At 35.2% G+C, this 127,441-nt stretch overlaps 4 protein-coding genes across 10 annotated transcripts; 3 read left to right on the top strand and 1 right to left on the bottom strand.

Annotated features, from left to right (window-relative positions):
• Positions 1–3,270: 3,270 nt before the first annotated feature.
• Positions 3,271–65,822, bottom strand: LOC117314783 (segment polarity protein dishevelled homolog DVL-3-like). 7 transcript variants are annotated; one of them, XM_033868883.1, is made up of 18 exons: positions 65,152–65,820; positions 63,372–63,441; positions 55,046–55,170; positions 54,314–54,393; positions 36,586–36,666; positions 33,503–33,626; positions 32,455–32,548; positions 30,774–30,843; positions 30,243–30,330; positions 29,540–29,668; positions 28,812–29,032; positions 28,083–28,214; positions 26,978–27,145; positions 24,704–24,721; positions 22,580–22,846; positions 21,035–21,208; positions 9,037–9,396; positions 3,271–8,330 (listed from the first exon to the last, which is right to left on the bottom strand). In XM_033868883.1, exons 1-18 carry the CDS (start codon positions 65,310–65,312, stop codon positions 8,308–8,310), a joined length of 2,385 nt encoding a protein of 794 aa, XP_033724774.1. In that variant the 5' UTR covers positions 65,313–65,820; the 3' UTR covers positions 3,271–8,307. The 7 variants fall into 7 exon arrangements, with proteins under 7 accessions (XP_033724774.1, XP_033724773.1, XP_033724775.1 ...); XM_033868882.1 differs by having other exon boundaries at positions 3,271–9,396; XM_033868884.1 differs by lacking the exon at positions 24,704–24,721 and having other exon boundaries at positions 3,271–9,396; positions 65,152–65,822.
• A 169-nt stretch (positions 65,823–65,991) lies between these two features.
• On the top strand, positions 65,992–88,825 carry LOC117345312 (E3 ubiquitin-protein ligase MIB2-like). The gene is made up of 18 exons (XM_033908380.1): positions 65,992–66,145; positions 70,034–70,259; positions 71,169–71,340; positions 71,995–72,110; positions 72,626–72,820; positions 73,346–73,485; positions 74,013–74,123; positions 74,481–74,585; positions 74,829–75,006; positions 75,659–75,792; positions 76,787–76,935; positions 77,225–77,384; positions 81,594–81,748; positions 82,442–82,568; positions 82,976–83,185; positions 84,370–84,545; positions 87,270–87,451; positions 87,735–88,825. Exons 2-18 carry the CDS (start codon positions 70,037–70,039, stop codon positions 87,968–87,970), a joined length of 2,769 nt encoding a protein of 922 aa, XP_033764271.1. The 5' UTR covers positions 65,992–66,145; positions 70,034–70,036; the 3' UTR covers positions 87,971–88,825.
• Positions 88,826–106,545: 17,720 nt separating this feature from the next.
• Positions 106,546–115,568, top strand: LOC117314831. The gene is made up of 4 exons (XM_033868937.1): positions 106,546–107,429; positions 111,247–111,577; positions 112,163–112,350; positions 112,935–115,568. Exons 1-3 carry the CDS (start codon positions 107,019–107,021, stop codon positions 112,237–112,239), a joined length of 819 nt encoding a protein of 272 aa, XP_033724828.1. The 5' UTR covers positions 106,546–107,018; the 3' UTR covers positions 112,240–112,350; positions 112,935–115,568.
• A 1,775-nt stretch (positions 115,569–117,343) lies between these two features.
• On the top strand, positions 117,344–119,870 carry LOC117344471. Its single transcript, XM_033907217.1, has 5 exons — positions 117,344–117,452; positions 118,224–118,510; positions 118,730–118,848; positions 119,271–119,384; positions 119,654–119,870. Exons 2-5 carry the CDS (start codon positions 118,234–118,236, stop codon positions 119,843–119,845), a joined length of 702 nt encoding a protein of 233 aa, XP_033763108.1. The 5' UTR covers positions 117,344–117,452; positions 118,224–118,233; the 3' UTR covers positions 119,846–119,870.
• Positions 119,871–127,441: the final 7,571 nt, after the last annotated feature.

Raw genomic sequence — 127,441 nt, forward strand, 5'->3', positions numbered from 1 at the left:
ATTGTTTAGTCGTGTTGGGAGTGTATACTAACATTGTTTAGTTGTGTTGGAGTGTACACTAACATTGTTTAGTTGTGTTGGGAGTGTATACTAACATTGTTTAGTCGTGTTGGGAGTGTATACTAACATTGTTTAGTCATGTTGGAGTGTATACTAACATTGTTTAGTGGTGTTGGGAGTGTATACTAACATTGTTTAGTCGTGTTGGGAGTGTATACTAACATTGTTTAGTCATGTTGGAGTGTATACTAACATTGTTTAGTCGTGTTGGGAGTGTATACTAACATTGTTTAGTCATGTTGTCATGTATACCAACATTGTTTAGTCGTGTTGGAGTGTATACTAACATTGTTTAGTCATGTTGTCATGTATACCAACATTGTTTAGTCATGTTGTCATGTATACTAACATTGTTTAGTCATGTTGTCATGTATACTAACATTGTTTAGTCATGTTGTCATGTATACTAACATTGTTTAGTCGTGTTATGAGTGTATACTAACATTGTTTAGTGGTGTTGGGAGTGTATACTAACATTGTTTAGTCGTGTTGGAGTGTATACTAACATTGTTTAGTCGTGTTGTCATGTATACTAACATTGTTTAGTCATGTTGTCATGTATACTAACATTGTTTAGTCGTGTTATGAGTGTATACTAACATTGTTTAGTGGTGTTGGGAGTGTATACTAACATTGTTTAGTCGTGTTGGAGTGTATACTAACATTGTTTAGTCGTGTTGGGAGTGTATACTAACATTGTTTAGTCGTGTTGGAGTGTATACTAACATTGTTTAGTCGTGTTGGGAGTGTATACTAACATTGTTTAGTCGTGTTGGGAGTGTATACTAACATTGTTTAGTCGTGTTGGAGTGTATACTAACATTGTTTAGTGGTGTTGGGAGTGTACACTAACATTGTTTAGTCGTGTTGGGAGTGTATACTAACATTGTATAGTCGTGTTGGAGTGTATACTAACATTGTTTAGTCATGTTGTCATGTATACCAACATTGTTTAGTCGTGTTGGGAGTGTATACTAACATTGTTTAGTGGTGTTGGAGTGTATACTAACATTGTTTAGTCGTGTTGGGAGTGTACACTAACATTGTTAAGTCGTGTTGGGAGTGTATACTAACATTGTTTAGTCGTGTTGGGAGTGTATACTAACATTGTTTAGTCGTGTTGGAGTGTATACTAACATTGTTTAGTAGTGTTGGGAGTGTATACTAACATTGTTTAGTCGTGTTGGGAGTGTATACTAACATTGTTTAGTCGTGTTGGAGTGTATACTAACATTGTTTAGTCGTGTTGGAGTGTATACTAACATTGTTTAGTCGTGTTGGGAGTGTACACTAACATTGTTTAGTCGTGTTGGGAGTGTATACTAACATTGTTTAGTCGTGTTGGGAGTGTATACTAACATTGTTTAGTCGTGTTGGAGTGTATACTAACATTGTTTAGTAGTGTTGGGAGTGTATACTAACATTGTTTAGTCGTGTTGGGAGTGTACACTAACATTGTTTAGTCGTGTTGGGAGTGTATACTAACATTGTTTAGTCGTGTTGGAGTGTATACTAACATTGTTTAGTAGTGTTGGGAGTGTATACTAACATTGTTTAGTCGTGTTGGGAGTGTACACTAACATTGTTTAGTCATGTTGTCATGTATACTAACATTGTTTAGTCATGTTGTCATGTATACTAACATTGTTAAGTCGTGTTGGAGTGTATACTAACATTGTTTAGTCGTGTTGGGAGTGTATACTAACATTGTTTAGTCGTGTTGGGAGTGTATACTAACATTGTTTAGTCGTGTTGGAGTGTATACTAACATTGTTTAGTCGTGTTGGGAGTGTATACTACCATTGTTTAGTCGTGTTGGAGTATATACTAACATCGTTTAGTCATGTTGGGAGTGTAAACTAACATTGTTTAGTTGTGTTGGAGTGTATACTAACATTGTTTAGTCATGTTGTCATGTATACTAACATTGTTTAGTCGTGTTGGGAGTGTATACTACCATTGTTTAGTAGTGTTGGGAGTGTATACCAACATTGTTTAGTCATGTTGGAGTGTATACTAACATTGTTTAGTCATGTTGGAGTGTACACTAACATTGTTTAGTCGTGTTGGGAGTGTACACTAACATTGTTTAGTCGTGTTGGGAGTGTATACTAACATTGTTTAGTCGTGTTGTCATGTATACTAACATTGTTTAGTCGTGTTGGAGTGTAAACTAACATTGTTTAGTCGTGTTGGGAGTGTATACTAACATTGTTTAGTCGTGTTGGGAGTGTATACTAACATTGTTTAGTCGTGTTGGGAGTGTATACTAACATTGTTTAGTCGTGTTGGGAGTGTATACTAACATTGTATAGTCGTGTTGGAGTGTAAACCAACATTGTTTAGTTGTATTAGGAGTGTATACTAACATTGTTTAGTCGTGTTGGAGTGTATACCAACATTGTTTAGTCGTGTTGGGAGTGTATACTAACATTGTTTAGTCGTGTTGTCATGTATACTAACATTGTTTAGTCGTGTTGGGAGTGTATACTAACATTGTTTAGTGGTGTTGGGAGTGTACACTAACATTGTTTAGTCATGTTGTCATGTATACTAACATTGTTTAGTCGTGTTGGGAGTGTATACTAACATTGTTTAGTCGTGTTGGAGTGGATACTAACATTGTTAAGTCGTGTTGGGAGTGTATACTAACATTGTTTAGTAGTGTTGGAGTGTATACTAACATTGTTTAGTGGTGTTGGAGTGTACACTAACATTGTTTAGTCGTGTTGGGAGTGTATACTAACATTGTTTAGTGGTGTTGGAGTGGATACTAACATTGTTTAGTCGTGTTGGGAGTGTATACTAACATTGTTTAGTCGTGTTGGAGTGTATACCAACATTGTTTAGTCGTATTAGGAGTGTATACTAACATTGTTTAGTCGTGTTATGAGTGTATACTAACATTGTTTAGTCGTGTTATGAGTGTATACTAACATTGTTTAGTCGTGTTGGAGTGTATACTAACATTGTTTAGTCGTGTTGGAGTGTACACTAACATTGTTTAGTCGTGTTGGGAGTGTATACTAACATTGTTTAGTCGTGTTTGAGTGTACTGTATACCCAATGTGTTTTGTTGTGTATTAGTTGTACATAAAACCACATTAAAATTAGGACATCAATCTAAGAACCAAGGATCCTCCAGTTAGATCTCCATTTTGTCATCAGATGTACAGACAGAACCAACAATACATAAACCAACACAACAAAGAGTTTATATTGGGCATTTTTATTTCGGCCCACTAGACCGATATCATTTACACAATCATCTACCGTCAAGTATTCTGTACAAAACATCTGGGTGGGGGGACCAACCAAGTACAGTAACCATGGTGATGCTTGGACACGGTCGATAGCTTTGAACCATAACTTGTAAAACATGACACCAGAAATCCTCTGGCTTATGAACACTCTGTTACAAACAAATGATATTTAAAATTGTATGTTACATGCTTCAATTATGTCAGCTTGACATTTAAATTTAACCTAGGCCGGTCATTATCTTTATGCTCCTTGCATTTGTATCTTTCACAAATCAAACTTTCTTGCAACAGTTACACTTTTCATTTATACACACATGGACTATGCTATGGACGATATATCATTTATACACAACCAGTTCTCAGAGACAATGCCTTGGTCAACATGATAGCTTAGCATATGACTTCCACTTTCCACACAATGACACCACCACAGTTGTCCAAAAATCTTCATTCTTTGATCTTCTCGGTGTAAAATTACATTGGCCCCGGCAGCTTTAATAGCAACCTGGAAATTTGTGTCAAATTGGACCTAAATCGATGAAAAAGTCACATTAAAAGGATAAAGTAGTGGAAATGACTAAATCATTCCAAAATTTGTAGAACAAGGACTATTACAATAGGTTTTCTTCACACTGAATAAACTGAACTATTTTTAAACAAGAGGCCCATGGGCCTTAACGGTCACCTGAGATTTGAAATATTTAAGTTAATTGAATTGATCCTTTTTGGCCCCGCATATTTGCCCCTAGGTGTCAGTCAGGGCCAACATGTGTATACCATTAAGCTGTCATCCCATGCTGATAATGTTAACAAAGTTAGAATGAATTCCAATAGAAATCAAACAAATTATAGTCAAAAATGTGATTTCCCAATATAAACTATAGTAAAGTTTACCCCCTCCCCAGGGGCAAACGTGAGACCCCTGGTTAAGCACCTTAAGACCCTTTCATCTATGAAGAGTGTTTGATTCCACCATATCTGAGAGTAGAGAAGAAGATTTTTGAAGTTTTAGTCAATTTGACCCTTTTTAGCCCTGCCCCACAAGCCCCTGGGGGGTGGGGACCATATAATTCACAATTTTGGTTGACCTTTAGCCAAAGAAGCTTCCTGCCAAATTTCGTTAAATTTGGTTAAGGGCTTTTGGAGAAGAAGTCGAAAATGTAAAGTGTTTACGGACGGACGACGGATGACGATGGACAAAAGGCGATTAGAATAGGTCACTTGAGACTTTGTCTCAGTCTCTGGTGACCTAAAAAACAAAAAGAAATATATATATATAAAAAAAAAAAATGGTAGCATTAAAACCTGAATAATTCAAAATAGAAGTTCCAGTTCCCTGAATTAAATTCAAATGTTCATCAACTTTTGAAATTGAATAAAAATGACTGAATCTATCAGTTAAAATTTCAGTAAAATTATAGACATTAAAGAAAGTAGTATATAAACTATACACAAAATAACAATGAACAGTGTTATTTCCTAACATCAATTAAGTCCGACTGAAAATGTACTGATTTAAAAGTATCTATACCATAGAGATTAAAAACAGAGTACCATGTACAGTATGTACAATAAAAAATTGATTCATATATACAAAATATTGCACAAATTGGAAATAACACATCATCTTTCATAAAATGAAAAGTTTGTTTCGTAATGAGTTTTTGTGACACTCCAAGCAGCACCATGATCACACTACACTTGGACTAAATACTAATTAAATGTGAGATTTTCAAAATCAAATTTCAGCTCCACGAAAAAGTATCTCCAGAAATGGTGAAGTCAGGTTAACTGGGACATCAAGTTCACATCTTCTTGAGAATTTGAAACAAAAACTAATTATTTAGCAGAAGACATTGGACAGAAAGTCACATGCAAAGCTCGAGTGACATGTCAAAACTCTATGTATCAACCTTTTAATCGTCTCTCTCACCTCGGGTATTCTATCCACACTCCTAAGTTACACACATCTGCATACAGGGTTTTAAGGTAATGCTCACACTTAAAGCTAAATGATATAAAAAGTTTTTTTTCAGAAGACATGTTCCTGTTGTGTTTGTATATATAACACAGCGACTGATCCAGCCTACTATCTCAACCCATACAAGCCTTTTACATACACACAAACCTACTTTCCATCACAAATTTGCATTTTTTCTGCATTTGGTTTCATGACAACAAATATATATATTCCACCATTTATGCGCCTCCTTCACAAACACAACCATAAGCACCGCTTTCCTATTTTTGCCAATACTGGCTCATCAGTACATCTCGCCCTTGTCCTCTATAAGTAACTTGTCCTTCAACACACTTATCCACCCGAGGATGGTCTTTGGATGATCCAGTATTCACTTTTTATGAAATATGTCTCAATACTGTTGTGATATTGTTAATGATACACCAATAATGCCTGCCATACTACACGCTAGCATAAACTTTTACATCAAAGTAAGCTCAGATGATCGTTAGTTATAACAGGATTTTCTATCAAGTTATAGTCAACTATGCTGCGTAAAAAAAAAAAAAAAACTGTATCTGCCTGATTTTGACAAAACAAAAAATTGCAATAGCTAAAACAATTCATATAGGAAATAATTTCAATTTGGCTAAAAGACAATTTGGCAAACCAACTCCATCCTTATGCTTATTTATGGCAAAGATTTTCAGCAGTAAATTTTGTTAATACTCTTTAACAACACAAAGTGTAGTAAGAAGCTAATGCCTAGAATACATTACACATCATCTACATAGGCAAAACTGGGTTCTGGTTTCATCATTATTTAAAATCTATCAATGACATCAATCAGAATTGGTATATTTCATGTCAAAAAATCAAATCTTGTACATTTTATGTCAGTTACATATGCAAATAATGTCTATTCAGTTTGGTTGTTTGGCTTCTTTTGATTAACGTCCTATTAACAGCCAGGGTCATTTAAGGACGTGCCAGGTTTTGGAGGTGGAGGAAAGCCGGAGTATCCGGAGAAAAACCACCGGCCTACGGTCAGTACCTGACAACTGCCCCACGTAGGTTTCGAACTCGCAACCCAGAGGTGGAGGGCTAGTGATAAAGTGTCAGGACACCTTAACCACTCGGCCACCGCGGCTCCTCTATTCAGACAAAAATAAACAGAATAACTACAGAAGTTAACATTGTAATTCCTTGTGGTAAAAAAATATCTTTTTTCTACTTTCTAGTTCAAGTTTCTTCCTCAGATTTTAAAATTAAACATTATGCTAATACATTTTTTTTGACAATATTATTTTCCATAGTAAAATATTTTTCAAACCAGGGGATATAAATGTATCAGAAAATGGATTTCTACATATTTATCATACAAGATACCCAAACTGAAATACAGAGGTATTCTTCCACAATCTACACCAACAAGTTGCCTTGTGTATGCTGTTGAACCAGAGATACATGCATAACTTGGGAGTTCACATTTCACTACTTTTTATAGAAAACCAACATGTACTTGAGTTATTTCAGGATGACAATGTATAAATCAATATTACAATCTATTTAATTCCAGATTCAGTGTGTAAACTTAATTATACTGTTACAGTAATACAGGTTCTCTCACCAAGCCATAAACATAAATTCTGCTGAAAAATTACAGGTATACAAAAAGCTCAGTATTTGCTGTAGATGATACGCAAGTACCCGGGCAGTTGAACAATAAAAACTTTAAAAATGTCTTCTTTTTTACCATTTCTTGTTGGAACTGTAAAATAATTTGCAAGGCAAAAAACATTTTTTGTTATTAAAACAAACATTAATCTGTGTTGCATTAACCAATATACAGGTTGTCTGGTTTAAAATAACTGAAAATAGAATTCATTGAAATAAAAAGTCATGAATTTAAACAATTCAAATAGCATAGCAAAAGAAATTTGTAAAAGTAAACAAAAACAAATTTGGAAAACTGCAAAATAAATATAGCAATACATTATTCTGTAGAAATGCATGTGTGCAAAACAACCACTGTGTATTTACAATCTTGATGGTATTCAGCTAAAGCAATGTTTCCACTAAGCCATCAAATTGGCTTCTTTTTCATCAGAACCATTTGACATCATTTTCAATGAAGAAAAAAATATTTAAGAAGAAAAATAAGAATAAAATTGTTTACTCTGTTTTCAAATTAAAATCAGCAGTGAATATGTAAATATTGAAGTCATTATTTTCATTTTGACAACTTGAAAAATAAAAAACATTTCACAACCAGTTTTAATAATTTTCTAAAAAACAAAACAAAAATCATTATTTCTCTTTTCTATAAAATATCTCCCATCTATGTGATAATCATGCCACATCAAGTTATGCAGGCAAACCAAATCTCTTCATACTACCCTGGGGAAACAACACAAAAACATGCTGAGACAGAGAAAGATTACACAAAGAAAGAAAAGACAAAGAAAGATTGAAAGAAAGGATGAGAGAAATTAACAGCAATATGAATCAATCTAGCATCTCCCAGAGTGTAAATGAGACGGTTACCGAATAACTGAGAACCTTAATGAAAGGCAAGCTTATCACAACAATTTCATGCACACAGGACCTTACTGCAATTTCGAGATACCCAAACAAAATCACTCAAAAGAAATTCATTAAAATAATAAAAATGTGTTTGTAAATTATTATAAAATTAATCAAAAGTGACTTCAACAGAAGACAGCGACAACCATTCAGAGTACAAATAGAAAATTTACGATCTCCAGACGAGGTGGACCAGGAAGAAGGAGGAGCCAAGGTGATCATGTGACGAGTCACATGACCTGTAGCGACTAGGCCTACTGCTGTTGAAGGTTTAGTAGTTAAAAGCACCAAGCACGATTCCGTGGTAACAGGAGGTGCCTCCTGCTATCAGCCCATACTGAACGCGCACGCAAAGAAACAGGCCTTAGTCCAGCTAATGCGACGATCATGGAAGGAAGCTGTAACCATGGAGATGAGGGTCAGGGTGAAGATCAGAGGTCATGAGTCGATGACTGAATCGCCTAAAGTGAAAGTAAGAAGACAACTAGGCTTAAAGCCATCATCAAGACTGACTAATGTCATGTTATACAACCCTTCCAATCATAGCGCTTTCTCAAAATGTTTAACCGAGAGATTTCCTGTAACAAGGCTACGATTGCAAGGGTTAAAGGTCATTCAAATTCTGTGTTACATAAGTCACGCTCACTTCCGCTCACAAAATCTTCTAAAATAAATTACATTTGCAAACATGCTCAAAACCAGTTGGAGATACATTAGCATACAGTTTGAAGTATACAAGTTGTATAAACTACAGGAGGATATGTCGGGACTTGGTCATGCAGACTAATGAGTAAACTGTACATTCATAAATACTTTTTACATTATCACACAAGAAAACAAAAAATTCCTGTCCATTTTTCTCTTTCAGTAGATTCTCCTGTCATGTACTGCCTCATTCCAATGGCCAAAATTTTCATTTATAAAATCAGATTTTCTGTGCAAATATGACAGTTTGTCATATATGATCATTCCTTAAATGATTTCTTTCCATATTTAAAAAAAATATCCCATTCTGGAAATCAGATCTCTGAATTTCTAGTTAATCCTCAAACAAACAAAAAATGTATATGAAAATCAAGTGTTTTTTCAGCATGCAAATAATAATGATAGCTGATTGGCTGTATAGGGGCCACATGATCAATCACATGACGTCCACAAAAAACTCACATGGATTTCCCATAGCCATTTTGAAAGACTGTCTGCTGCCACTTAAATCCTGTGGCATACTAGACAAGTCTCTCGGGGGAGGAGGCAGTGCTTGTCCGGGCATCATTGGGGGCATCATATTAGGAGGCATCATATTCGGAGGCATCATATTAGGAGGCATCATATTTGGAGGCATCATATTTGGGGGCATCATGTTTGGGGGCATCATGTTTGTTGATGGCGGGGCTGGCACAACTTGTACACGCCGAGCACTTGCTAGACTTGCTGTCTCCGTATCACTGCCCCCACTTCCAGCGGGACTTCCCGACTTCCTGTCCGATTTTTCCTTTTCCTTTCGGCTACTTCCTGATGCACTGCTTCCTGAAACACCAAAGAATTCTCACGAATAAAATTCACTCACATTTTATTTCTGAAGCTGAAAATAACATTCTCATGTGAGAAATTTACTATTGTATTCTACAATTTTTACATTTGATGGGTCAAGATCAGTAGGAATTATGTCTGATACAAATTCACATGTAAGAAGTACATATGTATATGGAACATTCATATTATATTAAGATACACCGTATATATATATATATATTGGGTACATTATTGAGGTATAAGGTTGTAACACCAGATTAGTCATAACAACACCCAGTTAGTTCATGCTTCCCTCCTTGTGTTACTTCTGCTAGACAACAACTCAAAAACTTTACACCTCTGATCCTGCTGGCTGTTTTAAATCAAACAGATTTCTGTTTTGAAATTATGTGCTTTTAAATCAAAATAGTACTCTGTTTAAAATAGATTTTGTTTTTAATTAAACAACTCATAGGCACATTCCTAACATCATTTTTTGCATTTTTATTTTATGATAACAAAATTACACGTTTTGTTTTCAGCTAATAATCCAGTCAACTTCTTGACTCTTGCTCACAGTTTGAAAATTGACATAACAACTATATCAAAATTTCAAATATTGAGCAAAGAGTGTCAATGTAGACCTAGTTAAGCTTTCTCGCATCATCATACATCTTCTATAATAACATTAATGAGGTAAGCATTTGCCTGGAAATGATTCTGCTACAGGGTAAGCTGCCTTGGTTGGGATATTGCTTACAATATACAGGATACAGCACATGGGTAGTAAATACTGGCTAATATAACAAGTCTACACTTATGGACTTCTGCTAAGGTGAGTATCAATACATATTAACCTGAAACAGTTGTGATGAAGGTCAATAACATCTGACAATACATTCACCTTAGCTTTTTTATATGACATTTGTGTACATCATTTATCAATGAATTTTGCCATGTTCAACAGCTAATTTTGAAAGGAATTTGATGACTTGGTACAGCAAAACCAGCATTGAATATAAAAATATTTTTAAAAAATGATGATAATTTAAATATCACTGTTGCTGTGATCAACATAAATACTTACAAAGGTCATATAAAAAAAACTCCAAAATACATAATGTACAATTAGTATAATAATGTCACAATTAGTATAAATGTAGTCAGAATTGATGAAAAATTCTGAATTTTGTATAAAATAACCACGTACATGCAATTACAATATGAGATATTATATATAAAAGTGTACAGAAATACATATAAATATATAGATAAAGGATAAAATATGAAAAGATAAAATATTATGAACGGAAAAAGTAGGAACATATAGGCAACAACTTCATGTTAACACTTACAGATGTAAAACTAATCAGAAATATTATTACAGAAATTACACGACAAACTGTAATCTTCAGATGTATAGTCAGGGAATAGGACAAACAAATGGGGAAAAGTTATACAACAAATCTTCCCCTTTTCACATTCAGACAAATCTACATACTCTAACAATGTATTTATTTGTGAAACTTAACTATCAGCTTTGATCTATATAAATCTACAACTGATTAATTACTGAGCCTAATTAAAGAGCCATATAAATATATCAGACTTTAGAATTCAAACCAGGAAATGTAAAATCCTTAAAACATGGAAGTAATGAATAAATATATATAAAATAAAAGACTATATAAGTGCTTGTAAAAAAAATTAAAATAACACCATCCACTAGAATATTGAGACAGTTGTTATTAATGATATTCCCACAAATGGGGAGAATACAGGTCAAACATTAGTCGGACACGTTAGTAATGCTGGTCCGGTGAACTGAAGCTGGACGCACGGGTACATCAATGTATCATGCTATACAAAATCAAAACCAATGTGAACAAATCACAAAATTCAATATGAAAAGGTGTCAAAAGAGTAATGTGTCCCGTTCTGTGTTTACAATGGGTCCGGAGTAAGCGTGCCTACAAGACAGCGCAGCAGTGAACACGTCATGCGAGTCCAGAAATTTGTCAAAGCTCGGCAGCAGCAACAGCTCTAGGCATTGTGATGATGGCAGTGGTGACCATGCGAAGTTACTTCCCCTGACTAATGATGGCAATGTGGAGTTATGTCCCCCTGACATACCTGTGCCATCAGCCTCTACAGGTGGAGTGGGTGAGGGTGCAGACTTGTGTCTAGCATCTGTAGCAACAGTTTTCGTATCAACAGTCTCCGTGGTGACCGTGGTGACCGTGGTTACCGTAGCAGGAGATTTTGACACAGATTTTTTACCGCGGACATTGTTGTTGGGCTCGGCTGACTCGATACACAAAGTTTTTGACAACAGCCGTTGAGCTGCTGGTAGATTTACTGGCAGACATGAGCAAGCATTGTGAACTGCCAAAATCAACAAACACAGAGAAATCAAAAACATACTAAAATTAAAGTAGACATGAGAATAAATAATTACACAAGTAAATATATATACCTGCCACTTATACTAATAATGAATGATATAACTTATTAAATGTGTGAAGTTACAAAATGAAAAGTACCATAAAATGAAATGAAAACTACAGTTAAAATGAACAGGTGTAAAAGGTCATGCAAAACACTAGTGGGGAATGGTGTAGTTCTGGGTCACTTACCAACAGATGTTTATTAGATACGATGTGATACTAAATAGATAGCACTTTCACAGGGGTTTTGTAAAACTGTAAACATGCAAACTGTATTTGTGAAAGAGAGTTAAAATATGTAACCCCCATCTTTGTGGCAGAGAGTTAGTTTAAAAATAAAGTGTGCCAAGCCCTGCAATTTTACTCCACGAATGAAAGTTTGATCTCACAAAATAGAAGCTTTACAACTTTAACATTATGTCCTACCTTGTCTGGTCCCAGACAAATGTTTTTCTACAACACATGCAAAGCTGCTCACCATAAAAATTATGACAGGAAAAGTTTTGTGACAGAAAAATTGACAAAAATGATGACGAAAAACAAAAAAAAACTTGGTGGTAAAAAAAAATAAAATAAAGAAAACAAAAGGAACAGAAACTTTGCTGAATATGCATGCTAAAATGTAAATGAAAAATAACATGTATATTTGAGGCAGGTATTATATATTGAAATAGAAGTTGAATGGCAATTCACAATGTCTCCATGCCAGAATGTCAGAGTAAATCAACGGAAAATACGGCTATCCCACCAAATCAGGACAATTGAAGCAAAAACTCAACTCAGGAGTCAGAAAATGTGCAGTAATCCATGTCAAAATAAACACCCTATATTTAATTTTGCTCATGCTTAAAATATGACCTGATCACCCCATAACCAAAAGTGAACTCTCCTGCCTTGATGGATGAGGCAATGACACAGCAAGGCATAGGGGTGAACAGGTAGCTACAGGTATACAACAGTTAATTCACAACATGATGAAAACATGTCTTCAAGGAGTTACTCCCCTTTACATGTAGCCTCTTGCATTCCATAAGTATATACTGTCCATTAATAACACAAGGGTAGCTAACATATCCACCCTTTTCCTGTAATGAACTGTTCACAATGTAGTCCATTTTATAACAAGGGTTCATGTGTTCCATATGAAGATATCATGCAAAAAAAATCTATTGTCTGGATTTTAAAACAAATGAAATAACAATCAATACATAAATGTTCATCTGAGAACTGGTATAATCACACCATTGTGTCATGTCAGTACATACAAAACACCTTTATACAGTTTGACCTTGATAACATGGAACATTTTTACAACTTGTCCCAGATAACATACATTGTCCTACTTTGTAGTTTTATAGTTTGTCCCAGAAAACATACACTGTCCTACTTTGTAGTTTTATACTTCATCCCAGATAACATACATTGTCCTACTTCGTAGTTTTATACTTCGTCCCAGATAACATACATTGTCCTACTTTGTAGTTTTATACTTCGACCCAGATAACATACATTGTCCTACTTTGTCCTAATTTAGTTTGTCCCAGATAACATACATTGTCCTACTTTGTAGTTTTATAGTTTGTCCCAGATAACATACATTGTCCTACTTTGTAATTTTATACTTCGTCCCAGATAACATACATTGTCCTACTTTGTAGTTTTATACTTTGTCCCAGATAACATACATTGTCCTACTTTGTCCTAATTTAGTTTGTCCCAGATAACATACATTGTCCTACTTTGTAGTTTTATACTTCGTCCCAGAAAACATACACTGTCCTACTTTGTAGTTTTATACTTCATCCCAGATAACATACATTGTCCTACTTTGTCCTAATTTAGTTTGTCCCAGAAAACATACACTGTCCTACTTCGTAGTTTTATACTTCGTCCCAGATAACATACATTGTCCTACTTTGTAGTTTTATACTTCGACCCAGATAACATACATCGTCCTACTTTGTCCTAATTTAGTTTGTCCCAGATAACATACATTGTCCTACTTTGTAGTTTTATAGTTTGTCCCAGATAACATACATTGTCCTACTTTGTAATTTTATACTTCGTCCCAGATAACATACATTGTCCTACTTTGTAGTTTTATACTTTGTCCCAGATAACATACATTGTCCTACTTTGTCCTAATTTAGTTTGTCCCAGATAACATACATTGTCCTACTTCGTAGTTTTATACTTCGTCCCAGATAACATACATTGTCCTACTTTGTAGTTTTATACTTCGACCCAGATAACATACATCGTCCTACTTTGTCCTAATTTAGTTTGTCCCAGATAACATACATTGTCCTACTTTGTAGTTTTATAGTTTGTCCCAGATAACATACATTGTCCTACTTTGTAATTTTATACTTCGTCCCAGATAACATACATTGTCCTACTTTGTAGTTTTATACTTTGTCCCAGATAACATACATTGTCCTACTTTGTCCTAATTTAGTTTGTCCCAGATAACATACATTGTCCTACTTTGTAGTTTTATACTTCGTCCCAGATAACATACATTGTCCTACTTTGTAGTTTTATAGTTTGTCCCAGAGGTGCAAGGATTAATTAATCATTAGGATTATAAAAAGCATGAATGGATTCATTGTACCAATGCTTAGTAGAAAATAAGATCATCAATATATATTTACAATTTTTAATTTGAAATTTGGTCAATGTTCATAATTCTGTAAAATGAAATTTGCCTAAAATGAACCATTTAATTTTCAAATCAAAACTGGATAACCTAAGAGCCTTTCCTTCAGATATTCTCTATTTTTCCTTGAATCACAAGAATATTAGAATGTTTATATGTCTTGGGTGGAAACTTAATATCATAATAATAAGCTGCAAAATTGTGTCATTGAGTAAAAGTTCAACCTGTCAATCAAATTATTCTCTAAACAATCAAACCCTGCCAACTCAAACTTGCAGGGTCCAAATCAATTCTTTAAGAAAATAAGTTAGTAAAATGAACCAGACACTTGTCCAAGTCCGCTAGGTATTACCTGTTGAATATTGATCCTTTTCTCCCCTTAACAATAGTACCCTGTAACCATAGTACCCCATAACCATAGTACCATATAACTGTAGCACCCTGTAACCATAGTACCCCATAACCATTTTGGTGATCCCTTTCAGTAGATGAATACTATTTAAGGAGTGATGGTTTTGAGTAATAAGAGGTTACTTTGCAAAGAATATACAAGACTATGTTAGAAATAAGCAAAACGTTCAACAAATGCAGAGTTTTCAATAACAGAAGTTCAAGGAAGGGGGTTCTACTGAGTCAGTAGAACTACGTATGGAAAATATGGCATGTTTAAGGTTAAAGATCAAAGTAATTACCTACATTGTATCTAGTCAGAGGAAGCTACCTATCATAAACGATTACTTGCACTGTGAGTCGTCAGGGAAAAGCTACCTATCATAAACGATTACTTGCACTGTGACTAGTCAGAGGAAGCCACCTATCATAAACGATTACTTGCACTGTGACTAGTCAGGAAAAAGCTACCTATCATAAACGATTACTTGCACTGGGACTAGTCAGGGAAAAAGCTACCTATCATAAATGATTACTTGCACTGTGACTCGTCAGGGAAAAGCTACCTATCATAAACGATTACTTGCACTGCGACTAGTCAGAGGAAGCTACCTATCATAAACGATTACTTGTACTGCGACTAGTCAGAGGAAGCCACCTATCATAAATGATTACTTGCACTGTGACTAGTCAGGAAAAAGCTACCTATCATAAACGATTACTTGCACTGTGACTCGTCAGGGAAAAGCTACCTATCATAAACGATTACTTGCACTGTGACTAGTCAGGGAAAAGCTACCTATCATAAACGATTACTTGTACTGCGACTAGTCAGGGAAAAGCTACCTATCATAAACGATTACTTGCACTGTGACTCGTCAGGGAAAAGCTACCTATCATAAACAATTATTTGCACTGTGACTAGTCAGGGAAAAGCTACCTATCATAAACGATTACTTGCACTGTGACTAGTCAGGGAAAAGCCACCTATCATAAACGATTACTTGCACTGCGACTATTCAGGGAAAAGCTACCTATCATAAACGATTACTTGCACTGTGACTCGTCAGGGAAAAGCTACCTATCATAAACGATTACTTGCACTGCGACTAGTCAGGGAAAAGCTACCTATCATAAATGATTACTTGCACTGTGACTAGTCAGAGAAAAGCTACCTATCATAAACGATTACTTGCACTGTGACTAGTCAGAGAAAAGCTACCTATCATAAACGATTACTTGCACTGGGACTAGTCAGGGAAAAGCAACCTATCATAAACGACTACTTGCACTGGGACTAGTCAGGTAAAAGCTACCTTTCATAAACGATTACTTGCACTGCGACTAGTCAGGGAAAAGCTATCTGCAGGAAAGTACAATTGGTAAATATTTGAAAAGCAGAAGTTCATTAAAATTTTAACTTTTTAATAAGCACGTGGGAAGCTTGTAGTATAAGCCAAGTGACAGTATGTTGATTGTTATCAGTAGAAGCACCTGTCGTGCTGAAAAGTTTAAATTATAGCTACAGTGTAACATGCTTAGTGTGTAGCATCCAATATATGTACATACGGTATTAATACTAAAAACAAATCATCCAGCTCATACTTTTTCAGATCATTGATCTTTTCCCTTTTGATCTCGATCTGTGTCAATTTCAAATTTTCAGTTCATTAATCAACAAGAGATCCCAGAGGGATCTTGGCGCCCACCATTGAATGATCTTCATAGGTTCCATGTCAGATTGATCTTTTCTCTACTTTTCCCTTCTTCTAAGTCTTACTAATCTGTGTAAATTCAGAAACAGCCCTCTATAGCTAGTACTTTTCAAACAAGGGGAAGCTATATATAAAATTTAAGATTTAGCGATAATGGCTGTCTGTCGACCATGTTGTTTTTGGATTGGTCCCAATATGCAAAACTAGGCACTAAGGGGAACATACATATGAAATTTGAGAAAGATCCCTTGAGTGCTTTCTGAGAAATAGCGATAACAAACTTCAATTGTCAAAATCCAAGATGGCTGCCTGTCGGCCATGTTGTTTTCTGATTAGTTTCAAAATGCAATATGCATAACTAGGCACCAAAGGGAACCTACATATGTAATTTGAGAAAGATCCCTTCAGAACTTTCTGAGAAATAGTGATAACAAACTTCAATTGTCAATATCCAAGATGGCTACCTGTCAGCCATGTTGTTTTCTGATTGGTCTCAAAATGCAATATGCATAACAAGGCACTGAGGGGAACGTATGTATGAAATTTGAGAAAGATCCCTTCATTACTTTCTGAGAAATAGCGATAACAAACTTCAATTGTCAAAATCCAAGATGGCTGCCTGTCGGCCAGGTTGTTTTCCGATTGGTCTCAAAATGCAATATGCATAACTAGGCAACAAGAGGAACCTACGTATGAAATTTGAGAAAGATCCATTCATCACTTTCTGAGAAATAGCGATAACAAACTTCAATTGTCAAAATCCAAGATGGCTGCCTGTCGGCCATGTTGTTTTCTGATTGGTCTCAAAATGCAATATGCGTAACTAGGTACCAAGTGGAACCTAAATATGAAATTTGAGAGAGATCCCTTCAGTACTTTCTGAGAAATAGCGATAACAAACTTCAATTGTCAAAATCCAAGATGGCTGCCTGTCGGCCATGTTGTTTTCTGATTGGTCTCAAAATGCAATATGCATAACTAAGCACCAAGAGGAACCTACATATGAAATTTGAGAAAGATCCCTTCATTACTTTCTGAGAAATAGCGATAACAAACTTCAATTGTCAAAATCCAAGATGGCTGCCTGTCGGCCATGTTGTTTTCCGATTTGTCTCAAAATGCAATATGCATAACAAGGCACAAAGGGGAACCTACATATGAAATTTGAGAAAGATCCCTTCAGTACTTTCTGAGAAATAGCGATAACAAACTTCAATTGTCAAAATCCAAGATGGCTGCCTGTCGGCCATGTTGTTTTCCGATTGGTCTCAAAATGCAATATGCATAACTAGGCACCAAGGGGAACCTACATATGAAATTTGAGAAAGATCCCTTCAGTACTTTCTGAGGATTAGCGATAACAAGAATTGTTTACGGACGGACGGAGGGACGGACGGACGGAGGGACGGACGGACGACGGACCACGGACGCAGGGCGATTTGAATAGCCCACCATCTGATGATGGTGGGCTAAAAATCTCTATATTATAGCTTTTTATAAGTGGTGATGTTATGATATCTTTAATTCATATGTTCAATTAGACAGCAGACTGTTTACAGTAAAGATCAGTATCTAAATTGTGAGTGTTGACAAAGTGCTGGGCTCTTTGTTACTAAAGCAAATAGTTTTGATTGGAAATAAAAACAAGAGGCCCATGGGCCTTAACGGTCACCTGAGATTTGAAATATTTCAGTTAATTTAATTTACCCTTTTTAGCCCCGCCCATCAGCCCTCAGGGGTCAGTCAGGGCCAACATATGCATATTATCAAACTTTCATCCCATGCTGAAAATGTTAACCAAGTTAGAATGAATTCCAATAGAAATCAAACAAATCAGTCAAAAATGTAATTTCCCTATATAAACTATAGTCAAATTTAACCCCTCCCCAGGGGAAAACTTATGACCCCCGGGTCATTAAATTAATAAATTTTAGTAGAGCACCTTAAGACCCTTCCAACTATGAAGAGTATTTGATTCTACCTTATTTCGGTCTTGAGAAGAAGATTTTTGAAATTTCAGCCAATTTGACCATTTTTAGCCCCGCCCATCAGCCCCTCCGGGTCAATCAGGGCCAACATGTGCATACCATCAGACTGCCATCCAAAGCTGATAATGTTAACCAAATTAGAATGAATTCCAATAGAAATCAAACAAATTATAGTCAAAAATGTGATTTCCCTATATAAACTATAGTAAAGTTTACCCCTTCCCCAGGGGCAAACTTGAGACCCCAGGGTCATGAAATTCACAATTTTAATAAAGCATCTGAAGACCCTTCCAACTATAAAGAGTATTTGATTCCAACTTATTTCGGTCTTGAGAAGAAGATTTTTGAAATTTCAGTCAATTTGGCCCTTTTTAGCCCCGCCCATCAGCCCCTGGGGGTCAGTCAGGGCCAACATGTGCATGCCATCAAATGGTCATCCCATGCTTACAATGTTAACCATATTAGAATGAATTCCAATAGAAATCAAACAAATAAAAGTCAAAAATGTTATTTCCCTATATAAACTATAGTAAAGTTTACCCCCTCCCCAGGGGCAAACTTGAGACCCCAGGGTCATGAAATTCACAATTTTAGTAAAGCATCTTAAGACCCTTCCAACTTTAAAGAGTATTTGATTCCAACTTATTTTGGTCTTGAGAAGAAGATTTTTGAAATTTCAGTCAATTTGGCCCTTTCTAGCCCCGCCCATCAGCCCCTGGGGGTCAGTCAGGGCCAACATGTGCATGCCATCAAATGGTCATCCCATGCTTACAATGTTAACCATATTAGAATGAATTCCAATAGAAATCAAACAAATAAAAGTCAAAAATGTTATTTCCCTATATAAACTATAGTAAAGTTTACCCCCTCCCCAGGGGCAAACTTGAGACCCCGGGGTCATGAAATTCACAATTTTGGTAAAGCACCTTCAGACCCTGGCATCTATGGAGTGTATTTGATTCCATATTATCCGAGAGTAGAGAAGAAGATTTTTGAAATTTCAGTCAATTTGGGCCTTTTTAGCCCCGCCCATCAGCCCCTGGGGATCAGTCAGGGCCAACATGTGCATTCCATCAAACTGTCATCCCATGCTGATAATGTTAACCAAATTAGAATGAATTCCAATAGAAATAAAACAAATAAAAGTCAAAAATGTGATTTCCCTGTATAAACTATAGTAAAGTTTACCCCCTCCCCAGGGGCAAACGTGAGACCCCTGGGTCATGAAATTTACAATTTTGGTAAAGCACCTTAAGACCCTTCCATCTATGAAGAGTGTTTGATTCCACCATATCTGTGAGTAAAGAAGAAGATTTTTGAAGTTTTAGTCAATTTGACCCTTTTTAGCCCCACCCCTCAGGCCCCTGGGGGGTGGGGACCATATAATTTACAATTTTGGTTGACCTTTAGCCATAAAAGCTTCCTGCCAAATTTCATTGAATTTGGTTTGGGGGTTTGGGGGTTTTGGAGAAGAAGTCGAAAATGTAAATTGTTTACGGACGCACGACGGACGACGCACGACGCACGACGACGGACAAAAGGGGATTAGAATAGGTCACTTGAGACTTTGTCTCAGGTGACCTAAAAAAATGAACACAAAAATATAGTTTTCAAAAATAGCTAAAATACATCAGAAACAAAAATATTCTTTGTCTTATAATACCAGAACTACAATTTTCGAAGTAATAATCCAATTATGAATAAACATACATAATTCTTAAGAGCTTTCGACAAGACAGAATATGTATCAACGGAAGAAGTTTCATTATCTATCTTAACTCAGTGGTAAGCAGGCCAAATTCAAGGGTTTGTTACAGTAAAACCACTTCACATTACACATTACCGTATACACAAGTATTGGTACTAAAATAGGAACATGCTTGGAAGTTAAGGTACCAGTTCTGAAAGCTCTGTCAGATCATAAGTATAGGATCTTGAGAAGAAACGCTAAATAATTTTTATTAAATTGATCGGTTATGTTTAGTCTATTATGTTAATTGAAAACACAAAATGTGACATTGAACAGATCTGACACGAGTTTTTGTGTTTTCAGTAACGAGGCACATGCATCTAGTGGAGCAGGCTGAGAACAATTTAAAATTTCCTGAGGCAGCTTATTTACATGAAGCTCAATCTCTGTTAATGCAGATATTACAAAAATGTATACATATATAATGTCAGCAACAGAAGCCATGTGATGTGTGAGTTTGGAATATCGCTGAATACCCCAATACAACAATAATAACAAGCATGTAATTAAAAAGCCGCATAAAAACAAAATTAGATTAAATGGGAAAATAAACACCCAAAGATAGGCACCAACACCAAATTAGGCAAAAACTGAAGGGGAAAAGAGAAAGCCATGGAAACTGCTGTAAAGGTCATCACCGTGACAGCAGCAGGTTTATAGAGGTCATGACCTTGAAGCACTGGGTAACAAACAAGACTACAAACCAGAACTAGCTGTGGAGGTCCGTGAACATGCAAAATCCATGGAGTCCGTATATGGGGTTACCATGGAGTTTGGCTGTTGCTGGAGCTGGTTGAATTGTTGTTTATCCTTATTTTCCCAAAGTTTTTTCAAATGATTGTATGTACTGACAATACATGCACAATCTTTTTGGACAACTGAAAAAAAAGAAACCAAAAAAAATTGGGGAGAGGAAAAAAATAGGGGAAAAGAAAAAATAATGCACATAATACTTTAAAACACACATGGAAACCATAAGTAGGGTAAATGTGGGATTCATTAACAATCCAGGACCGTGGTGGGCAAATGTCAGTAGGGAAGATGGGGCAACATCGACAAAAACAAACTTTTTCAACAGAACTATAAAAATAAAATTTCGTAAGTAACAATTTTTTCATACATCTACAATAAATTATAATGTTGACATCCATTTAGAAATGAAAGTTGCGGAGAAAAAAACCCTGATGCTGTTCCATGCTACGATAGAAAACAAGATCTACTTTTACATGCATACAAGACATAGTTCTCCACATTCTATTTTACACCTTGATGCGATTTGTGGTAATAGACAGATACTTAAACTGTAAGATTAGAAATGAGTTTATCTGTCACTCAAAATTCTTATTTATACCTGCAGTTGTTCTGGTTTATTACTAGACAGCTACATGCAGTTTCAAGCTATTCATAGCAAGAGTTAACATGGAGCATTCTATATGGGTTTTTTTTTTGTCACAAACATTGTCATATAACTATTAAGCTCAAAATTTCAAAACCAGTTTGCATGATTTTGTGTACCAAATATGGCAGCATTTGTTGAAATTGCTTTAAGCTTCCGATATCTGCACTCACAAAATGTCATTCCAAGCCGATGATAATATAGTATTAAAAGCTTTGGAACTGATTTTAGAAAGGTAGACCTTGTAACCTTTACGCTCTTGTAGTTATAGAGAGAGACATTATAAGCTTTGAAATTCTCCAGTTTCCAAAGAGATCTTCAAAATGTAAGCTTTGTAGTTGTAAAGTTCCCAGGAAAAATTCATAATGTAAGCTTTGTCAATGAAGCAAACAAAATCTCTAAAAGAAATGCAAAGCATTCAGCTGCACACTAGAAAACTCTGGTTAGGCTGCTTGTGGTATCATGCCTGTATCACTTTAACAAGGTGTTATCCCTCATCTAGGTTAACATTTATTTAACTGCAAAGAGGAAATTCTTAAATTTTCCAAATCATACAAAGTATTTTCTTAGATATAGATCTATACAGAGCCCCTGGGCGAAATGGAATACAAACTCCTATTTGGGAGATAGATTGGATATTTTTTTCCTAATATTGTTTCAGAACTTAAGAAAGATATACTCAGTACCCTTTTTAACACTTAAGATTTCAAACAACACCCACTTTAATTTCCACAATAAAATATAGCTACCACTAAGATTTTAAACAATCCTGAAAATTCAAAATTCATTCTATAAATATGAAACGTGTAAACAGTGAAACAATGTGGTGCAAGTTTGTCCATGCATTTGTTACCTGATGCACTATGTACACTGCCTGCACTGTTGTTTCCTCCACCACCTGTCACAGACTTGTCCATACCGTCCACAAAGCTTCCGACATAGCTCTGGCTGTCTGTACTGGTGTAACTGTAGGGCGGGATGTAGCTGAGGTTGGTGGGTAGGTAGCTGGTGTTACCGTAAGGGTACTGGTTGTTCCAGTGTGGGGGAGGCAGGGGGGCAAGTGTGTCACGGTCAGCCTCCGATACAGAGTCCACATCCTCTAAACTCAACGTCGATAAATCTGTCAACATACATGCTACACTTTGTAAAAATCTGTAATCCATCAAACATTCTACATACAGTGAATAAAACAGTTCATATTCAATTTCCAAAATCCCTCTTTATAATGCTATTTTCTGGAATGAATAACAGCAGGGATCATACTGAAATATTTCTTTATTATGATATTTTTGTGGAATGAATGGATCAGCACGGATCAAACCGAAATATTTCTTTATTACGACATTTTTGTGGAATGAATGGATCAGCACGGATCAAACCGAAATATTTCTTTATTACGACATTTTTGTGGAATGAATGGATCAGCATGGGTCATACTGAAATATTTCTTTATTATGACATTTTTGTGGAATGAATAACAGCATGGTTCTTACTGAATTTTTTCGTGATCATACTTGTTCTTTCCAATGAGGTTTATCTGGTAGCTACACATAACCGACACAAATTTTACATTCAATTCCTGAAATTCTTTATAATGATTTATTTATTTTGCATTGTAACTCTACAGCATGACCAATATTGATATTCTCCATCCTCTACAATGTAATCTGGTAGCTACACATAACTAACAACAAATTTTACATTCAATTCCTTAAATTCTTTATAATGATTTATCTATTTTGCAATTTAACTTTACAGCATGACTAATAGTGATTTCTCCATCCTCTACAATGTAGGTTACCTGGTAGCTAGCGGTGATGAATTATTTTAATGTTTTCCTCGTTTCATAGACTTTAATGAAATGATCCGTAAGAAGATACAAGGTATTGTATATGCAAAATCTTTGTTCAACCTGAATATGAGCTTTCATGAGTGCAACAGTATTCAAACAAAATGTCAATTGTATATGACACTGTAAAGTATACACAATTCAGGGGCAACAAGACAGTTTTTATATCTACACTATAATGTGGTAATGATTTTAACAAATTTCAATGTTCTGTTCACTTAAAATATGAAATGCTTATGTATGGGTATGAATAAAGGGTAAATTTTAAATAATATGAAATCAAACAGATATGTTTCTTTCTTTGGAATGATTTTTTGTGTGCTAAAGTTACATCCTGACTGGAGCCAAGCAAAAACAATGCATTTAAAATAGGACCTATGTGCATATCAGCTACAAGGAGAAATTACTGTCATTTTCTGATTTGTTTAAAAATGATAAATGTAAGAAAGCCTTTCATTCACAGATATGATCAAATGACAACATATCAACGGGGGTGGCCGTATGATTTTAAATCAAAATTGAGAATAATTTGAAATTTAGGAGATTCATACAAAATCTGCGCAGGAAATCATGGGAGTATGAAGCATGCAGCATTAAATTAATCATGCTATAGACAATTCATGTATAACTGTTCTTCATGGAGAAATGAAAACAAAGTCTTCTGATGTTTCATCGTAAATACTTAAGCAAAACACATACACTATATCATAATAAATTTTTTCCGTCATGCAAGAGATTTTTATAAACAATATTTTCTCATTGAAAACCATTATTGGATATAAAACAGTTTACCCGTAACATTGACAAGTCGCCAAAGTACTGAAAACACAACACCAGTGAAATCCTGTTAATACCAAACTTATATATATATATACACAAAGTACCTTTGACTGCACTGGGTTTTCTAATACAAAATATACATCATTGATCATCTAAAGCAGTGACCTTGACATTTCAATATGACCTTGACATGAGTGATAAAGAGGCCTTTTTCAAGCTGAATAGTCGAGCATAAGCAGACATACACAGTAGATACACATGGTATGATATAATGGTTTATTAGTGAAGTATAGAGGTTAATCATAGTAAAGGGAAGGTACTAAGATTTTATACTGTTGCGACACTAACCTGGATAAACGGGTCCATCTAAAATTAGGAATGGAAAAAAAAAAGAGGAAACAATGAAATATGAGCATAATGTTCAATAATGGAGAGATGTGGTAGGACAACATACGATTGTTGGAGGACAACATACGATGAATCATGCTTTACACTTCATGTTATCCATCATTACTCTGTGAATAGGAGACTGTACAAATAGTGGATGTGATTATAACACAGCCAAATGATAGTGATGGATGATGTCTAACTCAAAAGTCACTTAGAGCTTGACGCTGGCTTTATATTGTCACTTAGAACCTGATGCTGGTTGTGTTATTGTGACATGTCGTCACAGTCAAAAGTCACTTAGAACCTGATGCTGGTTGTATTATTGTGACATGTCGTCACAGTCAAAAGTCACTTAGAACCTGATGCAGGCTATATATTGTGATATGTCGTCACAGTCAAAAGTCACTTAGAACTTGACGCTGGTTGTGTTATTGTGACATGTTGTTACAGTCAAAAGTCACTTAGAACTTGATGCTGGTTGTATTATTGTGACATGTCGTCACAGTCAAAAGTCACTTAGAACTTGATGCTGGTTGTATTATTGTGACATGTCGTCACAGTCAAAAGTCACTTAGAACTTGATGCTGGTTGTATTATTGTGACATGTCGTCACAGTCAAAAGTCACTTAGAACTTGATGCTAGTTGTGTTATTGTGACATGTCGTCACAGTCAAAAGTCACTTAGAACTTGATGCTGGTTGTATTATTGTGACATGTCGTTACAGTCAAAAGTCACTTAGAACTTGATGCTGGTTGTGTTATTGTGATATGTCGTTACAGTCAAAAGTCACTTAGAACCTGATGCAGGCTATATATTGTGATATGTTGTCACAGTCAAAAGTCACTTAGAACTTGATGCTAGTTGTGTTATTGTGACATGTCGTCACAGTCAAAAGTCACTTAGAACTTGATGCTGGTTGTATTATTGTGACATGTCGTTACAGTCAAAAGTCACTTAGAACCTGATGCAGGCTATATATTGTGATATGTTGTCACAGTCAAAAGTCACTTAGAACTTGATGCTGGTGGTGTTATTGTGATATGTCGTCACAGTCAAAAGTCACTTAGAACTTGATGCTGGTTGTGTTATTGTGATATGTCGTCACAGTCAAAAGTCACTTAGAACTTGATGCTGGTTGTGTTATTGTGATATGTCGTTACTGTCAAAAGTCACTTAGAACTTGATGCTGGTTGTGTTATTGTGATATGTCGTTACTGTCAAAAGTCACTTAGAACTTGATGCTGGTGGTGTTATTGTAACATGTCGTTACAGTCAAAAGTCACTTAGAACTTGATGCTGGTTGTATTATTGTGACATGTCGTCACAGTCAAAAGTCACTTAGAACTTGATGCTGGTGGTGTTATTGTAACATGTCGTCACAGTCAAAAGTCACTTAGAACTTGATGCTGGTTGTATTATTGTGACATGTCGTCACAGTCAAAAGTCACTTAGAACCTGATGCTGGTTGTGTTATTGTGATATGTCGTCACAGTCAAAAGTCACTTAGAACTTGATGCTGGTTGTGTTATTGTGACATGTCGTCACAGTCAAAAGTCACTTAGAACTTGATGCAGGCTATATATTGTGATATGTTTTCACAGTCAAAAGTCACTAAGAACTTGACACAAGCTGTGTTATTAGGACTTGCCATCACTGGTAAAAGTCATTAATAACAGGATCATAGAGCTTTTAACTGAAGAGGTTGTTTTGACTGAAAATTCTGATGATGATAAACTTCTTTGGAAATAAACCAGACTTAAAATGGGCGATTGTAAAACTAATTGGTACCAATTAACTCCAGATAATGAACATGATTTCTAGTGATAACAATGATCAGGTCAGTGGATGAGAAGTGTGATATGATGAAGTGTTCAGCTAGAATGCAGGTAGCAGTAATCTGTTCCACAGCATGTCTACAAATGTTCTTTAACCACAAGTAAAACCCATCAACATGTATGTTGAGGCATTGCTATATCAACAATACAGATTTTATCAGGACAAATCAGGACAAAATTATAAATGATAAAACAGCTGTAAGATGCATTTTTCAGAAAAGAAAAAAAACCCATGTGGTGATATCTTCATCATGAAGATGTTATTGAATGATGGTAATTTAAATACAATTGAAAAATATGTACAAACTATGAGATGATTTACTTGCTCATGGATCAGTAACAAAAATAATGGGAAATGAAATGGAATTGAATTTATTATCTTCCCAGCATACTTACTTCCATAAAGATCCCCGAACACATAGTAGCACTGTTCCGAAAATGTGATTTTATTGACAGTGTGTCGGATGTACCCCGCCTTAAGTAAATTACATCCATATTTCCTAGCATCCCTTCGGTCAGCAAACCCATCTACATGTGTGAAGAGCCAGTCTACTAAGTCTGAACCTGGAAACAAAACGTCACATAATCATTATGTAGTAATCTTATTTTCTTATACATTCTTGTAGGTAGAATTTCTACAATTAACCACTGGATGGGTTTTCTGTGGGTACTCCAGTTTTCGCCCACCGTAAGACCTCTCTCACTCTTCCATCAGCGCAAACAACAGTGGTTTATAACACAAGTGGTTTATAACAACAGTGATTAACATAAGTTGATATAACTTTTGTTCAATTAAGGTTACAAATTTCTACAACCAATTTAAATTTTGACTGAATTTTATACACTTATTCTTGAAGACAACAATTTGCATTTTCACTCAAAATGTGATATATTTGAAATTTACATTTGCAATATCTGTTTAACAATAGGGAAGTACCAGCTTAATACAGATCTTTGTATAGACGTTTTCTATCAATTGGCCCTTTCAACATTTTATGTGTTCAAGGGGCATTCCTTCGTTTAGACATCAGAAATATATTCAATTTATATTGATGAAATATATGTCCGAAACGATGATTATATGAGTGTCTGTGCCTACATGTAATGAAATTAACGCTGAAATGAACAAGAAACATGTGTATTGTATAAATACGGCATGTCTTTGCGGTAATTAGTGATACTTCAGGTCGAATAAAGAATTTTCAGAACTTAATACTCGAAGAACTCTGGTTTATCTTGAGAGTAAAACTGCCTTATTAAGGTAAAGATTATAACTTTTACCACTTGAAAAAATACATATTTTCCAGTAAGTTTAATTATGATGACCTAAACTTTATTCAAACGAAGGAATGCCCCTTTTATACCTTACTTCATCAAATTTCAAAATATGATACATTTTTATCTTCATTAGATACTGAATCAGGTGTTAAATTGTCTTCCAACAAGAATTGTTCATCACAAATTGTTTTGAACAGTCAAACTTACTACTGTTGTAACTAACCTATAAAAGCATTTGGTATGGTTATTTTGAGCCACATCCTATCTCGGATTTCTAGTCCAGAGTCGGGTTGTGCCATCGCTTTGACAACAGTTGCCATATCAGTGTTGATAGTGAGGTTTAAGTCATCAAATCCTGAAAAATCATAAATCACAAAGAATTCTTTAGATCTGTGCACTTATTCTTCAAATAAGATACATTTGTCCTCTGAAATATTCTTCTTTCAATAACTGAAAATATAACAAGAAATTCAACTTAAATGATCTGTCATTAATGTCATCCTATGCATCAGACAAAGTTTCATAGCAGTAAAAGATAAAATTATTGTAAGATTTGCGGAAATTTCTAAGGCACACATAAAAAGATTTCACAACTCAGAAATAAATAGCACTCTTAGAAATACTCTTGCTCAGACAAGAGAATTAACCAGAGGTATTGTGACACTGCTGACTGCTGGGTAAAGAGTCTGAGTTTCAACTCATTATTCCCGACATTGACTGAGTGCTAGTATTTTCTCTCTTGGCTTAAGATATGCAATTTATTAGTTATGATTCTCCATCCCGACACAGTTGTAGAACTTTTAAGCTACAATACCTGTCTCTGACTTGGGGAATATAATAGGCTACCTAACATACTTGCAGTTTGGTTCGTGCAATTCTCAAATTTTATGCGGGAATAGAATGGCAAAGTACAATACTCCGAGTCTGGTTTGTAACTGCAGTCAACACTTACGCTCTGATTCAGGTATAGAACTAGTGAGTGAAGAGCTAGTGGAGGTCATGTTGCTGAGGGAAGGACTCGGCCCACCCCGTGAAAGGAAGTCGCCCCTCATTGCTGTCGTGTGGGCGACCCATGCAGATGGATCAATTGGCCGCACTGGTTCCTGTCGAGGGACTGTGAAGTAACCTTTAGGATTTGGGTCCCAGCATTTGGCAACGACTAGTGTAATTGGACTGTAGAGAGATCAGGAGTTTCGTTTAGAAAATTCTCATTTCAAAAACACATCTTTTCATTCAAAAGTGCATAATTCAAGAATATTGATGTTAAATGAAAAACTGAAATTTCCAACAAATTACATACAGATATTTTTGAGAATCAACAGTTCAAAAAGAGAATTTCGTTATCCATTTTTAAGTTTAAGTCTGTATACAGTATAGTTGGTTCTATTCGTGGAGAACTTAACTTCAATATATGCACTGTCCTTAAATATAGAGAATTTACTACAGAGTAACATAAGATTTAAAACCGAGAAGTTCTGACTGGGACAGCCGCAAATTATTAGCCCTGTGAAATTCAACAACTAGACAGAAGTGTAATTATGACTTGTTCTCTTGTAAAATAATTCACCGTTCTCTTCATCTCTTAGAGTCACTCGAAAATATGTGTGTGTTCTGAATCTTCACTTTCCTTCAGGTGCAAAACAAAAATGTAGGTGGGAACGTCATTTTCATAATACCTACCCTGGTTTTTGGACAGCTTCCCGTAAAGCTCGGACAGCGTCATCATTACTCATGTTTTCGAAGCTGACCCCATTGACCTCTAAGATCATGTCCCCAGGCTCCACCCGGCCATCCTGGGCTACAGCACCCCTGGGGAAGATAGAGTTTCATATTATATATATAGTCTTAGTAAAATATCCAGACAATCAATCATATCTAACCATCAAAGGTCGGCATTGCTCACCATCTCTGTTATTCGAAACAACCGCTTTCTCTGCTTGAATAAATATGACCACTGTGACCTTGAATATGCCATAGGTCAAGGTCATCTAAATTCTTTTCAGAAATTTTGATATCATCCTATTAACTTTCCAGCCAAATACTTTGATTCTAGGCATTTTGGGCCAGGTGAGTTAAATATACATACCTTTTAAGAACATAATGTACTTACTGTACATATTTCAGCAGTAGTCTTATTTTCACAATTTTCAAACTTGATTAGGATCATGTTAATTGTAGTTTATGTATATTGTTTTCTATGGCAAGCATTGTGGGTGCACCAATCATGGTGATAATCGGTTTTAATTTGGTTATACACCAAAAGTATGTCCACAATATTGCTTATGCATAAGAACATATTTTTTACAAAATCATTTCCCCCCACACTATTACTTCCTGTTAGTTTATGTTATGATACTTAGATATATTAAATCTCTATACTTACCCTTTCATTATTGAGCCGACGTAAATACCCCCATCCCCACCTTTGTTACTCTGACCGACAATACTGATACCAAGGAAATTCACTGTGTCTGAAAATAAAAAGAACAATCACTTCATACTGTGTCAATGAGAAAAGTACAAAGTATACTGTTAGTATCAGTGTGAAGAAAAGGTGCGGTAAAATCATCAAATATCTCATTTGAAAGTAGGTTTCATAGTATAGTGAAATTCTTATTCCATTTCCATGAATTTAGTCATTTAGATTTGACATATTTTTAAGTAAGTGAATTTTATTTTCATTTCCATGAAATTTTGTTCCAACAAAAGATTTGAGGGTAAAGTGAAAAAAAAAATCTTCTTTCATCTCCGAGAATTTTGTTGAATACAACAAAGTATCAACACATGTTGACAAGAACTCTCTACAGCTTTTTGTTGTTAAGATATTATATTGGGTGATGAGGTTATTCTTTACTTTAACATGGACAAGTGGTCTTTTCTACTTGTGAACCGTCCTGGTAATTATCAAACTTACCCATATTTAACGTGACTGTAATGATGTTGAGAGACATAGTTGAATCTGTTATACTACTAAATGAAGATGCCTGAAACAGAAAGTTTTAACAATTAATACAAGTATTGAGAGCAATTTAATTCATAGGACAGAAATACAAAATACAAGTATAAAGAACATCTTCACAAACTGTAACAGAAATACAAGCGTACAGAATTGCAGCTGCCCCCCCCCCCCCCCCTAAATCATCTTAACAAACTGTTATTAGTAACACGAGTGCATGGAATTGTCCCGCACATTTTCACAAACTGTTAAGAGTAACACAACCATACAGAATTGCTGCCCCCCCCCTCCCCATCTTCATAAACTAGTACAAAGGGCAATAACACTAGATATTGTGGCAAATTTGACATTTGACAATATCTACTGATACCAAGGTAAATTTAAGTACAACACATCTCTAAAAGTTTACACTACAAAATTTGACATTTGCACCAAAGCATGGAGGAGGGGGGGCTACATAATATCACGAAAAAGAAAGATGCTATTGGGCAGTAATTTGGTAACTTTGTAAACCCAGAATTAGTAAAATTTCCTTCGGGTATTATATAAAGATTTACTTCTGGTTATTCTGCCTAATCTCAATTGTACTAAATCGTACTATCTGGTCAAGTCTTTATTCTGGGAAGGATCAAACTGATAACCATATATGGGAATACCCTAGTCAGTCTAGACAAGTATAAAGTGGTCTTTTCTCTACAGGAGGAACATTCAAATATGAATAAAGGATTACCAAATTCCTGAAAATCTTAAAACTGTTATTTTTAATAGAGGGCATGAAATTCAGCAATCTATGATTTCCATGTCCCCCATATCTCACACTTTTGCTTACAAAAAAAAAGAAGAAAAAAAAAATCCCAATTCCTAACAGATGGCAATTTCCCAAATTGGCCAGGAAAAAAACACAGCACTTCCAACTACATGTCTCAATCTTATCCAAATGGAATGGAATGGAATCTAAAAATATTTTTGACAGGAACTGATACCTGTGTATTACAAATGAGTGTGCCTTATATATTGTGAATATTTACGGTATTTATAAGGTGTCAGAGCAGATCACAAGCTCAGCTTTCCTATCAGGATATTGATGGAACTTTTACCACTTATTGCTATCGATATCAGAGATCCTGTGTAACAAATACATACCTATTTATATTTTAGCAACAGTGCAAGGTATCTGATGATGGATTACTGTTACAGGCGGTGGGCGAAACCACCTGCACAGCTCTGATAAGAAACTTGATTATGTCTGGACAAAAAAACATAATTCATTTCTATAACCTACACACATGTACTTCAGATAAACTAGATAGACTAGCGGTAAAGGCTACAGAGTGTTGGAGGAGGCTTAATGCAAGATACTTCTCTTTCCTCATACATCCACCAAAGAGTACAGGGGGGCTTATTCACAGTGAAATACGGTAATGTTAACCAGATAGTGTCAACTAAACGATGTTGATTGACATCCAGACAATGTAGACTAAACAGTATACTAACATCCACTCCCCCAACTCTAAGAGGAATTTCTGTTAGGCAACCTTCCTTCAATAAATCCCTCTCATATTATAGATCTATCCCACTATAACCTGTATACTTATTTGACCCCACTAATTAGCATAAGTCCTAGAATACGTGGACTTACCCTGCTGATAGGAGGGAGTCGGTGTTTCCGCCGTCTTCGTCGGTGTCGACCATATTTTGACGACCTATTGGTGGTGTCTGTGACTGTTGAGAATCTGGGGAGAAAAATCACAACTCTTCACATAGCAGATTACACAAGTATTTTCTCGCAACATTTCTGGATTAAATTCAAGTGCCACTTCATCTAATAATAAGTCTAGTCAGTGTGAGATATACCAGGTCTTCCATTCCAACTGAAGGGAAAACCATGGTTAAAATATTCTAGTATTCCAATTTATTCTCAACCAAACATTTCTCACTCTTAATAATTACTATATCAATATCCCTTATCAGTACAGCACATTTTTTTTGCAGTCTCTGAACATTACAGATCATAAAATCAGGATGACCTACATCTCTAATGACATGTTTTTCTTCATTTATGATACGTTATTAATTCTTACATGAAAGTTAATTATTGGGCAATTTAATTCTTTAAATTTATAATTCTTGTTTTTGAAGTTAGAAATGATGCCTGTCACATGATATCCTGAGGATCTGGGGAAAAGCGTACCAGTATGTATGGTCCATGACCCAAGTTTCATGAGAAACGCACCATCCCGGGGATCGAACCAAACCTCGGACCTTCAACTGTAGTTTGAGTCTGATACTCTACTGAGGAAGCTATCAGAACACCATACCGCTAGCTTTAGTCAAGACCGTAATAATGCCTCATTTTCCTACTGGTTTGGTTTAACTATTAACAGCTAAGGTCATTTAAGGACGGCCTCCCGTGTTTGCGATGTGTCTTTTGGGAGGCTGCGGTTTGTTCATGTTAAGTCTCCTTGTGATAGGCTGGAACTTTTGCCGATTTATAGTGCTACTTCACAGAAGTATACTGCCGAAGACACCCAGCAGCACACCCCACCTGGTCACATTATACTGACAACGGACATTTTCCTACAAAGTTCACAAAAGATTTTCTGTTCTTTTTTCTTAAAATACTTATATCATTGAATGCTTTTTACATTTGATTGAAATGTTACTCTTTTGTTGTTCAAAATTTGTACCTGCTGTCATCTTCGGAGTCAAAGAAGCTGGTGGTGTCGATATCACTACTGAGTACTGTTGACGAGTCGTAGGTGTGACCTCGGTCTCTGTGATGTTTACTATGGCCATTGATCCTAGGGGGAGCTGTACACAAATATAAACATGGTCAAATCGTATGAGGGAAATGCTGATAGCTACATCTACTCCCAATCTACACAGATATAAACATGGTAAAATCGTATGAGGGAAATGCTTATAGCTACATCTACTCCCAATCTACACAGATATTCAAGAACGAATTTTCACATACTTATAATGAAGATGTTATTTTCTCAAATAGTGTGCGACTGTGGTAACTTTTTGCTGTACATATATTATTGCTGGTATGCCATATGATCACTCCCATCAGAAAAGTGTACCACATGATCAGAGCATGGCATTTGGTTCTCACAGCAACTTAATACATAGACATTTTGGGAGAAATCTTTTTTCTGAGTATATGAGCCTAGTTATTACATCAAACAGGATTGATTTTTGCCTGTTACTTTCCGTCAGGTACTGCCCTTACTTACAAAATAAGACGTCTGCTTTCACTTCGGATACAAACTAAATCTGAACTAATCCAAAATGACAGAAGAAATATTGTTGTTTCATCTAATTAAGGTTACATATGATGCATGCAGCGTTCTATAAGTGCTAATAAATATCATTCTGTAAATACCAATGTCTTGCCTTGTGTAGAATATGTGGAAACCTTACAGAAAATGGTTGGTAATTAATGTGATACAAAAGTTTTATGACTGTATCATGATGCCAATCTCACAATGCAAATTTTAAATGTTCTATGATTTTCATTGAATATCAACTACCCTTCAAACTCTATAACCCCACTACAAATGATACACTGATGAACCTCAACAAAACTACTTATGTATTAAATGGACGAAGGTAATACTCAGGTATGTATATTACTGTGGAAGGATACTTTATATCAAGCATTACAAATTCCCACCAATACAAGGCATCTTTTCTGAAAATGATTCATCCATACCAGTATACAACTCCACAGCTCAAACATATTCAGTGTAGTCAAGATTTGTTTTTAATTAAAAAGACTTAAATTTTATTACTCACAAAACTTCACAGCTCAGACATATTCAGTGTGATCAGGAGGTTACAGTAGGATTTGTTTCTAATTTGGAAGACTTCAATTTTATTGCTCAGGAACCTACATAGCCAGTCAGTCATTTCAAATTTTTTTTTTAAATTTTTGAAGACTTTATTTTTTAATATATCTGATCTTTTCCAAAAGCAAACATTTTAAATTCTAACTCTTTGCTTATGATGTTTGATGCTGAAATTTTACCCCTGTATCTGGATCCTTGCAGCTGAGGTTTTAACAGATTTCGGAACAGAATCAAAATGCCATCGGAGTGCCTGTCCTTAGGATAGTCATCTATATTTACCAACTGTTCAGTTGATTAACAAAAACTCATAAAATTCTTCACATTGTGCTAGACTTGCTACAGTACATCATTATCATGAGACAATAAGATGTAGGTTTCTATATATAAACCATGAAATACAGAGACAGTCTTCAGTCGTATGAAAACGCCAAAAAATCAATAGGTAAAATGGATCGCTAGCAGCTATTATAACTGAATTCTGTATAATATGACTCATAAAAACAGCTTGTTAAGACAGGTAGGTTAGAGAAATCAATGGAGGTAGACTCTCATTTGTCTTGTGGTTACAGCCACTTGGCCGACAGATGACTTAGAAAATATGAGTTATGACCATTCCTTTGACTTAGAAAATATGAGTTATGACCATTCCTAACAGAACACTTCTAACACTTCTTATAGTAAATTAATCAAAAGATGGTACATCAACATTTACAAAACTTTTTATTTATTTATATATATATATATATGTGTGTAAAGGAAAGGTTTCACTTGAAAAATACTCTGCCATAAAAAACAAAACTAAAAAGTCTAATGAAACAAATGCTTTGAAATCTGAATTTTTTTTTCTATTTATAAAAAAATCTATATATAACATAAAATAAATCAGCTGAAAGAAATAATAATAAAAGAAATACCAACAACTTACGTCAGTAATAAAACAAACTACAATGTGAAATTTATGTTCACTGAAAAATAACATAACTTGATTTTCTAGATACGTTTATTGATGTCAACAGCAAAGTATTGTCCTCACCAACTGTCAATAATTGTACATCATGAGCAACATGTGCACTAAACTTGGAAAAATTTCAGTGAAACCTACATAATTCAGGCAATAATGTGATAGAAATGCAGACCATTACTACATGCATCTAAAATTTTTAAGATAATGGTAAAGAAAAAGTAAAATTTCCAAGATAATGGTAAAGGAAAATTAAAATCAATCACAACAGATTCTGTATATTTATTATTTTAAGATAACTGTTTCAATTATTGAGGTTCCTCTGTGTAAATAAATAGGAATTACATTTTATAATGTAACACATGTGTTATAATCATGAAGTGAGGTGCTCGGTGTGAAATAAAATTTGTGTTCTAGTATTAAATTGTGAAATGACTACACAGTAATACTAAAATATATAGATCACAAAGCACACGGCAAGACACACACACTACACAAGACAAAACTTATATTAAACACAAGTGCCAGTCATGTCACATGATCCACCAATAAACCCATACCAGGTCAGCCCCAAACAGGAGAATTATAATCAAGGGAAGTAATCAGGCTTTAGCAATTTATATAGAAATAATATTTTATTTTGCATAATTTTACATACAAATTCAAGGAATTGCTCTCTAATTTTGATAATTTATTTGAGTTAATCATATCAGAACTCAGAGAGGAGTATCAGAACTGTTACAAAACAAATGAGTATTTCTAGCTCAGAGCCTGAAATATCAAAATTAAATATTGTAGTAATTTGGTTTGGACATTTGTTGGATTATATGACTTGTGGCAAAATGAGCCAAAAAATTGCATAAAATACAAAGTATAATCTGACACACTCCAGCAATACTTTGGTTAGAGGGTATATAGGAGGAAAGGAGTTGTTACTAGGCAATGGCACGCTTACCATTGGGGTCGTTATGGTTACGACGGTCTCGATAACTGTGGTTAAAACTGTTGTGAGTATGGCGTGAACTTCTAGGTCGATCTATCGAAGAAAAAAAGTAAAAACAAAAACCTAAAATTAAACAACTTTTACTACATCTACATTTCAAATAAAAGAAGCAAAAAGAAAAACAGAAATAGCAAGCATATTAAATATTGATTTAGTACTGAAGACAAGCAAAGCAACAGCAATGATTTGATAGGATGATTTGGCTGAGTAAATGATGATGACAATGATAGAACTATTTACTCATTTTAGTAGAGAAGGAAGTACTGATCAAATTGTTGAATATTCTGAGAGATTCAATATCTTTAACACTAGCCTGTACAGACCACCCAGGTACGGACTCTGATGAGTACTGGTCCTCTCCACCGCTTATCATCAAGGTTTATCATCCAAAAGCAAAAACTTCTGGTTGATATTGAAAAATGTAATGTTAGAAAATAGTTTATTTATAGCCTGTACAACAACTAGTGTTTACTAAGGTATCATCATCATCATCATCATCATGTTTGGTTGCTTGTCAATGGGACAACCAGTTCTCAAACCTGACCCTGGAAATTTGGCTCAGTGTATTACAAAGCATTTGCAAATAACTACTTTTACTTGCGTTAGAATTTTGATTTAGACATAAATTTCTTTCCCTTCTGCATAAATTTCGGATGATTCAGAAATCTCTTTCCCTTTACAAATAGTAAATTTCCCGTCTTGGTGTCGTTACTTGATAATGTATTTGAAATTATCTTATTCAAGGTCAGATCTGAGATCAGGGAATTCTGCAAGCATTATTGATTCAAATTAAAGTGAAAATAATTATCCTACAATACGATGCAAGTACTGAAATTAAAACAAGAGCGAGCACATAGTACATGCAAATAGAAGAGCAGATTGACACCTCACCAGCACAACCATCAGAGTATTAGATCAACAGAATACCTTCTATATACACATAGAGTGTAGGGTTTAACTAATATTATATATTATATCACAGATTACAAGTTAAGCTTGAGTCATACATTTACCTACAGTGTTTGGCACATTTGGCTTAAATATATATCCATAGAGTGTGACATATACATTTGTCCATAGAGTTAGGTAAACTTGACTCATACATTTGTTCAGAGAGTTGGATGAGCTTGACTTGTACATTTTATCCATAGAGTTGTGGGTAAGCTAAACTCATACATTTGTCCATAGAGTTGGGCAAGTTTGACTAATACATTTGTTCCAAGAGTTGGATGAGCTTGACTTGTACATTTCGTCCATAGAGTTGTGGGTAGGCTTGACTCATACATTTGTCCATAGAGTGTTGGAAAAGCTTGACTCATACATTTGTCCATAGATAGTGGGGTAAGCTTGACTCATCCATTTGTCCATAGAGAGTGGGGTAAGCTTGACTCATACATTTGTCCATAGAGAGTTAGGTAAGCTTGACTTGTACATTTTGTCCATAGAGTTGTGGGTAAGGTGGAGTCGTTACATATATCATCGTGTTTGATAAGTCTGAGAAGTTCATACATAATAACATATTACCAAATGCTTGAAAAGTGTTTGTTGACTTGTAGTTAAACCTTAATTCTACCACAATACCCCGTGTTATTCAACTCTCAGACCATCAGTTAATCATTACAGCTGTTGATTAACAATCTGTTTATACCACACGTGGTATACACTCTGTACGCATTTTGATTGGCTAACACGGTGAACTTTGACCCAAGCTGCAATTGTTATTGACGTCATCAATAATCTAATGACGTCACATCACCGGGTCCCGAACGTCACTGGTACACTTTATTTGCATACGCGAAAGTATACTTGGCCACGTTTCTCTTTGATTCAAGCCGATATTATTGTGGTAGAAACAGGTCACACGACTCAAAATTGTTGGATATGGAATTTATTTCACACTCGTAAGTTATTTTTTAAAAGTTTCAAAAAACACTCGCTAAAGCTCGTGTCTTTTGTAACTTTTAAAAAATAACTTACTCGTGTGAAATAAATTCCATATCCAACAACCACTCGTTGTGTAACCTCTATTTATACACCAATCTAAATATTGTTAATGTATAGAAGGTATACAACAACCCAATAATTCAATGAAATTAGATTTTTAAAGTTTGTTGAGTATATGGCCCTGTCAGGGTCATTTTGAAGCATGGTCTCCATGTAGTAGATGGTGGCTACCTCACTGAACACAATACAGGCCCGTCAAATGCCATCCAGAGTAATTAGGGTAGGTGTCTTGCCCAAGGACACACCACCAAAGAAACAATTTTTTTATTATATAAGATCATTTTGAAACAACATCAAATAAATGGGTACTCAGTTCTAAATACCACCATTCATTCAATACCAGACATGACGTACTCTTAGTTAAGGCAAACCTCGGGGAGTGAAATATAGAAACTTGATCGGTTTAATGTCCTCATACCTATAGCTCACTGTACTTCATTACTTGCATATTCATCCAGTAACTTAAATCTTCTTTTATTCAGGCATGTATCCATTATATTCCGGAGCTTACAACTTCTTATTTTCTTCTGATATTCTTCTAACAAACAGAGTACAGGAATGCAACTTGTAAAATATTTCTGAACAAAATCTGTGAATTCTTTGATGTGTTAACAAATACTAAAGAGATTAGCAATTGTTTATATGCTAAGCCAATGAAAGTAACAATGTTTTATTAACAAACTTAACAAGATTAATTCATGAAAAGAATATATACCTATTGAGATGTAATCAACTCTAATCGGACTTAATCTTTCACAAATCACCAAATAATCAGACTACACAGATCACACACCTAGTCGACTTGATAAATTCAATATCATAATTTCAAAATGTTGACTTATACATACGGGTTATGTTGGAGTTGTTGTAAGCATTTTTTACTCTACAGAACGTTAACCCTGACTATGGCAGTTACCATGAATAACTTCCACTTTCTCCACCAAATCAACTGCTAATTGAGACTTATATTCAGTGTCAATTAAAATAATTGTACAAGAGGAACTGGACTGGATGAATTAAGAAATGGATAATAACATAAAGTGAATAATGAATACAAAACTGAATCATTTTTCTTTCGTTCTTCTAGGTCTCATCAGTGATGTTTGGGGTCAAAAATTACCAAAATCCAGAAGGGAAGACAAGACAATAAAACGACCCTAACCATTTCATATTTCATTATTCAGATTCGTAAAAAACTGGTCAATGGTTACCAACACAAATGTCTAATCTTATAATTCATCTTGAAAAAGATAATATATTTCAATACATGTATAGTGCATGAAAAATCTAGGCAGGCCTGCTGTTGGAATAAAACCAAAGACTGACAACTAATACCACAGGAAACTGTAAATCCCAGGGATTTGAACCAGGCGATGCACGGGTAGAATGTTCATTGGAATGCACAATAGCCCACTAGGAAACAAATATGACAGATTACATCAATTTTTGGTCCTTGTTTTTGCAACAGCCACTAGCATTACTGCCTTATCTGATTCTGAAAACATCTGCAACAGAAATTATCTAATTATGCAACAATGCCAGAAATCTGAACACTGAACAATGCATTAAAGTCTTCCGGTAGTTTTCATGTCTGTACATTAAAGTCTAAAATAAATTTAATGCAGACCTTTGGCTAGATACATAATATTGGCCATCCTATACAGGGCTTATTCTGAAAGCTTTTTGGGGCTGATAATGAGCCCCATTCCCAACTGAAATTATTTCATATCCAAGCCAAATTCTCAAAATTCGTAGTAGTAAAATTATTTCATTTCTAAGCCAAATTCTCAAAATGTGTACTTTCCTCCGAATTTTTCAACAAATACATTTACCTGTTGGCCACACTTGGCTTATAATATATATCCATAAAGTGTTAGGTAAGCTTGATCGACTCATACCATTTTGCCATAGAGTTGGGTAAGCTTGACTACATGTTGCCCAGACAAATATAAGAGTGCCGGGATTGAGGCTTTACATCACCCAATGTGTTCTGATTTAAATCACCAAATGACAAATATTCTCTTAATAACATGTCCAATGGCAATACAGTGGATCAACATTATCATAATAGTAAAGACAAAGCAAACTCCCATTATTAGAATTTCCAACTATTTTTTTCCCATAAACTGAATATTCTCAGAAATTTAGCATTTCCCGTAGATTAGTAAGATGAACACTCGGTTTTTATCCTGGAATATAAAATTATAATTTAAATGTTTGAAGTCTCATTATTAGTTTGATTTAGAGTCAATATTGTCCAGATTATTAAAATGACTCATAATCAAAATGATGGTGGTAATATAGGCTAAAAACGGATTGTCTCAAAAATTCATTAATATAGACATATAGGATCATCTCAATACTAAATGATTTGACAGTCAGTCGATATGATGGGCAGTGAGATACAGTAAGAGCAGGGTATGGTGATGAGTGTAAGAGTAGATGGAGGAGTATAACAGCTAACTAAGGCGTAGGGTATGGTGATGAGTGTAAGTATAGATGGAGGAGTATAAGGATGAGTTTACTTCTCCAGGTACAGCTAACTTTACCAGGAATAAGTATTGCCTCTGTAACAGCTGTTAAGGTTGACCAAGAAAACATTAACCAACTCCATCATACAAACACGTTAAACCTAGCCAGCAGCAAGTGCAATTTGTGAACGACTTCCAACCCACACACATTACTCTAGTAACTGTAACGGTATGTTTTAGTAACTAAAATCACTGCTTGGATTACAGAACCTTCTGTTATCATCAATTTATATTTAGTTATAACATCAAGTTTTGTTATCAATTTCTTACTTCATTAATTTTAGAAATCAAATTAATTGGACAAGTACAGACTATACAAACTTGTTTCTCCAGAGAACACCTATATTTTTAATAGTATTTTGCCCTTTCAACCCATCCCTTAAATGTAGGACTTGAACTGTCAACAGCTTATTATAACTACAATTTGGGACTACCATCAGCCTGTTAGACCAAGGACTTAGGACTGCCATCAACATGTTTGACCCAGGACTTAGGACTGCCATCGGTCTGTTTGACCCAGGACTTAGGACTGCCATCAGTCTGTTAGACCCAGGACTTAGGACTGTCATCGGTCTGTTAGACCAAGGACTTTGGACTGTGATCAGTCAGTTAGACCCAGGACTTAGGACTGCCATCAACACGTTAGACCCAGGACTTAGGACTGCCATCAGTCCGTTTGACCCAGGACTTAGGACTGCCATAAGTCTGTTTGACCCAGGACTTAGGACTGTCATCAGTCTGTTAGACCCAGGAATGCCATAAGTCTGTTTGACCCAGGACTTAGGACTGCCATCAGTCCGTTAGACCCAGGACTTAGGACTGCCATCAACATGTTAGACCCAGGACTTAGGACTACCATCAGTCTGTTAGACCTAGGACTTGGGACTACCATCAGCCTGTAAGACACAGGACTTAGGACTGCCATCAGCCTGTTACAGCACACACACTGACCTTCCTATCAGCCTCAGACAGACAACATTTTCTACTAGCTATAGATCCTGGGGCTTTTACTGATAACCAATGTTTATAGACAAGATTCAATGTTGTCGGGGAAATTATCAATATATTTGCCTATTTGGAAGCAGTTTCTGTTTTGACATTATGATACACTAATGTCGACTATCTCATCGGTCTTTATCATCCGTTCATAAATAAATTACCTTGAACTTGGTTAATGTTTGCATCCATGTGTCTGGATAAATAACTGACTGACATGTAGAGAATTTTAACAACCAGAACCAAGCAGGAACAGGATCTAGTGACAAGTATGTGTCTGGAAGATTGACCTTTTACAGGATCACGTTAATAGCTACTCAAAATCCTCACCAAGAATGACACACGATCAATAATTGTACCAATCAGTAATTTAAAAGATAAATGCTGTGTATACCTATAGGTGACAGCTGCTCCATCTACATATCCATTTTGGGACAGCCAGCTTCATATTATGACAGACTGAATTTCTCTACAGTTCCTTATATATATACACTATAGCCAGCAGTCTGTAAGCGAAGCTTTCTCCTTTGAGCGACCAAGTCAAATTCAAATATCTCTCTACTATTCTTTATAACCTACAGCCAGCAGTCTGCAATCCAAGCTTTATATTATGGCAGACTGAGATAGCTTTAAAATATTTCTCTACATCTCAGCATAGACTGCAGCCAACCGTCTGTAAGCCAAGCTTCCTCATATGACCAACCAAGGCAGCTTACATCTGTATAGACTACAACCTTAGGTCTATAAGTCAAGCTTCATATTATGACAGACTGAGGAGCTTACAAATACTACTCTATATATCTGTATAGACTGCAGTCAGTAGCGAGTAAGCCAAGCTTTTTATATCATGATAAACTGTAGTTAAGTTAATATTTTTCTACATATTTTTATTTTGGCCAATACAGAGACAGAGGTCCTTCATCCAATATCTCTCTCTCTCTTTAGACCCTAACAGAGACAGAGGTCCTTCATCCAATATCTCTCTCTCTTTAGACCCTTATAAAGAGACTGACCTTCAGTCACTATCTCTCTCTTTAGATCCTTATAAAGACACTGAGACAGAGATTCCTTACACAGACTGAGACAGGGGTCCTTCAGCCACTTTCTCTCTCTAGACCCTTACAGAGACCGAGACAGGACCTTCAGCTACTTTCTCTCTCTAGACCCTTACAGAGACCAAGACAGGGGTCCTTCAGTCACTTTCTCTCTCTAGACCATTACAGAGACCGAGACAGGTCCTTCAGTCACTATCTCTCTCTAGACCCTTACAGAGACCGAGACAGGGGTCCTTCAGTCACTTTCTCTCTCTAGACCCTTACAGAGACCGAGACAGGGGTCCTTCAGCCACTTTCTCTCTCTAGACCCTTACAGAGACCGAGACAGGGGTCCTTCAGTCACTTTCTCTCTCTAGACCCTTACACAGACCGAGACAGGTCCTTCAGCCAATATCTCTCTATAGACCCTTACAGAGACCGAGACAGGGGTCCTTCAGTCACTTTCTCTCTCTAGACCCTTACAGAGACCGAGACAGGGGTCCTTCAGCCACTTTCTCTCTCTAGACCCTTACAGAGACCGAGACAGGGGTCCTTCAGCCACTTTCTCTCTCTAGACCCTTACAGAGACCGAGACAGGTGTCCTTCAGCCACTTTCTCTCTCTAGACCCTTACAAAGACCCGAGACAGGGGTCCTTCAGCCACTTTCTCTCTCTAGACCCTTACAGAGACCGAGACAGGTGTCCTTCAGTCACTATCTCTCTCTAGACCCTTACAGAGACCAAGACAGGGGTCCTTCAGCCACTTTCTCTCTCTAGACCCTTACAGAGACCAAGACAGGTGTCCTTCAGTCACTTTCTCTCTCTAGACCCTTACAGAGACCAAGACAGGGGTCCTTCAGCCACTTTCTCTCTCTAGACCCTTACAGAGACCGAGACAGGGGTCCTTCAGCCACTTTCTCTCTCTAGACCCTTACAGAGACCAAGACAGGGGTCCTTCAGTCACTTTCTCTCTCTAGACCATTACAGAGACCGAGACAGGTCCTTCAGTCACTATCTCTCTCTAGACCCTTACACAGACTGAGACAGGACCTTCAGCCAATATCTCTCTCTAGACCCTTACACAGACTGAGACAGGACCTTCAGCCAATATCTCTCTCTAGACCCTTACACAGACTGAGACAGGTCCTTCAGTCACTATCTCTCTCTAGACCCTTACAGAGACCAAGACAGGGGTCCTTCAGCCACTTTCTCTCTCTAGACCCTTACAGAGACCGAGACAGGGGTCCTTCAGTCACTTTCTCTCTCTAGACCCTTACACAGACTGAGACAGGTGTCCTTCAGTCACTTTCTCTCTCTAGACCCTTACACAGACTGAGACAGGTCCTTCAGTCACTTTCTCTCTCTAGACCCTTACAGAGACCAAGACAGGGGTCCTTCAGCCACTTTCTCTCTCTAGACCCTTACAGAGACCGAGACAGGGGTCCTTCAGCCACTTTCTCTCTCTAGACCCTTACAGAGACCGAGACAGGGGTCCTTCAGTCACTTTCTCTCTCTAGACCATTACAGAGACAGGTCCTTCAGCCACTTTCTCTCTCTAGACCCTTACAGAGACCGAGACAGGGGTCCTTCAGCCACTATCTCTCTCTAGACCCTTACAGAGACCGAGACAGGGGTCCTTCAGTCACTTTCTCTCTCTAGACCCTTACACAGACCGAGACAGGTCCTTCAGCCACTATCTCTCTCTAGACCCTTACAGAGACCGAGACAGGGGTCCTTCAGCCACTTTCTCTCTCTAGACCCTTACAGAGACCGAGACAGGGGTCCTTCAGTCACTTTCTCTCTCTAGACCATTACAGAGACCGAGACAGGTCCTTCAGCCAATATCTCTCTATAGACCCTTACAGAGACCGAGACAGGGGTCCTTCAGCCACTTTCTCTCTCTAGACCCTTACACAGACTGAGACAGGTCCTTCAGCCAATATCTCTCTCTAGACCCTTACAGAGACCGAGACAGGGGTCCTTCAGCCACTTTCTCTCTCTAGACCCTTACAGAGACCGAGACAGGGGTCCTTCAGCCAATATCTCTCTCTCTAGACCCTTATAAAGACACTGAGACAGGACCTTCAGCCACTTCTCTCTCTCTAGACCCTTATAAAGACACTGAGACAGGACCTTCAGCCACTTTCTCTCTCTAGACCCTTACAGAGACCGAGTCAGGTCCTTCAGCCAATATCTCTCTATAGACCCTTACAGAGACCGAGACAGATCCTTCGGCAAAATATCTCTATAGACCCTTATTGTAGGCATGAGATGGTTTTAAGTGTATTCATACGTATATGAATTTAGATGTATTAGTGTACATAAAGATTTGAAAGCTTTACAACACAGTGGCCATGTTTTAACGTGGGTAGATTCATTACTATGTAAAAATGTTCTAGTGTTCATAAGTTTAAACTCAACCTGACACATGATGCTTTTGAAGATTCGAACTTTTCATACTGGTTTCGTGAAAAACACTTCATGAGATTCAGCTAACAAGCATAAAATCACAACATGCTGCTTTGAACAGTTGTTTGGGAAAGAGAAGGCATATCTGCCAGTTTCTTCTCATTACATTAACATACTGTATTTATTAGTCCTCATGACCTCTTCAAATTTAAACAAGAAACTTTATTAAGCTTTCACAAATATTTTTGGAAAATTTCAGCAGAAAATATATAAGTTTAGTCAACAAAACACGGTAAAATTCCTAAAATTATGTTGTCTCGCATAAGTGGTAATTTTTCAAGATTATAATGCAGTTATGCTGTAGTTTATCTTCCAATTCCCAATGAAGACTGCCGTGAACTACACTCTGCCCTATCCATTTTGGCATCATGTACATACAAATACTAAACTCTGTAAGTGTTCTGTGCCAATTTTCCACCCTTATGATACATATATTGCAAGTGCCCTAAATGTTCCACAACCTGACCAGCATATTAAAACAAGAATTCCCGAAGCACCAAAGCATGTGAATATCTCCTCCACCTATCTTCATTTCCATCCAATATTCACTAGCAGTTGGTGGTAGGTATCTCATCCATATCTCTCGCCCCTTATCTTCCACACTTGACTCATCCTCTCTTTCATATCAGCAAGTCCATTACCCAAGATGGGGAAATAGGTAGGTGGAAATTATGCTTTGTATTACCTATAGGTGTAATCAGTGGAGCAGATATTATGAAACAAGTCAAACTTTTACTGCTCCAAACCTGATTATCTCAATTCTCTGTAGCATATGGATTCTGTTAAAGCCGGCAATGGCAGAGAAATGAGACATACATGTATGCAAACTCCGTAACAGAATATAGCCTGAGGGTAAACTTCTGTCTGTGACTGCCAATACTCAGTAAACCAATCCCATTACATACTGGACAATAATGTTAGTGAACAACTTATGCCAAACTCTGGACCAAAATTAATCATATAAGTGGCATTTTCCAATTCTCAGGGAAATGATCAATGTAGCATGAATTCATGTTGGATAGATTCAAAACTCCTTGAAACTTGAAGTGAACATGTTATGGAATAATCATCAGCTTTTTTTTTTGTTTTTATATTTGTATATTTCTGTACATTATTTAAGTAAACATGAGCTCAAATTAATGACCAGACACAATGAAGAGATACCAAGGCACCAACTTAATGAGTCAAAATAGTTAACAATTTTTTAATATATTTTTCACTGAATTTTCGTAATGATTGTATAAGTTGCGTCACTTTGAGCTTGAAGCTATGTTTTTGTATATTAGTTGTACCAGGGTGAAACATTTTTGTGTAGCTTAAAATACGCATCTAACTTACCGACGGGTTTTCTTTTTAAACGTTAAATAGTAGCCTGTACTTTAGAATCAATTAATACTTGCTTAAAGCTATTGGATAACACTTTACGGTTAAAACTAGATACCTATGTTTTAAATGAATTTATTTTTGCTGCCATCAGCTATTTTCGGAGTATTGTGCTGGTAACTTCATTTTTGAAGCATGTGAACAGGAATTGAAAGCTAAATGTAAGTTGTACTTTAGGGCCAAGTAGATATTGGCCAATACTATCAGAAACAACTTAGGATACACTAACGTATGTGCCTGCAGGGCTGGCACTACTCTAAAACCCATTATATTTGGACGCTGCAATTCACAATTATAGGTGTATGCATGAATTGAAACACCCCTATGTTGTGCTAGGTATCAATGCTGCATGCTGGGCACAGAAAACCTGTGTGAAACGACGGTGGAAACAACTTACAAAGTCAGGATATTGAAAATTGATTTTCTGCATGAATATTCTGCAATTTAAGTTCAGCAGAAAGTACAGGTTACCGGACCTGGTTTTGATACTAGCAAGTACAAATCTGGAATTTGCAGAAAACTTTACATAATTATTTCACGTAATTTTAATGATCTAAATATATAATGATATAGGGAATTCAAATTGATCCTTTGAGGGAGTATTTGTAAATTTCAACCTATTTCAAAATTAAATTTCAACCTATTTCAAAATTATTATTTCTTTTTTATAATTTCAACCTAACCACTCTTTCAGAAAGTAAGACTATATTATATCAGTCCATATGCTTAAGTCCTGAACGATTCCTAACAATATTACATTTTGAGATTTTAAAACAAACTGTAACAGCCTAATACTTCTCCCAATTCCACCTCCGTCCTGACGTAGTCATACTGAACAGAGACTCGGCCTAGGTGTAAGTTATGTTGTAAACAGCTTCTGTTTTGTACATTAGATATTACGTAACCATTACTAATGGACTGGAAACTTCCTTCCCCCAGGGTAACACTACTCCGATAAGATTTTCACTGATATATTCCCGTTTCTAAACATATGCGATCCTATACTTCAGTTTTTCTTGGAGATATTGTTTTAACACGACGTTTAGTGTTCTCCATGTATACTCACACTCACTATTCATGGGATTCATATCAAACCTGGAGATATGTTCTGCATTTTTTTAATGAAATAAACGAAAAACATCCATCCGTTATAATCAGTATGCAGATCTTTTTACCATAAAACAAAAAGACAAAATTTTAATGCAGCAAAATGAAGGGATCCATAAAATCTGGTTACATTAAATACTTAACTAATATACATGTATGTATGCCCTTTCTTAAGACATTAATACAAATTATGGACAGACTAGTTGTTTATTTTTGTTAAAATGTTGAGCTCAAAAAGGGGCACCAACTCTGCAAAGAAAAATTGACCCCATATGTTCCCATCTTCCTCATATACTGCTAATTCCAGTATACCTGTTATAACTTCTTTATGGGGGACAAAACAATTTACCTGTATTAGATCTGTGGTTGGTGTTTCTGACACGAGCGAGGATAAACCAAGCCATGTCCCACTAGTTATTCCTACATCCTTGACCACATCACTGACCAACTCACAAATGTCACCTGTCCCTCGGTCCACTCACTTCAGATAATCTTCGGTCACTACTATAATCCCATGGCTAGTTAGAAGTTATATCTGTAAGCTATAAGAGCCACTGGCCTACTTACAAAAAGTAATCTGATTTTGTTATAAATGTCTGTCCAACACCATACAGGGTATTTGGCATAGAACTTCAGCTGTACAGTTTCAAACGAACACCACGCCTAAATCTACAGCAATTATTAAAAGCAAATGGAAAGTGTCTCGCAAAATCTCTGTAATGAAGATTACTCTGGCCCCCGTGGTAATGAAAGTTTAATATCATGCAAGCTATATTGCCGAACACAAAGAATACTGTTTTGACTAGGAAATGTAAAATACTTCCACCTATTAATATGAACAGAAAAGGAAGGTGTCAATTTCTTCTACCAGTAATAGATTTTATTGTGCTCAGTGATATAGATTTCGGTCACGGATATAATAGAAAGGTTTAATCACGGAACCGTTCTACACTCTGGCCTCCTAACTATAACGGATGTCAATATAACACATTGACGACCTCTAAACATCAATGAATTAGCTGTACAAATTTCTCCTATATCGATACCAAGCTAAGTCACACAAATGTTCAAAGGTTCACCCATAATAAAAACATCAGACCAACAGTAGTGTGTACAATTATGTAAAGACTCGACAGGGAAGCTGGACATGTATATGGACAATAACATAGAAAATGTTTTTATTCAGACAACACTGAAAAACTTATATCATAATTGAAAAATACCCGACCAAAGTATACCAAGCTTTTGTATACATATCAACAGGTGTGTATTTCATAGGATAGTTTATCTAAACAAATCACCTCCAATATGCTAATAGTTTTGTACTCTTTAAAGTGAGACCTTTTGTAAAGTGATTTAAAGCTTTTTCTCCACTTCAATAATCAAATCTAAAAGAAATAATACTTTAAATACCCTTGTTTACTCAGCATTTAAACATCATATATCTGCTGTAAAATATGTTTGAAATATTTACCTGTAAAATTTAGTGTATTATATATACCTATATTGATGTAATTCACAAAAAATCATTTTAAACATTAAGTATTTATCTAAAGTTCAAAATTAAGTAAATGGGTCTTGTGACTGAGTAGGTAGATTATTATTAGTAGTATTTTTTGGAGGAGGAGGGGAGGATAATTTGATACATTTAATTATCCTCCAGCTAACAGCCACCACTGTTTGAAGTTGACAAGATAATTATGATGTAAATTTACCGTTTAAATTTCATAGTCGTTGATCTGCGACAAACTACCAATTTATTTGCGCAATATCATGGTTGAATGAATGTCATAACAACAAGAAAACGGGTCACAGAGTACCTGCCGAGACCCCATCCAATATGCAATACAGATACAGGTTTGCAACAAGTACAGCATTAAAGGCAAACTTTGCTTGCTGTGAATGAAATGTGCATCATAAATAATTTCTGGTTTATTCCATTCATCCAGAACTTAATCCTCTCTAATAGTGTCTACGACACCATTTCTTTTAAAAAATTATTATAGTTAGATTTCCTTGTCACTTGTCAATGGGCATCCCAGCTCAATGGTCATTTTAAAGGCAGCTATTTGGAAATATCTATACTTTTTTGTTTTTGTTTTGTTTTTGCTTAACGTGCTATTAACAGCCAGGGTCATTTAAGGATGTGCCAGGTTTTGGAGGTGGAGAAAAGCCGGAGTATCCGGAGAAAAACCACTGACCGATGGTCATTATCAGGCAACTGCCCCACGTAGGTTTCCAACTCGCAACTCAGAGGTGGAGGGCTAGTGATAAAGTGTCGGGACACCTTAACCACTCGGCCACCGCGGCCCCTCATGCAGAGTGTTGTTGGTAAATTAATATAGCTACTACGTTAAGGTACAGTGATATTACAGTAGCAAAGTACACTAAATACTCTAAAAGCTTTGGAATGATATATATTTTTATTTATCAATACAGGATCAAGAGATCCTCTTCACCAGACTCAAAACCATAACATTGAAATATTTAATAATATATGACAGTGATGTTACTTAGATCATTAACTGGTCTCAGATCATAAAGGAGTTTCTCGTTCTCCCAATGCTCGTCAAGTCAATTTATAAAAGTGTTTACGTTTTTTCCCTTATGTAAGTCAAACAATTGGTCTCCTTCATCAGTTATCAGTTTTGTCATTGCATTACTAGAGAACTTTTCAGAAGTAATTTACAGTAAGTACAATTATTGAGGAGGAAATAACAGAGAGTTTACGGTACAAGTTGAATAGGTAATAGACAGACAGATGATATGTGTGGAGTGTTGTATACATGGCCAACATAGATGATGTTATGGGAATCCTTCTCTAGTGGAGGACAGACAATTACACACGGAGGTCTTGTACGTTATTGACAGACAATCCCCGAGACAGGTGGAAGGTGAGAGGTCGAATGTCTACTAGTCTATGATCAATACCCCATTCCTGTTATAATCCTCTGTATACAACCATACCCTGATCCATCTTGGGCATATTTAGGAGCCTGAATAATGCATTATATCTGATACAAAAATATACATTGAATATCATGTGAATTATCAATATAGTCGCAGGTTCATATCATATTATTGGCTTATTTCCACACAAAACACCAGTGTGAAGCGTTTCCTCAGTATCTGCCATATGAATTGGTGTTAGCAGATAAACTTGTTATCATATTTCTGTTATATATCGATCTGCTCACAGAATTTCTCTGACAATCTTTCACAAAGATTTATAATAGATTTCATCTTGTGAAATAGCCAACCTATTTTTTATGCCATTTGCTATTGTATATAAAACCCCAACTAAATGAAATTTTAAACATTAATAATCTGTTTTAGAGAAGGACACATGGGGGCTTGCTGGTGTAAGAGCTGTGGAATAGCTTTGTAAACAGGGTGAATTGAGTGCTACACTTTAAGTGTGTACGACTGTTACATAACAACGCCCCACTCCTGCTGCCCAACAGTTTACACTTCTGTTCTAATATTCTAAAACGCTTCCTTCACAACAATGCTACTATACTCTACTGACATTTGTATATGTTGAGCAAAACATTTTTTTTTCCATTCCATACAAACATGATTTTCAGATTTTCTATGAGATAATAAGCATCAGGTACCCAGGAAACCAGCCTACTGTATGGGATTTGTTATAATATTAATCAGCTAGCCATGAAAAGACTCAAAAATTTGTCATAATAAATGTCAGCTACATGCACTCTGGATCAAATCCTCTAAATTCATTCTAGATATCAGCTACCCAGGAAAGGACCCGAAGGTTAATTTAACAGACGTCATCTTCCCTGGATACGACCCTTCAGGTTATTGTAATAGATGTTGTCAGCTAACCAGGAAAGGACCCAAGATTTGTTATAATAGATTTCAGCTACCCTAGAAACAAACCCAAGATCTGTTGTGATGTCAGCTATCCTGGAAAGGACCCAAGATCTGTTATAATAAATTTTATCTACCCCAGAAAGAAACTTAGATTTCAGCTACCCTAGAAAGAAACCCAAGATCTGTTGTGATGTCAGCTATCCTGGATATGACCCTCCAGATTTATTATAGTAGATATTAATATCAGCTTACCAGGAAATAATCCTAATGTTTGTTACCCAGGAAAGGACCCTCATATTTAATATAACATATTTCAGCTACCCTGGACAAAACCTTCCAGATTTATTGTAAAGACGTCAGCTAAACAAGAAAGAATCCAATTTTTTTTTGTCAGCTATCCGGGACCTATTATTAAGAGATACTGGTGTGTTGAAATATAGACAAATGAGCCTGACACCATCAAGAGTACAGCAATCACTGTAATAGTACAACAGACCTTACAGGGCTGTGTGTGCTGACACCGGACAACTTAATGCTAAAATAGAGTGTAATTTTCCTGTAGACAACCCCAACACTGATCTAGACATGTGTTAACCTCGGGGAACAATTCTCTACATTGTCCTCTGATAATTATATGACAAACACATCTGTACTGATACATTTAAGCATTGAAAGGCTTTCAGTTGGCATTCATATTGACTATGAATGCCAACTGAAAGCCGTTCAATGCTTATGTTTACCATCTGGGATTTTTTATTTGTCGTGCGATTTTTTTTTTGAAATTTTCAAATTCAAATTTCAGTTGGCAGTTCATAAGCTGGTGAACTCGCAACTCAATTGGTAGGGTTATATAGTGGCAGTGCCATACAATGGTAAATATACTAACATATATCTATATAGACTTCCTATGTCCCTAATGGAAAACAACGGGAACAGAATTAGGTATAATTGTGATTATTTAAAAGGATCTCGCCGTTGCTAAAATAATCAGATTCCATTGCCAAGAATGCCATTTTGGTCTTTACTGACATGACATTCACAAAAATGATTTTGATGTGGTTATAATTTGAAATTTAATTTCTAAGTCTCCATTAAAAACCATTTAAATCTAATTAAAACCACAGGTGTCTTACTATTTTGCATTTAATTTGTGTCAAAGTCATCACATGCATTCAGGGCTACCCAAATCACCTAAAGACATTTTAAAAACAGGGTCATATCCTAAAACATTTCTATTGGGCACAATCAGTAGTGTGTTGCACACTTTACATGGTTCTAGCTTTGCTATCAGATGTGTCAATCAGTAACTGACAAAACAAAAACAATACAGTGACACTTGGAAATAACACAATGAACTTCCTATTCACAGGCAAAACTAACTCTGCTTAAAAATCAAGGAAAATCTTATCCCAAAACAAATGTTTAAACTTGCCACAAATTGTCTTAGTAAGTGTTGAACTTAAAGCATACCCTGATCCTATGCAGTTACACTAATGTTAAAACATTTATCACTCAAGGGCCACTTGAGAACACCAAACTGACAAATATGCTCAGGTGATAAGCATCTCAAGGACTTTGAGCATATTCTAATCTAATCCACTGACATACAAAACACATTCAAGCCTTTCAAGGACCTGAAAGATAATTAAATATGTTTGGTACAACTCTTCCATACCAGCTAAGGTATGGTGAAAGCTACAACGAAAAAGCAGCATCTAATTACTGTGTTAAGGTTTTAAATGACAACACTCACAAAACGTTATATAAATTAAGTCTTGTAAAATATAGAGACAGCTGTCTAATGTCTAATAAACCTGTCTACGATAAACCTTTATGATCATTTAGAGAAAAGAATGCTATTGTGGATTGAGGTACTGAATTAGAAAGATGCACATCCACAACCCTATGTAATCAAGCAAAGATAATTGATGTCTAGTTCTTCCAACTGATTTTGTGATTATTTTCGATAAAGAGAGAGAATTTCATCAGATGAAAATTCATTAGATATAATTACTTACCGACGCAGTGAAATTAACAATTTCAAAACCTTTAACTTTTATTGTGAAATAATCTATGCTTAGAAGCTATCTGTTAATTTGTTTCCTTGTCAATATTTCTGACAATGAATAATTGTATGACTGGTCAAGAACTTAGACTAATGCCAAACACAAATAAAGAGTTTTTCAAAAGTGAAACCAAAAGCACACAGAGGTTGGAGTCGATCATCACAGAATTATCTAGCATACATCAAGCAGGTTAAAGCACAAGCATACACAGATTATGGCCGGCATACTGGCACAACATCTACAGCAGTGCCACCTACCTCGTCGGGAACTCAGCACTGAATCTGTCTCTGTACATGTGTCACAGCTCTGATCTCGACTTACAACTGATGTATTTGCACTACAAAATAGATTTACAGGGTTAAATTTTGTCAAATTAGATGTCACTACACATTGCTTTGCTAGACCAGTTGCCAAATGAGTGGAGTTAAATTAATTGCCCCTCGTTTAGTTCTACTTTCAGCAAATATTTAGTATAGTGACTAGGTAAAACTTTCTATCGTGGTTCTTTCTGAATACATATGAATATTTTACTTTTCAGCCTCCCTTAAACAGGCCTAGCAAACATGGGTTATTTCATATCAACACTTCAAAATATTTAAAGCTGATCTTGACAATTAATTTATTGTCTGCATTAAAAAATATCAGATTTGTAGCAGACAAATTAGTTTTTAAATGCAGGAGTGCCACAACAACTTTCTTTTACATGAACTTATATTTAGTGACCTACAGAGTTACATTGATTTATTTCATCTGATCTAGACATGCCCAACCTTATCATATTAACTGAAACATTTAAATAGGCATGTTTTGACAATTTTCTCACATATAGGACAGATTGTGTATTTAATAAGTGTTTTTTGTCATTTCGCTGAATTAAGATTGTTTTTACAGCAGCTACTTTGGGTGTACCGTGTGCCAGTTCAGTTATGAAGGCAAATTTGCAGCAAATAAGTTTACAGTAAGAACATCAGCTTCCTAATTGAACTCACTGAAAAGATGACGGCCGACTGTCGCCAATGCCACCCAGCCTTTCGGTCGGCATCTGGACGTCCCCAGACTGTGAATCGGTACATTGTGACTGGGTATCCGAAGTACTGCTCTCTGCTGGCACCAACTGAAAATAAACAAAATAGCACATCAACCTTCAGAGAACTTTTTTTTTTGTTTCCATCAATATTTCACACATCAGGTATAGGTGTAACATACTTTTTAAACTTAAATATATTGTGATAATGTTTTAACACTGAGGGGTATATTTTCTTACTTTGAGATATATATGTAACAAAGTGTAAATATTTCTTCTATTCAATAATACCATAATTTGTATTAAATGATTACTGAAAAGTGTTTTTAATGCAGTGTTGACATTGGGCATTTTATAAGTGCAGTCCTTTATAGACTTAATTGGATTAACTGTATAATTTGAATGGATTTTCAAAAAATAAAGTGGTTGCTTTCAATTTCTATGCTTCAAAAGGCTACATGGTGACGGCTTCAAGTAACGCCAAGTCTAATGTGAAATGTTCTTCCAGAGAATTAAATTTTAACATGCACACCTTATATACAAATATACCTGTGTTAGCTGTGGAGTGAGTAACACCTCTCTACAGACCATAAACCTAATCATATGTCCATACAGAAGCAGAGGGTTACATTTCAATACAGAAGCAGAGGGTTACATTTCAATACTACAAAGTCTTTGTGTATTGAGGAAACCTTTGATCTTGTATCCAGGTAATAGCACCTATTGGTCCATAATGGAGTGTACCTGTTCTGTTGTCTGGAGCCTGCCATTATCAATAATGGGTGTGATAAGGTTAAATGCAACATTAACAGAGAGTTATTATTAGCTTTGTTTGTAGTGACAGGCTGTTAAATGGAGGAAGACCTGCCATTAATCACTACTTTTGTACAATCAATGAACAGGGTCACGAAAAATGTTACACACACATATAAACTCTTACACTTGAAAAGAAACCTTGACCTATATCTACACAGATAATTTTCTGCTTTTTAATTCTACCATAAAATCTGTTTTCTACCATAAGATTTGTAACATGTATAAATGGTATCGATTTTATGGAAAATATTGTTTATGAAGTTTTATCTTCATTTTGAAATAAACACACAGTAAATCATAATTTATTATCTACTTCACATCACATTAGTCTACCACTTAAAAGTAATTCAATCTTTTTCAGACCTGAGGCTAGTCAATTGTTGATCTTTTGAGAGATATTCATTCCCTTCAAGGAAAAGCAGAGCTTTTTGCCAGTCTTTTGAGATTTTTGTGAAAACAGAGCTTTTTGCCAGTCTGATTTTTTTGTATGTTTTTTTCTAGTCCTCAAGGTGCATTTGTTGAGAATTTTAAAGTTATATTGACTATTTAAAAGAAATAGTCTCAAACTAAATATTTAGCTGTGACAGGAAAATGTGTAGAATGCTGCATTCCATATATTGACATGTAGTCTGACATGTTATAAAGTGGTATTGACTATTTGAAAGAAATTGTTTTAAGATGAAGGATACTCAACCTAAACAAACATTTAGCTCTGACAGGACAATATGTAGAATGTTTGTATTCTATTTTTATGGACATGAAGTCAGACATTTATTATTCAAAGTGTTTTACGACACTTATACTGTGTAAAAACCAAATCTATAAGAATATAGCCCACGGTCAATAGCCAGATGGGGTATTTGTCTGTATTATTGATGGTTAGACTTGAGCTTAAATCCATTATTGTGTTTTATACTGAATCTGATTACTAAGTACACCCAAAATATGCCTTTGTCCTGTTCTGTTTGTTTGTACACTGTGTAAATATACACGTATTTTCTTAGCTGTCAAAGGACAGATGGACACACACCATGTGTACTGGGTGATTCCAGACAGAAAATTACTTACCAAAGCATAAAGATAAGAGATTGTCTGAATCTAGTGAGTATATGTTATCTAACCCAACACAGAGCTACGTTTTTGGTCTCACTGTTTGGTATATGGGGACACCCATGGACCAAACAGATTTCAGGACTCCAATATTTAGTCCTGGACTCAGGCTTTTCCTCTTATAAGACTTGCACAAATTTTGAGGACCCTCTATATGTATATATCCCTCTTAGGATAATTAGGACTCATCAAAATTCTGATCACTTGCAATTCTTTTCATAGCGAACAACATATTTCCCCTACATTAACATACTGTGTTTGCTTCGAAAATGTGTCATATTTCAAAGGTTACAAAGACAGGATGAATTGATATGGAATTCATCATGTGTTTCAAATCAATTTTACTACCACAAAAACTTTTCAAAAGAATTCCGAACATCCTAATTCACTTGTTTTAGTATAATATTAGGAAGCCCACAAAAATTCTCCTCTTAGGTAAGTTGAAACAATATACACCACTGTATATATATACTTGTTCTGACTATTAGTCTCAATACACATACACAGTAATATGTACTGAATAACCCTCTTTATAATGTCTGGTATATGGTAAATATACTACAACGCTGCTCAAAGTAATTCTTCCCTCTCTATAATGTCTGGTATGGTTAATATACTACAACGATGCTCTAAAGTAATTCTTCCCTTTCTATAATGTCTGGTATATATGGTAAATATACTACAACGATACTAAAACGTGATTATTCCCTCTTTATAATGTCTGGTATGGTTAATATACTAAAACGATACTCAAACATAATTATTCCCTCTATAATGTTTGGTATATGGTAATAATATAAATACATTACAAGGATGCTCAAGTCATATACAACCAAACCAGTGGGATTACTGGTGATTTTTTGCCCTTTGCTAATTAGATAAAATAAAACAATTAATGTCTGCTAAAATATGTAATAACAAGAAAACTGTACAGAAAAACAGTTAATATGAATTTAGAAAAAGATAAACACATTAAAATAAGCTTTTTATCACATCTTTTATCAAACTATTTCAAAAATATGTTGTATGTAGTGTACATTCAAAATTGAAAATATGAACTTTAGCATACTTTAACATGTATACATATTTTGATACTGAGGTGCATATATATGGACACAATATTTATTGACATCCAATTTCACAGAAATTTACTGTAATTGTTTTACCTCTGTACATAAGGTGGGAGGGATGATGGAACAAATCTACAGCTCATGTTCAAAAGAGCTGTGATGAAAGACATGCAGAAAAGATCTCTCTGTAATGATTTAAATCTTGGTCCTATTCACTCCACCAGTTTCCCTGAGAGTGAAGGTTTCCTTATTGGCATCATAATTACTGCAGCAGCATCATGACCCCGTTTGTAAGTATGGGGCATGTGCATCACTTTGGCGTATTTTTTGGTAAATCTTTTGTCAGTATGCCAGTCTATGAAAAACACTTCCTTGCTTCATTTGTGACTTACACGATTTCTGATGTTAACATCTGTCCGCTTTAACAATATTTGTATTAAATATCAGACATATGATCCACTTTAAGTTTAAATACAAGAATACAAAATGGAGATGATCCTTAATATGAGATTACATAGATAAATTACAAAGTTGTTCATTTTCCATATCTTACAAAAATTTTTTTGTTTGACAGTTGTTTCAAAAGAGCATCTCCATGCATTATCAGAATATGTGTTGTAGAAATCATTTGGTACAATAATCAAACAGAAATAAAAATCTTTATAACATTTTGTTCACTTGCATTTAAATTACCTACTTTTTCATGATCACTGAAGTGTATTTCTCATGTAAATTTTATCAAGATCCATGGAATTATACATTCATCACGCTCCAAATAAAACTGCTCCAAATAAAACTTTCGCTGGAGAAGTACATCTTGCTGCCTATGGTTCAATGATCTATCAGAAAGCTCCACATCTCCAGCACTGAGTTTTAATTGCTACGACGAGATCAGAAGGGTTTGAGAATGTAAACAGACCTTGAGTAGGTACTACATAGGATTCTGTTTGTGAGCGCTATCTACTTTTATATCGGGATTTAGGTGAAAGGGATAAATAAAGTATTACTTCAAAGCAAGGCGCTAACAATAAATGTCTAGAAATTGAACTGAATCCTACAAATTTACCCAAGATATCACCTATAATTGAGAATTTTATAAGAATACATTTATCTTGGTCAAGACACCACTGAAGATATCTTTCCTTATATCTGACGATTTAGCAAATGGGAGGGGGCATATATATATATATAGTTTTCTTTGGAGAAATTGTTAAATCATGAAAAGGAGGGGAGGGGGGGGATCTTTACCTAATTTTGCATTAACATTTGATTTGTATATATGTTATAATTCAGGAAAAGAAAGGTTTGTCCTTATCAAGTTTTCTGTACAATACCTGGTCAGCTGGTGATACACAGAATTGGGGTAACTCAGAGAGTTCTATATCTAGGACTTCTTTTACTATGAATACCAGCCTTAAATGTCCACAGCTGTTGATATGACATATATAACTCAATACAAATCCAAACCTAGTATATGGGATGATATTCATGATTAGGGAGAAAGGTTTGATACTAACTTAAGCTTGTATTGTTTATATATTTTTTTATACTGATCTGATAATTTGGAGGATGCTGTTCATATTCTTCACAAAACCTCTTAATTCTATTAGCGGTCTGTTCATGTACAGTCATTTCCATGACTAGGTCAGAGGTCATTCATCTATAAATTCCTTTCAAATGTTTACTATTCCAGTAATTAACTACTCACAATATGAAACGCTATACATACATGTATACACAATGAGAATCCACAAGAGTATAAGCAATAATAATTTAAATATATTTACAAAGAGCAGGAAAGCTCTCAAGGTTAAGTGAAGCATAGATCAGATTCAACTGAAAGAGGTAATACCTTGTACAGAGGGAATGTTTATAGGAGCAGAAAAAAGAAAACATGCTGGGCCCTGGCTTGTATGATTAGTAACCTCATACCAGTCTTTTAAGTTGACCATAAAACATTTACATCCCTACAGGTTTGTATCATTTCAATAACCTGCAAACCATTCAGACCAGTAGCTGGCCTCTCTACGCTATGATCAAACGTTAATTTAGCTACAGGAAGCTTCCTATAGCTATAGGACTTCCATCACAGATCCTTCCCATTTGCCATTATAAAGTAGATGGATACACTGCAAGCTTTTTATGCTTTTTTTTTTTTTTTTTTTAGAGAGGGAGTGATTACCTAGATGATTATTAGAACTTGTAAGAATTAAGAGTAAAAGATTTAATAACATGGAAACAACCTATCAAATTGTATATTTTCAAGTGGAAAGTAGATGAACAAAACAAATCTTTTTATAAATTAAAATAAAATTTTCAATAGTTGATCCACACATCGGGACGGACATAGGCAATAATATATGACCCCACCACCAACCATTTTATGGCTGGGACATAAAAAAGTGTTGATTTTAGGACCTTTCTCTGTTATAAACGATGCGATTTGCACATGGTCAAAATATGTTGGGTACCCGGGTACGGGTCTGATATTTAAGAGTTTGGGTACATAAAATTCTGTGCCCTAAATTATTCTAGCTGTCTTTCAATTTTTATTTTTTTTTAAATCTGAGGTAATTTCATAATGCTAGGTGCAGCATTGATATTACTTGTTGATTCTGTAGCTTATTGTCAACTCTGAGGACTTTGACTCAACGAAAGTACAGAATAGGCTTATTGAAGTACAATGATACAGTGGTGGGGAATTGAAAATTAATTTATTATTTGACCTTACAGATGTGAGGATGCATTTTATGTGTAAAAGAATTCCAAAACACAAACAGTATTTGGTCTAATAGTATTCAACATGTATATCTTATCACTTTATCAGAACTACATGTGATATCATTTGTCCATAAAAATAAATTATGAAAGATATTCGCCATTTATCAAAAGTGGTCCTAGTGCAATGATTGGTCCAGACATGACCCAACTATTGATTTCTTTCACATCAAAGGAATTAAAAACAGATATTTCCAATTAACATCCCAATAATGTCTTGTTTCACTATAAACCACCTGGTGTTCCTACTAGTTGCCCCGACCTTAACATCAAGATTGAACTCCTCCATAATGAGGGTTTGACCACAAAATGGATTGTGCCATTCCTACAGAAGGGTTGCTACAGCTACCGGTGATGATTCATATATGATGCTGCAATGTTTTTATCATCAATACCACACCTTATCAAGATGAACCCCTGCATTATCCTAATTAATAACGGTGTGAGTTTATGGAGATGTCTAATTGACTGGCAACCCTTTGTTAATCACTGTTCCACAAATGCTGTCACTACCAATATATAGAGTCAGGATGTTTTTTTCCACTTGTTGGCAGCCTTAACTTTTTGTCTTATTTTTAGAAGAAAATTGGTACTAAAATAGGATTAAATATTCATAAGTAAACTAGATTTTTGGAATTTGGGTTTTATCAGGAATAGGACCCACAACTTGTATTTCAAAAAAATCTCTTCAGAAAAGCCCCTGTTGAGGGTGGGATGGGCGTGGGGGTAGTTATGCCCATATACTAGTATGAAAGTACTGTTGTGAAAAAATCAATATGTCATCCCCCCCCCCCCAAAACGTGATCATAGGACTTTGTTTTACATCAGTCATTAAGCTCTTGATACTTAACCCAACTAAAATGAAAACAAAATCAAAAACTTAAATGTAAGAAGAAACAAACAAGCCAGCTTATTATACACGGTGTATATTCACTGAATAAATTTACATTCACCTTCCTAATACTAATGTAAATTTATGTATAGTTTCACAAACGTGGTTACTGCTGCTTCAAGAAACAAGTTTTTCTGTAGATTTATCGGAAAAAAGAAAATGCAAGAAAGGTAGAAAAATTCCAAAACATTTTCAGTAATACATTCTTAAGCATAAAATATTATGTAATTCAACCTAAATCTACCACATGTGCAATCATGCACATGTTCATTGAAAATGTGTGCGAGTTTTTTTTTGGTAGCTTTCTTCAATAATTGGGATATTTCAAAACGGAATCTGGCATTCTGAAGGCAGAAACACTACACCAGCAGGGGCCTAGGCAATACATATTTACTGTGTGTATAATGATATAGACACAACTACTTCTGCTACGGAAATGCTGACTCACCCGCACATTAGTTTTTCACTCCCATTCAATCAAAATTAGAGAGTAATTTTGGCAAACAGAATTTAAATTTAAATAACATATATCTAGTTATCTACACTGTTTAACTGGTATATATTGTGACTATATCGACTGATATATATTTAGTTATATATATATTGTAGATTGTAATGTTGTATGGTAATACCGTATAAAATAGAATTTCATCATTCTGTGAATACTGATATTGTAATGTCAAATTTTTTATGCTGGGCATCCAGTAGACCCTTGAGAGTAATTCTGACTCGGGCATCCAGTAGACCCTCCAGAGAGTAATTCTGACTTCGGGCATCCAATAGACCCTTGGGAGTCATTCTGACTCCTAAAAATCATAAATGAGATCCACTATTGGGACTGAAGGGACATACATGTCTATTTGACTTACCAAAATTTTACATTTAATTATTACCAGGAAAAATAATTTTACATTTAATTATTATCGGGAAAAATATTTCCAAATACTGAATTCAGTATTGATACTGAATACTTCCCTTTGTATATGTTTAAACTAAAATAAACTTTTCTCTACCAACAGGGGCAGTTGACCCTTGACTTTTAGCAATTTCAGAAGTCAAATCACCTTTTCTCAGAAATATGAAGGGTCAAAACAGACATGCTCCTTTCAAGTCAAGAGTCTTGGAATGTCAAAAACATACTCTCAAGGGTCTACTGGATGCCCTGGAAATCCTAACGATGAACCATAATTACCACCATGAGCAGGCAGTCATTTACTGTAGTTTAGATCACATTTAGAATATATATAACAGTAAACTTCAGCCGTTGTGTTCACAGAATCAACCACAAACATGGAATACCTTTAAATTGGAAAGAGATTCGATCATATGAAAAACACTGAAATGATCAAGATGTGAGGAGTTTTTTTTCACTTAGATCTCCTACAAGGTGGCAACACGTCCAGTATGGCAACACACACACATACTGGGTATATATATAAATTTATAATGAAACAACAAATTTACTGTTATATATATATATGCAGCACATTGCGAGACATGTAACATAACAACCAGTACTGGATCTTTTCAGGTAGGGGTACATACACCATTGCAAATTTTGTTACACACCAATATGCGTCTTTAGGACAGGAGATTGAAACTTAAATTTGAAGTAAAATACATACCCATGACACTACTCGCCCATTAAAACATGGTAACCGTGTCTCATCATCAATTATTTCTTCTTTAACAACACTGCAAAATAAAACAAATGTTCATTAGAAGTTATGGTGGTTGTTGGTAGATAGTGTAAACAAAATATACGATTTTTAATTTTTTTTTTTTTTTGGGGGGGGGGGGGGGGGGATTTAATATCAACTTTAGTTGATAATGTACAGTAATAGTTAACACCAAACATATATTTAATAATCTGGGTCAACACTTATTTTGACTGATTTTTGGTCAGTACACAAAGAACATGATGGATTGGTGACATACATATTACTGTCACCACAAAACAAACAATTGATGCAATTGTCTCATTGAATCTAACAAATAATAATTAAAACATCACCGATGGCCCAGACCCTTATTAGTCATGGTGAAATTACTAGACATTGTACAGCAAGTGATCAACCATGCATGTGACCATCAGTTTCCTAGTCATGATCGGGACTCTTAATTAAAACAAAATCCCATGTGATCAAACACATGAGTGTCTGTTTCCCAGTCAGGACTCTTAATGAGTTAAAATAATAATTCCTTCAAGTGAGAAATGTGAAAATATTAATCTAAGATAATCATTTCTATGTCATCTCACAACAATTTCAAGTGTCATGATAGAGATAAAATAAAAATAATGTATACATGTAATATCATATTCAATGTCTTCAAATATTACAAGTGTGCTAGAAGCCATTTTTTGTAGAATCAATAAATATACACATTATATATGACATGAAGGGCCACCTAAATATACACCAAATATAACTGGGAGACAAGCTATATGCAAAACCTGCTGTCTCTATTTTAGATGGCAGAATCTTGATAAAATGTGTCATGTTCTAATAATAATATCAACAGTTGTCCACAACATGTTTTGATTTCAAGCTATTATTAGAAGGTTCTCATTTCCTTGTTCAAATGACCCAATATCTGGATAACTAATAATTTGAATATTAGCAAATTACTAGCCAATTCCATAAAATATAACCTGTCTGCAGGCTGTGACCAATGGATGGTGCATTAGGGTCAGAGACTTCATATCTTAGATCTATCTCTGGCATCAGGATAGGTAAATGCATGAAGAGTCCTGATTAAGAAAATTAAACTGCCAAAGAAATCTGTCATTTTATCGAATTTTTCTAATCCTCTGACTTCATAACAGTTTTCCATCTTTTAACATCAATTTAAATTAAGTCTTCTCTTGAGTGTCAAATCACCCCATCCTTCCATGTGTTCTTCAAATGGATAATAAATTGTACACACCAGTGTTCTTTAATGTTATAAATGTATATAATCAGGAGATTGGTATAGCTATACCTCCCACACTATTTATATAACATTGTCTACCACATTTTCATCTGTCACTAAAAACATTGCAAATGCACAGATGTAATAGCTTCGTCGCGTATTGACTCATTGTTGGGGTACGTTATAATCCGTGTAAAAATAAAAAATAACACTTCTACTTTCTTGTTAACCATGTTCTGGTATCAAACAAATGACATCAGGCTCATCCGTGGAGATATTCCACTTTTCTATCCTGTATCATAGGTTTCAAATGACCTTGCACTTGAATCTGCCGACGATGTCTACTTCTGCAGCATGAACAAAGGGTGCTAATGCACAATCGACACCGTTAATGTCGTCAAACTACAGCCGTATAAAGTATCATTCCAAGTTTCAGAATATTTAAATACCAAAATGTGCTTATTATGTCGGATGTCTCGCTTTATCACTTACCCGAAGTCGTCATCCACAGACTTGAAAAAGAATTTATAATTTGGACGGTTCAAAGCATTCTTGAAATCACCCAAAGTGACACGATCGGCGGGTATCGGTAATTTTATCAAATATGGAGTATCCTCATCATCGATGTAGTAAATAATTTTAGTCTCCTCCATCCCGAAGGAAGGAGATATCCACGGAAAATCCCACAATGATGATCAGTTATCTTCTGCAAGATGGCGTCCAAATATTTTCAGTGCTCCAAGACTGATGTCAGACTGAGGCTCAGACGGGAGAAAAATATCTCAATTCCAACAACATATCGCGCTTGATAATTTTCTTCACAATAATCGATTTTTGGGTAAATTTTACTTATAAAATGATTTTTCATTTATATATTTTGCGCAAAAATGGTTTATGACAGCCAATCATGTGTTGAAGAGATTTCAATGTTGTGACGGAAAGTCCTGCTGACAAAGTGAAAGGCAGGTGCTTGTTAGGCCTATTTCGGATGACTAATCGCTATGCAAAATGTATTAAATCATCATATATCGTATATCTCCAAATCTATTGCAGGTTTATAAAACCGTTTGCGATGGAAAAGAATTTTTCGCAAAAAATATAAGTGGACGAAATGCCACTCCATCAACTGTTGTAATAAACAGGGTGACAACCGACAGAATGGAACAGCGATAAACAATCCTCTCAAGTTGCTCCGTTCCTACATAGAAATATCAGGTCAAGGAAAAAGAGTTTACGCAACGTTTGCTTTAGAAATGCAATATCTTCAACTATATTAATATATTTATAAATTCAAATAACACTTACAATTAATTGGTTTGTTTACATTTTTTATTAGCAAATTGAATCAATGATTTCTCTCAGTGCGAGAATAACCAGTCTACTTCCGGTTGGAATATTGAGATTTTATTTTGGTGAAAGTATTTCTGTCCTATTTTGAGAAATACGGCATCTTTGACGAGGGAGTGGCGCTGTTGTAACCTCACAGGTATATGATGTATCCTGATGATTCATTATTGATTATTTGAAATCCTCCAAGAACGATTAAACACAGATTATTGCAACATTGGTTTGACCTTATGGAAGGGGTTTCTTGTTCTGTCATTTCTGGTCGAACATTTTTGTCTAGTTTTCCTGAATGTTGTTTCTGTGAATGAAGTTGACTTTGCTGCGAACACAGATTGGACAATTTGTCGTTAATGTCAAATGCTGTTTGGATTTTTTTCTGATCATTATTTTGTCAGAAATAGTTAAATGATCATTTTCATTTTGGGCGAAATCGATACATAATTTAGATAGTATGCCTACTGCAACTCACAGTTCACGTTTTCTGGAATGTTTAACATACTTTCTAATATATTGCAATTATATTAAATTGAAAAAAATATTATCGAAAATAGATTAACGGACATTTAAAGCAAAATCTGTAGTCACTATGAACAAGACATTATAATAAATATTAAGCATTACTTGATTTGAATGTTAGATCATTCAGGAACAAAATTGATGCCATTTCTTCTCAATTCTCTGAATATTATATACTTTAATTTGCTTCACAGAAATTGAATTGAACCCTGAAATCACTAACACTGATATGAAGTTGACTCTTAGCCAAACATTTATAGACAAGATAGACAAATACATTATGGTGGTCGTATATATATAAAAAATTAAATAGAAGAACAAATATGGGTTACTCATAGAAATGACTTTTTTTGGAAACAGAAAATATAGAAATTGTCATGCTCGAACCTTACACTTCTGATAAGAAATGCAATCTCCGCTATCTTTACAGTCTTCCAAACTCAACAGCTGAATCCTGGACAAAACATTTAGGCCTAGAATATAAATGAAAATCTAACAAATATTAGTCTCAATAAAAGCGTTTTTAAACAGATCCATTGCCATAACTTCTACTTTTATTAAGATGTTGGAAACAAATATTATCATATAGACTTATGTGTTTGTAATATGCTTTGTGAAAATCAGTCTGGATTTCAACCTAGAGACTCAACAGTAAATCAGCTTGTTTATATTCTGAATGCAACTAGTTCTAACCGAGAGAAAAAGGAAGAAAAATGCCTTATGCTTTGTTTTCTGGGACACAGTTAGGGAATTTGATATGATATGACATTTAATTCGTTTGGATAAGCTTTAAAATATGGTGTAAAAAGAAAACTATTTAAGTGGTTTATCTGACAGAACAAATTAAAGAGTAATAATTCATGATTTTCAGTCTAGCACATGAATGCAGGTGTGCCTCTAGGATCTGTTCTTAAGACGTTTCTTATTTTTACTATTTTCTTTAAAAGATAACATAACAGATATTGTTACTTCAAATATTAAATCATTTGCAGATGGCCATGGTTCTTATTTTAGATAATGATGAAGACTTTAATGCACCTGCTGATATCCTTCTCTTTAGTAATTATCTAGTTAATGATACAGCAAGACTATCACAGACATTTAGGATTAACATTAAGTACATGGTCTGACTACACTTCCTTATTTACAAATGATATCTTATTGAATGTATATATGCAAATTTTATCAATTTAAGATATCAAATATAATTGTTAATGTGAGAGAGTACATATTTTGTTTGTTTTTGTTGTTTCTTTATAGATATTAAGTAACTTCCATCATTTTGTCCTAGCTACTACACAACACTTTTGATACATATATACTGGAAATCTGTAGGAAAGGACTTATACAGTGGACCCGCGATAATCCGGACGCCGATAGTCCGGAAAACTCACAGTCCGGACGGAAATGCATGGGAACAGATTTCCGTAACGTTATTTGTATCCACCAGTCCGGAAATTCGGATTCCGATTCCGGAAGCCCATTTTGGGAACGGAACGTACTTTTCATTAGTAAATTTCCCTCAATAATCCGGACGATTTTTTCACCACGAGGAGAAAAAAATGTCGGGGCAAGTCACCCGTGTCGACAGCTGTACAGACTATCGCTTGACACTGTGCGTAGTCATAGCGACCGCTGCCAGTTCATAGCCCCGGGTGTTTACCTGTGTTCCAATGTGTAGCTTTTGTTTTTATAACGGTACATTGCTTTTTCTCTACGACCTAAATGTTACAGAATTTATGCACAAACATACAGTACGTGATACGATAATTAATCAATCTCAAATACATGTAATAAATTTATGATCGGTAATTAACATCATTAACACTTGTATTGGGTAAACACGGATATCGGCTTTGTAACACCGTTACGTGAAACGACGACTCATTGAAAGATGCATGTTATTAATTACATACACCTTTACGTATTAAGCAGTGATCACAAGAACTGGGTTGATTACACACAAATTAGTCAATAGTCGTCTGATACTTAACTAAGCGTCACATTGTTAAGTGAATACGGGTTTAATAATTATCGGACATCTTGGGTAGTTCTCGCTGGTGTCGCATACTTTTAAATAGATAGCTTGGGATTTCTTGTACGTAAAAATCATAAAAAAAACATGGACTGACGGTAAGTTGTAAAATCCGGGTATTTTATTTAAGGTATATTTAACGTTTGTAATTTCTACTTGTTTGTGAACCTCCGGGACGTGACACATGTGTGTTGTTTGTAGGTCACATACATAATGTATGCCCGCTATAAATAAAACAACTTTCACTTTACATGTTCTTTTAAAAACATAGTTTATTTTTTTACTTTCTACAAAACAAAACAAGAATCATATCAGAAACATAAGTATATTTATTGTTAAAAAGTCTGACAATTAGATGTGTTTATGAAACGTCCCGGATTGTATATAATCAAGGGAGATAACTCTTACACGACAATTTTTTTTGACCTGGTACACAAAATTCGGCAGTCCGGAAAACTCGTAATCCGGACGGTTAGGACTGGGAACGAAGGTGTTCGGATTATCGAGGGTCCACTGTAAAGGCTTAGCCTGTTGTCTTATTACTTTGGTAATTAATACATAATTACTGTAATTGTTTCTATGTTATACTATTTGTACTAATTATAACCTTGTTGTGTTACCAATGAAATATTTTGAAATTGAAATCCTGTTGTAGATGTACATGTATTTAATTAAAGATAAGATGATCATGAGTATGTTTATTATGGCATATCAGGGATAACTCTGGAGGGGGCCATGGGGCCATTTGCCCCATATTTTCCAAAATGGTCCACCAAAACTCACAAATTTCTTCCATTTTCTATGTTTTGGCCCATAGGATTTCTGAAATCTTGTCAAAATGGCCCATGATTTTTGGGTCCAGGGTGAACCGTGCATATAAAAGTTATGATATTGTCAAGCAATAAGTAAGTATGGAAAACTTATTTATAAAGGTAGAGTCAGGGTCATTTCACACTAGGATCTGTTCATCAGTGTGATTTCATAAATTGAGAAAACCTTTCAGTATATTTATATATACAAGGTTTATCTTAACACAAACAGTATATATATGTAACAATGCGTATGAGTGCCGTTGCAATGTTTCAAGACTTACTGCAGGTTTCTTTGTCAAGCTTTGTTTTTGTTGGGTCATATATACCTGTACTTGTTTTATTTTTAAAACTGAAATGAAGTCCTCATTGAATTTAAGAAACAAAACTCAAAATTCAGGAATCCTTTTATTATTGGGGAGTTTTCTATAAAAAAAAAAAACCCACAAAAACACTGTATATGAGCCTTAATTTCATTATGATGTAAAGTACAGAGTGCTCATGCTGGGTTATATTGTATGATTAATATCTAAAATTTAGCTGCAATTTGTTGTAGAAATAGTCCATTCAAATTCTAAAAAAATAGCTGGTTCAAAGTCAAGGAATATCAGACTGTTTTTGCCTGCAACAGAATTTTAATTTATTGATGTTTAATTTTCTGTCATAGGCTATGGAAGTGGGGTTACGAGCTGTTCGTGGCCCAGACTGGAAATGGGGTAACCAAGACGATGGAGAGGGTCATGTAGGTACAGTGGTGGAGATCGGAAAGCCAAGCAGTTCCACTTCTCCTGATAAAACAGTTGTAGTTCAATGGGACTCTGGAGCTCGGACCAATTATCGAGTGGGTTATCAGGGTGCCTATGACCTCCGAGTATTGGACAATGCACCAACAGGTTTGTAAATTTCCTAACATTAAATTAAATATATTAATTACTAGATCTAGATCATACTCTAAATGTCATATTCTACAGGGTTTCCAGTAGACCTTTGACAATAAGCAATTTCAGAAGTCAAATCACATGTCTGAAGGGTTAAAATTGATTTTATGTGTCAGTGACATTTCCTTGCAAACACCATATATAGTCCAAACTAATTCTGTGGAATCAAAAATTAATCTAGCCAATGTTTCATTAACCTTCTTTAACTGAAGGAAATTTCTTTACCAAAAAATTTCCATTGGAAAGCATTATTGGATTCAAGGAAGAAATCTTAGCTTAGCAACTTTCCTTAAGTTCTAAATCTGTAAGGCATTCCTATGGGAAAATTGAGTTCCTAGTTTCCTTAAGTTAAGGAATATTGATGAAATTGGGGTTAGAAGGGTCAGTTGACAGTCCTGCTACTCTGCATACCAATGTCCAGGAAGTTTTTAATCAGAGCTTACTTTTGCTTGCTTTAATGGGCTGAGGTGGGGGCGGGATTATCATCAGAGTGAATATGTATATTAGTATGAAGCATCTCATGTATAGTTTAGTACTAGTGTGAAGGTAAACTTATCTTGTTACATGGAAAGGTTTTGAACTGGATTTCAATTCAGTTATCTGTAAAATTCTTGTAACATTTACTGAGAAAAGTTATGTTTCAGAAGTAAACCAATTCTCCTGTAACTGACTGTAAAAATTAAGTCCCTGAATTAAATAGTTTCTCCTGTAACTGACCATAAAAATTAAGTTTTTGAAAATAATAATTTCTCCTGTAACTGACTGTAAATGTTAAGTAACTGAATCAAATAGTTTCTCTTGTAACTGACTGTATCTTTCTTTTCGTTTACAAGATGTTAACATTTATTAAATGTAATATTTTAGGTGTGAAACACCCGAACATTATTTGTGATGGCTGTAAGAAGCAGGGGATCCAGGGAATGAGATGGAAGTGCACTAAGTGTCACGACTATGATCTCTGTACTGAGTGTTATATGTCTGACAAACATGACCTGAGCCATGCCTTTCTCAGATTTGAGACATCACCTTCTAAAGGGTATGTATAGTTGGTTGTGATTTTACATTATTGCATTGGTGCTAGGGTAGGGACTCGGGAATTATACTTAGCATTACTTGTGAAAGCATCGCTGCAACCTCTGGATACTCAAGGACGAGTTCTGGTAGGGAAGTATGTAACATTGGTAAAATACTAGACGCAATATACCTTTCAGCTAGAGAGATCTTCTCTTAAGCTCAATCTGTTGACCGTAAGTCTAGTAAGCCAGAGGTCTTGGGTTCGATCCCTAGCGTATACATTGATTGATTGATCAGTCACTCTGTTGTATTGTTGTAATGTAAGGGTCATATGCTTGATATCCAGACAGTAAACACGGAGAATTTTCTCAAGTATGACAGAGATTGCATTCGAAAGGATAAACTGAATCTATTAATCAAATTTAATAATTCTATATGAAAAAATTAGGCAAATGGTATATCAGTTAATTTCAAGAACAATTTTGATATATTTAATATATGTCTGATGGACGTGAGTACAAGGTTCTATTGATCACATAGTCATAGTATTATTAATCACAGTTATTTCCTAATTATCTAATTCTTTAATTAATCCATAATTAAGTATATGTGTGTATATATTATAAAAGCATTAAGATGCACATTCTGTATACATGAATGGTTTATGTATTTTTAGGGTGAAGATGCCAAAAAGGAAGGATAGTGTGAACAGTAATAAAATCCAGTCGTGGGGAATCTTCCCTGGAGCTAGGGTTTTACGAGGTCCAGACTGGGACTGGGCCAACCAGGATGGTAAGCTAAACCAGAGTCAGAGTGTAGAAGGCCAGCACAATAATACTATACAAATATCAAGAAATAGTGGTGTAATGGGGGTCCACTGATTAAATTATAGCACAGGATTCTCCTTGTTTGTCAATCTTTTCATCACACTTTTGGGTGGGTTTTACTTTTAGCTCCATTTATCCATTGATATTGGTTTTAGAACACTGTTTCTCAGATCATTAATTGTAAGCTGTAAAATTGATTGAAGAATGTTTGCAAAAAAAAACCTACTAAAACCACCATGATATTTCATATTCTTACCTTACCCTAGATTCATCAATATTCTTTGAAGAAATTTTCCACAGAAAAACTTTACATAATTCAAAGAAAATTCCTTAACTTATATAATTACTTTATTTCAGAAATCTTTAAATCCAATTAAGCTTTCCTATGGATTTTTTTTCAGTGAAGAAATTTCAAAATAAGGTATGTTGATGAACCCCTGGGCCTGATCTTAAGTATGAAATAAATTCTTATCTTTACAGGTGGGGAAGGAAAGATTGGCAAGGTGACAGATGTACGAGGATGGGACTCGGAATCTGGGCGAAGTGTAGCCCACGTCACATGGACATCTGGATCAACCAATGTCTACCGTGTAGGACACAAGGGCAAGGTTGACCTGAAATATATCAGTGCTGCCAACGGACAATCTTACTACAAGGAACACCTTCCTGTTCTGGGTAGGTGTGGATGTCCTTAATGTTTTATTGGTGGTTTTATTCTTATTGATTATTACGATGTCTTTCTTTGCTTGTATACTTATGTATGTTTGTAAATGCAAGTCCATGTAAATGTTAGGAAAGTTTTAAGAAATATTTTTGTAGTTGCAATTGTGTATTGTAATGAAGTAAAAGAGAACATGTTGAAAAATAAATAAATGTTAAAACAATTTGCTTTGTATTATTCACTTGAAATAAATAAAACTCATTTCATTTAGCAAAACTTTGGTGAACAGTTTTCATAAATCTTTCAAAAAATTGAAGTTACTTTGAGATAGATGTTTTCACATTAGCAATTATTTTATCAGTGTTCAAGAAAAAAAGGATGCAATCATTTTTCAATTAAGGTCACAATTTTTAAAATGCTGATGTCCCTATTGTGAGGTCTTGGTTGAGTACTTATGTTATAAATTGCCTGCATAAAATGTTGCTGAATTATGTTGTATGTAACATTCAATGTTTATCAATTACTCCATTACACTGCAGGTGAGTTCCCTGATATTGTGACTACAGGAGGTGTGCAGTGTCAGTTCAAGGTCGGGGACAAGGTCAAGGTTGATCTTGAAGCAGATATCCTGAAAGCTATGCAGGAAGGTCATGGTGGCTGGAACCCACGTATGGCAGAGGTACGAGTACAGTGGAAAGGCATAGATTCCAAAACTAGGACTGACCATAGCCCAAATTATAACATAGATGGTACTCTGATATCTGTCTGTCCTTCTGTCCATCTTTCAATCTTTCCATCCTTCTGCACTGAAGCTTATCTTGGGCTCTGTCTACTACACTACTTGTCCCTAGAATTTCGTTCTTAAAACATGAGTGAGGTGAGGTGAGGTGATGTGTCATGTGTCAAATGTAGGTCAATCTGAACTACATTTTAACATTTGCCCTACTTCACCTAAGTGAGTGTCATTCTGACCTATATTCTGACCTTTAACCTACATTCGATGATTAACAAGTACTATACAATGATTGACAAGTACTATGATTTGTCAATTTGTTTGTTTTATTTTCAGTAATATAACAGAAATAATTAGTTTTTACACCAGTGTGTTTAAAGGATCAATTTGAATTAAAGAACTTTTTTATATGAATTGTTACTAATTTTGTGTAAGGCTTCAAAAAGAAATAGTATCATTTGATTTGTTTTCAGTATATTGGCAAGGTTGGTTCAGTTCATCGAATCACAGATCGTGGCGACGTGAGAGTTCAGTATGAAGGTTGTAGTAACCGATGGACGTTCCATGCAGGAGCCTTGACCAAGGTAAAGCAAAACTATGAAGATACACTTTTCAATTGTTCATAGTATTCATCAGAAGGTTAATTTTTGTGGAGGATTAAATTCCCTTTTCTATGACAATAACACAGTTTCTGTGTAAAGAGACATTTTCAATATCCTTATAAAAAGAACTTTGAGTAAAGGAAGAGGAAATAGTCCAGTGATATGATATACAGGCACAGTCAGCTGGATGGAAGAGTGTATGGGGGTGGTTATTCCACATTCCTAAATTACATGATTCATCAAAGACTGAAAACTTGAATTAACTACTAACCTCTATCAGCAACATAACCTAATGCTAAGACAGCATAGTTTAATGATTGTGAACTTATATTTTTCCAGGTGCATCTGTTTGCATTAAATGACATTGTTAAGATATCCCAGGACATCCACATTGTCAAGGAACTACAAAAAGGTCATGGGGAATGGTCAGAAAATATGAGACCGGTCAGTAAATTCACTATAAACCTTAACTACATTTTGATACCACATTGATCATAGTGAATTCGTTTGTTGCCAATATTTTAATTTGTAGCCTTTTACAGCTTCTGCCTTATCTCTGTTATACAGGTTTTATTTGGCTTGGTGCTATTTTCTCCAATTTATGAAAAAAATGATGAGTTAATGAAAATAGTTATTGTCTCCGTTTTAGTAGATAAAATAAGGAAATTGTCTCCTCCCTTGTTGTAGGCCCTAGGGAAGACGGGTCGTGTGCTGAAGGTCTATCCGGATGGTGACCTCCGAGTGTCCGTGTCTGCTGGTCAGACATGGACTTTGAACCCTGCCTCTTGTACTCTGGCCCAGCATTCACACTCAAATGTCAACAACACCAATGGGGCTGCGCCTGAACGTGAGGAGGCTACAGGGGGTAAGTATAGGTCAAAGGTCATATATATATGGCAGTTAATTAAATACTTAGTCACAGTTGACAGATTGTTTAGTTGATTGAGCATTTCCTTATTCAGGAGTAGATGATGGATTTAGCCTTACAGTTTTGAATTTTAAAGTCAAGACAAACATATTTCTGGGTGATATAGGTCAGAGGTCACTGGGTTGAGGTTATAGAGGTCATTGTCACTGGTGTTATTTATAAACATCAGAGTCATTATTACTTATAAGCTTTGGTATATAAAAAAAGTAACGTATCTGGAGTCCATAGACAGAAAAGCTTGTTTCATACTCTGTTAACATGTGACTTAGTGTGACCCACATCATAGGTCAACAACTATTTTCTTAATAAGTTACACAACCTTTGTAATACTCAAGGTAAAATTAATGAATGAAGACTACAACAATTGTGAAACCAGTTGTAACAACTTATATTAATCACACTTGTTGGTCCAGATAGAAGCATGCAAGGGATCTTATTGTAGGAGGAAACTGAAGCACCTGGGGAAAACCCATGTGGTTGGGCAAGTGACCCCATATCTTTTCATATCCGATCAAGGAATCGAACCCTGGCTTTCCGGGAAAAGGGCATCACAACAACCCAGTTTCAGTATTAAACATTCATTTTACAGTGAGTTTGACATCCCTGTTGGAACAGCTGATGGAGATAAAATCCTTGGACTCTGGACCAGAGAGGCTTGTTAGGGAGGCTGCTCAAGGTCACACCGACATTGTGAAGGAAATTGTCAGTAAACATCCAGATAAGGTCAGTACACCATATATTCATCTTAATTCATCTGAATAAAAGTTTATAATCGATAAATTATTGACAAGTGTGCTTTCGATATCACTTTTGTAATATCAGGCTTCTGTTTGTATCATTATACCCCCACAACGAAGTTAGGGGGGTATACTGGAATCAGGTTGTCTGTCCGTCTGTCTGTAGACACGTTTTGTCCGGACAACTCCTCCTAAACTGATGGGCCGATTCCAATGAAACTTCACACACATATTAATGATCATGTGTAGATGTGCATGCCACTTAATTTTCCTCAAAAAGTATGGTAGCTATGGCAACTGGTCACTATAAACAGGTTTTCCGATAAGAACCATAACTTTAAGTTTGTCCGGACAACTCCTCCTAAACCGAAGGGCCGATTTCAATGAAACTTCACACAAATATAGAGGACCATGTGTAGATGTGCATGCCACTTTCTTTTTCTCAAAATTATGGTTGCTATGGCAACTGGTCACTATATTACTGGGCTATCTTAGTTAGCCTCTAATTAAGAGTTCCAATTCACCATTGAGTCGTGCAGATTGCGGGGGTATTAGTCAGCCATTCTGGCGACAGTTCTAGTTTTCATTGAATTTTAGTAATTTCAAAAGTTAAAAATCTGAAAAGTCTAAACAAATGTCAGAAATCTGGTAGACATGTCCCTTTAAATCCAAGATTCAAATCTCATTATGTGGAGTCAACTGAAAGCCCTGGAATGACACTATTTATTAAACATAATATTCTGAAGACATCATGAAATTAGCATATCAATTTTGATTTTATTAGGTATATAATGAAATAATAATTGCATACGCAGACAATATCATTATATGATGTAATATATAATATATTTAAAAGATATTACCATTTACATATGTTAATAAAGGTTTTAACCAAAAGTCATGAGAGAAAATTAAATTCTACCACCATAGTTTTGTGGTCTGTAGTGAGGTTACTATTTAGTGTTTACCATTACATGTAGGTGGATATGAAGAGTTCAGGTAAGACTGCACTACAGGTAGCCAGTCATCAGGGACATACAGAGATAGTACAGATCCTACTCCATGCTGGGGCAAACCTGGAGCTCCAGGACGAAGACGGGGACTCGGCTCTCCACTACTCAGCATTTGGGTCAGTACTTATACCTGATTACATGTACATACAGAATTTCTATTTAAGTTTTGTCTCATGATCAGTTGCAATTATTTATGATTTCATTGTTGTTATTTCAGTCCATTGTATAGGATTTCTTTAGATGCTGTACTGAAAATTATCTTAACTTGACTCAACTTAATTAGCTCAATCATGAATTAGTAAAATTCTTTCAGCATGAAAAGTACTACAATAGGATTACTGCTGAAATATGTACATTCGAGTATTAAGTCTCATCTCAAAGTATACTTCATATCTGTTTTATCAGGAACCAAGCTGAAGTGATGCGTTTACTACTGAGACAGAACGTCCATATAAACTCCCTCAACAATGGTGGCTGTAGTACTCTCCATGTGGCCGTCAACAAACAGCATGTCGACTGTGTCAAGATCCTTCTGGCACATGATCAGTGCAATGTCAATATACAGGTATTTCTTCCTCTTACTGAGGGCTAAAATTACATTATAGGATGATACAGCCATAATATAGTGAGGTTTTCATAGAGGAATCAGAACAAAAACAAAGAAACAACTGTAACAGGAGAGGAGAAAATGTAGCGGCCAGACCGGGGTTCGAACCCGGGACCTCCAAACACTAGCCGGATGCTCTACCAATTGAGCTACCTGGTCACCAATGATCGACCCAGTCCACACCCGTGATCACTGTCAAGAGCCATTCTATATGAAGACTTGTCAAACTAAACAATGCCTGTAATTGTAACAGGAGCATGTCGGGGCCCAGTTTGCGTACATCAAACCGCACCCGACTGCCCTTGTGGACCATCAACCCAGGTTTGATGGGTAACTTGTATCTGTCGTATAGGGAGAGAACAAACACCTTGAACTACAATTAACCATTTATTAATGATGACATAAACATTAACAACATGAAATTACATAGAAACACACAACAGCATAGGCCTAGCTATATCTAACATCCTAACCTAAAACCAACCCCCATACCTGTACGACCTAACTAAACCCAACTTCCCGACTAATGCTACCCACCCAAGACCCTATATACCCTAACGCTACATGATTACTGGTGAGGAAGATGTGACAGCACACAGGAAACTAATCCATCAGACTGCCCAGTATATGATACACTACCCTGAATTTATCCCACATTTAACAATACAAAACTATAAGGACCAATCATAACAGTGGATTCACAGGGCACACAGGCACGACAGACACTGACAAAAAGCAAGCAACTACGAACAATGCACGACAAAAACATTGACCAGAGACAGAACACATGAACAGAAGACAACAAAGGTCAAGGTGACACAGGTACACATAGTACAGACACAACATATAGACATGACATATAGTTATCGTTAAGCTTAACCCTGTCAGCTTAACCTGTCGGTACATAACATCCCCCGCTACACACCTCCTTTCTTTGAAAAAGTTAGCCCGGTTTTTAGCTCACCTGGACCGAAGGTCCGGTGAGCTTATGTCATGGCGCAGCGTCCGTCGTCCGTCCGTCAACATTTGCTTCGAATCACTACTAGTCAAAAAGGCCTTATTGGATTTTGACCAAATTTGGCCAGAAACATCCTTGGCAGAAGGGGAACAGATTTTGCATAAATGGCGATTCTGACTCCCGAGGGGCCAAAGGGGCGGGGCCCAATAGGGGAAATAGAGGTAATTCCTTTAAATCGCTACTAGTTATTAAGTTATGAATGGATTTGAACCCAATTTGGTTAGAAACATCCTTTGGGGAAGGGGAACAGATTTTCCATAAATGGTGATTCTGACCCCAAGGGGGCAAAAGGGGCGGGGCCCAATAGCGGAAATAGAGGTAATTCCTTTAAATCGTTACTTGTCATAAAGTTATGAATGGATTTGAACCCAATTTGGCCAGAAACATTCTTAGCAGAAAGTGAACAGATTTTGCATAAATGGTGATTCTGTCTCCCGAGGGGCCAAAGGGGCGGGGCCCAATAGGGGAAATAGAGGTAATTCCTTTAAATCGCTACTAGTCATAAAGTTATGAATGGATTTGAACCGAATTTGGCCAGAAACATCCTTGGCAGAAGGGGAACAGATTTTGCATAAATGGCGATTCTGACTCCCGAGGGGCCAAAGGGGCGGGGCCCAATAGGGGAAATAGAGGTAATTCCTTTAAATCGCTACTAGTTATTAAGTTATGAATGGATCTGAACCCAATTTGGTTAGAAACATCCTTTGGGGAAGGGGAACAGATTTTGCATAAATGGTGATTCTGACCCCAAGGGGACAAAAGGGGCGGGGCCCAATAGCGGAAATAGAGGTAATTCCTTTAAATCGCTACTTGTCATAAAGTTATGAATGGATTTGAACCCAATTTGGCCAGAAACATCCTTAGCAGAAAGGGAACAGATTTTGCATAAATGGTGATTCCGACTCCCGAGGGGCCAAAGGGGCGGGGTCCAATAGGGGAAATAGAGGTAATTCCTTTAAATCGCTACTAGTCATAAAGTTATGAATGGATTTGAACCCAATTTGGTCAGAAACATCCTTGGGGAAGGGGAACAGATTTTGCATAAATGGTGACTCTGACCCCAAAGGGGACAAATGGGCGGGGCCCAATAGGGGAAATAGAGGTAATTCCTTTAAATCGCTACTGGTCATAAAGTTATAAATGCATGTTCTAAAAACAATTCTTGAGGTCTTTCAGGCCTTAGAGTGTCTGGACTTCATTAATCTTTAAAGCAGTTCGGAATCCCACACTATAACCATATATAGCATTGTTAGAGATTTACAAATAAAACAAATTGAATATGAACATTATTTTGACATTTGGTCTAATCCATCCAGGTGAGCGATACAGGCCCCATGGGCCTCTTGTTATGAAGTTAAAACAAAGTTAAATACATATAAAATATAATTGAGAGTTAAAAACAAACAAATGATATCAGTATGGCACACACTCATTTATAAAGTCTAAAATACTGAAATAGAAATGAAAGTGAAAACACCCGAACGAATTGTACTTCCAGAATGTCTAGGGTAATATTGAACTTTTAGCATAGTTCAGTTACACATCCCAGGTCTTCCTTTATCAGATCGTAGTGATCAAAGACATCGGTGTTGATTACTGATTCCTCCCCGCTTACTCGTCCATGGTCACGTTGGTAGCAATAGGCCGTCCATCTCCACCTTTTTTTTTTATTTGGACCGGAACTCCTCCTCCCTACTCGCCTACTCCCATGGCGACTTATCCTCCTATATGTACAAATTGACTGCTATCTACACTTTGGTTGATCTGAGAGAGACCAAAGATCCACCTGCAGGAATGTATACACTTTGTTAGCCCCTTCACCCAATCAATGTTTCCGATAGCTTCGTTTGCCCCTCCATTGACACATACAGCTCCTACACCAGTACTTGACCAGTTCAATAATTAGACACCTACAATATGACATACCCCCTTAAACTTCCCATTTCTACTTATAAGTCATTATAAGATATGGCAATATTGTAATAATTTTAGGAACCATTACTAAAGGCTATTAAAAAAACTGTTATGAGATAATTATATTGGATATAATACCGAGTGCCGTTTCCGGACATCCCTGTTGGGCTCATTTCTCTCACATTTGTGGTTTCCGACTCTCCCTTTCGTGCCATGCCATGTCATAGCCCCGGGTGTTTACCTGTGTTACAATGTAGCTCTGTTTTTATAACGGTACATTGCTTTTCTTTACGATCGACCTAAATGCTTCAGTATTAAAGGGTTTTATAGTGTAGACTGGTCTTGCTTTTATCAACTTGACGTACAATATCTATTATAGTTATTTTACATAGTGCTATTTCGTAGTTAGCAATAATTAATTCACTAACATACAGTATGTGATACGATACTTAATCAATCACAAATGCATGTAATAAATTTATTATCGGTAATTAACATCACTAACAATTGTATTGGGTAAACCAGAGACCTATATACTAGTAGTATAGGTCTCTGGGTAAACAAGGATATCGGCTTGTAACACCGTTACGTGTAATGACGACTCATTGAAAGATGCATGTTATTAATTACACACATGGTACATTTACCGGGTCTTTCATTTCAGGTTCATAATTTACGTAAAAAAACGTACATTGTACATAGTGGGTCTTTCATTTCAGGTATTTAACGTATGTAATTTCTACTCGTTTGTGAACCTCTGGGACGTAACCCATGTGTGTTGTTTGTAGGTCACATATGTCCGCTATAAATAAAACAACTTTCACTTCACATGTTCTTTTAAAAACATTGTTTATTTTTTAGTTTCTACAAAATAAAAGAAAACAAGAATCATATCAAGAACATAAGTATATTTATTTTTTAAAAAGACTGACAATTAGACGTGTTTATGAAACGTCATTAAAACGTCCCGTATTGTATAGAGTCAAGGGAGATAACTCTTACACAACAATTTTTTTTGACCTGGTAGACGAAATTCGGTAGTCCGGAAAACTCGTAATCCGGACGGTTTGGGCTGGGAACGAAGGTGTTCGGATTATCGAGGGTCCACTGTATATAACAAATGAGATAGTGATGAATCTTTAAAACAAGTCTTTAAACGGTTGTACTATTGATTCCAGCAAAAAATTCAGACTTATCTCAATGATTTTAACCATGAACTATTTGTGTATATGCAGGACTCATATGAAGACACTGCCCTACATGACGCTATTGGCAAAGAGAATCGCGAGATCATAGAATTGCTGGTGAATGTAAATGTCATTGACTTCACACTGCGGAACAAACGAGGATTCAACGTACTACACCACGCTGCCCTGAAGGGGAACAATTTGTAAGAACAATGATATTAGGATTATTGTTTATAATGTGGTTTCAATTTCTGTGTTATTGATATCAAATACATCTGGCATTTAAAATGATCTCATCAGATACGCATACTCATCTTTCAATAGAAAAAAATTGTCAAATCGGATGTGGCTCTTATGGCACTCCGCCGTTCTGATATGTCAAATTTCACTGCCTTATTGTGGAGATGGCCTGTTGATCTGACCTCATCAGGATTTTAGGTTACTGTAAATATTTCATGGGGCTATACTTAATGGCTGTGGATATGGTGAAATTATATAGTATAAAGCACCACAGTGGACATTGGAGCCTCCACAGCCATCAGGGCAGAGATAGGAAATATAACATGTTTTACAAATATATTCTACTCCAATACAAAATTAGAAACTCATGTGAACATGTTACATACAGTTTCCTGAAATATCACAAATGAATAATTTTGCCATTGTTCCTTATTATCAGTGTGAAAGTGATTCAAGCCTTCTGGGCTTCTTGTTTCTATATGTACAGATAAGTAAGTATATGTTTATGATAATTAACTACTTAATATTTGTATGTGATTACAAACTTTGTATAGTCTTGGTTTTTAAATTTTTATAGATTTTCTTAAACAGAAATAGGAGAAAGTCTCAAAATCTTTCCACATTATTGAAATATGATGAACTGATTTACATTACAGTGCAACAGAGAAGATTCTTGCTAAATGTCGACAAATCGTAGATATAAAGAAAGACGATGGATTTTCTGCCCTCCATCTTGCTGCTCTTAATGGACATAAGGAAGTTACAAATACGCTAATAACACAGGTGAGTGGCAGCTGAGATAGGTATTTTAATTAGGTTTTGTTTCATACCAGATTTCATGAAATGAATCTTAGATGTTGTTATTTTTGCAAGCCTTGCTAAGCAAGATTTGAACTTTGAGACAAGCTTCATTAAATCTCGTAGGAAATGGAAACTTAATTAAGATCATTTTGATGACATAACTCAAAAAACTTGCATTTTGGAGGGTTTTAAAGTCTTAACACCTGAAACTTAAGTTTCAATTATCTAAATATTAGATATTACAGGGCAGCGGCTATAAAGTGGTTTTTTTTTTATGTTTTACATTTGTAGAATAAGGCATGCATAAGTATACTACATCAGATTTTAAGTATGTATGAATCATTTTTTTCATTCACACATTGAATGTGATGTGGATGTATGTTTTACAGGGTCATGCTGACATAGAGAATCGTAACAACCGTCAGCAGACTCCGCTACTACTGGCCGTATCCCAGGGCCACACCTCGATCATTGAGCTACTGGTGGTGTGTGGCGCGGATGTTAACGTAATGGATGAGGATGGTGATACTTGCCTCCATCTCGCCCTAATGAGACAGACCGTTGCCACAGAAAAGGAGAATAGTCCGATGCTGGATGCTGTGAGTTATCAAACCTTTAACAGAGAATTTCAATTAGTATATTTGTCAATTTAAGAAAAATTAAAATTTGCGATCAGTAGGAAATTTATATTTATATATATTATTTAAGCTTGCCGGAACAAGTCCAGGGTAGCTGTTGCTATACGGATGGTGTCATCGTCAACAACTGTAGAAACTAGATGAAAGTTTTTATAAAGCAGTGTTGTGTCAATACTAATGAGGAGTTTGACATGTGTGTTCCTTGTCCCATGGCCTTACCATTGGTACTACATTTGGTGACTTGCTGACCTTTACTGTGACAATTGACCTACTATTGATACATTTTAACCTTGGCCACTTTATGTTGAGTACAAGATAGGGTTTTCATGTTTGACATGTTTTCCTTGTGACAGGACCTTTTCATTGGTACTACATTTACTGACCTGTTGACTTTGACAGTGATCTTTGACCTACTTTCAAATAAGGATGGGATTATTTAAAAGCTAGTTGTGAAGTGAAAACAGTCTTTGTTTTCATGCTTACTTTGTTAAAAGGTATGGTTCTTGGAAATATTTTATGAAATTTCTTGAATGGATTTTGAGGTCCATGAAAAACACTTTTTTTCCAGAGTTTGTCATTTCTGAATCAAAGGTTTCAAATTAGAATTGCAAGAAAACATGTGAATAACCTGTATTATGATGATACAGATTGAACGATAACTAAGCTTAATGAGCTGGAATCAACGTGGGAATGTTGTGTTGTCAATTGTGTCATTGTTGCGGATGCTCTTTATGATCGATCACCTTGTCGGTATGAGATTCTGATGTTATCACACATTAGTATATTATCGGTGAAATCTGGGGGGGGGGTGAGCTATATGTTTCCTGTCTGTCCATCCTTTATGTATGTATATTATGTTCATCAGCTCACTGTGACTAATGAACGCTGTGTTGTGATAGGTCTGTCGGCACAGACAGTGATCATTATGTTATTATAATTATTATAATTTTAATTCAGAATTCATTTTTTTCAGTAATAATATCATAGGATATTATGGTACATCAATTTGGGTCTTAAATGATAGTTTGTTGTTGCCAAAATGTTGTTCTCAGTTTTGTTACTTTCAAACTTTAATATTATTTCTAATTCTAAGATATCAACTTTGCCTTTAGTCTGTGTAATGACAAATATATCTTTTTTATTAGATTCGTGTCCAGCTTGGTATGACAGAGGATGATGAACATATGGGACCTGCCATTGCTTGTTACCTCGCTCAACAAGGAGCTAAACTCACCCAGAAAAATCACCAGGGCAAGACTCCAATGGATGTCATCAGCGACCAACGCACTGAGGAGCTTATTAAGCAATTTGCCACTTCAAAGTAAATTTTCTGCCTCTATAGAATACTTATTAGCATAGGTGGTACCCATTAGTCTTTGTTACAGTCAAGGTCGCTGTTACTAAAGATAAATTTGTTTGTTCGTTTAATGGGTTTATGGCCCCGTGAACAGCCAGCATCATTTTAAGGAGGGATTTCCTTGTAGTAGTCAGTGACTATCTCACTGAACAACATACAGGAGGTTCATTGCATGCCATCCAGAGCAATAAGAGTAAAGTGTGTCACCTATGACAGCACTCACTTCCCGAGATATGCAAACCAACACGGGTGGGGGCGTTGGACCAATAAAGATAGAACTGAGTCTGTAACTTCAAAATTACACCATATAAGGCTCATTCAAATGATGATACACAGTGAAATGCAGATACACAATAGAAGTTGAAAAGTGACTAAGGCTCTATAGGAGTTGAAAAGTGACTAAGACTCTATAGGAGTTGAAAAGTGACTAAGGCTCTATAGGAGTTGAAAAGTGACTAAGACTCTATAGGAGTTGAAAAGTGACTAAGACTCTATAGGAGTTGAAAAGTGACTAAGACTCTATAGGAGTTGAAAAGTGACTAAGGCTCTTTAGGAGTTGAAAAGTGACTAAGGCTCTATATGCGTTGAAAAGTGACTAAGACTCTATAGGAGTTGAAAAGTGACTAAGACTCTATAGGAGTTGAAAAGTGACTAAGACTTTATAGGAGTTGAAAAGTGACTAAGGCTCTATAGGAGTTGAAAAGTGACTTAGCCTCTATAGGAGTTGAAAAGTGACTAAGGCCCTATAGGAGTTGAAAAGTGACTAAGACTCTATCGGAGTTGAAAAGTGACTAAGACTCTATAGGAGTTAAAAAGTGACTAAGACTCTATAGGAGTTGAAAAGTGACTAAGGCTCTATAGGAGTTGAAAAGTGACTAAGACTCTGTAGGAGTTGAAAAGTGACTAAGGCTCTATAGGAGTTGAAAAGTGACTAAGGCTCTATAGGAGTTGAAAAGTGACTAAGACTCTATAGGAGTTGAAAAGTGACTTAGCCTCTATAGGAGTTGAAAAGTGACTAAGGCCCTATAGGAGTTGAAAAGTGACTAAGACTCTATAGGAGTTGAAAAGTGACTAAGACTCTATAGGAGTTAAAAAGTGACTAAGACTCTATAGGAGTTGAAAAGTGACTAAGGCTCTATAGGAGTTGAAAAGTGACTAAGACTCTATAGAAGTTGAAAAGTGACTAAGGCTCTATAGGAGTTGAAAAGTGACTAAGACTCTATAGGAGTTGAAAAGTGACTAAGACTCTATCGGAGTTGAAAAGTGACTAAGACTCTATAGGAGTTGAAAAGTGACTATTAAAGGTGCTATAGGAGTTGAAAAGTGACTAAAGCTCTTTAGGAGTTTAAAAAATTCCTATTGTTTTTCTAGTCTGAGCTTTTTTACCATCCTTCACCATTCCTACTTCATTCCTAGTCTGAGTGTCTCCTTCTTTTACTGATATTCTCTTGATTATTTTCTGATTAGAACTCCCCATCCTATAATATATTAGTCCCCTATAGGTTTTCTCCCTGTCCATCCAGGGGCCACGGTGGCCGAGTGGTTAAGGTGTCCCGACACTTTATTACTAGCCCTCCACCACTGGGTTGCGAGTTCAAAACCTACATGGGGCAGTTGTCAGGTACTGACCGTAGGCCGGTGGTTTTTCTCCGGGTACTCCGGCTTTCCTCCACCTCCAAAACCTGGCACGTTCTTAAATGAGCCTGGCTGTTAATAGGACGTTAAAAAAAAAAACCCAAAATAAACCAAAAAACCCTGTCCATCTGCCTGTCAGTCTGTCCACTCAGTTTTCTGCTCTTTTCTCAGCCATGCTTCAAGGTATGTTGTTTAATGCAGTCCAACAGCCAGACTCTATGTCATTTTCTAACAGTACTACTTAATACTTTCATTTTCTAACCATACTTCTTATACTTTCATTTTCTAACAGTACTACTTATACTTTCATTTTCTAACCCTACTACTTATACTTTCATTTTCTAACAGTACTACTTATACTTTCATTTTCTAACATTACTACTACTTATACTTTCATTTTCTAACATTACTACTTATACTTTCATTTTCTATCCGTACTACTAATACTTTCATTTTCTTTTCTATCTGTACTACTAATACTTTCATTTTCTAACAGTACTACTTATACTTTCATTTTCTAACAGTACTACTTAATACTTTCATTTTCTAACCATACTTCTTATACTTTCATTTTCTAACAGTACTACTTATACTTTCATTTTCTAACTCTACTACTTATACTTTCATTTTCTAACAGTACTACTTATACTTTCATTTTCTAACAGTACTACTTATACTTTCATTTTCTAACATTACTACTTATACTTTCATTTTCTATCTGTACTACTAATACTTTCATTTTCTAACAGTACTACTTATACTTTCATTTTCTAACAGTACTACTTATACTTTCATTTTCTATCCGTACTACTAATACTTTCATTTTCTAACAGTACTACTTATACTTTCATTTTCTAACAGTACTACATGTACTTATACTTTCATTTTCTAACAGTCCTACTTATACTTTCATTTTCTATCCGTACTACTAATACTTTCATTTTCTAACAGTACTACTTATACTTTCATTTTCTAACAGTACTACTTATACTTTCATTTTCTAACCGTACTTCTTATACTTTCATTTTCTAACAGTACTACTTATACTTTCAGTGCCTCTGGTACCAGATCAGAGATACAACAGCCCGGTGATATTGAATGTGTGGTGTGCTCGGAGCAAATTGCTTGCATCAAGTTTCTGCCCTGTGAGCACGTGATCACATGTCAGGAATGCAGTGTGAAACCAAAGCGCTGTCTGACATGTAAAGTCGTCATTGAGGCGAAGGTCTCAAAAGGTAACTTTGTGGTGTTTCTATTTGTTATAAATAAGGCATAAACTTATGACGGGTCCCTGTAAATAAATTTATAGAAAGTGCAAAGCAATTCTTTGATTGTTTTACTAGCATTGTAACTGCCTGTGAGCACAGAAATTAACTATGGAAATGCTGCACATTTTATAAGTAATTGTATCATACGACATACATTCATGATTTTTTTTGTCTAAACTTTAAACTGAAATTTATAAACAAGGATAAAACAGGCAAATTGAATCTATTTAAAATTTGTGTATAATTTCAGATGGAGCAAAACTACAGATACACAGTAATTCACGGCAGACAGATTCTGACTCTAATTTACTACAGCGCCGCCTACAGGAGATGGAGGAAAACATCTTGTGTACTATTTGTATAGAACGACGACGAGACATGGTCTTCCTGTGTGGCCACAGTGTCTGCAACAAGTGTGGGGAGGCACTCAAAATCTGCCACATGTGTCGCAAACCAATCACCAAAAAAATTACTATCTACAGTTAGACATGTCACTTATGTTAGAAATGAACTATGAAAATCAATCTTTTTCAGTTAAAGCCACAATATATAAAACTTTCACCGAGAGTAATTCAAGAAAAATGATATTACATGAGTTAGAAAATTTAATTTTGGCAATACACTATACAAAATTAACCAAACACTTTCTGGGGCAAGAATTTTTTTACTGCCATATATTGTTGTGTATTACTCTAATAAGGGGTGTAAATTACTCTATAAGGGTGTAAATTACTCTATAATGGGTGTAAATTACTCTAAGGGGTGTAAATTACTCTACAAGGGTGTAAATTACTCTATAAGGGGTGTAAATTACTCTAAGGGGTGTAAATTACTCTAAGGGGTGTAAATTACTCTACAAGGGTGTAAATTACTCTAAGGGGTGTAAATTACTCTAAGGGGTGTAAATTACTCTACAAGGGTGTAAATTACTCTAAGGGGTGTAAATTACTCTCTAAGGGGTGTAAATTACTCTACAAGGGTGTAAATTACTCTAAGGGGTGTAAATTACTCTACAAGGGGTGTAAATTACTCTCTAAGGGATGTAAATTACTCTACAAGGGTGTGAATTACTCTAAGGGGTGTAAATTACTCTCTAATGGGTGTAAATTACTCTCTAAGGGGTGTAAATTACTCTATAAGGGGTGTAAATTACTCTATAAGGGTGTAAATTACTCTAAGGGTGTAAATTACTCTACAAGGGGTGTAAATTACTCTACAAGGGTGTAAATTACTCTATTATAAGGGGTGTAAATTACTCTACAAGGGGTGTAAATTACTCTATAAGGATGTCAATTACTCTAGAAGGGGTGTAAATTACTCTACAAGGGGTGTAAATTACTCTATAAGGGTGTAAATTATAGAGTGTAAATTACTCTATAAGGGTGTAAATTACTCTATAAGGGGTGTAAATTACTCTATAAGGATGTCAATTACTCTATAAGGGGTGTCAATTACTCTAGAAGGGGTGTAAATTACTCTACAAGGGGTGTAAATTACTCTATAAGGGTGTAAATTACTCTATAAGGGGTGTAAATTACTCTAAGGGGTGTAAATTACTCTAATAAGGGGTGTAAATTACTCTACAAGGGGTGTAAATTACTCTACAAGGGGTGTAAATTACTCTATATGGGTGTAAATTACTCTATAAGAGTGTAAATTACTCTATAAGGGTGTCAATTACTCTATAAGGATGTCAATTACTCTATAAGGGGTGTAAATTACTCTAAGGGGTGTAAATTACTCTAATAAGGGGTGTAAATTACTCTACAAGGGGTGTAAATTACTCTACAAGGGTGTAAATTACTCTATAAGGGGTGTAAATTACTCTATAAGGGTGTAAATTACTCTATAAGGGGTGTCAATTACTCTAGAAGGGGTGTAAATTACTCTAGAAGGGGTGTAAATTACTCTACAAGGGGTGTAAATTACTCTATATGGGTGTAAATTACTCTATAAGAGTGTAAATTACTCTATAAGGGTGTCAATTACTCTATAAGGATGTCAATTACTCTATAAGGGGTTAAATTACTCTATAAGAGTGTAAATTACTCTACAAGGGGTGTAAATTACTCTACAAGGGGTGTAAATTACTCTATAAGAGTGTAAATTACTCTATAAGAGGTGTAAATTACTCTACAAGGGGTGTAAATTACTCTAAGGGTGTACATTACTCTACAAGGGGTGTAAATTACTCTACAAGGGTGTAAATTACTCTACAAGGGGTGTAAATTACTCTACAAGGGGTGTAAATTACTCTACTAGGGGTGTAAATTGCTCTATAAGGGGTGTAAATTGCTCTATAAGGGGTGTAAATTACTCTATAAGGGGTTAAATTACTCTATAAGAGTGTAAATTACTCTACAAGGGGTGTAAATTACTCTACAAGGGGTGTAAATTACTCTATAAGAGTGTAAATTACTCTATAAGAGGTGTAAATTACTCTACAAGGGGTGTAAATTACTCTAAGGGTGTACATTACTCTACAAGGGGTGTAAATTACTCTATAAGAGTGTAAATTACTCTAAGGAGTGTAAATTACTCTACGAGGTGTACATTTCTCTATAAGGGGTGTAAATTACTCTAAGGGTTGATTACTCTATAAGGGGTGTAAATTGCTCTATAAGGGGTGTAAATTACTCTAATAAGGGGTGTAATTTTAACCTAATGTTGACTTAGCTCTTTTTTGGCACCAAAAAACTCTGTTTTGACACCAAACAATAGATTTTATACACCAAACAATAGATTTTGTACACCAAACAATAGATTTTATACACCAAGATAATACCTTGAGATTATAGCTATGGTACTAGCAGAAACACCCATCAGAGATCACACAACATGCTTTGTAATAAATCATGTAGTATTTCTGGCAAATACTTGTGATATGTGTGATTTTGCTTTGTTTTTTAAGTTGTCCCCAGCTTAAATCAATTTGCATTTATTATGTATAAATTATATAATAGTTTAAATAATTTTTTCAGGGGAGCTTTTGTATCATTCCAGTGTATAAGCATCATTTCACATTGTTTTGACGTGATAAAAAAGTTTTTTTTCTTCCAAGTAACTGCTTAATGAAAAAATATATATTGTGGCTTTAAATCCAAATTGAATCAGCTGTATATGCACAAAAAAGAGTAATATTGCTTATTTTCTGATGAAAATTATCATCTATTGTTTGGCCCTACACACATGCTGGTATTTATTACAAAATGTTTTTAAGAGAAAATGGCTCTCCTACAATCTGGCTGTTGTCAATGTCTGAAGGCAATTACAAGACAAATTAACTAGACTCTGGATGTGAAATTCAAACATATGAAGTAGAAAATTTAAACATGTATATCTTAACTCCTGTTAATAACGGTGTGTTTGGTAAGTTTATCAAAAGCGCTGTATCAGTCATGTTTCAAACATTAGCAGTCCTATCAAGGAGAAAGAGTGAAGGAATGTTTTCCTTATTGCATCTCCCCTCTGAATGAAGGGAGATAAATTGTATTAGTACCCGTTATTCTTCTTCTCTGAATAATATCTCGTCTGTGCCATAACTTCTGAACCATTGATACTTGCACCATTTAAAGATGTGTAGTGCACTGCATTTATGTCACTGTGACCTTGACCTCAAGGTCAAACAAGTGCAGTTTTTTCTTGTCCAGGCCAAACTTTTTATACTTTCGAAGATATGTTAATGAAGCTTATAGCACAGTTACATCCTCTACAGATGGTGTACATAGCACTGCCGTTTAGTCACTGTGACCTTGATGTCAAGGTCAAATAAGTGCTATTTTTCCAAATGATTCTTGTCCTGGTGATAACTTTTTAATTTTTGAGGACATCTTAATGAAAATTGCTGTATACCTTTATCACCCACTGAGGAAGTGCAGTGCACTGTCATGGGATCATTGTAACCTTGACCTCAAGGTCAAAGATCAAGCAAGTGTGCGTTTTGTCCAAGCTATAACTTTTCATCAGTTGAAGATATCTTGACAAAACTTTCAGTATACTTGCATTACCTGAAACTAATTTGCAATGCACTACAATTCGGTTACTTTGAACTTTTTCTCCGGGTCAAAAGTCACAGTGCATATCTTTCTAATAATTTTTTATCTGACAATAACCTTCAAACAGTTAAAAGATATTCTAATAAAAGTTTTATTTCTTTATCACCACAGTACATTACGACCTTGACCTACAGGTCAAAGGAGTTAAAAAAAATTCAATCAAAGTAAGGGAATAGGGTAGAGATGTTTTTCCTCTTAGTTTTATGAAGTGAATTCTGTGAAAACAAGTTAAACTGGTACTCTTATAAACATCATTTGACTTAATATAATTTCAATATTGGCATTGTCACTTCAAAAATTTTGGTTATTGGAAAAATGTAAATAAGGACCCTCTAAGCTTTAAAGAGATTTTGTGAGTGTTGTGATATTATTATTTTTAGCCCACCATCATCAGATGGTGGGCTATTCAAATCGCCCTGCGTCCGTGGTCCGTGGTCCGTCCCTCCGTCCCTCCGTCCGTAAACAATTCTTGTTATCGCTATTTCTGAGAAAGTACTGAAGGGATCTTTCTCAAATTTCATATGAAGGTTCCCCTTGGTGCCTAGTTATGCATATTGCGATTTGAGACCAATCGGAAAACAACATTGCCGACAGGCAGCCATCTTGGATTTTGACAATTGAAGTTTGTTATCGCTATTTCTGAGAAAGTACTGAAGAGATCTTTCTCAAATTTCATATGTAGGTTCCCCTTGGTGCCTAGTTATGCATATTGCGATTTGAGACCAATCGGAAAACAACATGGCCGACAGGCAGCCATCTTGGATTTTGACAATTGAAGTTTGTTATCGCTATTTCTGAGAAAGTACTGAAGGGATATTTCTCAAATTTCATATTAAGGTTCCTCTTGGTGCCTAGTTATGCAAATTGCGTTTTGAGACCAATCGGATAACAACATGGCCGACAGGCAGCCATCTTGGATTTTGACAATTGAAGTTTGTTATCGCTATTTCTGAGAAAGTACTGAAGGGATCTTTCTCAAATTTCATATGCAGGTTCCCCTTGGTGCCTAGTTATGCATATTGCTATTTGAGACCAATCGGAAAAGAACATGGCCGACAGGCAGCCATCTTGGATTTTGACAATTGAAGTTTGTTATCACTATTTTTGAGAAAGTACTGAATGGATCTTTCTGAAATTTTATATGTAGGTTTCCCTTGGTGCCTAGTTATGCATATTGCGATTTGAGACCAATCGGAAAACAACATGGCCGACAGGCAGCCATCTTGGATTTTGACAATTGAAGTTTGTTATCACTATTTCTGAGAAAGTACTGAATGGATCTTTCTGAAATTTTATATGTAGGTTTCCCTTGGTGCCTAGTTATGCATATTGCGATTTGAGACTAATCTGAAAACATCATGGCCGACAGGCAGCCATCTTGGATTTTGACAAATGAAGTTTGTTATCGCTATTTCTGAGAAAGTACTGAATTGATCTTTCTCAAATTTCATATGTTAGTTTCCCTTGGTGTCTAGTTATGCATATTGCGTTTTGAGACCAATCTGAAAACAACATGGCCGACAGGCAGCCATCTTGGATTTTGACAATTGAAGTTTGTTATCACTATTTCTGAGAAAGTATATAAGGGATCTTTCTCAAATTTCATATCTAAGTTTCCCTTGGTGCCTAGTTATGCATATTGCATTTTGAGACCAATCTGAAAACAACATGGCCGACAGGCAGCCGTCTTGGATTTTGACAATTGAAGTTTGTTATCGCTATTTCTGAGAAAGTACTGAAGGGATCTTTCTCAAATTTCATATGGAGGTTCCCCTTGGTGCCTCTTTATGCTTATTGCATTTTGAGATCAATTGGAAAACAATATGGCCGACAGGCAGCCATCTTGGATTTTGACAATTGAAGTTTGTTATCGCTATTTCTGAGAAAGTACTGAAGGGATCTTTCTCAAATTTCATATGGAGGTTCCCCTTGGTGCCTCTTTATGCTTATTGCATTTTGAGATCAATTGGAAAACAATATGGCCGACAGACCGCCATCTTGGATTTTGACAATTGAAGTTTGTTATCTCTATTTCTCAAAGTACTGAATGGATCTTGCTCAAATTTCATAAGTAGGTTCCCCCTGGTCCCTTGTATTGCATTTTTGGACAAGTCTGTCCTCAAAACAACCTGGCAAACAAACAGCCATTATCGTTAAATCTCAAATTTCTTATATAGCTAGGATTCCCTTGTTTGAAAAGTACTGGAGGGATGTCTCAATTTGCACAGATTAGTAAAATGAAGGGAAAAGTAGAGAAAAGATCAATCTGACATGGAACTTATGAAGATCATTCAATGGTGGGCGCCAAGATCCCTCTGGGATCTCTTGTTATTTCTTACTAGTACTTCACAAGAAAATGATATTGAATGAAAAATAAGGAAATATTTGGTTTGAACACATGTAAACTTAATAAACTTGCATTTTGTGTCCAGAATAAGGAAATTGCTTTTAGAAGAATACATACTGTACTGTAATCATTCTAATTCTTTATACAGGAATGTTTATGAACAGACATATAGGGCATTACATTTTAAATACCATATTTGACCCAATAAGCACTCCTGCCCCTTTAAGTGACCACCACTTTTTTCATCACTGATCTGCTTATATAATCATCGCTGTTTCAACCAAAATACTTGTTATGAAAATGAAACTTTTCCCGATACAGGGGTTTATAAAGCACACCACTTTTGTGTTTTTGTGAGTGACAGTGCGCTTATTAGGTCAAATTCGGTAGATTCCATGTGATCTTTTCTGACATGCCTTCCTGGACTTTAAGGAAGGTTAGTATTTTCTGTTAGTTTTGATCAAAATATTTAAGAAAGCGTGCAATTGGAGTAACACAATATTCTTAGTCAATTGCTGATATTACATTTTATAATTTATGAAGACATTTTCCGATTCTATGACAAAGCTGTTGATTAAATTAGAAGATTAATTCAGCTTTAAGGAAGATATATATAGAGGAAAATGAACATAGCTTTGACTAATTTTCCATTTTAAGACTGTATTATCAAGTATGCTCTAGTTTTGTACTATAATGAATACTATTTTTGACAATGATCAAAGATCATATTAAAGTAGATATATATATGATATTAGATCATGTTGAAAAAATATCATTCCGAAAAAGTAATTCAAAAATGCCAAAATAATTCATAAGAATCATGATGTGAAGATGTGAGTTTTTTTATGATGTTGGATAGTACAAAAAGTTTGGTTATGTTTTTAATAGACCACAAAATTACTAAGATTTTGTAGGCAAAAACGTCACAATTTGCTGACATGAGGTTGTTTTGAATATAAAATCTGTATTCAACACTTTTAAGGTTTTAGCTGTTGTAAGTTATTGCTATAAATGTACTACAGAACAGAAATCATGTGATATTGTTCAGAGACCGTGGTGATACAGATTTATTTTAGATATGAAAATGTTTTTAATAAGCTTGGAAGTTGCAGTGTTTGTGCTATATCGGTGTAAGCTTGTAAAAACCGTTATGTACATTGTAAAGCTACTTTAGTACTGGTATATTGTATCAATGTACACATGTCTAGTCTTTTTGAGTGGGATGCATGGACAATTTTATCCATATCTTCGATTATGATATGGCTTGAAACCATAAACTGAAAGGAACAAATTTTAATTACCGGTAAAGTCAGAAGTCAACTGCATTTTGAAAATATAAATTTTTATTTTTGCATGTTGTCTGCCAAAGCTGTAAGCTGATGAGGCTGTAAAATATATGAAAAGGATCGGTATGTCAATGTACTGTGTAGTTGGTTATATTCCCGGGAAATTTAATTTCACTATACTGATATCCAGGAAGTAGTGTACAATACAAACAAATGTATAAGGGCTCACTACAATTTGTTATAGAGATACCTGAAAAGGAAAGAGACATTCAGTAACATAATGAACAGCTATGCTGTTTGGAAATGATATACACATTGTACATGTGTTAATCTGGAGGATTTTACGAAATCAAAACTATTTACGATGTAAAAAAGTGTTTAGAGAATGCGATAGTATAATCAACAGCCATGTTATAATTGGAGAACACTTTTGGGCTTATTCTAGTTATAATGCTAATGTATAATATATATGTTTAAATCATACGCACTTGCAGCATTGTCATCCTAGAAGAATTACCTCCCTTGCCAGTTTTAATTATCTCCCTTGTATATATGATTGTACAGTTTTATAGTTACTTTCATGAATATTATTATGTGAAAGTGTCACATAGTTAAATCCTCACTTTACCAGGTAAGATGATTTATTTTTATCAAGAATCGCTTTAATAGTTTTGTTCTATTGCCATAATGTTGATAAAATTACAAATATTTTGCCATATGTTACTCCCGATGTTGCCAGTTACATGCAGGTCGGAAATTTCAACTTTTATTCTAACCATATTTAATGAAAATGATTTATAATCTGTTTGATGTAGTATAATGTAACAGGGTAAACTAACATTTGCATCTTCTATATACGCATTTAGAGTCATCTTATATGCATTGTTAATTCCTGTACTTGCACACATTTCTTTACTTAGTCTTTTAAACATGAATTGTAATGGTTCATTTGTACAAAAATGCCAGTGTAAGATTGCTATGGCCAAAGTAAAGCCTTCTATCACTAATAGTTACCTGTTTACCGCATGCCAGTGTGACTTTGAAAGTTTAGCTATTCCCCCATGACCTTGTGGCCTTAGATGTCGGTGACATAAACTGGAGATACGTTCATTGGCTATGCGATTGAGAGTGGAAAAAACTCCCTATGTTAGAGAGTCATCTGATAATAGAGTTTTCTCCCCTGGCTGTATGATATGGCTATGTCCCTTAATGTGACCTAGATAATAGAGTTATGTTATTTGACAGTGTGACCTTTGTTATATAGTCATGTCCCTTAGCTATGTGATATAACTACATTTAAGTGAAGATTTTTTCTCATTGCTGGTGTGACCTAAAGGAAATGAGTTATGTCCCTTGTATGTATGTGTGATCGTGGCAGGGTGACATGTACCACGGCTGTGTGACTTATATATTCAGAAGAAGTATGTCTTTTGATTGCATATTGAAGACTCATTTGAAAGGAAAGTTTAGCCTATGCAGTGTTTGAACAGACTTAGAACTGTTTATTTATGAAAGTGAAAAAAAAAAACACACACAATGTTTCAAAGATAAATAAACATGTTTATATTAATCATTTTGTAAGGGCAAATCTATTGTTATAAATCATTATTTATACATAAAATGGTAAAACAACCACAGGCACTCACCTCATCTGTATTGATAGACGAGGCGAGTGTTGTGCCACAATCAAATTTAGATGTCATACAAATTACGAAATGTTACTGTCCAGACAAGACGATGCAAAATTAATGGTATTATTATTATTTGAGTGGTGTTCAAATTTATAAGTTGAAATGACATTGAATCAGCCCTTATTCTCAGATAAAGAACATTTTTAACAATTGTTAGGTCAAATCGCTCAATCAGCGGCGATTTTGTAAAAGGGAGATAACTCAGATTCCTGATCAGTTCATTGTGTAAAATATTATTTTCATTTATCAATTATTCATTGAATTGTACATATGTCCTGTCATTTCAAATATATTTCTTTATTCAGAATGCAATTCTTACTGTATCTCAAAGACCAGAAATAAAGGCACAAAACTTTATAAATTTGATTCAATAAAATCATTATATATTATGTCAAATCCTCCATAATCAGAAAGTCATTTTATTGAAATATTCTGCTCTTTCTGATACATACGATTTGAAAATTTATTTCACTCCGGAATTTGAGTTATAATGCTGTGTGCCCAATGATAAACAGATTGACAGGAATGATGTGGCTATTTGTCATGGTGAAGAACTAGCTTATTTCTTAGTTGACCTTGTTCACTTTTTTGCCACTTGATGTGTAAATTTAAATTCCTGAAAGTAGATCTATTAAAATTTTGAAATATTTTGAAATGAAAAAGTATGGATTGATGAAATTATCATTCTGTAAAATGCATTGGTTACTAAAACATAAAAAAGCATGCCACCCTATTAAGCCATAAACTGTAAAATGCTGGATAACTGCTGGAAGGTATTTAGATACGTAGTTGTTCAGATATGTGATTTCAACATTTATCAGGTGATGGATTGATAGTGACATGTTTGTTGAAAAATGAAAACAGAATCAGCAACATGTATTCAATACACATTATACTATTTTAATTGATGCCGATCAACATATTCATTAAGCACACAAACATAACTAGAACCACAAGTTTGATTTTTTTTTAATTGCTTGTGACATTTAAATAGGCATTTTGTTGTAAATTGGTAAATTTTCAAAGGTGAGGTTTTAGCAGTGTGCACATTTCTCTTCTAATTTTTTAATTTTGGTCAGTTGATATATATTACTCAATAAAATGTTTGAAATACATGAATATCAAATGACATGAAGGTTTCTTCTATGTATGCGATTTCTTTAAGATGAATATAATGACATGAACAAAATGTTTACTTATATCATTGGAAAAACAGTAGATTCCATATAACCACTATACCATAATGTGTTTCATAAATAAAATTTATTAGTTCCTGGTCAGGTAGGTACATTACAATAATGGACGTCATTTGTATTTATGTTTAACTTATTTGTTTGTTTTGTATTGCATGGGCTTGTTGGATTTATTGTATATATACATTATTTATGATGTACAAGGTAGATATTGGTAGTTTGTAACAAAGTGGAGCATATCATATCACCTTGTATCTTATCTTAGCATTATTTTTGTACGAGATCTAATTTCATTATCATGCTTTTAAACTGTTGGTGAAGCTGTTTCCTCTTCAGATTTTGTAGGTAATTTAACCCCAATTATTTATTGAATTCATTAGTATTATAAATCTGAACATTATTTTAATATTATTAATTAAATAGGTTTCACGCCAGTTCCTTTGTATTCATGATTATATTTACGTTTGAGGTTACAGATTCTTTCCCAAGGTTTTTCAGAATTCTGCAACTTTAAATTTTCTTACCTTGATTTGTTCTTGATTCTTTTCTCACTGTCCTTGTATTGAAGGTAAATTCTTCTCTCTCTCTCTTACCTTTAATGAAGATATGAAAACTTTGATTGTCTCTTTTTCGGACGAATTCTAAAAAGTACGTAACTTGCTCTGTACATAACCAATGAGCCTGGTACCAGTCTTAAAAAATAACACATTCTATGCTGGACAGAAGAAATTGACAACACTGGGCTAAATCATTGAGACTAGTCCTTTTAAAATGTTTCTGCTATTGTTTTCATCAGCTAAGAATTTGGATGAAATGATATTTGTGGTTGGATGACTACATGTCAAATCTTTGTAACAGAGATATTGGCACATCAACCATTGTAACAGAGATATGGGCACATCAACCATTGTAACAGTGATATGGGTACATCAACCATTGTAACAGATATGGGCACGTCAACCATTGTAACTAGAGATATGGGCACATCAACCATTGTAACCATTGTAACAGAGATATGGGCACATCAACCACTGTAACAGAGATATGGGTACATCAACCATTGTAACAGAGATATGGGCACATCAACCATTGTAACTAGAGATATGGGCACATCAACCATTGTAACAGAGATATGGGCACATCAACCATTGTAACAGTGATATGGGCACATCAATCATTGAAACAGATATGGGCACGTCAACCATTGTAACTAGAGATATGGGCACATCAACCATTGTAACAGAGATATGGGCACATCAATCATTGAAACAGATATGGGCACATCAACCATTGTAACAGATATATGGGTACATCAACCATTGTAACAGAGATATCGGTACATCAACCATTGTAACAGAGATATGGGCACATCAACCATTGTAACAGAGATATGGGCACATCAACCATTGTAACAGAGATATGAGCACGTCAACCATTGTAACAGAGATATGGGCACGTCAACCATTGTAACTAGAGATATGGGCACATCAACCATTGTAACAGTGATATGGGCACGTCAACCATTGTAACAGAGATATTGGCACATCAACCATTGTAACAGAGATATGGGCACATCAACCATTGTTACAGAGATATGGTCACATTTACCGAACCAATGAGCAGCTATGCCTGTTGGTCGCATTTACGTGCTCCTAAGTACACGATTAGTGACGAAATTTTTCCCAACTCATTGGGAATAAGGTACCATTTTGACATGCGTAAAAGGCACGTGAATTGTTGATGAATTTTTTGTTCTCGAATTTATACAATAACATGTTAATTGAGATAGGCTCGGACAACAATATGAAAAAAATATGTTTGCAAACTGAAAACATAGTTGTGGAATGTGTTAATAGCTTCAGTCACTTAAGTTAGTTTCTAGTAATAGGAATCGACGGAATGCAATGACGTCAAGAGTTTTTGTCTATTTTTTCTTTCTCTTTTTCTCTCAAATTTTCGAAATGAGCAAGCCATGTCTGTATCACTTTTAAAGTTTTATTTGATTATGTTATATTAAGTAAAACAGTCGAAAAGTGCTCTTTCCTGTATGAACATTGTGTTAAAATTGCACCTAATTCAGAGATAGTTCATTGTTAAAATAACGTAAAGTATGGTATGTGTATCCAAGATTTTGAATACAATGAGTCATTAAGATACATACTTACCTTAATTTGCTGAAATATAAAATCTAATTTAATTAACTGTTGTCAAATCAAGTTTAATTGCACCGAACCTCTTTCAAACACATATTTCACGTTTCCCAACACAATCATGTGAAAATAACCCGATTAAACTTTCATGAACAGTAAGTAGTTCTACTTGAAAAATGAATGACAAAGCAATCATCACTTTTTATGTATCATCAGAAATTATTTTCGCATAAACATGCCATGTGCAAAAGTAGTGTTAGTAACACCCATGCGAACAAAACAGATCGTTTTAGGTAGGTTATTTCAACAAAAGTCACAGAACACACTTTATAAAATGATATCCTTCACACTTCGTAAAGGGTTTAACTAAGGCATTAAAAGATTTAATTATATTCTTGCCAGCTCCATTTATAGATTCCTTATTCCCTTTGACATCACGTTCGTTGGTTTTACATATTGTCTCTTTTCTTTAGTCGGTTTTGAACCTCTTCAATATTTCTCTCGGGGACAAGAGCATTTTACAAAGGTTTGAATTGACAAACTTATTTTCCCCATAATGCCTGCTAAATACAACACCAGGTTTTCGATATCCAGCATCACAGTATGCGCTGAACGTAAATTTAAATACCTCATCATTTTTTGTTGGTTTCACTCATTATACTGATACCTTGGTTATACCATTGTTGATTGCACTACACTACGCTACACGTCTATCGTATACAGCGAAGATATGAGTATAATCCCATTCATTTATTTCATAGCTATGACTAGATAGAATTTGGTTCTATAGAATTTGTCGACATTGTGACAATTCTGCAAAGTTCATATTCTACACTTTCGTTTGATATGTGAAATTCATAAGATGTATGTAGTATTGATTTAAACATTAACGCTATTACTATAGAAAATCAGTTATGATTTTAATCCTTATTTTACCAAAAAACTTAGTTTTCTCGCTAGGAAACGCCTATTGACTGGTATAAAAATACGGGCGTCCGCTTCTCGTTAGTATTTATAGAAAAAATACCCTACTCCTACCATCTACCTTGTTGATATAGTAAGAGAAGGGTCTTTTTTTCTATTAATACTAACCAGAAGCAAACGCATGTGGTATAAACTAGTATGTAGACCAGAAGGTGTAACTTCCGTAGGTGGACAGTAGCGTATGACTAATCCATCTCATTTCGTTAAAAACAAATTAGGGGCACAACTGTATTTTCTCTAATATCAAAATATTTACACTGCTGCATTACACTTGATTCACAAGGTTGATTATTTGCTATAGTACTGTATCATGAACTTGTTGTAGAGTGGCTTTGTACCATAGCACAGTGTGGTGGATATTAACTGTGTGTTGTATATATATATATCGATATTGAACTATTTCCCATTGATTCCCTACCTGATTAATAAAAACTGCAACAAGCTGCAATCTTTTCTTGCTGTTTGTATAAGGATTGTATACTAGTAATGGCATACAACTTCTACACATGCATAAAATTAAAAAGCTGAAACTGTTGTTGTGTTCTGTTGTTTTTTTTAGCTCACCTGCCCGAAGGGCAAGTGAGCTTATGCCGTGGCGCGGCGTCCGTCGTCCGTCCGTCGTCCGTTCGGCCGTCCGGCCGGCGTCAACTTTTCCATTCAAGCAACTTCTTCTCAATAACCAAAAGGCCCAGAGACCTAATATTGGGCCTGTAGCATGCTGGGGTGAAGGGCTACCAAGTTTGTTCAAATGAATAACGTTGACCTTCATTCAAGGTCACAGGGGTCAAAAAGGCTAAAATCTTTAAACGACTTCTTCTCAATAACCAAGAGGCCCAGGGAGCTGATATTTGGCCTGTAGCATGCTTGGGTGATGGGCTACCAAGTTTGTTCAAATGAATGACCTTGACCTTCATTCAAGGTCACAGGAGTCAAAAAGGCTAAAATATTTAAACGACTTCTTCTAAATAGCCAAAAGACCCAGGGAGTTGATATTGGGTCTGTAGCATGCTGGGGTGAAGGGCTCCCAAGTTTGTTCAAATGAATGACCTTGACCTTCATTCAAGGTCACAGGAGTCAAAAAGGCTAAAATCTTTGAACGACTTCTTCTCAATAACCAAGAGGCCCAGGGAGCTGATATTTGGCCTGTAGCATGCTTGGGTGATGGGCTACCAAGTTTGTTCAAATGAATGACCTTGACCTTCATTCAAGGTCACAGGAGTCAAAAAGGCTAAAATATTTAAACGACTTCTCCTCAATAACCAACAGTCCCAGAGACCTAATATTTGGTCTGTAGCATGCTGGGGTAAAGGGCTACCAAGTTTGTTCAAATGAATGACCTTGACCTTCATTCAAGGTCACTGGAGTCAAAAAGGCTAACATTTTAAAACGACTTCTTCTCAATAACCAAGAGTCCCAGGGAGTTTATATTGGGTCTGTAGCATGCTGCGGTAAATGGTTACCAAGTTTGTTCAATTGAATGACCTTGACCTTCATTCAAGGTCACAGCGGTCAAAAAGGTTAAAAATTTTAACAACTTCTTCTCAATTACCAACAGTCCCAGAGACCTAATATTTGGCCTGTAGCATGCTGGGGTGAAGGGCTCGCAAGTTTGTTCAAATGAATGACCTTGATCTTCATTCAAGGTCACAGGAGTCAAAAAGGCTAAAATCTTTAAACGACTTCTTCTCAATAACCAAGAGGCCCAGGGAGTTGATATTGGGTCTGTAGCATGCTGGGGTAAAGGGCTACCAAGTTTGTTCAAATGAATGACCTTGATCTTTATTCAAGGTCACAGGAGTCAAAACGGCTAAAATCTTTAAACGAATTCTTCTCAATAACCAACAGTCCCAGGGAGTTGATATTGGGTCTGTAGCATGCTGGGGTGAAGGGCTACCTAGTTTGTTCAAATGAATGACCTTGACCTTCATTCAATGTCATAGGGACCAAACAGGCTAAAATCTTTAAACGACTTCTTTTCAATAACCAAGAGTCCCAGGGGGTTGATATTGGGTTTGTCGCATGCTGCGGTAAAGGGCTACCAAATTTGTTCAAATGAATGACCTTGACCTTCATTCAAGGTCACAGGAGTCAAAAAGGCTAAAATATTTAAACGACTTCTTCTCAATAACCAACAGTCCCAGAGACCTAATATTTGGTCTGTAGCATGCTGGGGTAAAGGGCTACCAAGTTTGTTCAAATGAATGACCTTGACCTTCATTCAAGGTCACAGGAGTCAAAAAGGCTAAAATATTTAAACGACTTCTCCTCAATAACCAACAGTCCCAGAGACCTAATATTTGGTCTGTAGCATGCTGGGGTAAAGGGCTACCAAGTTTGTTCAAATGAATGACCTTGACCTTCATTCAAGGTCACTGGAGTCAAAAAGGCTAACATTTTAAAACGACTTCTTCTCAATAACCAAGAGTCCCAGGGAGTTTATATTGGGTCTGTAGCATGCTGCGGTAAAGGGTTACCAAGTTTGTTCAATTGAATGACCTTGACCTTCATTCAAGGTCACAGCGGTCAAAAAGGCTAAAAATTTTAACAACTTCTTCTCAATTACCAACAGTCCCAGAGACCTAATATTTGGCCTGTAGCATGCTGGGGTGAAGGGCTCCCAAGTTTGTTCAAATGAATGACCTTGACCTTCATTCAAGGTCACAGGAGTCAAAAAGGCTAAAATCTTTAAACGACTTCTTCTCAATAACCAAGAGGCCCAGGGAGTTGATATTGGGTCTGTAGCATGCTGGGGTAAAGGGCTACCAAGTTTGTTCAAATGAATGACCTTGACCTTCATTCAAGGTCACAGGAGTCAAAAAGGCTAAAATCTTGAAACGACTTCTTCAACCAAGAGTCCCATGGAGTTAATATTGGGTCTGTAGCATGCTGGGGTAAAGGGCTACCAAGTTTGTTCAAATGAATGACCCTGACTCGCATTCAAGGTCACGTCGATCAAGTATGCTTAAATCTTTGAATGACTTTTAGTGAAAAGCCAAAGTGCAGAGAGACATTATTATATTGGTCCTGTAGCATGCTTTCAAATAACTGCAGGATCCATATATGAAAAGATCACTGCATTGCAGGTGAGCGATTTGGGCCCATTGGGCCCTTGTTTTATCCCCCGCGAAACGCGTTTGCGGGGGATATTAAATTGGGCTCCGTCCGTCCGTGCGTCCGTCCGAGATTCTTTTCCGGACTTTAACTCCATAACCGTCCAACGCAGCTCCTTGAAACTTTCTGTATATATCCGACTAGTGCCCTAGTTATGCCCTTTGCTATTGCGGACCTTCCATTTTCGGTATTTTTTCTGTCACCATGGAAACTTAGTCAAAAATACCAAATTACTGTTTCCTTTTGTTTCCGGGCTATAACTCAAACACCGTTCGACGCAGCTCCTTGAAAATTTCTGTATATATCAGACTAGTGCCCTAGTTGTGCCTTTTGCTATTGAGGACCTTCCATTTTCGGTATTTTTTCTGTCACCATGGAAACTTGGAAAAATACCAAATTACTGTTTCCTTAATAACTGTTACTTTTGAGCTTGATATATACATGTATTTGGGTTTTCATACCAATAACAAGCCAATAATTGTGAAGTACATGTACAGTATGTATGTCACCACGCAGTTTGTAATAAATACGCCATTTGTAATAATAATTAAAAAATAATAATAATGAAATAGCTCAGCACCAGATGCAAAGTTAATCTTTCCTTTGTACATGTTTATACCTAGTTTTATTATCAAAATATTTATTAATATAATGATATGTGAAAAGTTATTACAAATTGCGTCGAGTTGCGTGGTCACATCAACGCAATTTGTAATTAAAAAAATCGTCGTTTTAATCAAGTAACTCGGAACCAGTTGGTGTTTCTGTAAGCTAACAAGCCTTTGCACGGATGCTCATGCTACCCACTGGCACAACACTGAAAAAAATGTTAAATGATACGATATAGTTGAAAAGAAGACTACATACATCGCCTACAACAGATGATGCGGAACGACCGTCAATATATCGTCCTGATATACCACCTGAAGGTGGACTTTTTATTTATTAATTTAAATAGCCAATGACTGTAAGACTGTTATCAAACTTAAATACATTGTATAAATGTTTGTGTCTATATTTAGTATCCTCCTGATCGGATCATTTTCTATTCCTTATGATGCTAGGAAATGTATATTTGGTGTCCGGATGAAGGGCAGATTGCCTCAAATATATGTATTTTTTCGAGATAACTTAACGACTTCTCTTGATGATATATTTCTATTTAATAGTATCTTAACTATGATAAGCATCACATATTCAACGAAGAATGGTTCGTTCAGTTCTAGAGCCAATCTATCTATACCGTCTTTATAACTTATATATATGGGTCAAAGAAGTAATAATCCGGGTAACACTGGGTCCTTACAAAGGTTTGTCTGCAGGATACAAATTACTTGAGACGTTGATATGGGGCAAAGAAGTAATTCTAACAGTGTGGACATGAAAAATGTCGAATTTTCGAGGCACTCCGCCCCTTTATCAAGACAGGGAATACAAATACAAGAAGATATTTCGGTTTTCATGTTCAGACTGTTAGAATTACTTCTTTGTCCCATATATGTATATATATATGTGTTTGTGTTAGCATATATCTAGACGTGGTAGAATATATATAGAGGGACGGGGCCCTATATTTTAATCCGAAAATTCCAAATGGCTATCTGCCAAACAAACGTGGCACTCAAGCCATAAAGACAGTTGACGGCTATTAGGAACGTTCTACTTTTACAGCAGGTAAGTCATTTTCAATAAGGTGGTGCTTTCCCCTCCAGATATTCGATGTATTATTAGTTTGGTCTTTGTTGATATTTAATTACTGCGTTGAACTATTTTACGTGAATCCTCTGTAGACCAAAAACTTCCGTTAATCGGTTGACCAGGTGGCCGCTGACCAGACCCGCCTTTTGTAAACTCGATTACCTATTCACTATTGTGTATACACAGATGATTTCGAATGTTAAACTCAGAACTAGATGATTTAATTATATAAGCCTTGCAAGACTGTGTGATATAGTCTTTCATGCTTCACAAATATAAAACATGCAAAATTCACGAATATCAATATTTGTATTGTAGAAGACACTTACATATACAGGTTATCTCAAAAGTCTTTTTGTTGGTAATCAAAGCTATGTGAAAATATGTACAAAGATATGTTCTTATTTATTTATTTGTTATGCTAATGCAGTTGAGTATGTTTTCTAATTGATTAATATTAAAACCTCGCCAGTATAATTATTTTTTGGAATTTAAACTTCCTGAGGTATATTTTACGCCTTTGTGTGACACATGTTTGTTTATTATTTCTGTCGGGAGCATATAAACTACAAACAGTTCAGATTGATGATTCCCTCTTTAATTCAATAATTTTCCTTTTGGAAAATTAAAGATTTCTTTATTAAGGAATATCAATTTGAATGGACCAGATTTTGTTTTGATACAGAATTGAGAACTCATTTAAGTGGAAGAAAACTATCAAAATAGAATATAAACCTACTGTGGGGTAAAACTAATTAGTAATTCAACGAAAACACAGAAAACAGTCTGGTTAAAATGAATACCCTTGTTATTCCAATACTATCACAACTAATGAGGTGAATGGAGGGCTGTAATTAGATACAATGGGAAAATAATGAGTCGTAATACGAGTTCTTATTCGAACAGGAAAACCAAGTTATCTGTAGTATTTTTTCTTTACGCTATATGTAATTTACATAAAAATGATCTTGTCATATTGATAATATGATAATTGTCGCAAAATTATTTCAGGAACGAGTATGATGGAATCAGAACAAGGGAGAAGTTTGGTGAGAAGTAAATCAGCCCTGAAGAAAAACAAAAGCAGGTCTGGTAGTCTGTTTGGTTGTACGAAGGGCCAACAGGAAGACTTGTCATTATTAGTCGACTGTCTGGAACGTCAGTTGAGACTGAAATCTTTGGAGGTTGACGAACTAAAGAAGGAGAATAAGGAATGGAAGGATAAATTCATGACAATGGTTGAAAAGATGGGTAACTCGGTGATACTACATGATTGTAATCATGTTATATATGGTGACGGAGGTGTGATTAAAGCTGTGGAAACTCTGGATACTACTAGACTAGACACATACATAGAGACAGTGACGAAAACTCTGAATAAGGCTGCAGAGGACAAGAAAACGTTGGAATTCACAGCACGACGGCTTGAGGTGAGTCTCAAAGTTAATTGTTATAAAACCTACTACCTACGAAACATCCTCTCTCTGGAGATATCTATAGTTAATAGAATTAAAACAAAGTTGTTTTTATTTTAAAAAAAAGGTTTCTGATATGGCTATGCTTTGCCCGCATTAAAATATTTCAAATAAAAAAAAATTCGAAAAGTCTTCGATTGAGTTTTGAGATGACCCCCATATCCAAACTTTAACATTTAAAAAGTTCCATGTCTATTTATAGATTATTGCTATAAATAAATCTCCAAATCTCCAATGTTGATATCTCTAAGGTAAACATATTAAGGCAATATGTATATATATAATTAAACTACAGACTAGATAGTAATGTTGTTGGAAATAGGTCATCTACGCTCTCTGTCATTCAAGCTACCCGATATATATTCACATGCAGAACATTTCAATTACATAGTTTCTCACACTTAACATAATTTCACATTTAAATATTTAATGTAACCGAGAAAATAAATAGAAAGGGAAGTATTTAGAATATTTCAGTCGACACAATGGACGTAACTTTAAAAAAACTTAAATTAGATGATATACATTTCTGTAGCTAGAAAGTGCTAGACAGTATGTATGTGTACAACATATATGATGTTATGATATGAGAATGGAAAATATTCTGTTATATTTGTCTTCCTTGCAATTTTGTTTATGGGGTCTTTCTATTGTTTGACTATATAATGTGTAGTACATGTATAGATATTGACACTGTAAAAAATAATATGTATTTGTTGAGGAGAGGGCTTCCAAAAGTTGACATAACTTGTGTCCAATTCTCTTGCTTAAATTATTGGGAACATAATGAAATATGTTCAAATGGATTTTTTTTTCCAAATTATATCATTGAATTAAATCAAGCTTATATCTGATGTCATCAGTCATAAAGGAATGTGTTGTTAATCTCACACACATTCCATTTGTCATTGATAAGCATGTACATGTATGTCGGATTGTAGGAAAACTATCTTGCTTTACGTTTAATTGTTGATATTATTTATATGATAATATACATTACAGCTTTTATGTGATATATTTTATACATTTTAGGTGATCCATTATATTTTAACTTTTATTTTTTATATCATTACATTGCAATTTTTATGTGATCCATTATATTATAACTTTTATCTGATCATTTTATAGCTTCTATCTGATCATTTTTAGCTTGTATCTGATAAATTTATAATCTTTATTTGATTAATTGTAACTTTTATCTGATCCATTACATTAAAACTTTTATTTAATCCATACATTCATAACAATTATCTGATTCATTACATTATAACTTTTATCTGATCCAATACATTACATCTTTTATCTGATCCATTACATTATAACTTTTTTCTGATCCATCACATTATAACTTTTATCTGATCCATTACATCATAACTTTTATCTGATCCATTATATTATAACCTTTATCTGATCCATTACATTATAACTTGTATCTGATCCATTACATTATAACTTTTATCTGATCCTTTACATTATATCGTTTATCTGATCCATTACATTATAACAATTATCTGATCCATTACATTATAACTTTTTTTCTGATCCATTACATTATAACTTTTATCTGATCCATTACATTATAACTTTTATCTGATCTATTACATTATAACGTTTATCTGATCCATTACATTATAACTTTTATCTGATCCATTACATTATAACTTTTATCTGATCCATTGCATTATAACTTTTATCTGATCCATCACATTATAACTTTTATCTGATCCATCACATTATAACTTTTATCTGATCTTTTACATTATAACTTTTATCTGATCCATTGCATTATAACTTTTATCTGATCTATTACATTATAACTTTTATCTGGTTCATCACATTATAACTTTTATCTGATCCATCACATTATAACTTTTATCTGATCCATTGCATTATAACTTTTATCTGATCTATTACATTATAACTTTTATCTGGTTCATCACATTATAACTTTTATCTGATCCATTACATTATAACTTTTATCTGATCCATCACATTATAAATTTTATCTGATCCATCACATTATAACTTTTATCTGATCCATCACATTATAACTTTTATCTGATCCATTACATTATAACTTTTATCTTATCTTTTACATTATAACTTTTAACTTATCCATCACATTATAACTTTTATCTGATCTTTTACATTATAACTTTTATCTGATCCATTACATTATAACTTTTATCTTATCCATCGCATTATAACTTTTATCTGATCTTTTACATTATAACTTTTATCTTATTCATCACATTATAACTTTTATCTGATCTATTACATTATAACTTTTCTGATCTTTTACAGTATAACTTTTATCTTATCCATCGCATTATAACTTTTATCTGATCTTTTACATTATAACTTTTATCTTATTCATCACATTATAACTTTTATCTGATCTTTTACATTATAACTTTTATCTGATCTTTTACATTATAACTTTTATCTGATCCATCACATTATATCTTTTATCTGATCCATTACATTATAACTTTTATCTGATCCATCACATTATAACTTTTATCTGATCCATCACATTATAACTTTTATCTGATCCAATACATTACATCTTTTATCTGATCCATTACATTATAACTTTTATCTGATCCATCACATTATAACTTTTATCTGATCCATTACATCATAACTTTTATCTGATCCATTATATTATAACCTTTATCTGATCCATTACATTATAACTTTTATCTGATCCATTGCATTATAACTTTTATCTGATCTATTACATTATAACGTTTATCTGATCCATTACATTATAACTTTTATCTGATCCATTATATTATAACTTTTATCTGATCTTTTACATTATAACTTTTATCTGATCTTTTACATTATAACTTTTATCTGATCCATTGCATTATAACTTTTATCTGATCTTTTACATTATAACTTTTATCTGATCTTTTACATTATAACTTTTATCTGATCCATTGCATTATAACTTTTATCTGATCTATTACATTATAACTTTTATCTGGTTCATCACATTATAACTTTTATCTGATCCATCACATTATAACTTTTATCTGATCCATTGCATTATAACTTTTATCTGATCTATTACATTATAACTTTTATCTGATCCATTACATTATAACGTTTATCTGATCCATTACATTATAACTTTTATCTTGTCCATTACATTATAACTTTTATCTGATCTATTACATTGTAACGTTTAATGATCTATTACATTATAACGTTTATCTGATCCATTACATTATAAATTTTATCTGATCCATCACATTATAACTTTTATCTGATCTTTTACATTATAACTTTTATCTTATTCATCACATTATAACTTTTATCTGATCTTTTACATTATAACTTTTATCTGATCTTTTACATTATAACTTTTATCTGATCTTTTACATTATAACTTTTATCTGATCTTTTACATTATAACTTTTAACTTATCCATCACATTATAATTTTTATCTGATCTTTTACATTATAACTTTTAACTTATCCATCACATTATAACTTTGATCTTATCCATAATAACTTTTATTTATGTGATCACATTAACATTACTACGGTGGCTGGGAAGGACATCATCGTTCGAACGCAATAATATTTCGTTCCCAAGTGCAATAATATTTTTGATATGATGTCCGTTCCAAGCCACCGTAAATAGGTATATAATTTTCGCGGATATATTTCGATGTAAACTTTCAAACTTGTACAGAATATAATGATTCCTGATGGTAATGTATGTTACGATTACACAATACTTTTTTGATTTTTTTAGGAAGCCTTTGACAACGTGGAAAACAAGATGAACGTGATGGAATCTCACTTTAGTGATATGAATGCAACACTGACGCGAGACTTTAACAAGGTCGCCAAAAAATTGACGCAACACAACTTGGATATTGCTGATCAATTTAGCAATTTGAGAATGATATTCCAGAGAGTTCAAAGTAGCAGAACGAACGAGACATGGGGAGGGGACGAAACCAGGAAACTCGAAACTGGAATCAGTTCCATACGCGACATGGGAGGCCTAAGAGCTGATTTGACTGCCTCTACACTTCCGCTTCCTGCCAGAAAGCTAAACAATATGCTCACCGAGAAATATGGTAAATTTTATTTACAAGACCTGTATATAAAGATCGTGTAGAATTTCTGCCAAAACCATGGTAAATATTATTTCAAGACCTGTATAGAATTTCTACAAGACCACGGTAAATAATATTTCAAGACCTGTATACATGTATAACGATCGTGTAGAATTTCTGCCAAGACCATGCGGCAAAAGTACACTAGCGTTCAATACACTGAAATCGTAACTTAAAATCAATAACATATATACAATTAACACAAGGGAGTTTTCATCCGAGAATTCATCTCGCATTTATATAAATAGTCAAACTTAAATACTTCAAAAACTGATAGCTCGAATGCAATGCTTAGCTCAAAATAATCAGTTCCGACAGTTATTTCGAACATTCTGCATATCTAGAAAGTTCCTCATTACCCAACTGGTTTCCAGATGACGAAGTTCGGCTTGAAAGAAATGAAAATAAATATTCTTTATTACAATTTTCTAGTTACGCCATCAAACCATTCGACAGCAAGACTAATTACAGACCACACCTACATATCCATCCAGTGTAAGGCCTAGTTTCATTTATAATTTGAGCATTATGTGGTTTATTACAAAGGAACAATACCAGTCCAGTTGGAAAAGCTTCTCACCTCCAGCTCCAAGGGCTACTACGAGTCCCTCCGACAGCTTTGAAAACACTGTGGCGCGGTGGCTTGTAGGCTGGGTTCATAGTAGTTCAGACAACACGGCAGATGTCCTACGGAGGGAATTGAACAATCTTGACAGGCAGGTCAGCGTTGTCAGGTATGTATACGGATGTTTTTCCGTGAGAAATTCTACTAAAGGATTGTAAAACAAAGATTTTAAGCACTTTTCAATACAAATTGGAAGCTAGAAAGTAGAGACAATAGAACTAAAATGCATCATGTAGCTGTTTCGTCCATCTAGGACTCGTCAGTGATACCAATAAGGGCCTAATGTGTTGATACTGTAATAGCCGACGGAGAAAACTCGCGATAAGTCGAAAGAAATTTTTAGATCGGGATGGAGAGGCGCATTAACCCGGTTAATTTGATAAATTTCTAAGCTTTCAATGTTGGATTTCTAAAGAACTACCTGTATTTATTCTGAACCTAGAAGCGAGATTTGCTCAAGCGAATCGTCAATATTAAGATGTCAGAATAATGGAATCTCTGGTAGGCATGGTGTTCTGTTTAAATGCTGATTCACATTCTTCTACCTACCTTATTTCTGTGTTAACTTCCATAATAATTATGGCGGTAATTTCTTCGTTTTCTTCTTTACAAATTGAATAAATTCACCCAGAACAACAAGAATATATTTCGACAAGATTGTATTTATAGTTGATATTTTCATTTCCATTTTAGCGACAGCGAGGACTGAAAATACAGTTATCTTCAAGAATAGGACAAGTCTCACCCTGCTGAGTTTTACTTCTCTCCCAGGGTTTTGTGTATGGTGATTAACATGTCATGTCATCCCATATCATATTAACATCTATCGTCAAAAGACAACATGTCTCGGTAATCAGAACACACGTAGGGAATGAAAGAGAACGGAGTACAAGATGAGAAAGAGGTACCATGTGTAAGGAGATATTAATTTCTAGGGCACTCCACTCTGGCGTTTCCAAAAGGATGCGTGGAAATAATTTAAGCATAAAACCCCCAATACTTGTCAGTGTTATATGTCTTACGAAAGGAAAGTTGGTCACAATGCGGACATTTGATTTAGATTGTTATTACAGTGACAATCTAATCGATATAAGATTATTCTTGCTCCCAAAATATCCTCTGCGATACGCTGCAAAATCGCAGAGGAGCGGAATTTATAAGTTTTATAAAATTGAAGACGGGTTCATTTAATCTGCTTGTTCGCTACGACGGTTGTCCATTTTAACCGATTGAGTGACAAATAAAGAAAATACTCTGATATCAGCAGACGACCACCGTTTCAATGTCACGTCATTAAATTGACAGTTTTTACAACCACAACACAGCAATACGCCTGGCATCGCTCAGGGAAAGAAACATACCCCACTCCTTTTTTTATCGATTCCAAACTATACTACAATTATCAAGTGTAACATTTGGTTTACCGTTTTCCTCTTTTCAGACATGTTCTTGGTTTAAGCGACTGTAATGTTTAACATCGTCTCCATTTGAGTCAATTTCCCTGGTAAAATACAGGAAAAATCATTAATCCTTATGTAGGCATGGGAGATGAGGAAATGCTACCCTCGGAGTTTGGGTTTGAAATTTCTTCAGTTCTGACCTCGCGAGTAGAATTGACCTTTCTCAATTCTTTAAGATATATGAAAGACACAGCCTCTGTCTCAGGAATAACGTACTAGCTCAGTCAATGTTGTTTACGTTTGTTTCGTATGTGTTTATAATGGTGTTGAATGTTATTTAACTATTTTCTAGTCTCTAACAATGTTTTATACTCTTGACAATCCTGGACTGAATTCTGTCTCCTACGCAATCTGAAACAATTTTGGAATTAAGTTCGTACTTTGCCAACCTCGTACGACGTTGCTTTTCATGACGTTATCTGTAATTGGCTAAATCGTAACTTTCACCCCCTACATTCTATGTTCTCTTGACACAAACATATCTTTCAACAATATGTAAGCATTGTTTTAGGAAACAATAGTGAGTCGATTATACATTGTTTCATATAAGCAAAGCATAAGAAATTTACCTGTGTTTTACACCGCACATTTCCAAAATGCAGATACAATAAGTATTTGGTTTAAATTGGTCATTTATAACTCTGATCTCCTGTGTTTTATAATACGTGTAGCTGTCTCGCGGGAATTTTATGATTATACTGTATATAACTTTGCCATTTAGGGGTTATATTAAATTGTTTTAATGACAACGTTTATTTTTCTAGTACACGGCTTTGTTTATTTTTAAATCGTATCCTCACACAAATTTATCTTTCATATTTCTGTTAGCATAGAAGCATACAACGTAGAAGTAGTCTTTTCTGTGCAATCGGTAATTATGTTTTTGAGGTGATGCCGTGTTTTGTGTTGTGAGAATACATGTAATATTATTAATTAAGAGAGAGTGTGGTGATTGTTATATATAAAAAAGGATGTAGTATTTTTGTTAGTAAGTAGAGACTTTGCTCGAAGACATTTTTGTAAGTGGATTATTTTTATGTACATTGTAGTATTTTTAATGGAGTATTTACCTGTTGTGATTTTAATTAGTAGATTATTTGAAGGAAGCGCTCTATCAGTAGATACTGCGTATTTTTTTTTTCTTTTTTTATAGTGGATGACCTATATGTATGATTTAAAGGAGCATTCCTTTGTTCGGACATCAGAAACATACACAATTTCTATTGATGAAATTTATGTCCGAACGATGATTATACGAGTGTCTGTGCCTACATGTAATAAAATTAACGCCGAAATGTACAAGAAAAAGGCGTATCGTATACAAATTATACAAATACTGTATGTATTTGTGGTAATTAGTGATACTTCGGGTCGAATTAAGAATTTTCAGGACTTAATGCTCGAAGAACTTTAGGTTATCTTGAGAGTAAATTTACATTATCAGTGTAAAGATTATAACTTTTACTACTTGGAAAAAATACAAATTTCCCAGGACGTTCAATTTTGACGACCTAAACTTTATTCAAACGAAGGAATGCCCCTTTAACTGGTAGTCGATATTTGTAAGAAGTAATTTTTAATTAGCAGATTATTTGTATGTAATGGTCTGTTATTAGATAATTAGTGTGTGTGGTTTGTAACTATATGATTTAGATGTAGCAATTTGTTTGTAGATAACTTGTAAATGTTAATAGATATTTTTAGGTTATTTTTATGATGTGCTTTGTTAGTAGATAAATATTTGTAATGATTTACTGTTTATCATTTCAGTAGAGACTTTGTGGCTTGGTTTATCAGGAAGTTGATAGTTACATGTTTTTTAACAGCTTTACTTACATCTTCAAATTAAAGTGCTAACCTTTGTCAAGTGTTGTCTCTTGTTTTCTTATTTATAACATCTTGGTACCGATAATATTTTCTTTAGTTTTTGAACATACTTTTATACGTATAAACACTGAAAGAAAAACCTGGCACATAGTGAAGAGGGGCAAAAACTACTACTTTCTATGAAAACATCATAGTTAGATTTGTAGCTGGCATGTGCAATACGCCGTTGTGCACCTAAGGGAAGGGGGGGGGGGGGGGGGGGGGGGGGGGTATATTTGCTTTGAAAACATCTCAATGAGACTGAATCGCGCCAATGGTATGTGCATATATATCAAAATGAAATTCATTATTTTTTGTTATTAGAGGTATCGTTTTAGATAAAACTTGGCGAACATATTTCAGCAGATAATAAATTTGACACATTTCTCGAGTGGTTCCAAAGGTGACCGCATGTTTCGGTAAATGAAGCCTCCACACGGAAAGGTGTAACATCAGGAATTCCTCATTAGGGCCGCTACAGGTTTTGATGCTCCGGTCATATTTGATACGAACAGGTGTTTTTATGGGTACATTGCGGACACATGTACTGTAACAGGACAAATTGGGGAATGTGATTTTGATTTAAACACATTTATTGTCAAACTTACAACAAAAGATTAGGCACAAGTTATAACAACTTATCTACGACTTCTCCCAATATACATTTATATATAGAAGTTATACAATGGAACATGCAGATTTCTACAATAATACAATATGTGTAAATATCAAAATGTGTTAATGGATTTAATAAAAGTTTACACATATCTAGAGACATCTGAATAAAGATGCGGGTTTTCAAACAATATTATTTCCAAATTGAATTCAACATTTTAAGTTTTGAATAAGAGCATCCCTTTCATTTATCAAAAAAAGTAGTGAAAGACATTTTCACAAAATATTCATCTTACGAACTCGGACCCCAATATATATAATAGATGGGGATGACTGTTAATCTGATTTTAACGCGGAAAGTACAAAAAATGTAACGAAGGTTTGATCACACTGCTTAAAACATTCCAGCTATGAAGAGAAGAAAGTAAAAAAGAAGAGTTGGTAAGAGAGTCTAATTTGTGGAATCGTGTAGTTATTCGAAACAAAAATAGAACATACACCTCTGATATAACAGAGTTTTCTACTGCCCAAGCAAATGTACATCGTTGTAGTGATAATTTAGAAGTACAATTTTCTCTGGGTTGAATAATTTTGTCAATACACATAAGAATACAGTTAACCTGAACATTTCATGTACGTTTATACCGGCAAAAACAGGATCTAAAAAGGAAAGTTCCAAAACCGTAATTGTTTTCCCTTGTGAATTCCAGTATTGTTTTGCAACTTCTACTTAAACGAAAATAATGAGATACCGTACACTCAATTCATTCACAAGCAGTTTTCGACCAACAATATACATACACAACACAGATAGGCATATTAACGTGTCATAACGATCAACCAGAAAGACGGATACCATATAAGGGCATAGTCGCGAGTATTCGGCGTAATTACCTCCCCTTCTGACCTCTGACATAAAGGACTTTTTACTCCTGCACATTCCTCTTTCCGGCGAAACAGGATTTGGAGATTCTGTTAAATTATTTTTTTATCTTTTGCATAACAAATATTTCATCTGTTCTATTTATGGAATTTCATATTTCACTTCTATATAAAACATATTTCTAGTAATTATTTTATTTCTTTAACTGCAAGCAAGGGAGACATTACGAACTATGTTTTGTTTGGACTATTTTGGTCATTGTTAATTATGACGTCAACATTGACGACCAGATCAAGTTGTTACTGGCGGGAGTTCTGGTTCGGAGCTCCCGAGAAAATCTTCATAAAAACGTAAAATCACGCGTAAAACCAAGAAAACGTGGAAAATGTGAGTACATAACTTAGTATTAGATTTATTCATCATGTGAATTTAAGTCAAAACGTTTTATGTTGACCTAATGATCAATGAATTCAGAAGTCTGATGTCAACTCCGGCCATGATTACAAGCATGCTGCAAAACAGCAGGACGGAAGTGTTGATGCTTAAATGATAATTTTACCTATAAGATTCTAACAACGCTTTAGCTTTCTCTAATCAACAATACATTTTAATGTATTTTCTGATAATATAATATGTATGATCTGTTTTGCTACGTAGCTTTATAGTTTCATCTAGCTCTGTCACACAGGACATGCAACAATGTTGTCATTACATGTCTAACCTATAACGTTTCTATTATAATCACAGTGCACTTTAGTCAATACCCTTCCCATGAAACACTTACATGTGCCTGTGTGCCGTTCTTTCAAATCTACGGATTTCCTATGCCCTACTAAAAACCTGCGTCTACCTCCATTACTACAGCAATATATGCCATCCAAATAGATTCAATATGCATCAAAAATAAATAATATATAAAGCACCACCAGCTATAGTCCGAATTTTCTGACAATCTAAAAATCGGATCTTACTACGTAGCTTGAAAGGCGATATTAACATCAGAACCCTTCGGATTACACCAGCTATAACACAACGCAAAACAAAGAAAAAGCTAGAGATTAGCAAACCCTAATTAATAATGCAAAAAAACAACAATGAAAACTGTTCAATATTGTTTTGATTTATTATTTAATCACTTTATCATTATGGCTTTTACAGATCTACCAAGATGGTTATGAACCATGGTCATGGATATCACCGATCTGACCAAGAGTCAGTTTCGGATGGTAAAATCAACGAAGGAAATCGTAGATCCCAACTGCCACCTCTTCAAGAGCCAAGGACAAGCCTGAGGTCCTACCCTACTGCAGAAGCAGGGAGGAGAATTATCTTTCCCACCGCACAAGACAACAGGAAGCAGTTCCCTCATACAGAGGCCAAGAGCTCCACTCAGGGAGCAGGATTACTGCCAAAAGTACAGGGTACAAACAGAGGCACCAGCAAATGTGAGCATACTATCAAACTATGACTTTAATGGCATTATTAAATTCATTAATAATAAGCATGATGAAAAAGAATGCTGCAAAGAAATTCCAGGTATTCAATTGTGTGAAAGTAAAATTGTTAAGTTTGTAACTCTTTCAGAATACATATTGTTGAATTTTATTATCAAAAGTGATTTTTCACAATAATATTAAATGATGGAATACCATCCTGATATTCAGTCAAGGGATATGTTCCTGGCCTGACTGTCAGAGATGCAGAACGTCAGCCAATCAAGGAAGAGCTCTCCTACCTGGACAAGGCAATGGGCAAACCCACAAACCTCTTCCCTGATGTCAAGGTAAAGTAACATTTACAATTATTTAATGATGAAACATTTGACAAGTCTATGACATTGAATCATTTGATACTGTCTGTATGTTAACATTTCGTGACATCATACTGAACAAACATCAGCATTATGACTTGTACATGTGTGTTAGTTAATATCTTAAATGTTAATTTGTACACTTGATCCTGTTGCAAAATTTCAAAATTCAAACACAAAAACCAGAAAACCCCCAATTTTTTTTTTGCAAGCACATCCCAAAATATACCCATGATAACTTAAACTCAAATTTCAAATACCTGGAAACACAACTCTACAGGTATGCAAGAGTGTTAGTATTGATGTACCATTACATGATTATTTCCAGTACTATATTGATTTAGATACTTAAATACATGTAATGTGTTTTATATTACTTGTTTTGGTATCTCTAGGATGGACATGGAATTGCTGCTCGTCATATGCAGAAGATCAAAATGAAGCCAATGGGATTGCTTACTTTTGAAGTCCTAGAACATCAGGCCCAGCAAGAGAACCTCTACAATGACGTATGTTAATCAATATTCTTTGTTTTGATTAAATGTATTTCAACAAACCTACTGGGAATACTGACATTATAACTCAAAATTGCTAAAATGAGGGCAAAATATTGAAAATAATGATAAATGTAGACATGATTATTTTGATACAATCAAATTTGCAATACTTATTTATCAGAAATAAGACATCCTTACAGTAAGTCTGAGCTTGCTATGTAATCTTTGATTTCAGCAATAAATCATTAATGTATATTCTAATAAAGACATTGTATTTACAGCTAACCCGTAAACCTAAGCAGTCACCCCGTCTTACCACTCAGCCCAAGGTGTCTCCTCGTTCCCATGATAACAAATTGCACACCCCACCAAAAGGCGAGACCCGAGTAAGCGGGCAGAAGCTTCCTTCCCTTGGAGGAGGACGGCCTGGCACAAGCAAGGGTCGCAGGGGTGTCTCAAAGCATGGCTACTGAATCGCATACCTATACTGACCACAAAGGAGACAACTCTACTAATTTGAATTTATAAAATATTGTATTGTGCATTCATTTAAAATCAAAAATCAAGTTAAAAGAACTTTTTCGGTGTAAATATTAATATTATACATGTTTTTAGTCAGAACTTTCAGATAATGTTAAGAAAATAGGTTGAATAGGAAGATATTTTAGGAATTTTATATGTTTATACTTTTTTCACTATTTTTGTGCTAAATTCCATCCAGAAAATCTTGGAAACCTGTTTAACATTTAGTCTCCTTATGTGGAATGTTACCCAGATCACCATTTCATTCTGTGTAGTGTATGTGTTAGTTTACCTGTTTTTATTGGCTTTATCTGTACATGGCTCATGAGATTGGATCAATGATTTTTGGTGCTTGCCTTTGCTTACTTTATGCTTACAATCAAATTTTGCACTCTTTAAGAAATATCTACAAATGATGTTTACATGTGTAGAGTTGGCAGAGTTTCTTCTAGGCTGCTTTATTGCAGATATATTGTTTATTTTATATACTTGTATTACATGTGATGAAATGTTTTGTAATTTCCACCTCTGTTGGTGGTTCAACTTATCTTGTTTTTGCAAAGAAATCTCTTATATCAACTTCATATTATCAGTTGAAATGTGATAAACACAGGGCCGCACAGAAATGTGCACAAAGCAATGTCAAAGAATTTGTAAAGTTGCATAATCTGATCATGTGTGTTATTGTACAGCTCAGCAACAAACTCTGTTACTGTGTAGAGCACTGCACCAAATCTTGCTACTGTCATACCAATCTCTGCTACTGTGTACAGCGCCACACCAACTTGTGCGACTGTGAACAGCGCAGCACCAAACTGTGCTACTATGAACAGCGCCGCACCAAACTGTGCTACCAAGTAAAGTGCCGCACCAAACTGCGGTACTATGTACAGCGCAACACCAAACTGTGCTACTGTGTACAGCACTACACCAAAATGTGCTACTGTGTACAGCACCACACCAAAATGTGCTACTGTGTACAGTGCCGCACCAAACTGCGGTACTGTGTACAGCGCAACACCAAACTGTGCTACTGTGTACAGCGCCGCACCAAACTGTGCTACTGTGTACAGCACTACACCAAAATGTGCTACTGTGTACAGCACCACACCAAAATGTGCTACTGTGTACAGCACTACACCAAACTGCAGTGTGTACCAAAGTGTACTGTGTTCAATGTCGCACCAAACTGTGCTACTGTGTGCAGTGTGTACCAAAGTGTACTGTGTGTTCAATGTCGCACCAAACTGTGCTACTGTGTGCAGTGTGTACCAAAGTGTGCTACTGTGTACAGCACCACACCAAAATGTGCTACTGTGTACAGCCCCGCACCAAACTGCAGTGTGTACCAAAGTGTGCTACTGTGTACAGCCCCGCACCAAACTGCAGTGTGTACCGAAGTGTACTGTGTGTTCAATGTCACACCAAACTGTGCCACCATGTGCAGTGTGTACCAAAGTGTGCTACTGTGTACAGCTCCACACCCACACATATTGCTACCAACTGTGTGTTTATGGTGTAAAAGTTTGCACAAAATGGTGCTTTTGTATAAGTTATTTATTACAACGAAAATATTTTTGCATTACTTTTGTAAGATCACAATTGTTCAATGATTTATGTTGAATTCAGTCAATCAATATATTTTATATGCTAGTCTTTTATATCATATTAATCTATTCACAGTTTATCTGTGCCAAAATCACTTATTTTATATATTGTATACATTTTTTTTTCAAAATCATGAAACAACATTGATTATTCTTCAATATCTCTTCCAAAGTTTTGGTCATACTTTTTTTTTTCTTTTTTAAATTTGGCAGTAACGCCAATTTCTTTAAAAGTTTTATTATTCTTCCAGTCTGAAAAGGAACCATTGATGAGATTTGCACTTTATTGTTGAGGAGTGAATAATTGGTCATGAAATATTGGAATTTCATGATAATTTTAGCATGGTCATATCAAAATGTATTGTAGTAGAATTAATAATTTTGGGGGTTTTCAAAGTAGGTTTCTAAGTTTTTGAAGATTTGGTACAATTGGTAAGTTTGCCATTCTAGTGGAATTTTGAAATTAGCAATACATACTTCAAAATTGATAAAAAGAGCCAATAATTTATTAGGAAAATTACTATAAATTTAAGTTAACACTCACAGAGAGAATTTAAAATCATTAAAGTTTGTAATTGTAAGCTTTAAAAATTTAATAAATATGAGGATGCAGTTTGTCAATATATGAAAGATTAAACATGGGTTGCTTTTTTTTTTATATCTGATTTGATACTGGGAAATTTCTAAATTCATATTTTTTGAATTTTCAAATTAAATGTTATAGCAACTGGGATGCTTAAAGAAATGTGTAAAATTTATTTAACTTAAAAAAAAATTATCATTTTTTATTTGTGATAATTGGGAGATCTAAAATTAGTATGGGAGTCTTTTTCAGGCTATGGTGGGGTTTTAATGGGAGATTCAAAATATTTTAAGGTGTGGAAATTGGGAGATTCAAAATTAGTAGAATGATTAAGATTTAATTGAAAATTTTAAAGAGACTTATTTTCAAGGTCATTATTGGTTTTTAATTGGAGAATTAGAATATTTTTTAATTTGCGGTATTTGGGGGATTCAAAATTGGTTTAAAGGTTGGTTGAAGTTTTATTATAAGTTGGAATTGCTTTTAAATTTTACCTATTTGGGAGATTCTAAAGTATATTTTGTGATAATTGGGAGATTCAAAATTAGTATAGAGGTTGATTGAAATTTAATTGGAATTGGAAAGGGTCTTATTTTTGGTGGGGTTCCAAATTGATTTAGTTTTGGGTGATTTAAAACTTTAAATATAAATTTGCAATTATTGGGAGATTTATGGGGTGATTCAAAATTATTGTGAAATGCAGAGCTTTATTGTCTGGTTATGGTGATGATTCTGGAGTTTGTGTGGTAGGGAAGGGACACACATGTTTGGAACCATAAACTCTTAGGGTCAAGGATCTCTGATGATTGTCCGATGTAGACTGAACATACCTGATTTGACCAGACTAAAGGTGCCACGCCTCTCCAGAGATATCAGGATTTGTGGTAGAGGAAATCTTTTGAGGTAGCGTTGCTAGGTAGGTTGAGTTCGTAACCTACCTAGTGACAACACTTTATTGATTTAAGTTCTCAAGAATGCCCGCCTGTTGGACCTGGAGAGGAGGTGGTACTGGAGGTTTGAGATTTGATGGACAGTGAGGAATACTGAAGATTTGAAGAGATACAACCTTAAGAGTAGGGACAGAACCTCTGTGTTGGACCATCGTGAGTGAACAATGAAGGGATGAATCATACATCAGACAATGGGCTCTGTGTGGGATGGGCCTTTTTCTTGTTACGCGGGAGGGTGTTTGGCATGTAATGAGGGATGGGTGTTTGGCTTGTAATGAGGGATGGGTGTTTGGCTTGTAATGTGGGATGGTTCTTTTTCTTGTAATGTGGGGAGTGTTAAACAATTTGGCATGTAATGAGGGATGGGTGTTTGGCTTGTTACACAGGAGCCTGGGTGTTTGGTTTAAAATGAGGGATGGGTCTTTGGATTGTAGTAAGGAATGGGTCTTTGGATTGTAGTAAGGGATGGGTCTTTGGCTTATAATGTGGAATGGGTCTTTGGTTTGTAGTAAGGGATGGGTCTTTGGTTTATAGTAAGGGATGGGTCTTTGGATTGTAGTAAGGAATGGGTCTTTGGTTTATAATGAGGGATAGGTCTTTGGATTGTAATGAGGGGTGGGTCTTTGGTTTATAATGTGGAATGGGTCTTTGGTTTATAATGAGGGGTGGGTCTTTGGTTTATAATGTGGAATGGGTCTTTGGTTTATAATGAGGGATGGGTCTTTGGTTTATAATGTGGAATGGGTCTTTGGTTTAGAATGAGGGATGGGTCTTTGGATTGTAATGAGGGGTGGGTCTTTGGTTTATAATGTGGAATGGGTCTTTGGATTGTAATGAGGGGTGGGTCTTTGGTTTATAATGTGGAATGGGTCTTTGGTTTATAATGAGGGATGGGTCTTTGGTTTATAATGAGGGATGGGTCTTTGGTATATAATGAGGGATGGGTCTTTGGTATATAATGAGGGATGGGTCTTTTGATTGTAGTAAGGGATGGGTCTTTGGTTTATAATGAGGGATGGGTCTTTGGTATATAATGAGGGATGGGTGTTTGGTTTAAAATGAGGGATGGGTCTTTGGTTTATAATGAGGGATGGGTCTTTGGTATATAATGAGGGATGGGTCTTTGGTATATAATGAGGGATGGGTCTTTGGTTTATAATGAGGGATGGGTCTTTGGTATATAATGAGGGATGGGTGTTTGGTATATAATGAGGGATGGGTCTTTGGTATATAATGAGGGATGGGTCTTTGGTTTATAATGAGGGATGGGTGTTTGGTTTATAATGAGGGATGGGTGTTTGGATTGTAGTAAGGGATGGGTCTTTGGTATATAATGAGGGATGGGTCTTTGGTATATAATGAGGGATGGGTCTTTGGTTTATAATGAGGGATGGGTGTTTGGTTTAAAATGAGGGATGGGTCTTTGGTTTATAATGAGGGATGGGTCTTTGGATTGTAGTAAGGGATGGGTCTTTGGTTTATAATGAGGGATGGGTCTTTGGTATATAATGAGGGATGGGTCTTTGGTTTATAATGAGGGATGGGTCTTTGGATTGTAATGAGGGATAGGTCTTTGGTTTATAATGAGGGATGGGTCTTTGGATTGTAGTAAGGGATGGGTCTTTGGTTTATAATGAGGGATGGGTCTTTGGTTTAGAATGAGGGATGGGTGTTTGGATTGTAATGAGGGATAGGTCTTTGGTTTATAATGAGGGATGGGTCTTTTGATTGTAGTAAGGGATGGGTCTTTGGTTTATAATGAGGGATGGGTGTTTGGTATATAATGAGGGATGGGTGTTTGGTTTATAATGAGGGATGGGTCTTTGGTATATAATGAGGGATGGGTCTTTGGATTGTAGTAAGGGATGGGTCTTTGGTATATAATGAGGGATGGGTCTTTGTTTTATAATGAGGGATGGGTCTTTGGTATATAATGAGGGATGGGTGTTTTGATTGTAGTAAGGGATGGGTCTTTGGTTTATAATGAGGGATGGGTGTTTGGATTGTAGTAAGGGATAGGTCTTTGGTTTATAATGAGGGATGGGTCTTTTGATTGTAGTAAGGGATGGGTCTTTGGTTTATAATGAGGGATGGGTGTTTGGATTGTAGTAAGGGATAGGTCTTTGGTTTATAATGAGGGATGGGTCTTTGGTATATAATGAGGGATGGGTCTTTGGTTTATAATGAGGGATGGGTCTTTGGTTTATAATGAGGGATGGGTCTTTGGTTTATAATGAGGGATGGGTCTTTGGTATATAATGAGGGATGGGTGTTTGGATTGTAGTAAGGGATGGGTCTTTGGTATATAATGAGGGATGGGTCTTTTGATTGTAGTAAGGGATGGGTCTTTGGTTTAGAATGAGGGATGGGTGTTTGGATTGTAGTAAGGGATGGGTCTTTGGTTTATAATGAGGGATGGGTCTTTGGATTGTAGTAAGGGATGGGTCTTTGGATTGTAGTAAGGGATGGGTCTTTGGTTTATAATGAGGGATGGGTCTTTGGTTTATAATGAGGGATGGGTCTTTGGTTTATAATGAGGGATGGGTGTTTGGTTTATAATGAGGGGTGGGTCTTTGGTTTATAATGAGGGATAGGTCTTTGGTTTATAATGAGGGATGGGTCTTTGGTTTATAATGAGGGATGGGTGTTTGGTTTATAATGAGGGATGGGTCTTTGGTTTATAATGAGGGATGGGTGTTTGGATTGTAGTAAGGGATGGGTCTTTGGATTGTAATGAGGGATGGTTCTGTGGATTGTAATGAGGGATGGGTGTTTGGATTGTAATGAGGGATGGGTCTTTGGTTTATAATGAGGGATGGGTCTTTGGATTGTAGTAAGGGATGGGTCTTTGGATTGTAGTAAGGGATGGGTCTTTGGATTGTAATGAGGGATGGGTCTTTGGATTGTAGTAACGGATGGGTCTTTGGTTTATAATGAGGGATGGGTCTTTGGCTTGTAATGTAGAATGGCTCATTTTAAATTTGTTTATAATGCAAGATTGGTCTTTTGGGGTATGATATGGCTCGTTTTAGTTTTTTTTACTTCAGTTCAAGGTAGTTTTACAGTCACATGCTACTCTTATTTCATGAAATCCATTCCAATTTTTGTCCCAATAATATTCCATTATCATCAAGTTTTCTTTGAAACAGACTATAATTTTATCACCTAAATCAAACTTTGTACAGTTAAAAAAATCAGCAAAGTATTCTGTATCTATAATAATTAATACTCAGATTATTGCAATTTTCATGTTGTTTCACAAGTCATATTTTACTTTTTAGAATATAACTCAAATTATCTTATCTCATTGTTTGTATCTTTCAAATATAGAAATACAAACAATAATATGCATTTTTACTTGATCTTAATTTCTGCACAACTGCCAAACTGTTATTTTAATGTAATATACAATTGTTATTCTGGAAAATATATACAGTAGTTAAGATCTGTTTCACAATAAAATAAAATGATGGAAATTATTTGTGGTATGTTGTTTGTGTTTTATGACCTGATAGTTGGAGGGCTGCATGTGTTTGTTTGTCCCTAAACAATTATTGTACGGTGAGTTAATTCTCAGAAAGTATCAGATGGATCCTTCTAAACTTACTTAAGAGGACCAATCAAGCTCAAACTTAACGCAATAGTTATCTATTTTGATTCAGAATGTCAAAGTAACTTATATTAAATAGACTGCGTCCCTACTGACATTGCCTTGGATTTATATATGTCAAAGGTCAAAAGTTTAGGTCATTAGCTGTACATTTAACTTAAAAATGTAACTTAGTTTGTTTCTGATTAATAACTTAGTTCCCTTTCATAGATCCCTCTCTTCAAATCACAATTTCTGTGCAGTTAACATGTAATTAATCCAAATCAAACTTGGCAGATTAACTTCAAATTTAATTAACACTGGTTCCTTACCAGATAATTATAAGTGCTTGCTCTGATTCAATCAAAAGTTGAAGGTTGTTATTATCATCTTAACAATTTGACCCCTTGATTTTGTTAGTAAACCAGAAGAAGTCATTTAACAAATTTGACACTAGTGACCTTGAATGCTGGTCAAAGACATTTCTTGCAAATTTTGTCGGGCGTCATCCCAGAAACCTATACCAGTCTAGCTAATATCTTGATTCTACATGTACATCTAGATTGTTTAAATAATGACCCCTGTGACTTTGACCATGCATCAGTGTGTTTCTTTCCGAAAATTTCAGGGGCTCCATCACAGGAATTAACCTATCAGCCATGGAATGTCATAATCCTAGGCCTTTTGGTTTTTGAGAATTAAGTCATTGTCTATCAGATCTGATATACACGTCTCTCTTTCAAGGGAAATAATACAGATGCCACACCAGAGCATGATAAGCTTACAAGTTTGACTTTTCAGGCCATTTGACTTTTTAA

The sequence above is a fragment of the Pecten maximus genome, chromosome 16 (genome assembly GCF_902652985.1).
Source record: "Pecten maximus chromosome 16, xPecMax1.1, whole genome shotgun sequence".
Lineage (NCBI taxonomy): Eukaryota > Metazoa > Mollusca > Bivalvia > Pectinida > Pectinidae > Pecten > Pecten maximus.

Excerpts from the sequence above, each read along its gene's own strand:
- LOC117314783 (XM_033868882.1), bottom strand. The coding sequence starts at position 65,312 with ATGGAGGAGACTAAAATTATTTACTACATCGATGATGAGGATACTCCA. Across the intron at positions 33,627-36,585 it reads TAACCATAACGACCCCAATG|CTCCCCCTAGGATCAATGGC; the intron begins GTAAGCGTGCCA and ends ATTTGTGTACAG. Across the intron at positions 21,209-22,579 it reads CAGTGTACATAGTGCATCAG|TTGTCCAAAAAGATTGTGCA; the intron begins GTAACAAATGCA and ends CTTTTTTTTCAG.
- LOC117345312 (XM_033908380.1), top strand. The coding sequence starts at position 70,037 with ATGGAAGTGGGGTTACGAGCTGTTCGTGGCCCAGACTGGAAATGGGGT. Across the intron at positions 70,260-71,168 it reads ATTGGACAATGCACCAACAG|GTGTGAAACACCCGAACATT; the intron begins GTTTGTAAATTT and ends GTAATATTTTAG. Across the intron at positions 75,793-76,786 it reads TCAGTAAACATCCAGATAAG|GTGGATATGAAGAGTTCAGG; the intron begins GTCAGTACACCA and ends CATTACATGTAG.
- LOC117314831 (XM_033868937.1), top strand. The coding sequence starts at position 107,019 with ATGATGGAATCAGAACAAGGGAGAAGTTTGGTGAGAAGTAAATCAGCC. Across the intron at positions 107,430-111,246 it reads TCACAGCACGACGGCTTGAG|GAAGCCTTTGACAACGTGGA; the intron begins GTGAGTCTCAAA and ends TGATTTTTTTAG. Across the intron at positions 111,578-112,162 it reads TATGCTCACCGAGAAATATG|GAACAATACCAGTCCAGTTG; the intron begins GTAAATTTTATT and ends TTTATTACAAAG.
- LOC117344471 (XM_033907217.1), top strand. The coding sequence starts at position 118,234 with ATGGTTATGAACCATGGTCATGGATATCACCGATCTGACCAAGAGTCA. Across the intron at positions 118,849-119,270 it reads ACCTCTTCCCTGATGTCAAG|GATGGACATGGAATTGCTGC; the intron begins GTAAAGTAACAT and ends TGGTATCTCTAG. Across the intron at positions 119,385-119,653 it reads AAGAGAACCTCTACAATGAC|CTAACCCGTAAACCTAAGCA; the intron begins GTATGTTAATCA and ends TTGTATTTACAG.